We start from the raw sequence: 144179 nt of genomic DNA on the forward strand, positions 1-144179 counted from the left end.
AGTAAAACTGGAAGTCAAGTGGTAATTGAATCCCCAACTGGAGCTCGCTACCACCGGAATACCACTCACGTGAAGAAATACCAATCATATGAGAATACTGAAGGACATGACACACCGAAGACTTTTACTGAAGGGGAGGAAAATGTACTGAGCAGAAATGTGGACAGTTGCAACCAGACACCACAAGAGGAAGCTCAGGAACCTGAAATGAGGCCCCAGAGAGTCAAAAAGATACCAGCAAAGTTCAAAGACTTTGTGACAAAGTAAAAGTAAAGGGTTGTGTCTGAATATATTGTTCACTGTTTAAGAGAAAAAAATGTTTATGGGTTACATAAGAAAAGTTAGACAATACAATGTTCGGTTAGCAAAAGATGATGATGTAAATTACATGGTCAATATTAGTATGTGATGGTACAGTTTATTTCTAAGGAAAGGGGGGATGTCATGTACTGATATTGTACTGTGGGCCTACGTGATGACGTAGTGAAGGAGTGACGTTCAGGGAAATGAATATGCAGACAGAGGGGCAAGTTGATGGCCCTCTGTTTCATGAATAAAAGTGATTAAAGACATCGGTTCGGGTCCTGATTAAATTCAGAGTGCATTACCTAATAAAGATATAAGGTGAGTGTCAGGGTTTTCCAAAACTATCTTGATCATATGATTATGTTGGAATGTATGTAACCAGTAATGAATAACCGTGGTAGATTAGTTTTATGCTTATGTTGGTGTGTAACCAGTAATAAATAACCTAGCTTGTTCCATCCTACACAATGTCGTAAAACATCCCCTGCCCTGCTAATCTAGAGGTCAAGGGCCTTTTTTACTTGTCTATTCAGTCTATGGTCACCCCCACCCTTTTTCTCTTAATAAAGATGGTCTTGTGGGAAGCGAGAGTCAGACGTCATTCGATCATTGCTGTACGCACAGTGACGAATGGACTCTCCGCCTGCAGGTGCCCAAAACGACTAACTTGTCTCCGAGTGGTTCTTGCAAAATAAGTTAGAGTGAGCACCACTCTAACATTTTGGTGCCGAAACCCGGGACCCTCATACCCACCATCTGACTGACGGAGGAAGACGTGCTGCATTGTCGACAAGCCAGCGTCCATTAGGAGGACCTGGAAAAGAAAGTCCTGGGAAGAGAACTTCTTCGCTGGGCCAGCATCTTAGGTCTGCCTTCGTCTGACAGATGTGGATTGGCGGGACCCGGCTGAACAGCGAACCAAGGAGACAAGTAAGTTAAAACCCTAAAGTTGTGTGATTGTGTTGTTGTGAAACGCGTAAAAGTGCACAGGAATAAAAATAGGCAAGACAGAGGATAAGAAGTCTTGAGGAAGGAGGGGGTGTTGTAGAGTCCCCCTCCGGATGAAGTGGCTCTTCTGGAGCAGTGGTTTTCAAAATATTTTTGTCAAATCTCACGTACCTCCGTGTACCCTGATTTGACAACCACTGTTCTAAGGGGACAACTTCGCGTTGGCAGGGCTGGGTAACTGGACGGTTGTCTTTAGTTCCCAGGGAAGGAAGGGGTGTTGTAGAGTCCCCTCTCCGGATGAAGCAGCTCTTTTTATTTTTTAAAAAGAGGACTTCGCGTTGGCAGGGCTGGGTAACTGGACGGTTGTCTTTAGTTCCCAGGGAAGGAAGGGGTGTTGTAGAGTCCCCTATCCGGATGAAGCAGCTCTTTTATTTTTAAAAGAGGACTTCGCGTTGGCAGGGATAAGAAATTTGTGTGGTTGAGAAAGTGTGATTGGTAGGATAAATTGACTAAATAGCAGTTCTAGCATTGATCCACGAAAATAATACAGGCTAGTAATTGTTCAAAGGTCAATTTAAACTTGCATTGAGGATCCTCAAAGAAAAATAATAAAAATAATAATAATAATAATAATAATAATAATTGTATAAACCTAAAATACCAAATTAAGATGGCAAATAAAAACAGTAGATCCCTAGCTCTTGATGGAGATGAGAAGTACATGGCGAGTAAATTTGTTAACTGTATGCAATACATGCCGAAGTGGAAGAAAAAGTATGGAGTAGAAGGGAAGTTGAAAGTTGAAGTGTGGAAGATAGTGGTTGATGTCTTGGAAGAGAGTGTGAATAGGAAGTCAGAGGGACTGAAAAAGAAAAGAAAAGAGAAAGAATTGATTTGTGCTAAAATATGGTTGAATGCTTCACAAGAGAGAAGAGAATAAATCCAAAAGACAGAAAGTTGAAAAGTGCTGCGACTATGTTTGTCAGGCCGGAAGACAATGAGGCCACAGTGCGCAGGCGCACTGTCCCGGCCACGGCTCCAGCCGCAGCTCAAGCAGAAGAGCAAGAAAGCCATTCCGCTCGTGTGCAAAACTTGTATACAACAACTATGCAGTGGGACAGGCATGCTGAAAAAGTTATCCAAAAAGGCAAATGTTCTGATGTATTTCATCTAGATGATGATAATGATCTAAATGAAGATACAACGATCTTCTTCCAAAGTTCCCAAAGGGGAGAGAAAGAGAGAGAGACCAACAAGGCCGAAGGTCACCATATAATTCAAAACCCCCATCAGATTCTGACAACTGTTGGAACTGTGGGAAACGTGGACACTGGTCAATAGAGTGTTTTAGAAGAAAAAAAACGGTGCCAGTCAAGGGGCAGAGGAAGAGGCAGAGGAAAAATCACATTTACAGCATGACAAGCTTTCTCTCCTTTGACCCCTCATGCTAATACAGAGAAAGAAGGAATAGATGCCCATATGACAGCAAAACATGTCATTGTCTGATTATTGGAACATTTTTTGGATTATTAGAGCTCCTGTCCATGCAAGAAGTATGACAATGCTGTTTGTATGCCCAACGACAAATTACCAGGGATCAAATTGTGTGTGTGCACGGAAGTTAGAATTTGCAAATCAAGTGGTAAATGAATGCAACTTGAAGATAAATAAAAACAATTGGAGTGTACTGTCCTTGTGTGCGTGGGAGGGACTGGCTCATGGTCGACCACGGGAAATGGCCAGCCTGTGGCGAATCATTGGTGCTGGGACCTGCCCTACGCGCGCGAGAGCTGTGCATGTGTGTTAAAATGATGAAAATTGGCTAAACTTTCAGTGTGAAGAAATTTGTTAGACTGTGGTCTATCCAATTTGCACCGCAGAACAGAAACGATTTGGAAAGATAAAAATGAGAGAAGGAGAGAAAAATGTGTTTGCGAGCAGGAGTTGATCCACACTGGTGCATGTTGAGTGTTGAGCCCTCATGAGAAATTTGAAGGAGAAGCGACAGAGCATGCTTTCAGGAATTGGAAGAGGCAAAATTGTGGATTTGAGACATTGCAATGCTACATTTAATGGGAATAATTGATTGATGGTGTTATAAAATTATATGCGAGCTAAATCTGAGAAATTGAGTTTGTTAAATCTAAAAGCAAAGAAAATTTCGGATTGATTTGCCAGTGGTTTTTATGAGTTGAGTTTTTTTTGGTGGATTGTTCTATCGGGAACCTTGAGTTGGGGGTGGTATATGAGTGTTGTGTGGTGAGCTTGGATGAGTTGAGACCAATGTGATGGAGAGACTCCTTTTTGGAGACTGTGTGTGAGATGCAAATGAGCATTGATGAATGATTGCCTTGAATGATGGGAAAATACAGGTTGAATGGTTGGAGCTGTTGGCGACTGCTATGGAGAATTGGTAGAGCGACTTTGCTGAAAGAGTGGTTTTGAGTAAGTTGAATGCTGGAATGAAAAACATAGCTTTTGGATTGATGATTGACTGGAGAAAAACTGGAGAACCAGTAACACATGCAGAAGATGTGTGAACTGGGAAATTGAGAAGCGTTTTGGAAAGAAAGTCAAATTAAATGATGGAATCATATGTAGTAAAGAACACATCCTCCCAAAAAGTTTGTCAAGGTGTGAGGCATGGGCGTTGCCAAGCCTCAGAAGGAGGGAGTGAATAGGACAGATAGTGGAAGATAGTAATAATACAAACCTTTACGACATATGGATTTTCTAATACATTTAGTGTCATACTGTGGTAAAATTCTATTCTGGTATCATGCAATATATATCTCACTAGTAAGCCTAAGTGTGACCGGATCATGTTTCGGGTCAGGTTCGTGCGGGATTGTTTGGGCCTTGGTCCATGATCTCATTGGCACGAGACATCTGGTTTCCATTAACAACTGACAAGATATGCACCCGAGTGAGGAAAGGGAGGCTAACTCATAAATAATGAGGAGATATTGGGAGTAATCTGTTGGTCCTTTCTTTAAGACCCTTCCTGGTGCAGATAGGTTAGCAACAAGAGAGATTTAGAGGTTCAACAGAAAGACAGTTAAAAGAAAACAACATTATTAATTTGGACAGTTGCAGGCTAACAGGAGCATGAGAAAGAAGAGCTAAGAAGCGGGATCCAATTTGATCAGGGAGATTGGAAATTCACAACACCATATTCTAAGTCACATTTTTGAGCAAGCATGACACAGGAAATAACGTTTGAGAGGTCAAGACATAGATCAGGGCTAGATGTGGAACGCAGACCTCGTTGAGTTAATTTTAAATAATGATACTGAAGACAATGTACTGTCTCATTAAATAGGAACTATAGACAGAACGTAGCTCGAAAATAGGATGAGTTGCAGGACTTACAATATAAAGACGAGATCGCTGTTACTAGGAGAATTTGAAGTTTGGTAAACAAACGTTACTAGCGAATTGATGGCAGCAGCTACATTTGGTTACAAGTTTGATGTCCCAGTCTGTCACTCTCAGTGCCAGGATCCCTGAAAACTCAATCCCGAGACTCTGCCTGCAGCCATGGACGTCTACAAAACGGTGCCTGGCTTTGAGGCACCTTTGACCTTTGGCAAGGACAAAGAAAGACTATTGTTGTACTTGTAGGGGGACAAGTACACTCGGGAAGAAAAGACGACATCCTCGGGGACGAGAAAAGACAGTGAGAAGTGGAGGAACTCACAATGTTGAAGAAAAAATGGACATTTGAACAATGGACTCATTCGAGAGTGATGGATGGGTTGACTCAACAACAAAAGAACACCATCTTGAGAGGGTGAGGTGCGGCAAAAGATATGGACTTGAAATGTCCAACGACCAAATCGCACTCCGTGCTGTGGCGGTGCTGAAACTTCGTGGGGCTTGGGGTAAAGTGGAAAGGAGCTTCATTGTGCACTGGGTTTGACAGAACTGAGGAGATTTGATAAAAAATTGAATAATGCGTAGAGCTACAGAGAAACTCATCATAATTCAAGATTCAAGATTCAAGAGTTTTTTATTCGCCATGTTTGAGCGTGCCAAACAAGGAATTTGACTTCGGTAGAAACACACCCTCTGTTCAACATTTAGGTGATTAACAACATCGGAGACTGAACAGATTTGGATAGGACAAATAGGGTAAAACGGTAGGAAACAAGAGCGAGATCTGATGTTTTGGCTCATCAGGCATAAGTCAAAGTCAAAGTCAAAGTCAGCTTTATTGTCAATCTCTCCACATGTCACAACACACAAAGAGACCGAAATTACGTTTTTCTCTATCCCACGGTGACGAGACACATAACACGATAGACATACATGTACGCGACACAATATAAAAACAAGAAGGCAAAAATTCTACCAATCAATAGTAAGAGTGATGAATAAATAATAAATAAACAGATAACACAATAAATAACGGAGCCAGCAAGCATAGCGCAAAAGTAAAAAACATCATATACAAAAAGGCACAAACAATAAATAAGAGTAATAACAAATAATAAATAATAAGAGCCAGTGTGCATTCAGACAGTCCAGACAGTAAAAGTACAGGACGCTTCGCAGAAAGGGGGAGAGAGTTCAGGATCCTAACAGCCTGGAGCATGAAGCTGTTTGAGAGTCTGGAGGTGCGGGAGCGCAGGCTTCTGTACCTCTTCCCAGAGGGCAGAAGCTCGAACAAAGAGTGAGCGGGGTGACTCGCATCACTCACAATCGTGGTCGCCTTGCGGGTGAGATGGGAGGTGTAAATGTCCTTCAAGGAGGGGAGCGAAGCACCAGCAATCTTACCAGCAGTGTTCACTGCCAGTACCAGCCGCCACCCCCAAAACAGCAATAATTGAGCAATTGAGTTAGATACATTTTAGAATAGGACATTTGGACTAAAGTGAATTCAGTCAAGAGGAAGCTAGGTTGCTCAATGTACCTACTCAATAAAATAGTAAATTCGTTGCACCACGGTGGAGTTTGGGTGGTCAGAATGTTGGATACGTTAAATTTTTGACTTTCACACAATCATGCATAGGAGTCGCACAAGGCGACAGTTAACAAGACAATGACTGCAGTAGGGATCACTTACGACTGCACCGACATGGAAAAGTAGAAGCAAGGGAGTTGAGTAAGGGATTATATGCGGAACAGTCCGCTATACAGTTACCAATAGGAGGTTCTATCAAAAGGAGCTACATGTGAGATGTATGGAATCCCTTTGTCTGTGTTCTGTGTTCTGTGTTCGTGCGTAATCTCTGTAAAGTTGTGTCAGGCTGTTGTCGTTTGTCTGAGCCTTGGGTGCGCGCTCGGTGTGTGTGCGTTTATGTGCACACCCTGTGTGTGTGCGAAAGTGTTAGGAAGAAGACGGCATGGATAAGGGAATCTCCTTTAAGACAGGAGGCAATAAATGGGAAAGCCCCTGTCATAAACGGTCTTTGGTTAGGAGGAATCATTAGGAAGTGCTCAAACTCTTCTTTCAAACACTCCTATCTGCCTCGTTAAAAAGGGCATTACAATTGACTACAGGAGTTGCAAAAAGCAGATGAAGAACATAGGTAGCATGATCAGGGCCCTCAGGCTGGAGGATGTGTCAAATGCAAATTTACTGCCGCCTGATCTTTCCTCCTCACAGGTCGACAACCCCATCAATCCAGGAGACTGGGTCTACATCAAGGTCATCAAAAGAAAGAACTGGGCCAGCCATGGTGGGAGGGACCATTCCAAGTCTTGCTGACTACCCCCCTCCGCAGTGAAGATTGCTGAACGACCCGGCTGGATTCACCTTAGCCAATGCAAGCTACAAGGAGTGCTGGACCCCTCATTTTGGGACGGTGGCGAAGTCTGCAAACAACGATCCCAACTCCGCTAGGCGGGGGGATGTCTCGGTGTTCCTGTCATCTTAGTAGCAACGGGGCTCCACATGCCGGGTGGATCCTCTGCTGCGTTGTGGTTGGAGCATGCTATGGTCTATGGACACATCTGAACAGACCAAGTGATAATGTTGACCGTGGGAAACGATGGTCACACGATGAGAACTTTGAGGACTGGTCATGAGACCCCAGAAACCCATACGAAACCAACGCTTGGTACTGGTATGTGAAGGTCGCTGTGAGAGCGCACACACAGGAGGGATGTTATCTGTGTTTCCAAAAACTCCCCTTGCTCCACACAAGTTCACTTGGAGGCCAGAGCAATGAATGTCACTGAAGCGAAATGTATGGCATCCATGGGAGGAGATTGATATCAACACCGTACTGTCAGTCAGTGACGCTACCCCTACCGCCCTGGACTCGCAGTAATGAATCTGGGATCAAACTATTTTGGATTAATCCCAATGTGACTGTTGGAGGACGACAGATGCCACAAGTGGCCTAAACCAGGACGCTACCTGGAATGGACTACACGTGTTTCATCCAAGAAAACAAGACCCACGGATGCATTCACGACAACTGTTCTCCAGGAGGGAACTGGATGGGAGCTTTGGACATCACCGCTGTGTGCCAGGATGGGAGAGCCATTTCAAGGTGTATGGGCTCTCCTGCCAACATGGCTGTACCATTGGACGGGTCCTACTTCATTCGGAACGGATCATGGCTTTATTTATATTTTCTTATTGATAGCATTATGGTCGCCTAAGGCAGAGGGACCGTGTGAGACTTTTCCTGCGTATTAACATCGGCCAGCAGGTTTTTAGATCACACAATAAGTTTAATCTGGAGTATTGAGGAAAGTCCTCATCTTCACTGGGAGTTGTTGCTATCTGTCAAACGTGCACTTTCCAATAAAGTGCCTCCGGCTCCCCGGTAACGGGTTCGATAAGCCGGGGCGAAGGGACTCGTCCGCAGCTGACCACCCGAGTCAAATTAATCCTCTTGGAATCAACCTAACTTCTATACGACGTCAATCCCGCTTAAATCATCCGACGCGCAAGCCGAGTAACTCAATTCGAGGCAAGTCGCCGGTATGACCACGCCGTAATGATGGCTCCCTTCATTTGTTTGATGTTGGTAATTCGTTACGGATGCTTTTAGATGCCTCTGTTAAGGCCTCAGGGATTCGTTAGTCTATAGCGCCCCGTAGCGCTGCTCTCGCCGAAGTAACTTTTAATATGGCCCTGCTGTGGCCGGGTTGGGGAAGTAACGAGATTACTTCCCTTTTTTCAGTGGAAAGTCAGATTGACTACAGTATGACAATGATAGGGTTGAAAAGAGAACTTTAATACATTAATCACTAATTCCAATGTTGTCTATATAAACACTTAACCGTACAGGCGTAATTACTTCTGAAGGCAAATTAACCCCTCAAAATCATCCAAAGCGGCTCTTGATGCGGCCCGAGTGAATTAAATACTTTTGCTCAGGCCCCGTTCCGCTTTTGCTGCAGGAGCGAGCCTACTTCCCTTTTTTCCGGGAGCCAGTCCAAATAGCAGAAGTAGGACTATGACAGCGCTTAAGAATAAGTTTATCACATTATTCACTAATCCTAACGGCATATATAACCACTTAGCCGCAAAAGCGCTTCCTCGCACTCTATTGTTTCCGACAAACTGATATTTCACTTAGTACGGGTTCAAGTGATTTAATCGAATTATTATTATTATCCGGTAATAAATTCTGAAGGCAATTTAGTCCCTCAGAAGCATTCAAAGTAGTTTTGACGCGGCCGGAGTAAATCAAACACTTTGGCTCAGGTTTTGACGCGGCCGGGGTAAATCAAACACTTTGGCTCAGGTTTTGACGCGGCCGGGGTAAATCAAACACTTTGGCTCAGGCCCCGTTGCGCTCTTGATGGAGCCGCAAGCCTACTTCCCTTTTCTCCGGGAGCACGTCAAATTAGCAGAAGTAAGACTATTACAGTGTTTAAGAATAAATTTAATACTTTATTAACTAATTCTAGCGATATATATATATATATAACCACTTAACCGTAAAAGCGCTTCCTCGCACTCAATTGTCTCAGACTACACGATATTCTATTTAATATGGGTTCAAGGTGATTCAATCGAATGGTTATTATCCTGTAATTAATTCTGAAGGCAAATTAATCCCTCAAAATTGTTCAAAGTAGTTTTTGACGCGGCCCAAGTAAATTAAATACTTTTGATCGGCCCCGTTCTGCTTTTGCGAAAGCCGCAAGCCCACTTCTCTTTTTTTCGGAAGTAAATCAAATTAGCAGAAGTATGGCAAAAACAAAGTTTGGAAATAAATCTGATTCTTTAGTCTCTAATTCTTAAAATCTCCCGTTAATAAATCGACTCATCAACCCATCCACAAACAATCGACTGCATAACTTATACAAATTAGCGCACAACGAATTAAATGAGTATATACAACTCTTTTTATTGAAGAAACTTGAAATAAAATTACAAATCACAATCCTCCAAAAACTGAACAATTCCACTCACTGATGCCCTTGCAAATACAATCATTCAATCCCGGAGTAATTTTGATTGCAACAATTAAATCAGAAAAGAGGAAAATGAGGGTACCAATTGGGGGTTATTTTTTGGTGGAAATAAAGTCGAGTGATCAATTCGATCTTATCTCTAAATCTAATTTAGAAACTAGTTTTGGCCATGAGGGGATCCCACTACCCCGATAATTTGGCTCCCTTCCCGCACGGAGATACAGAAGGAGTCGGTCCTCTCACCTAGTTTCTCAAGCAAAATTGTCCAGTCCAATTCTTTTGAGTGAATCCAAGTTAATCCGTGCCAGCAATCTTGCGTCTCACACAAAAATCTCGAAGGCTTTGGAAAAAGTCTTGAAACTCCTATCGGCTTCTGTTCACTTGACCGCGATCAGGAGAGAGCCCTGTCGATGGCCAGGGTGGCCTTTTTATAGACTTTTCTGGCCCTTCCCTTTTCCGCTTGCCTCTATACCGTCCAGTTTCCCACGCCTACGGCTTCTATACTGTCCAGTTTCCCACGCCTACGGCTTCTATACTGTCCAGTTTCCCACGCCTACGGCTTCTATACTGTCCAGCTTCCCACGCTCATCCCCTGCGGTTTTTCCGGGCAGCTCGTTTCCGGCTCACTCTTTCCACTGAAATTCTGTGGAAACCCCCCTTGGCAGGCACCCTGCTTCCTCTTTTCTTTACTTCTCCTTTTTTAAAACCAATACTTTAAAGTCAGACTTTGGTCAACCATTAAATCAAAATAAATCAAAGCCTTTGAATTGATCTCTTTCTTTTCTCTTTTTAACACACCCCTATTCTCATAAGGGTGGGCAGCTTAGTCCAATTCTGTGATAATATTGCTTTAAGCCGTTACAGAATATATTTCAGCCAAGCAATTGAAATAAAACATAAAAATAAAATGAAATAATAAAACCAAGAACTCATTTGTTTTACCCTTTTTAACACACCCCTATTCTCATAAGGGTGGGCAGCTTAGTCCAATTCTGTGATAATATTGCTTTAAGCGGTTACAGAATATATTTCAGCCAAGCTAGTAAAATAAAATACAATTAAAAGAATAATAAAAACCACCTTTGTGCTCTCGTGTGTGTTCCATTGATCAGACCACGCTCAATTTTGGTTTCTGGCTACGATTTGGCACCATCTTTTGGAAAATTTTGGAATTTCAGTTTGGCCAATTCACTCCCTACTATTTAACTCTGATTTTGCCCCATCTGCTGTTTAAATTTTGGAATGTCCGCCCTGCCAATTTATTCCTGGGAGCAATCCATACTCATTCTCTTGCACCATTTGTTCCCCAATTCCCATGTTACATGACACGGCCCCCTTGGATTGAGAGACAGGTAATAAATTTCCCCGTCCACAACCCACCCCGGGGCTTAATCAACCATTTCCTCGTCGGAGATATTCACCACCTCAACAGTTGTAGATGTAGGGCTGGTGGCTGTCGCAGCCCCTTGTTTGGAGAATTCCTCAAGGGCGTCCATCAGCCGGGCCAAGCGGTCACAAGGGCCGTCAGCCTCATCCCTCTGAACCTCCAAAGCGAGGAGTCTCAGCAAGGGAGGTGTTGAAATCCCTGCGGTTGTACTCTCCGTGTCTGCTTCCTCTCCTTCATCATCAGCCTCATCTCCGCGCTCCTCGCCAATCTCGACGTCGTCCTCGGACTCAGACGGAGCTGTATCCACATCTACGGGGATTGCTCTCCGTCGAGGATCCGTAGGTGGCGACAGCGGGGGGATCCCGTTTTTGGGGCCAGGATCTTGACGATCTGCGCATTCATCGCACGGCGCTCCGTACTCCACAAAGGTCCCATCCAGGGACCAATGCCCAAAGCAGCGGTGCCGTCGCGCAGGCCGGACAAGCCCCACCGGAGCTCCGCTGGGCTGCTCCTCGTCCCGACGCGGGCCGCTCCCTGTATTCGGACTGATGTAAAAGTCACTAGGCAGCGGCAGATGAACCGGACTCACGGTCAAGCAGCGGCCACACTCCGAATGCGATGTAACACATCGAATGCCGTTCTGCTGACGCCATGTCATGCGGGTTAGGGGCCAAATGGTGCCGTGAATTTCTCCAGTCTCCTCTAGGAGAATTGTGCAGGCAGATAGGGGCCCTCTAGAGATGCCGAGCAGGGTAGCAGCAGATGTTAACTGCGCGTATCCCTCCCATTTAAGATGATCCAAGCTATATCGCGCCCCCTCTTTCACATAAACCCCGTCTGGGACTATCCACGCCACGTTATAAGCAGTGGGATAACAGCATTCTCCCAGATATTTTTTCCCGACCACCCAGGCCAATTTCATATGATCCTCTCCGCATAGGACACATTCGGGCGCATCTGCAATTTGGCGCACGACCTGTAACACACACGTGAGCACAAAGTTTACAACATCTTATCATGCATTTCTTTAAATCACCAACCCTCTGCCCGCCCCGCGGCGCGTAAGGGGGGGGCTTCTGAGGCTCCCCGACCTGGCCGTTGGGGGCGGGGGAGGGAAAAAAACTGCGTATGTACAAAACCATGTCATAATCACGACCTGATCTACTACATTATTCCATAGCAAGACCGAAAGCACGCCCCAAACAACGCACCACATCACCAGTTTGGCTGTGCGCCATTTCCATGTCACCGAGGAGCGAACATTCGGGTCCAGCTGGGACACTGTCCCGATCACATGCACGGCCAATCCCATCACTAATATTGCTTCTAAAATGACAACCGCAAAAATTAGATAGTAATAAAAAATTGATCCTATTTCTAACGCCGCCCACAGACAGAGAAAAAAAATTTCTGCGATGCCTCTGTATGTTCCCGAGTCTAGGTATATACGGCCGTGCATGTAAACCACAAACAGTTCGAGTCCCAGTGTGTAGATTTCATACAAAAATCTTAAAAGCAAAACTTTGAGAATTGACATGGCCAATATTACTGGCCTGGTCATCTGACTGGTCCCCCAGAATCCCGAACCACAAAACATGACCCATATACTAAACAGACTCCAGTATTCAAACTCGTTACTCACTCTTAAAGATCCGGGCCGTCCGGCCGGATTCAGAAAAATACTCGCATTGCTTGCCATCTCTTTTTCTAATTCCTCTTTTCAAAGTTCCTCTTTATTTTTCTCTTGGTATTTCTTTCTCCTCACTCTAATCTCTGAGCTGGTCCGGCCCGGATGAGCGGTGACCCGCCCGATGTCCTGTTTTTAAGAAGACATCTTGACCCCCCCCCCCTCCAGGGCGGGTCATAATCTGCTTTGATGTTGTCCACACAATTTGAGGAAGTTGAATCCATCTTATTTTATCACCTTTTAAGGCAATGCCGCGCACCACCACCGCGGCGAATATGACACTGGCTATCACGAATCCTCCCACCAAATATTTCAACACCATTGCTAAAGTGCCAGCAATCACGTCGCCAAAGACACCTATCGCGGCGTTTTTAGCCGCTTGAAGTGCCGATCCGACCTTTTCATACCAAGTGCAGTCATGAATGTTTCTCCCATGGCCACACTTGATCCAATTTTCGGTAGGGGAAAAACAGGTGGCATTATTATAGATCCTATTCGGGCCAATCCAATCGTACCCAAAAAACTGTCGTCCTTGACAAAGGCTTTTTCGAAACGCCCGGCCTTCTGCAATCTGCAACAGTGCAGGCAGTCGGTACGGGATATATACAGGTTTACTTAAATTAAGCAATCCCTCATTTTGTAACCAGGTTTCACACGGATGTCGGTCGCTAGAGGGCTCACGCTTCCACTTTTTTTGTTTAGAGAAATACCTCCAAGCTGCTCCCTCAACAGCTCTGTAATTCTCATCTTGATATTTGTCTGCACAATATTCTTTCCAATTCGGCAATGTAATACATTGTTCACGAGCCAAGGCTACCAGACACTTTGTTCTATCTGTATTACATGTCATTGACCAGGGCCGAGGGTTTACATAGAGGAATGGAGAGTACATACCCGTGGGCCAAATATCTGTTTCTTTTGAATATACTGTTGCCATAAATTGATATTGGACCCAATAATTTGTAGTTACATTTAAACATGGCAGAACAAATCTTTTCATTTCCCAACCGTTAAAGCCCCACCAAGTCTTGGCGGGGTTTCGAATGTTTAACTCAGACCACGTCTGTAAAATCCCCTTCACCGTTTTGTTTGCCAAGAGACTGGTACAGTTATGAACCCACCTAGTGCCCAGGACGGATCGTTTGATCTCGTCCAGGTCACATCTTGGCGACTTTCCCACCGTCCAGTCCCTACCATGCAACTCAACATAAATTTTTTCCACTACACATTGGTCAATTTTGTCAAATTCTCCTGGTATTACTGCGAACAAATCGTCCGGTGTGGGTAACCGCTGAACCCACAAATTTCTTGTGGATGCGTACAGCTGGTGACCTTCCTGGTATCTTCTTGGCACAGCCATTTCTCTTTCTACCTGCCACAGCCACGGCAATGAATCGTTCAACCAAAACTCAAAATCTACCGGACTTTTTCCAGGGTTGAATTTCCTCCCCGCTTTTGCCGAAGCTGTGACAGGTGACAATTCTTCCTGGCGTTCATAGGCCCACAATATGACGTGGTAATTGTCGTTGCAAATTTGTCCCTCGTTAAAATAACATGGGTCTAAGCCATTATACACTTTCAGGCAATTCCATAATGCCGACCTTCCTTTGTCGGGCCAGCTTCTACGTACCCGGCTAAGCCGACGCTTACTCTCTGAATAATTTGGAGACGTTTCGCAAACCAAATTCAAACAGCTCCAACACGGTTCCCACTCGGGATATGTACCGCGGCATGTGGAGTTCTTCATCGGCGCTGGGAATGAAAATTCCCCCTGTTTCTTTTTGCCTTTATCCCAATAACCACCTTGAGATTCGGGCAAGGGGACACATGAAGCATTACTGTACCACTTTGCGTGCTCGTCACCTTCCTTGAAAATCCAATTTCTTTTCACAATCTTTTCCTCCTGATTCATTTTGCAAATCAAACTAATTGTTAGATTGGCAAAATCCTCGGGTGCCTTGAAATACCTAATATCACAAGCATCAATGCTGCGTTTGGCTTGTTGTGTCCCATTCACGAGCCCTATTTGGTCGGGAAAATGAGTTGCTTCGCTTAAGAGTTCTCTCTTCGTCTTATTCCGTTTCCCCGTCCGAACACCAGGGAGCGGAAAGGCCCCTGGTTTGGACGGCAAAGCGGTCAGCCTTCCTGGCTGTCGTAGCATCGTCGTCCAGCGTTGTCTTGCAGAAATGTCAGGTGCCGTGGAATCGTTCCACTCCACGGTGATGCTGTCGAACTCCACCGCCCAACAGGTCTGGTTGAAGAGCTTCGTTCCGTCATATCTGATGTTGATCATTTCCATCGGGTCGTGCCGGTCAGCACACCTCTGAAGGGCCCAGCAGACCAGGACGCATGCCAAAATGACCAACACCATCATAGCTGCCACCTTGTCCAACGTCAGGGTCCGCTTCCATGGTAAGGGGGGCAGAGGAGAAACACTCGGCCTCCAATCAATCGTGTCCCAATCTACCGGTTAGTAGTCGGCCAAGCCAAGCGGCTCGTCATAGAAAGGCGCGGTCCGAGGAATCTCATACCCCTCGTTTGCTCTTAAAGCTGCCCCTGGCTCTCGTCTGGGGGCAGCATATATATCCTCCAGTCCTGAACTTGCTCTGCGGTCCCGGGGAGGAATCATCTCTGGCCAGGCGCTAACAATGTCTGGCCTTGGATTTTTCCTCCCTGAAGCCATGTTCGTATAAACTGGCTCCATATCTACCCAGTCTTTATTTTCATAAATGTCTTGCGCCGATTCTCCCCGCAGCAAAGTCTTTTTTCCAAAGGCCGGATTGTTCCAGCTCCTTGCTTCACGGTGTGGGGCTGCCCTGGTCCCAGGGCGCCCCCCAGCCCTCGTTTCCGCGAGGCTGCAGCCAGCACAGACAGTCACTTGGTCGGGGAGAGGAAGTGGTGACCCACCACTCTCCAAGTCCATCATTCTCCTCCTCTTCGCTCCGAGCGGGTAGTCCATGGCCGATCACTCCTCGGATCCGACTGAAGATCTGTTACTTCTCTCACAGGTTATATTAGGTCTCCTTCAGCCTCTCCTCCGTCACTGGCTCCTCCCCTGTGACATCGTCCGAGTCGTCCTTCGGCTGTGGCCCTCCTGCTGCACGCAGCCTCCGCCCTCCTTGCTTTCAACTTCTGGCACTTTGATTGTGTCGGGGCATCTACAGTCCATTTACAACACATTGTTATTCTATATACATATACACACAAAAAAGAAAACAGCAACAAACCATCATCAAAAACCTCATGACATACCAAAAAAAAAAAAAACACACAACTGAAACCAAAACAAGCGAAAAAAAAAAAAAAAAAAAATTCTCTTTTTTCCTTTTTTCTTCACTCGCTGTCCCCGCCAGGGGAGTCGGACTGACTCCACCGCTTAGCCAGCTCATCCACCGCGGCCCGTCGACATTCCTCCCACCGCTGTGGCGCTGGTTTGTCGTGCCACAATGTATAATAGGCTGTTGCTTGAGCCAATTCTACTAATGCTGTATCTGACGCGGCCGGCCCTGGACCCTCAGGACTGGCATCCAGTGTATCTTCGGACTCGTCGTCCTTTCTGCCACTGACCTGTCCCCTAGTCCCGTGGACTCTCTGATTCCTCGCCGCCAAAATTGGACACGTCTTGATGGAGCGGTGGCTCTCCGCTCCCCATCTGATGTTTCCACTCCCATCGCAGCCAGGCGTGGGACACGCCTCAAGGGTCCCTGCATAATTCGGGCACGAGCCGAGCGAGCGGTGAGTGCTTGACCCTGTTCTGATGTTACCTCTTCCGTCACAGCCAGGCATTGGGCAAGGTGCCACACGTGACCTCGTCGAGCCTTGGCGCGGGGATGAGGACTCCCCAGCCTGGTGACTTGCGCCACTTTCTTCTGTGTTCGCCAAATTCTCCCCTTGGTTTGTTGCAGTATTGGGAGGAGAGGTGGGTAAATCACCCAATTCTCCCGCCCCATTCATCTTGACGTAGCTCTCCTCAGCCAATTCTGACCCAAGCAGGTCCCCGCAAACCGGACCCTCCTGTGGCTGCTCCTGCTCCGGGCCTTCCTCCCGTTCTTCTCCCACTGGCAGACCCAGGTCCTTCATTTCCTCAGCCGTTGCTTGGGGCCCTCCTGTCGCTGCTGCGGCTTCCTGTTCCCATCTTGCTTCGCGGAGAGGAATCCGGACTCGCTCTTGTTCCTCTCGCGCCCGTCTTGGATCTCTGGGAACAGTCATGACCATCGCTCTGGTACCCATTACGGTGACGAACTGGCTGAGCCTTTTGGCCTCCAATGTCACTCCCAGCGAATATATTCCTTCGTAGGGAATGATTGCCATCTTTACCGTAACCCCTACTAGTGCTGCCTCACTCTCATTTACCAAAAGGCCTGATCCGCCTTTGTAACCCGGGGCTAGGCAAAATATCCCCTTTTTGGTCACATACTGAAATCCTTTGTTGCTCATATCCAAAATATTCCGGTAGCAATACATATTGCTCAAGGCCGGGTTGGTTTCCGTAGGGGCCGGCCCTACTGCGATTAAGGGGGCGTCCCTGTACGCCACCACCTGGGCAATTGTCCGGGCCCATGTCGTTGGCTTCCAAGGTCCGTTCAGCAAGTCTCCCACTGCTGTGTTCCCCCCTACCGGAATGATCGATGCCCGAGCATACAAGGCCCTTGCCTCGGCCTTGTCCGTGAAACAGCCTGCAGTTCTTCCTGCTGTATCCGGCCAGGGCCAACAAAAGCCTAAGGCTGCATAAAAATTCTTCATGGCTTTTTTGTGATCATACGCAGGCCAACCTGCCCCCCACAAAACAGGATAGAGGGTTCCCAGGGGAGTCATGGCTTTGGTGACTTGCCATCCTTGTGCCTCCCCCACTTTCAATAACTTTCCCGTTGCCATGCGATCCAAACATATGGGGCAATATGTTAGTCTGCTGCCGTCCCAAGCGCATGTACACGTGGCCACTGGTCGTGCCCGTGCTTCCATGATTAATCCGGTTTCCCACTGTGCAAAGACCACCATCCTTGCTAAAGTGGTGACTCGACACTGGTGACACACTATGGCATCCAGTACTTTGACCGGGAGCTGGCCCTCGTTCCTCAGGGCAAACTCCAGGTCCCTCACGTCGGTGGTCATAGTTGATGGCATCATGAAACCTACTCCTGACCACCTAGTAGGCAACATATTGGGTGTTGAACAAACGACACATGCTTCGTCGACCCTCGTCCAGCGAAAATGTTCCGGTCCCTCGGGAGTGCCCCCCCTCTTGACCAATTTCACTAGATCTAGGGCCCTTCCGGCTTGAATTCCATACGGCGTCCGTCTCACGATGACCGCTCCTTGGTACGCGGCCAAGCGCACGAAGGCCGGGAATGCACTGTAGTCGGTTGCCATATCTCTTCTAAGTTACTTTGCGGCTTGAATATGGTCAGCCGGTAACGGCTTCAGCTGTTCAACTCCTTGGATTCCTTTCTTCTCCAGGCGTACTGTGTTCTCATCCAAAACTGCGCTGACGATGTCCCAGCCGTCGTACTTGGCCTTTACTGCAGTGTTGCTGTTCAGGTCTCTTGACTTGATCCACACCTTTTGTCCAACGCTGAATCGACGCTTCTCTTTATGCTGGGACGAGCTGTCTTGGGCCCTGCCCACTTCTTGTGACACAAAGTGTCGTTGGTTGAGCTCCTCGGACGGGGAGGGCCGGCCGGCCCTAGTCCTTCCGTTTAGGTCTGCAACCAAATCAAGTAGTTTAGTGCTCCATTCCTTCCCATTTGCATTTTTTCCCAGCCAGCTCTTGACCAGTCCAATGGCTCTCTCTGCGACTCCATTTGCTTGTGGCGTGTACGGGGGCGAATAGACTCTGACTATTCCCCGCTCACGACACCATTTGTCCACCTGGGCATTTTTGAAATGAGTGCCATTGTCCGTTCTTAACTCTTTGGGAATTCCTAGCCACATACATCCGTCTTCCAGTGTCTTAATCACGCTGTTCGCGTTGGCTTTTCTTACTGCTTTTAGCCCGACATGTCCCGACATCGAGTCAACAAGCACAACAAGGTATTTCTCACCCTTTGTGCCACTTATTCCCAAGGGGCCGGCTACGTCCATACAAACCGATCCCCACGGCACAGTACTCCTGATCGTCAGTCCGTCCGTGCGCTGTCCTCGTCGCCCTGCGTTATATTTGTTGCACGGAATACAATCACGCAGGACCGCACGAATCGTTCTGTCTGGGACCCAGAGTTCCAGCTTCTCTAACTCTTTTCGCGTAGGCAATGGGCCCGCGTGGCCTAATGCTTCATGCACTGCCGACACGACCTGCCTCACGCTCTCATCTGGGACCACTTTTCCGCGAGGGGTCTTGTCCCAGTTATCCGCCCCTACAACTATTATTCTTCTTTCTTGGACGTACTTATCAACTTCATCATTTCCTCTCCAATGAGCTCCTTCTTTCACATGAGATCTTTGGTGGACGACATCTAGGCACATATTTAGCCGCAATTCAGCTATTTTCTTCCACACTTCATAGTGGGCCACTAATTTTCCTCTCGCGCCCTCGTAGCCATTTTCTTCCCAAATGGCCAGGTCGAAATTGAGAGCCTGCGCACAATAATGACTGTCAGTTATGAGTCTTACGCGTCTAGCGTGATTTTTCTCTGCTTCTAACAGTCCTTCCAGCACTGCCGTAGCTTCTCCTGCCTGCGCGCTGCCGGGTGTTCTTCCTTTGCGGCGGCAACGCTCCACTCCATTCTGCTTCAGAATGAAACCCCAGTGGGCATTCTGTTCTCCTTCTTTCTTTGACCCGTCGGTGTAAAGAGTCCATTCATAGGGCTTTTCTTTTTCTGTCTCTTTTCTCAATGTCGGCTTCTTGGCGGAGGTTGTCGTCGGACCAATTTCCAAGTCGGGATCGAGTAGGATGTCCTCCCATCTTCCCCATCTGATATTGGTTGCTTTGGTGCTTTCGATTGTGGATTTCCTAAGAAAACGGTGCACGTTACTTCCGGTTTGGACTTTGATGCCTTGGCCTTGTGCCAGGTCTTTCAAATTGCTCCAGTACTTGGCTAGCACCGCAAGTTCTTTCTCTTCATGGGGGAATTTTTTCTCGACACTGGAGAGGGTGTAGGTCCACAAGGCCACCAAGCCAGCACCTTCGTTGCTGACCGTCACCATTGCATCATTTTCCTCACAATGCACCTTCGCGACAAGTTTTGTCTTCAAACTTCGTGGCTCAAGCCGCACGGCTTCTCGGACGGCTTGTTTCAAATGATTCAAATTTTGAGTGTCATTGTCTGACCACTGCCACTTTGCCGTTTTTTGGCCCTCCGGAATTTTCTTCAAGCGTGCATACAGTGGCCTTGCATGTTTCTGATAGTGGGGAACATGATCCCGCACATAGTTGCACAGTCCAAGTATTCGCTGCAACTCCGTCTCCGAATCCGGAGGTGAAATCCGTTCGATCTTTTGTCGAAATCCTTCGGAGATTCCTAGATTCTCGGTCACTTGGAACCCCAAGTAATCTACTTGGAACCGGGCTAGTTGGCATTTCTTGAGATTCAGCTTCAGACCTGCAGCGGAGACTCGTTCCACAACCTTCTGCAGCAAATCTAGATGTTCCTCTTCTGTGTCGTTTGAAACAAACACATCATCAATATACACTGTGACATCCAAGCCATCCAAAACCTGCAAGACTGCTGATTGAAACACATTCGGGGAATTCTTGTATCCTTGCGGCAATCTTTGCCACACGTACGATTTCCCCCTGTGTGTAAATGCTGTTTTCCCTTGTGATGTTTTGGCTAGCCGTAATGAAAAAAATCCGTTTGCCAAGTCAATGCATGACTTGTATTTTTTCACTCTTAGCGTTTTGAGGGACGCCTGGGGGTTTATGAGGCTCGCTCGATTAGCCACCGTCCGGCGGTTAAGAGCTTTAAAGTTGATGACCGGCCTCCAGCCTCCTCCAGTCGCCTCTGGTTTCTTTACTGCTTGAATGGGGCTGTTGGTCACCGGATTCGGCTCTTCACGAATGATGCCAAGCTGTAAAAGTTCCTTTACAATTGTTTCCATTTCAGCCACTGCTTCCGGGTTCAGGGGATATTGTCTTACTGGGGGGTGCACTCCCCCCTCAATTGTGTGGATGTACTTTGATCCAAGGTCTCCACAGTCGTTCTTGAAATGCGCCACGGCTGCTTTCTCCAATATTTTGGTCAGTCCCTGCCTTCCGTCCGAGGACAGGTCGCTGTCCTTGACCAGCTGGCTTTTGACGGCTTCCACATCCACAGGCTTGTACCACTCATCCAGTGGCATAATTTTTGTCGGGCCCACACGCATTGCTTTTGCTTTTATCATTTCCAATCTTGCTTTTACTGACAGACGCTGGTGGTTTGGTTTCTTTAGATCCTCTGCGTCTCTCAAAGTCAATAGATTATGGGGCCCTTTGACCCAAACGATTCCTTTCCAAATTCCAATGGGCATATTAGTCACTGATCCATCTGCTACCATCACATTTAGGTGTCCTTTCCTCTTCAAGGCTTTGCGGGTCATTGACACCTCGGCTCCGGTATCCACCAAATATGGAGCTCCTTCGATTTCAGCATAGAGGTTGTCTCCATCCCTGTAGACACCCGTCAGGGTGACCCGCGCCTCTTCTTCACTCATTTCCAGGGCCCTGCAGGGGCCGCAGCCTTGCGAGCCTCCGCTAGGGCCTTCTTCTCTTCTGGTGACATCTTGTCATATACTTCTTTTGCCACGTATCCTGTTGGATTTGCCTTACTACCCATCGATTTTGGCCTGTTTTGAGTGTTTTGCCTCTGGTCATCATTAAACTTTTGCCCCTTCTCATAAGTTGGCTTTGGTGGTGGCTTCCGCCCTGCCTGCGTCTCTTCTGTGCGAGAGCGAGCACTGCCCGATGGATTCGGCTTTTGTCTCTCCATGTAGTGTTTTGTTACTCTGTCCCATTTCTTTATGGATTCTTCGATTCGTGCCAGAGTTGCCCCCGCACCTAATTTCACAAAAGTCGTGTCCTTATCCTCGGTCACTGCTCTCAAAACTCGCACATATCTGTTTGGGCTTACCACTTGCTTCAACTTATGCCACACATTCAACAAGGTTAGACCCTGTTTTAGTGCTTCCTTAGCTCTGGTTATATGCACATCTTCGTCATCTTCTTCGTCATTCACCCATCTCTGATAGGCTTCTTGTGCTGTCTCATCTTGGCCGATGGGCTCGGCTGTAATGTATTGCAACCACATCTTTTTTGACAATTCTCCACCCGGCCCGTCCTTGATAACTGGCCAAGTTGCCGACAAATATTCCTTGACACTTTCCTTCTGGTACTTAACGCGCACCATGCCTTTTAGGGTCTTAAAGGCCCTTGTTTCTCTTTCCATGTCGTTTGCGGGCACTCCTGTGTTATCCAGGTAAGTTGCTCCCATCTGCGTGGTGCTTGGCTGAGCCTGTTGGGTGGAGGTGGAGTTTGCAACTATGTTGGTTTGCGTGTACATGGCGGGATTAGCAGCCTGTACGTCTAGGTCATCGCACGCTCTCAGTTCTTCTTGAGCGGCATCATACACGCCCTGCTTCATCCTTCGCAATAGTACATCATACATTACAGTCACAAAGCCTTCTCTAAAATCTTTTGTCAAGTCGGTGTAACTTACTAGAGTATGGTAGGCTGGTGTGTTTAACACGTTCATTGCCTCCCTGTAAGTTAATTTCACCGGGACGTTTATGTTCCCTTCTATTTTTTCCCACCAGGCCGGCGGGAACGGGTATTCTTTCTGCCTGACTTCTGGGATGTAAGTCTTCCTTCCGTCTTTGGTCTCTACCCATCCCAATTGAATGTCTCTTGCCATCCTTTCCGAAGCCTGATAGATGCTCAGCGCCGGCCTTTGTTTCTTAATTCCTTTCCGGGTTGCTCTTCTCACAACTCTCGGCGGGGGGTCATTCGGATCAGGAGGGTTCACAGCCGACATCACCGAAGCTTGATTTTCCTCTTCGGAGCCCATGTCGTCGCTTGAGGTGGCGGCCTCTCTGTTTTCCTCATCATTACGCCCTTCTTCGTTGAATGTAGGAGCGTGTTCCATGACACCAACCTCGGCGTTTCCTGATCTTGTTTGTTGACGTGGTCTTTGAACCGTGGAGGGTCGGTTCTTCGGAGTAGACGTCAGGCGTACTCGATAAGAGACACCTGCAATTTCTTGGGCAGATCTTATAACCACTCTTTTCCCTTTTGTCGGTTGTTTTGGTGGAGCTGGGCTCCCCGTTGGTGTTGGATCCGGCCCCCTTGGTTCGGTCCTTCCTGTGTCGATTCCGATGGCCACTACCTCCTCCTCATTTTCTGTGGCTGGCGATGGTGTCCTTGACCTTACGGTGTTCCTTTGTGGTCCTGGAATAGCATCCGAGCCAGTTCCCCCTTCTTCTTCCGTTTGAACTGCTTTGCCCGCTGGATGTGGCCGGACTGCCACGGTGTACTGCGTTTGCTGCTCCATCTTCTGTTCTTTTTGTGCCACCTGTAATGCTTGGCCATAAGTGGCTTCCAGGGCTACCAGTTCTCTTTCTCTTCTTTGAGAGGCTGATATTGCCAGAACAAACTCCAGTCCTTCCACTGCTGTGATTGGGGTGGATATTTGCAGCTTATATGCTCCAGCAATTGCAGTCTCTGCAATTTTCCATGACATTCTTCCGGATCTAATACCATTTACTTCTGTAACTATCCTTCTGGCTCCCCTCTCGACGGCAGCATCCACCGCTTTCTCCAGGATTCTTGTCATCATCTTCAGGTAGTCCTGCTGGTTCAGGTCCGCCCGCCACTTCTGCACGACGGCATGTATTATCATGTAGTAGTTTGATCTTCCTCCATTTGTAAAAATGAAAGTAAGATCCTCCGGGTCATGTTCCATTTGTCGTCTCGCATCGTGCAGGTCTTCAATATATTTTTCCCCGGCCATTAATCTCAGCCGTGAATCAAAGGTTTGGTTCCATGCACGGAATTGATCGTTGGTGAACACAATGAGGGCATCTCCTGTCAGTGACCAAATATCTCCAACAAATTGACACATCAGCACTCCATTTCCAACAATTACTTTTTTTGTTGATTCTTCTGGCAGAGACGGCAGGGGGTCTTTCCGGAAGAGGAGATTAAACTTCGGCCCACGAGCACCTCCGTGCCGAGTGTCCCTGCCCCCCCAAACCTCCCCTGTGTCTCTGCTCGTGCCCAATCCTCCCTCCTCGTTAGGCACTTCCTCTTCTTCCTCACTGGAAAATACTGGTCGATTAGTCTTTTTCTCTAAAATGGTTCTCATTTTTGTCAAATATTGCATGCACTCGTAATAGCGAGGCACTGCCTTCACTTCCTCAGGTAATGGAGTTGCCAGCTCGCCTTTGATGCCAGCTTCGTTGGACAGCATTTTTACTATTGAGTCCAAATCTGTACTTGTGCTTATCAGTTTTACCATATTACATTCCTCCACCATCTTTGCCCCCCATTCACACCATTCAGGTGCTTCTCTTCTAGTGTAGCCCCTCTCAGGGTGGGCTGACACTATAATTGGTAATCCATCTTCTCCTGGTTGTTCGGCAAAAAAATTTCCATCTCTCTTGATGGCTTCTTTTACTTGCGTCGAGAGGCTTTCCGCCTCGATCGACGGGTTTGATCCCACTATGTAGTCGGTCCATTTCTGAGGCCACTTTTCCAAGCCTCCTCCATACAGTATCACACATACTGGTTCTTCATGTCGTCCTAGAGGGTCTGGATTAGACCCCTCGTGCCTGGTTCCCTCGGTCGGATGACCAGATTCGGGGTCCGTTCCTCTGACACTGCTAGCCATCCTTTCCTTGAGTAGCAGTGTCTTCAGTTGTAGGGTTGAGCTGCCTCTTCTCGAAGCCTTTCCGTGCGCAATCGGAATAGGGACGATACAGCTCCTAGTTACTCAGCGGCGCCTTCTGCGTCGCCTCTACTCAGAGCACCAAAGTGAGATCTCCTGCCTCACCTATTGATGCTCTCAACGGCGGGATGCACTCTTTATCTTTTCTGATTATCCTATTCAGTCACTCTACTGACAGGATACTTTGAACAGGGTATATTCAACAGTAAATTGCAATTCAAACATTATTGTCACATACAAAAAGTGATGTCTAATCATCAGCCCGAGGCCCCTCAGTCTTACAATTCTGGGGAACCTGTAAGTCACAGATGGCTGCCAACAATTTAACAACATGAACCAGACAAGCCGTAAGAGGATCGTATTGACCGGTCGTTTTTCTCCTGTACTGCTAAAATCCTCACTACCCTCGTTCTGCTTCAACTGTTGCACTCAGCAGAAAAAGTAACGAGACAATAAAAAGAAAAAGGGGAAGGAGCGAGAAAGAAAAAAAGGAAAAGAAAGAAAAGAAAGAAAGAAAAAAATTACCATAATAAAAAAAAAAAAATTTAACCGTTACGACTAAAAATTAATTCAAATATTAATAATTTGTAGTCCACCAGATGACCCCAGCAACAACGCTTGTAGTCCCCAATGCTTCGGGAGACGAAACTGTTGTAATCCACTTGTTCAGGAACAAAAAATTTGTAATCCACTTGTTCAGGAACAAAAAATTTGTAATCCACTCAGCGTCGGGAAACAAAGAGATGGTAATCCACTTGTTCAGGAACAAAAAAATTTTGTAATCCACTCAGCGTCGGGAAACAAAAAGATGGTAATCCACTTGTTCAGGAACAAAAAATTTGTAATCCACTCAGCGTCAGGAAACAAAAAGATTGTAATCCACTTGTTCAGGAACAAAAATTTTGTAATCCACTCAGCGTCAGGAAACAAAAAGATTGTAATCCACTTGTTCAGGAACAAAAAGATTGTAATCCACTCAGCGTCGGGAAACAAAAAGATGGTAATCCACTTGTTCAGGAACAAAAATTTTGTAATCCACTCAGCGTCAGGAAACAAAGAGATTGTAATCCACTTGTTCAGGAACAAAAAAAAATTTTGTAATCCACTCAGCGTCGGGAAACAAAAAGATGGTAATCCACTTGTTCAGGAACAAAAATTTTGTAATCCACTCAGCGTCAGGAAACAAAAAGATTGTAATCCACTTGTTCAGGAACAAAAATTTTGTAATCCACTCAGCGTCAGGAAACAAAAAGATTGTAATCCACTTGTTCAGGAACAAAAAAATTTGTAATCCACTCAGCGTCGTCCAATTTTCCCACTCAGTCTTTTGTGAGGAAAAAAAAAATATATATATATATATATATATATAATATATATCTAAATACAACTTAAAATAAAATAAAAATAAAAATTAAAAAAGGAAGAGGAAAATGCAGAAGAGAGAAAACTTTGACTTTTTCAAGAATAGACTCTTCGTTCGGTCTTCAAGGTGTCTGCCTCCTTCTTGGCTTCGGTTTTCGGATGAACTCTAAAACATCCACTGGTTCTTCATCGAATGGTCCGCCTTCCCTGTCTGTACCCGAGATCCGTGCCCATGTACCGACCCCTCTAGCCCTAGCAAGATGTGCCGCATACTCTGCGTACACCACTAATGTTATTTTTAGTATTCCATACAAATACAAGTTAAGAAGGAGATCATCTTTACTCATCCTTAACGTAACGTGCTAAGGGGTAGCGGTCACCGTTTACTATGACACAAAACAGTTCTAATCCTTCCGTGCTTCAAAGGTTCTTTTCTAGGAAACTCTATTCCTTAAAGAGACTGTTTTTATGTCACTCAAGGCCGTTCTGACATTTGTTTGTATCAGTGAGTGGAATTATGACAGTTATTGGGAAGAAAAAACTGAAAAAACTCCACACAGGTTCGTTTTGGAGCTGCGAGCAAACATCTATTAATAAATCTTAACTCACAACCCCCCTCAACTCGTTGGGCGCCAAAATGTCAAACGTGCACTTTCCAATAAAGTGCCTCCGGCTCCCCGGTAACGGGTTCGATAAGCCGGGGCGAAGGGACTCGTCCGCAGCTGACCACCCGAGTCAAATTAATCCTCTTGGAATCAACCTAACTTCTATACGACGTCAATCCCGCTTAAATCATCCGACGCGCAAGCCGAGTAACTCAATTCGAGGCAAGTCGCCGGTATGACCACGCCGTAATGATGGCTCCCTTCATTTGTTTGATGTTGGTAATTCGTTACGGATGCTTTTAGATGCCTCTGTTAAGGCCTCAGGGATTCGTTAGTCTATAGCGCCCCGTAGCGCTGCTCTCGCCGAAGTAACTTTTAATATGGCCCTGCTGTGGCCGGGTTGGGGAAGTAACGAGATTACTTCCCTTTTTTCAGTGGAAAGTCAGATTGACTACAGTATGACAATGATAGGGTTGAAAAGAGAACTTTAATACATTAATCACTAATTCCAATGTTGTCTATATAAACACTTAACCGTACAGGCGTAATTACTTCTGAAGGCAAATTAACCCCTCAAAATCATCCAAAGCGGCTCTTGATGCGGCCCGAGTGAATTAAATACTTTTGCTCAGGCCCCGTTCCGCTTTTGCTGCAGGAGCGAGCCTACTTCCCTTTTTTCCGGGAGCCAGTCCAAATAGCAGAAGTAGGACTATGACAGCGCTTAAGAATAAGTTTATCACATTATTCACTAATCCTAACGGCATATATAACCACTTAGCCGCAAAAGCGCTTCCTCGCACTCTATTGTTTCCGACAAACTGATATTTCACTTAGTACGGGTTCAAGTGATTTAATCGAATTATTATTATTATCCGGTAATAAATTCTGAAGGCAATTTAGTCCCTCAGAAGCATTCAAAGTAGTTTTGACGCGGCCGGAGTAAATCAAACACTTTGGCTCAGGTTTTGACGCGGCCGGGGTAAATCAAACACTTTGGCTCAGGTTTTGACGCGGCCGGGGTAAATCAAACACTTTGGCTCAGGCCCCGTTGCGCTCTTGATGGAGCCGCAAGCCTACTTCCCTTTTCTCCGGGAGCACGTCAAATTAGCAGAAGTAAGACTATTACAGTGTTTAAGAATAAATTTAATACTTTATTAACTAATTCTAGCGATATATATATATATATAACCACTTAACCGTAAAAGCGCTTCCTCGCACTCAATTGTCTCAGACTACACGATATTCTATTTAATATGGGTTCAAGGTGATTCAATCGAATGGTTATTATCCTGTAATTAATTCTGAAGGCAAATTAATCCCTCAAAATTGTTCAAAGTAGTTTTTGACGCGGCCCAAGTAAATTAAATACTTTTGATCGGCCCCGTTCTGCTTTTGCGAAAGCCGCAAGCCCACTTCTCTTTTTTTCGGAAGTAAATCAAATTAGCAGAAGTATGGCAAAAACAAAGTTTGGAAATAAATCTGATTCTTTAGTCTCTAATTCTTAAAATCTCCCGTTAATAAATCGACTCATCAACCCATCCACAAACAATCGACTGCATAACTTATACAAATTAGCGCACAACGAATTAAATGAGTATATACAACTCTTTTTATTGAAGAAACTTGAAATAAAATTACAAATCACAATCCTCCAAAAACTGAACAATTCCACTCACTGATGCCCTTGCAAATACAATCATTCAATCCCGGAGTAATTTTGATTGCAACAATTAAATCAGAAAAGAGGAAAATGAGGGTACCAATTGGGGGTTATTTTTTGGTGGAAATAAAGTCGAGTGATCAATTCGATCTTATCTCTAAATCTAATTTAGAAACTAGTTTTGGCCATGAGGGGATCCCACTACCCCGATAATTTGGCTCCCTTCCCGCACGGAGATACAGAAGGAGTCGGTCCTCTCACCTAGTTTCTCAAGCAAAATTGTCCAGTCCAATTCTTTTGAGTGAATCCAAGTTAATCCGTGCCAGCAATCTTGCGTCTCACACAAAAATCTCGAAGGCTTTGGAAAAAGTCTTGAAACTCCTATCGGCTTCTGTTCACTTGACCGCGATCAGGAGGGAGCCCTGTCGATGGCCAGGGTGGCCTTTTTATAGACTTTTCTGGCCCTTCCCTTTTCCGCTTGCCTCTATACCGTCCAGTTTCCCACGCCTACGGCTTCTATACTGTCCAGTTTCCCACGCCTACGGCTTCTATACTGTCCAGTTTCCCACGCCTACGGCTTCTATACTGTCCAGCTTCCCACGCTCATCCCCTGCGGTTTTTCCGGGCAGCTCGTTTCCGGCTCACTCTTTCCACTGAAATTCTGTGGAAACCCCCCTTGGCAGGCACCCTGCTTCCTCTTTTCTTTACTTCTCCTTTTTTAAAACCAATACTTTAAAGTCAGACTTTGGTCAACCATTAAATCAAAATAAATCAAAGCCTTTGAATTGATCTCTTTCTTTTCTCTTTTTAACACACCCCTATTCTCATAAGGGTGGGCAGCTTAGTCCAATTCTGTGATAATATTGCTTTAAGCCGTTACAGAATATATTTCAGCCAAGCAATTGAAATAAAACATAAAAATAAAATGAAATAATAAAACCAAGAACTCATTTGTTTTACCCTTTTTAACACACCCCTATTCTCATAAGGGTGGGCAGCTTAGTCCAATTCTGTGATAATATTACTTTAAGCGGTTACAGAATATATTTCAGCCAAGCTAGTAAAATAAAATACAATTAAAAGAATAATAAAAACCACCTTTGTGCTCTCGTGTGTGTTCCATTGATCAGACCACGCTCAATTTTGGTTTCTGGCTACGATTTGGCACCATCTTTTGGAAAATTTTGGAATTTCAGTTTGGCCAATTCACTCCCTACTATTTAACTCTGATTTTGCCCCATCTGCTGTTTAAATTTTGGAATGTCCGCCCTGCCAATTTATTCCTGGGAGCAATCCATACTCATTCTCTTGCACCATTTGTTCCCCAATTCCCATGTTACATGGCATCCATGGGAGGAGATTGATATCAACACCGTACTGTCAGTCAGTGACGCTACCCCTACCGCCCTGGACTCGCAGTAATGAATCTGGGATCAAACTATTTTGGATTAATCCCAATGTGACTGTTGGAGGACGACAGATGCCACAAGTGGCCTAAACCAGGACGCTACCTGGAATGGACTACACGTGTTTCATCCAAGAAAACAAGACCCACGGATGCATTCACGACAACTGTTCTCCAGGAGGGAACTGGATGGGAGCTTTGGACATCACCGCTGTGTGCCAGGATGGGAGAGCCATTTCAAGGTGTATGGGCTCTCCTGCCAACATGGCTGTACCATTGGACGGGTCCTACTTCATTCGGAACGGATCATGGCTTTATTTATATTTTCTTATTGATAGCATTATGGTCGCCTAAGGCAGAGGGACCGTGTGAGACTTTTCCTGCGTATTAACATCGGCCAGCAGGTTTTTAGATCACACAATAAGTTTAATCTGGAGTATTGAGGAAAGTCCTCATCTTCACTGGGAGTTGTTGCTATCATTGTTTGTTGTTTTTGTCATGTTTCACCCTACACGCTCCCCAGCCCATTCGCTGTCATCTCAGTTTTTTTTATTGATTTTTTTATTATTGTTTTTCTTACTTATGTTTTATTGATCTGGTTCACATAATCGTATGATAAAACAGGAGGGAGATGTCAGGGTTTTCCAAAACTATCTTGATCATATGATTATGTTGGAATGTATGTAACCAGTAATGAATAACCTTGGTAGATTAGTTTTATGCTTATGTTGGTGTGTAACCAGTAATAAATAACCTAGCTTGTTCCATCCTACACAATGTCGTAAAACATCCCCTGCCCTGCTAATCTAGAGGTCAAGGGCCTTTTTTACTTGTCTATTCAGTCTATGGTCACCCCCACCCTTTTTCTCTTAATAAAGATGGTCTTGTGGGAAGCGAGAGTCAGACGTCATTCGATCATTGCTGTACGCACAGTGACGAATGGACTCTCCGCCTGCAGGTGCCCAAAACGACTAACTTGTCTCCGAGTGGTTCTTGCAAAATAAGTTAGAGTGAGCACCACTCTAACAGTGAGCACACAACATGAACTTGAATCAAATCCGATCAAGACGTTGTTGACTTTCTGCTTCATCCTGTGAGAATGAAGCTAACGGATTGTGATGTAAACTACTTTTTATTTGCCCAGTAGAGGGGGGCGCACCGCTCCTGGAGGTACTGCAATACCAGGTCGATGCATAGAGTGGACGGAGCAAGCCCCTATACCATCTCCCTGTTGCGAAAATCCAATATATACATGGTCCCCGGATAGGGAACGTATCAGATATTAATCTGATAAGAACAGATACTACACCTGGTCTTAGCCAAAAGGCCGAGAAGCGATGTACTGAAACTGGTCTGAGGAAACCACTTAAATAAAGAGACTGTGGTGTGCAAGGACTGGAGTCGGAGGCGGAGTGATAAATGACGGTGCCAACGGCAGTTGTTTTAATGACATTTATAATTAGCTTCTCTCAACCACGGGCCGACTCTTTTCCCTTCGAGATCCTAACACACACTCCTCAAACAGGAAACTCCCACACGTGTAAAACATCCCACCGGAACTCGGCAACGTGAACTTAGGTTCCGGGTGAATTATGTCAACCCACTACAAGACTACCAATTCAAGTTACGGTTTAAATATATCGACTCATACTAATGCTTCTTTTCCTGCGCATCACGTGATTCCCGTTTCTTTTTGTGGTCAGGTGCGGAAGTCAACGCTGCTGCCATCTAGCGGTGTAACGGCATATACGCTTTAACAAATAATAATCACTCGCAGGGCACACAGAGACGAAAAACCGTCCGCACTCGCACCTACGGGCAATTTGGAGCGCTCAATGGGCCTATCATGCATGTTTGGGGGAAATGGAAGGAAACCAGAGTGGAGAACGTGCACAATGCAAACAAACAGGTCAGGGAGTTGGAACCGAACGCAGCAGAGCAAGCATGGACTCACAACGACACGTTTAGAGTGTAAACGTTTCCATAGAATTGCCAAACACCAAATACTTGTTCGAACTATACATCTTAGTTGAGTGTTAAGGCCTCCTAAATTTAGCAAATATATGAAGATCTATTTTTATTAAAAGGAAATGGTTGCTAGTGTGACACCGGCTGTTACTTTGGTGAGACCAGCAATGGGGTGGCCCGTTTGGACAAGCCGAAATCAGTTCACTCTTGTTTCTCTTCAGACCGCATAAATCTTTCGCCTTTTACTAAAGATTTCCGTGGGGAGGAACAACAAGAGTATATCTCAATTTTTTGATGCTCTGCGAAAGCGGAGCTTCCTGTACTTGTCAATGGAAAGTAATCAAAATTCCTGCTTTGTTGCCATTAATTCTGCCATAGCTTACAGGTAACATCCACCCATTCAAATATAAAACTATCTAATATGAGCAATAAATTAATATATTTTCTACTAATTATACTATATGTAAGGGACAATAAACAATTTAGCCATTAAAATATTTATTATTAAAGTTAATTCAGATTTGTGTCGAAGTTGTAAAGATTTAAGCCGTGTAAATGAATACAGCCATAAGTACTTCAGTACAAAAGTACTTCAGAAATACATAACAGGCTTTTGTTAGTTGAACTAATACGACGATACTGTTAATCGACTGAGTTGAATATCAGGAGTACGCCACTACATTAGCTTAATTTTTATTTAACCAATTTCAAAGAACTACTCTGATCATGTCCCTCCCCTCAATGCTCCACTAGGAAGCATAGAACGCTCATCAAAAGTGGAGAATCTATGATATAAACATCATTATTCTCCGCTAGCTTCACGCTCAGGAAGGAACATAATTTCTCATCATCGTAGTTGGCGAGACCGTTCATTTTAGAATCACATATCTCAAGTTAATAACTATAGAAATGATCCCTGAAAGTATAGTCTTAATTCATCAACGAGGGGCGGCGGGAAGTCATCTGCGAGTGTACCATTTTTACCCAGAGGGCAACCACGACTAGTAAAGGCAGAGGTCACCAAACTACGGCCCGCGGGCCGGATACGGCCCGCGGGACCGTTTAATCCGGCCCGCCAACCCTGAATAAATTGTATTATTAAACTTTTTTTTTTTTTTTTTTGCTCATTTTGCCTGCAATGACTGCGTTTCCCCAGTAGAAGGGGGAGCGCTCGCTTGCGCATTTACTACCGGAAGCCGTGTCAGAAAGCTCGGTGCACACTCACAAGTGCGTGTACGGACATGGCGCACTCGCGCTCTATTTGTATCAGTCCCGAATTTAGAGCGTGGGCTGTGACGACAGCATTCTTGTAATTCGCGCGCTGAGCTTTCAGATGCAGTTTTGCGCTAAAGCCACCCACAAACCTTCTCCTGGAATCCTTCCGTTAAAATGTCGCCCAAGTAAAGCAGGGTGAACACAGTGCCGAGCGTTTAAAAGAGTTGCCAATTTGGCTCGACGTACGCGACGTGACGTTCAGCCACATGAACGTCAACATCTACCCGTCACAGATCGAGGTAAACGGACCAACACCTCGGATCTCGCCTAAGAATTGCCACAACAAATTTTACTCCAGACTATGACGCACTATCAAACTTTAACAAAAAAGACAGCGGTGTCTACAAGCCTACTGGAACCTACAAAAGGATTATAAGGAAGGAACACAAGAACTTTAAGAGACTGCTCATATGTGTCAGAGAGGTTCTGCTCTGACAACTGAGCTGAACTTTTGTCTGTTAAGATTGTGCATGGCACAACAGAAAGTTAATGTTCCATGGTTTTTTTTCTATGAAGAACCCAGAGAGAGTTATTTAGTTATTATTTATTTCCTGTTTTTTCTGTGAAGAACTCAGAGAGGGTTTAGTTATTATTTATTTCATTAATAGTGTTATTATTTGTTTCCTGACCTTTTTTCTGTAAAGAACCTGGAAAGGGTTATTAAATAACCGTTATTTGGTTATGTGTGGCTTTCTGGAAAACAAGAAATTTTTTAAGCTCCCCTACGATCGTCACACTTTTTCTGTTACAAACTGCCACCGGCCCGCCATCAGAGAAGGGAAAGGTTATGTGGCCCTCACAGGAAAAAGTTTGGGGACCCCTGCTCTATGTTAATTTTAAAACCTTTACTTTACATGGTCGTTTTTAAATAAAAGCCTTCATGTTTAAAACAAAAGCCTAGTATACACAGTCAGTTTTAAAGCCTTACAATTTAGACAATTTAAACAAGTATACTTGTAACACAACAAGTGTTAAAAAAATTGCTTGTTCTAAACATTGACGCAAAGGATCGTGGGTACGTGATCGAGCGCTCAGCCAATGATGGCTGTGTTGCCAAATACCCTAATGACGTCGGCACTCTTTCTAATACAATCTAATAGGGGTGTAAATCGCGGGTTTTGTCACGATACGATATAATATCGATATAAAGAACTTCGATACGATATTTTCCGATATCTTAAAGCCTGCTGCGATTCAATCACGATATATCGCGATATAGTGCTCTACGATCGATATTTTTTTTTTTTAATAAAAAATATAGAACAATATCCTGATTTATAACAATTCATACGCAAAATCCACAAGGTACTGCAAACTCTTTATTTAGGAAATTACAAGAGTATTGTAGTATACAAATTGCTTACTTTAACACTTAACTTTGATGTCGTGTTTTTTCTTTAAATGTGCGGCGAGATTTGTGCTCCCTGAATATTTGATCACCGCATGGCAGGATTTACAAACTGCACGTGTCTTGTCCGTTGAGCCATCTTTTCTTTGGAATCCAAAGTGCTTCCAAACGAATGACTTGAAGCCTAAAGGGGAGCAAATTTCCTCGTCTTTTTGGACACTAGCCATAGCACCAGCCCAGGAGCCGCGTACTAGTTGTCGACTCCCCTTTCACGTGCCTGCTCTGCTCACAACACAACAACGCCGCGCACTGCTCCCGGAAGAGGAAGCAAGCAACAATGAACTGGATTTCAAAATAAAGTCGCGTCTAATGTCCGAGGTCAAACACGGCGATATAAATCGATGTTTACCTTTAGCATCGATGCCAATAAATCGTAGAGCATAATATCGATTAATCGATGTGTATCGATGTATCGTTACACCCCTACAATCTAAACATAGTCCTTTACTAGTCGTGGTTGCCCTCTGGGTAAAAATGGTACACTCGCAGATGACTTCCCGCCGCCCCTCGTTGATGAATTAAGACTATACTTTCAGGGATAATTTCTATAGTTATTAACTTGAGATATGTGTTTCTAAAGTGAACGGTCTCGCCAACTACGATGATGAGAATTGATGTTCCTTCCTGAGCGTGAAGCTAGCGGAGAATAATGATGTTTATATCATAGATTCTCCACTTTTGATGAGCGTTCTATGCTTCCTAGTGGAGCATTGAGGGGAGGGACATGATCAGAGTAGTTCTTTGAAATTGGTTAAATAAAAATTAAGCTACTGTAGTGGCGTACTCCTGATATTCAACTCAGTCGATTAACAGTATCGTCGTATTAGTTCAACTAACAAAAGCCTGTTATGTATTTCTGAAGTACTTTTGTACTGAAGTACTTATGGCTGTATTCATTTACACGGCTTAAATCTTTACAACTTCGACACAAATCTAAATTAACTTTAATAATAAATATATTAATGGCTAAATGGCTCCGTTTATTGTTCCTTACATATAGTATAATTAGTAGAAAATATATTAATTTATTGCTCATATTAGATAGTTTTATATTTGAATGGGTGGATGTTACCTGTAAGCTATGGCAGAATTAATGGCAACAAAGCAGGAATTTTGATAACTTTCCATTGACAAGTACAGGAAGCTCCGCTTTCGCAGAGCATCAAAAAATTGAGATATACTCTTGTTGTTCCTCGCCACGGAAATCTTTAGTAAAAGGCGAAAGATTTATACGATCTGAAGAGAAACAAGAGTGAACTGATTTTGGCTTGTCCAAACGGGCCACCCCATTGCTGGTCTCACCAAAGTAACAGGCGGTGTCACACTAGCAACCATTTCCTTTTAATAAAAATAGATCTTCATATATTTGCTAAATTTAGGAGGCCTTAACACTCAACTAAGATGTATAGTTCGAACAAGTATTTGGTGTTTGCCAATTCTATGGAAACGTTTACACTCTAAACGTGTCGTTGTGAGTCCATGCTTGCTCTGCTGCGTTCGGTTCCAACTCCCTGACCTGTTTGTTTGCATTGTGCACGTTCTCCACTCTGGTTTCCTTCCATTTCCCCCAAACATGCATGATAGGCCCATTGAGCGCTCCAAATTGCTCGTAGGTGCGAGTGCGGACGGTTTTTCGTCTCTGTGTGCCCTGCGAGTGATTATTATTTGTTAAAGCGTATATGCCGTTACACCGCTAGATGGCAGCAGCGTTGACTTCCGCACCTGACCACAAAAAGAAACGGGAATCACGTGATGCGCAGGAAAAGAAGCATTAGTATGAGTCGATATATTTAAACCGTAACTTGAATTGGTAGTCTTGTAGTGGGTTGACATAATTCACCCGGAACCTAAGTTCACGTTGCCGAGTTCCGGTGGGATGTTTTACACGTGTGGGAGTTTCCTGTTTGAGGAGTGTGTGTTAGGATCTCGAAGGGAAAAGAGTCGGCCCGTGGTTGAGAGAAGCTAATTATAAATGTCATTAAAACAACTGCCGTTGGCACCGTCATTTATCACTCCGCCTCCGACTCCAGTCCTTGCACACCACACTGGTGACCCTGACATCAGTCCCGCTGAGGATTCCGGGACTGAACAGAATACCGAGCGAGACGGCATGGCGCATTCCGCCGTCCTTAGGCTGCCTGAGTTTTGGGAGACTTCTGCAGCAACGTGGTTCGCACAGGCGGAGGCTCAGTTCGCCCTCCGGGGAATTACGGATGACGCCACATGCTACTACCACGTTGTCTCGGCACTCGGAAGCTCCACCGCAGCCAGAGCCGTAAGTTTCATCACTTCCCCTCCGGCCCAGGATAAATATGCAGGGCTCAAGGCTTATCTCCTCAGGATTTTTGAACTGTCGCGATCCGAACGAGCCCGGCGCCTGCTTGCTATTCAAGGCATGGGGGACAGCAAACCCTCTGAACACATGGAGATGATGTTAAACCTGCTGGGTGGGGAAGAGCCGAATTTTCTTTTCATTGAACTGTTTCTGCGACATATGCCGCCGCACGTCCAAACGGCCCTCGCAAATACGACCATTACGGAGCCGCGTGCTCTTTCGGAGGAAGCGGACCGTTTCTACTTGGCCACCCAGCGTTTCGCCCCTGGTGTGCTGGCCCCAACACGCAGCTACACGTCCCCGAGCGCTGGCGTTTCCCCTGGCAGAGGACGCGCTGCAACTGACAGCCGCACCAGCACAGGTTTGTGCTACTTCCATGCACGTTTTGGCGCCAAGGCTAAAAGGTGCCGCTCCCCTTGCAACTTCGACACGACGGGAAACGCCAAAGCCTGCGCTCAGTAGTGGCCGTGACCGCAGGCAAAAAGAACCGGCTGCTGTTCGTTGAGGACTCCCTCTCTGGTCGCAGATTCCTCTGTGACACCGGCGCCCAGAGAAGCGTCCTGACGGCTACAGTGGACGACGCTGCTGGAGGGTTGCACGGCCCGCCCTTAACATCCGCCAACGACACTCCCATCAGGACGTATGGCACAAGGACTGTGGACATATGTTTCGGGGGTCAGCGTTTCACATGGGACTTTGTCACTGCCGACATCTCCTTCCCCCTGCTTGGCGCAGATTTTTTGTGCGCCCACGGACTGCTCGTGGATGTTAAGAACGGCAGCCTGGTGGACGCGTTAACCTTCTCCTCCTTCGCATGTGTCCGCGATGAGGGGAATTATGTGGGTCTCTCCAGTTCGCTCTCCGAGGGCGACATGTACCAGAAACTCCTCGGAGAGTTCCCCAGCCTTACACGGCCCACTTTTGCCGCCACCACAGCTAAACATGGGGTCGAGCACCACATCGAGACCAAAGGCCCCCCCATCTACGCTAGGGCCCGACGGCTCAACCCGGAGAGACTGACAATTGCTCGGGCCGAGTTCGCCAGCATGGAACGCCTTGGCATTGTTCGCCGCTCTGACAGCCCGTGGGCCTCCCCACTCCACATGGTGCCTAAGCCGGACGGTGGTTGGCGCCCGTGTGGCGACTACCGCCGCCTCAATGATGCCACCACGCCCGACCGCTACCCGGTCCCCCATGTTCAGGACTTTTCGATACATCTAGCAGGGAAGCACCTGTTCTCCAAAGTGGACCTGGTGCGGGGTTATCACCAAGTCCCGGTGCACCTTGCTGACATCCCTAAAACGGCGGTGGTGACTCCTTTCGGGCTTTTCGAGTTTCTTAGGATGCCCTTCGGCCTGAAAAACGCGGCCCAGTCCTTCCAGCGGTTGATGGACTCTGCGCTTAGGGACATGCCTTTCATCTTCGTCTACTTGGACGATGTCCTCGTCGCCAGCTCCTCGGAGGAGGAGCATGCGGCACACCTGCGGGCCCTTTTCACAAGGCTCGACCAGCATGGCCTGATCATTAACCCGGCGAAGTGCGTCTTCGGGGTGCCGTCGATCCAGTTTCTTGGGCATCTCATCGGCAGTAATGGGGCCACCCCCTTGCCGACAAAGGTGGAAGCAGTCTCCGCTTTTCCCCGCCCACGTTCGGCCCGGGGGCTACGGGAGTTCCTTGGGATGGTTACGTTCTACCACCGATTCATACGCCGGGCGGCCCACATCATGCACCCACTGTATGGGGCCCTTAAGGGTAAGACCCCCAACCAGGACATCGACTGGACCCCCGAGAGGATCAAAGCTTTCGAGGATACTAAGGCTGCGCTGTGCCAGGCCACCTTGTTGGTCCACCCGTCGCCTGGAGCCCCGGTCGCCCTCACAACCGACGCATCTGACTACGCAGTTGGTGCTGTATTTGAGCAGTGGGTTGGTGGCGCCTGGCAACCGCTCGCCTTTTTCAGCCGCCAGCTGGTCCCTAGGGAGCGCAAATACAGCACATTCGACAGGGAGCTACTCGGCGTCTGGTTGGCGATCCGCCATTTCCGCTCCATCCTGGAAGGCCGTGAGTTTACGGTTTTCGTCGACCACAAGCCCCTCACGTTCTCTATGTCCAAGGTGGCTGAGCCGTGGTCCGCCCGCCAGCAGCGTCAGCTGTCATTTATCTCTGAGTACACCACAGATATCCGACACATCGCCGGCAAGTCCAACGTGGTCGCCGATTGCCTCTCTAGAGCGGTCGTCCACACGGTTCAGCTGGGGCTCGACTACTCAAGTATGAGTGCTGACCAAGCCTCAGATCCTGGGATCCAGTCGCTCAAAGACTTTGACACTGGGCTGCGTCTGGAGGTGGTCGCGGTTGGCGACTCAGGAGTCAGGCTGTGGTGCGACCTCTCCACCGGCCAGCCTAGACCACTTGTCCCTGCCGGCTGGCAGCGGGCTGTCTTTGAGGCGATACACGGCCTGTCCCATCCTGGCAGAAAAGCGTCCGTGAGGCTGGTGGCTCAGAAGTTCGTCTGGAAAGGGCTGAAGAGGGACGTGCGGGCCTGGGTCGACTCGTGTGTGGCTTGTCAGCGTGCGAAGGTGCACCGCCATACCAAGGCCCCGTTGGAGCCGTTCACTGTCCCCGAGAGGAGGTTCGACCACGTCAACATCGACCTTGTGGGCCCGCTCCCCCCTTCCCATGGTTTCACCTACCTCCTCACCATGGTGGACAGGACGACCTGTTGGCCTGAGGCCGTCCCCCTCTCCTCAACCTCGGCTGCTGACGTGGCCCGGGCGTTTATTGGCACATGGGTCGCGCGCTTTGGAACACCTTCAGACCTCTCCTCGGACCGGGGTGCACAGTTTTCTTCCGAGATCTGGAATGTGGTTGCTGGAGGCCTGGGTGTCAAGCTGCACCGCACCACCGCTTATCACCCCCAGGCTAACGGGCTGTGCGAGCGGTTCCACCGCTCCATGAAGGCTGCTCTACGCGCCAGTCTGGTGGATGGCAACTGGGTGGACAGACTTCCCTGGGTCATGCTGGGCCTCAGGACGGCCCCCAAGGAGGACTTGCAGTCCTCGTCCGCTGAGCTCGTCTACGGCCAGGTACTACGAGTTCCAGGGGACTTCATTCCAGACGCCACAACGCCTTGGTCGGCGGCAGGGCAGCGGTCCTCCCTGCTGGAAGTTGCCGGGACGTTCGCACCTGTCCCCACGTCACGGCACTGCACCCCTGTTTCCCGGGTGCCCACCAACCTACGCTCGGCGGGTTTTGTGTTCATCCGCCACGACGCCCACCGCGGGCCGTTGCGTCCGCCTTACGACAGGCCTTTTAAGGTCTTGCAGCACGGGAGTAAGAGCATGGTCGTGGACATCGGCGGTAGGCCTGAGACTATCTCGGTTGATAGGATTAAGCCTGCCCACGTGGATGTTTCCCGGACGTTGGAATTGGCGCAGGCCCCACGCCGCGGACGCCCCCCAGCGCCTCGCCCCTCCGACCTGACCGAGCTCCCGCCTGCCCGACCGACAACGCGACCGTCCAGCCCAGCGGTCTTTCCGGCGGCGCCCCCTACCCTTGACCCCCTGCCAGCCCCTGCCACCTACACCCGCTGTGGTCGGGCTGTCGTTCCTTTCCGGCGCGGGGATTTTGACTATGGGTGAATTCTGGGGGGGCTTGTGTAGTGGGTTGACATAATTCACCCGGAACCTAAGTTCACGTTGCCGAGTTCCGGTGGGATGTTTTACACGTGTGGGAGTTTCCTGTTTGAGGAGTGTGTGTTAGGATCTCGAAGGGAAAAGAGTCGGCCCGTGGTTGAGAGAAGCTAATTATAAATGTCATTAAAACAACTGCCGTTGGCACCGTCATTTATCACTCCGCCTCCGACTCCAGTCCTTGCACACCACAGTCTCTTTATTTAAGTGGTTTCCTCAGACCAGTTTCAGTACATCGCTTCTCGGCCTTTTGGCTAAGACCAGGTGTAGTATCTGTTCTTATCAGATTAATATCTGATACGTTCCCTATCCGGGGACCATGTATATATTGGATTTTCGCAACAGGGAGATGGTATAGGGGCTTGCTCCGTCCACTCTATGCATCGACCTGGTATTGCAGTACCTCCAGGAGCGGTGCGCCCCCCTCTACTGGGCAAATAAAAAGTAGTTTACATCACAATCCGTTAGCTTCATTCTCACAGGATGAAGCAGAAAGTCAACGACGTCTTGATCGGATTTGATTCAAGTTCATGTTGTGTGCTCACCTTATATCTTTATTAGGTAATGCACTCTGAATTTAATCAGGACCCGAACCGATGTCTTTAATCACTTTTATTCATGAAACAGAGGGCCATCAACTTGCCGCTCTGTCTGCATATTCATTTCCCTGAACGTCACTCCTTCACTACGTCATCACGTAGGCCCACAGTACAATATCAGTACATGACATCCCCCCTTTCCTTAGAAATAAACTGTACCATCACATACTAATATTGACCATGTAATTTACATCATCATCTTTTGCTAACCGAACATTGTATTGTCTAACTTTTCTTATGTAACCCATAAACATTTTTTTCTCTTAAACAGTGAACAATATATTCAGACACAACCCTTTACTTTTACTTTGTCACAAAGTCTTTGAACTTTGCTGGTATCTTTTTGACTCTCTGGGGCCTCATTTCAGGTTCCTGAGCTTCCTCTTGTGGTGTCTGGTTGCAACTGTCCACATTTCTGCTCAGTACATTTTCCTCCCCTTCAGTAAAAGTCTTCGGTGTGTCATGTCCTTCAGTATTCTCATATGATTGGTATTTCTTCACGTGAGTGGTATTCCGGTGGTAGCGAGCTCCAGTTGGGGATTCAATTACCACTTGACTTCCAGTTTTACTCACGACTCTATGTGGGGTTGGATTGAATGGTGTTGTGAATTTGTCCTGTTTGTCCTGTTGTACCAGTACTGTGTCTCCAATGTCCACATTTGAGTACTGGGCTCCTCGTCGTTCATCAGCATAAAGCTTTGCTTTCCCTTTTTGTTCAGCATCCCTGTCACGAACATCTAGAGCCGTTGTTTTGGACTCAGAGAGGTCAGGCAACTTTCCTCTCATTTTCCTGTTGAAAAGAAGTTCAGCTGGACTTTTCCCTGTCGTGGGGTGTTCAATGCTCCTGTAAATAGTTACATATTTCCTCAGTTCACGTTTCCAGTCCAGCCCTTCTGCCTGTGCAATCCTGATTCTCTTCATCAGTGATGCATTTTGACGTTCCACTTCTCCATTGGCTTGTGCCCATTTTGGTGGTGTTCTCACATGTTTGATTCCATTTGTTTCACAGTATTCCCTGAACAAGTCAGATTTGAACTGTGGTCCATTGTCCGATTTGATCGTCACTGGTAGTCCATGCCTACTGAAAATGTCCTCAATTCAGTCAATAACTCTGTCCGTGGTTGTAGACGTCATTATTTCATACTTGTTAGGGTTTGCAGAATATCTTCATCGTATGATTATGTTGGAATGTAACCTGTAATAATTTAATTAGTTTGTCCTGTCTAGACAAATTAGTTTACCACTGATTGACTAAACTCAGAGGAAGCAATCAAAGGTGCTTTGTTTACAGAAAGTCGTAAAAGGCCCCCTGCTATGCCTTGATCAGCAGGGGGGGCGTCTCCAGCCCAACCTGTGTATTCCCAAACCCCCACTTCAAAACCCCACTTTGTTTCTCTCAATAAATAAGCGCCTGACGAGGCCTGAGTCAGATTTCATTCGACTATCGCTGAGAGCACAGCGACGAGTGAACTCTCCGCCTGCAGGTGTCTAAAACGACTAACTTGTCTCCAGTGTGGTCCTTGCAAAATAAGTTAGAGTGAACACCACCCTAACAATACTCATAGTAGCGACTGTAATAATCTACTAAAACAAATATAGACTGATTGTTTGGTAGTGGTCCTAACAGATCTACAGCCACGTCTTGCCATGGTCGATCTGGTAAGATTGTGTTCCTCAAAGGCTCAGGTGGATCTGGTCTGGCCACTATTTGACATCCATGACAAGCTTTACAGTATTTTTCCGCTGCCTTATCCATGCCAGGCCACCACACTTTTGTTCTGAGATGTTGTTTTGTCCCTACAATTCCTAAGTGTCCTTCATGAGCTAATGCAAGTGCTTTTGCTCTGAGCTTTTCTGGTAAAACTATGCGGCTTCCACGTAACACAATGTATCCAATCACACAGAGTTCATTTACAATGGGTGCATATTGTTTACATTTTTCGAAGTGTCCAATTTCAATTGCATTTCGCACCTCCGTCAGCTCTGGATCTACAGCAGAGGCTTCTTCTACCTCTCGTGTGGTAAGCGCCTTTGGTGTTGCATTAACTGCAATGAATCTCACATACTCTTCAGATTCATGTTCATGTATTCCTTTTGTCCCTGTGTCTGACAACAACCTAGATAAAGAATCAGCAATATTTTGTTTTCCTGCAATGTGCACCACCCGAAAGTCATAAGGTTGAAGTCTGAGGACCCATCGCTCTATACGAGCACATGGTTTGGATCTTTTACTGTATACGACTTCTAATGGCTTGTGGTCTGTGATTAAGTCAAACCTACGTCCGTACACATATGGATGTAGCCTTTCGCATGCCCAAACTAATGCTAGGGCCTCCCTTTCTGTTTGTGAGTATCTGCGTTCACAATCTGTCAGACTACGACTAACGTAGCACACTGGTACCTCCTCAGAATCTTGTTTTTGTACAAGCACTGCGACTAACCCTACAGGACTTGCATCTGCGATTATTCTGGTAGGAGCCTCTTTGTCAAAATAAGCTAAAGTACCTGCCCCGGCTAGTTCAGTCTTTAAAGTCTGAAATGCTCGTTTTTGTTCTGGTCCAAACACAAATGTAGTCTCTTTCCTGGTCAATCTCCTCAGTGGTTCAGAGAGCGTTGCAAACTGGGGTATAAATCTACTGCTGAATCCTACCAGTCCTAGGAAACTTCTCACTTCAGCTGCCGTTTTTGGTTCTCTGGCATCCTTAACAGCTCTCACTCTCTCCTCAGTTGGTCCAATGCCTTTCTGGGTCAACAATATGCCCATGAAAACAAGTCTGTCCATGTTAAATTGGCATTTTTCCACATTCAGTGTTAATCCGCATTCTGAAAGTCTTTTCATGACTGCGTGCAGGCGCTTGTCATGTGTCACCTGGTCTGGAGCGTGGATGATCACGTCATCTGAGATGTTCTCCACACCCTCGATGCCTGCTAGTGCATTGGCTATCTCGTGCTGGTATTGCTCACTAGCGGACGAGACTCCAAATATCAGTCTTTTGTACCTGTAAACACCATTATGCACAGCAAACGTTGTTATTTCTCTGGACTCTGGGGTTAGCTCTAACTGATGGTAGCCCCATTTGAGATCAAGCTTACTGAATATTGCAGAACCATTCAGACCTTGCAGTATTTCATCCACTGTAGGGATGGGGGTATCTCTCCCTCACAATAGCCTCATTAGCTTTTCTCATGTCTAAACACATCCTAAGGTCTTTGTCATGTTTCTTTGGGAGAATCACTACCGGATTTACCCAGGGAGTAGGACCTTCAACCTTCTCCACAATGTCCATGTCCATCAGTTCCTTGATTTTCTTCTCGACTGCATCCCTCAAATGATAGGGTATCCGTCTCAGTGGTTGAGCGACTGGTTTCACGTTTGGGTCTATGTACAGTGAGATTTGTTTGGTGTTTAATTTACCTACTCCTTTGAACACATTTGAATACTGTTGTTGCAGAATACTTTTAACATCTGTGATTGCTGCAACGTTTTCCCCTATTTTTAGTACTCCAAGCTTAATAGCTGTCATTTTACCAAGGAGTGGTTCACCATTACCTCTAATCACAATGAATTCAGCTTCTTCAGTCCTGTCACCTATCTCGATTACACATTTGAAAGCACCTTTGACAGATAGTGTCTGGGTTGAGGACTATGCATACATATTTCTCTGCTCTTTGGGCACATATGATTCACATTTTATGTTTTCAGCTTTTAGCTTCTCCCAAACATTTTCTCCCATGACATTACTCGTTGCCCCAGAATCTACTAACGATTCTAACTCAACTCCCCCTACACAAAATATTAGTCTTTCAGGCATTTCACAGTCTTTCACCATAAATGCATAGTCATTGTGCACAGTCTCTACAGCATTAACGTTTTGCTTCTTTTGTCCTTTGGTACGACACATTTTTGAGAAATGGTCCTTACCGTTGCATTTATGACATGTTTGTCCACGTGCTGGGCATTTGGGATCCTTACCCATGTGGTCAGTGTAGCCACACCTGTAGCACTGCTTCTCTGCTTTATTGTCATCACAATTCTTCAATTTACCTTTTGGCCTTGTGAACTTTCCTTTTTTCGTTGTGATACGACTGATCGTTTCCCCCTCTTTCTTGATACTGCTCCCATTCATTGCTGCTAGTTGCTCTTCCACTCGCTCACATTGCGATGCCAACTCCAACGTGCGAGCCAAAGTCAAACCAGGTCCATCCTCGAGAAGCTTTCTCTTCACGTATCCAGAACAGCATCTGCTCAGGATAGCGTCTCTAATTTGATTGTCCTTGTCTCCTTGAAAGTCACAGTCCTTCGCAGCCTGACGTAAACGTGTACCAAACTGTTGCACCGTTTCTCCCTGATTTTGGAACAACTTGTGGAAGGATTGGCGCGCGTACGCTGCATTCACTTGGGGAACAAAGTAGGAGTCAAGTGTCCTTACTGCTGCCGCGCAGTCGGTCACCTCACCCGTGTTTGGTAAAGTGAAGAAAACATCCTGCACGTCCTGTCCCGCCAAATGCAAAAGTAGAGCGCGTCTTCTTTGTTTAGTAGCATTGGTCGTATCCTCGTTCATTATCAGTCCTTTACCGTCAGCATACAACTCGAAAGATCTTAGCCATCGTGTCCATCTTGGCCCGAGAGTAGCTGGATCAGTGCAGCAAGCAAACGGTTGTAGCTCCGACTTAGCCATGTTAGCTCAAACTTAAACTTGCTCACGAAAATCGTCGTCGTTATCTCCTCTTCCTTAGAAGGTGGACGTCATCCTCGTCGCCATTGTTGTGTGCTCACCTTATATCTTTATTAGGTAATGCACTCTGAATTTATTCAGGACCCGAACCGATGTCTTTAATCACTTTTATTCATGAAACAGAGGGCCATCAACTTGCCGCTCTGTCTGCATATTCATTTCCCTGAACGTCACTCCTTCACTACGTCATCACGTAGGCCCACAGTACAATATCAGTACATGACAGTTCATGACGGTTCATCTTAGGCGGCAGCAAGAATTTACGTAACTGTTCTAAAATATGGTCAAAATGTATTTTTTTGCTTGAGATTTTCCTATCATTGTTCCAGGATCTTTTAGTACAATTCTTGTTCTCCAAATGTTACGAAAATGTCATTTTCAAAACTCGTTCAGAAAAAGAAGTATATATATTTTTCTGCGGTAATGTTGGAGATTTTCAATAAATACAAATTCATACCGTTTTAGGGTTCTCAGGAGAAAAGAGGCACTGCATGATGGGCATGTTTTGACTTCATTTATCGGTTTATTATAGTTGCTGGCATCACCACTAGACGGCGACTCTAGGAAAAAGGAGGTGAACAAAGACGTGGAGGCAGTAGAAAAAGAAGCAAGCCATGATGGTCATGTTTCTGAATCTATTTTTTACTTAATTTAAAATGTTTTGGTTTTGAATGACTAAAGGTGTACTATGTTAACAGTTCTACGAATGCTGTCTCATCCACTGAATACGTGTGCTCACACTTTTGTACCAAATTAGCCTCTGACTGTAGATGGTGTGCGCGGTGAAAACGTCGGCCCCGGCGACGTATACAACTCATACTTACCTGGCAGGGGAGATACCATGATCAAGAAGGTGGTTCACCCAGGGTGAGGCTCAGCCATTGCACTCCGGTTGTGCTGACCCGTGCGAATTCCCCAAATGTGGGAATCTCGACTGCACAATTTCTGGTAGTGGGGGACTGCGTTCGCGCTCTCCCCTGATTCTCCTGTACAATACAAAATCCCTCACACGAAGCCAAATTTCATGGTCGCCACATACTGAGCGATGGTGCATCAAGCTGTGCTCTGCAACTGTGCACCTACTTGCCGAACTTCATTCAACAAATTAGTAATTGCAAAATAAAATGTAATTACTACGTTCCCGACCCGTTATTGATACGAACGTATATGATATAACTTTCATATAACCTGCTTTCTGGAATAGCCCCACGGATAATTTCCCGTTCTCCATTTACCTACACTATAAAGAAAAACTAATGGCCAAAAGGTACGTGGACCCAGACATACAACTGATTTTTGCACCCCCTACTCTACTGGTCAAATCAAGAGTAGTTTACATCACAGTCCGTTAGCTTCATTCTCACAGGATAAAGCAGAGGGTCAATGACGTCATTGATTCAAGTTCATGGCGGTTGGCAGCAAGGATATACGAAAAAATATGATCAAAATGTCTTTCTTTAAATCAGAAATTGTGCCAGAAATTTTTAGTACAATCCTTGTTCTCAAATTTTTAAGAGAATGTCATTTTCTTGCTCAGAAAAAGAAATATATATCTTTCTGCGGTACTGTTGGAGATTTTCTATAAATACAAATTCATATGGTTCTCAGGTGAAAAGAGGCAATGCATGATGGGTATGTTTTTACTTCATTTCTTATGCTGCCACCACCACTAGATGGCAACTCTAAGAAAAAGGAGGTGAACAAAGGCGTGGAGGCAGTAGAAAGAGAAGCAAAGCATCAGTTTATGGGTATTTACGAGGGTATTTTTATATTAATACTTTAATAGCTAAATGGCTCCTATTATTGTTCCTTACATATAGTATAATTTGTGGAAAATATATTAATTTATTGCTCAATGCATAATCAATAGTTTTATATTTGAATGGGTGGATGTGACCAAAAGCTGTCCCTAAAGCTTAACCAATTTGGTCTGTAAACTTTGGCAGAATTAATAACTACAAGGCAGGACTATTAACTATTTCCCATTGACAAGTATAGGTGGCTCCGCTTTCGCAGAGCATCAAAAAATTGAGATGAACTCTCATTGTTCCTCCCCACGGAAATCTTTAGTAAAAGGCGATCGGTGAAATTGCAGCAACCATTCCTTCTAATACAAAGTTTATGATGTCCAGTGGGGATGGGCGATACCAATGATTTTGGAATCGATCCGATACCAAGTATTTCCTACCCAAAATACCCGATATTCGATCCGATATCGATACCGGAAGTGTAATTTCCCGCCCAAAAAACGATTTAAATGCAGTGGCATTCTTGCTCTTGGAGAGTCATCTATTGAATTTTGTAGAAAAAAGTATTACGTCACGTGAATTATTAACCTTTTTAGACATTAGTGCATTAGTGGAATATGCATATTAATAGTATAACTTTAATAAAAAGGAGCTATTCTTTACTTTTCTCTCTCTCTCTCTCTCTCTCTCTCTCTCTGTTGTTGGGAAAAAGTTTTGTCTTTTAGTATAATCTAAAAAGGGACATGGTACCAACAGAGATGCAGGGCTTAATCGTCATGAGCAGCAAAACTATCAATTTGTAAAGCCACTGGATACTTACATTTAATATTGTAATACTTTAGTGTTGTTTATAGGAAGTGGAGTTACAAATAAAACGTATGGCGTTCGACCACAAATTGAAAAGGGGAAAACTTTATTTATAAATGACTGACTAAAGCGTAGTAATTATTGCTTCAAATAGCACATCAACCACAAATGCTTACAATTTTTGGTTAGCACCTGATACCTGGATATGTCTTGCCTTTCTGAAACGCTGCTTCTAAGGTACTTTGATACCTTAGCCTCGGTGTGGCTGCAGGGTTTTCCGTCGCTGCCTTAGTGTCTGCGGCACGTTTCAACTGCAGCTCTTCATGAACCGTGGGGTGAATTTTGCTTAAATGTTTTGTCAAGTTTGTGGTGTTGCCACAATATTTAATTGTTTTGTGACATATTTCACATTTTGCCTCGTTGATATTAAGTAAAATATAATATCCCCAAACCAGACTTCTCCTGCGTTCGGACTGGGCCGCCGCCGTGGCCATGCTTGTTTGTGTTTGTTTGGATTGGAACGGGAGGCGGAGGAGGAGGGCTTGGCTTGTGAGAAAAGGGGGCGGGAGCAAAGCAGAGCAGGACACGCCGGTGCAGCAGGCGGAAGGAAAAGTAGTGCTAGCATGAGTGCAAGTCGTCAAATTGGAGCAGAAAAAAATGAGGAAAAATATAATTAAATAATTGTAAGTATCGATATTTTAGCTAGGGAGATCGATACTCAAAAATGAGCAGCCTGGATCGATATATCGATACTTTTGTATCGATCCGCCTATCCCTATGTGATAGGCTCCAGCACGCCTACTAACCCCGTGGGGAGAATCAGTACAGAAATTGGATGGATGGGCAATATAAAATATTCTCTCTGGTGTCTGCAAGCGTTATCAGTACTCACGGCGGGTGTATTCTGAAACGTGTCTGCAATGTAAAGTTGATTGTTTGGCTACCATAGGCATTTTTAAAAGCCTCTATGTTAATTTTAAAACCTTTACTTTACATGGTCGTTTTTAAATAAAAGCCTTCATGTTTAAAACAAAAGCCTAGTATACACAGTCAGTTTTAAAGCCTTACAATTTAGACAATTTAAACAAGTATACTTGTAACACAACAAGTGTTAAAAAAATTGCTTGTTCTAAACATTGACGCAAAGGATCGTGGGTACGTGATCGAGCGCTCAGCCAATGATGGCTGTGTTGCCAAATACCCTAATGACGTCGGCACTCTTTCTAATACAATCTAATAGGGGTGTAAATCGCGGGTTTTGTCACGATACGATATAATATCGATATAAAGAACTTCGATACGATATTTGCCGATATCTTAAAGCCTGCTGCGATTCAATCACGATATATCGCGATATAGTGCTCTACGATCGATATTTTTTTTTTTAATAAAAAATATAGAACAATATCCTGATTTATAACAATTCATACGCAAAATCCACAAGGTACTGCAAACTCTTTATTTAGGAAATTACAAGAGTATTGTAGTATACAAATTGCTTACTTTAACACTTAACTTTGATGTCGTGTTTTTTCTTTAAATGTGCGGCGAGATTTGTGCTCCCTGAATATTTGATCACCGCATGGCAGGATTTACAAACTGCACGTGTCTTGTCCGTTGAGCCATCTTTTCTTTGGAATCCAAAGTGCTTCCAAACGAATGACTTGAAGCCTAAAGGGGAGCAAATTTCCTCGTCTTTTTGGACACTAGCCATAGCACCAGCCCAGGAGCCGCGTACTAGTTGTCGACTCCCCTTTCACGTGCCTGCTCTGCTCACAACACAACAACGCCGCGCACTGCTCCCTGCTCCCGGAAGAGGAAGCAAGCAACAATGAACTGGATTTCAAAATAAAGTCGCGTCTAATGTCCGAGGTCAAACACGGCGATATAAATCGATGTTTACCTTTAGCATCGATGCCAATAAATCGTAGAGCATAATATCGATTAATCGATGTGTATCGATGTATCGTTACACCCCTACAATCTAAACATAGTCCTTTACTAGTCGTGGTTGCCCTCTGGGTAAAAATGGTACACTCGCAGATGACTTCCCGCCGCCCCTCGTTGATGAATTAAGACTATACTTTCAGGGATCATTTCTATAGTTATTAACTTGAGATATGTGTTTCTAAAATGAACGGTCTCGCCAACTACGATGATGAGAATTGATGTTCCTTCCTGAGCGTGAAGCTAGCGGAGAATAATGATGTTTATATCATAGATTCTCCACTTTTGATGAGCGTTCTATGCTTCCTAGTGGAGCATTGAGGGGAGGGACATGATCAGAGTAGTTCTTTGAAATTGGTTAAATAAAAATTAAGCTAATGTAGTGGCGTACTCCTGATATTCAACTCAGTCGATTAACAGTATCGTCGTATTAGTTCAACTAACAAAAGCCTGTTATGTATTTCTGAAGTACTTTTGTACTGAAGTACTTATGGCTGTATTCATTTACACGGCTTAAATCTTTACAACTTCGACACAAATCTGAATTAACTTTAATAATAAATATTTTAATGGTTTAATTGTTTATTGTTCCTTACATATAGTATAATTAGTAGAAAATATATTAATTTATTGCTCATATTAGATAGTTTTATATTTGAATGGGTGGATGTTACCTGTAAGCTATGGCAGAATTAATGGCAACAAAGCAGGAATTTTGATTACTTTCCATTGACAAGTACAGGAAGCTCCGCTTTCGCAGAGCATCAAAAAATTGAGATATACTCTTGTTGTTCCTCCCCACGGAAATCTTTAGTAAAAGGCGAAAGATTTATGCGATCTGAAGAGAAACAAGAGTGAACTGATTTCGGCTTGTCCAAACGGGCCACCCCATTGCTGGTCTCACCAAAGTAACAGGCGGTGTCACACTAGCAACCATTTCCTTTTAATAAAAATAGATCTTCATATATTTGCTAAATTTAGGAGGCCTTAACACTCAACTAAGATGTATAGTTCGAACAAGTATTTGGTGTTTGGCAATTCTATGGAAACGTTTACACTCTAAACGTGTCGTTGTGAGTCCATGCTTGCTCTGCTGCGTTCGGTTCCAACTCCCTGACCTGTTTGTTTGCATTGTGCACGTTCTCCACTCTGGTTTCCTTCCATTTCCCCCAAACATGCATGATAGGCCCATTGAGCGCTCCAAATTGCCCGTAGGTGCGAGTGCGGACGGTTTTTCGTCTCTGTGTGCCCTGCGAGTGATTATTATTTGTTAAAGCGTATATGCCGTTACACCGCTAGATGGCAGCAGCGTTGACTTCCGCACCTGACCACAAAAAGAAACGGGAATCACGTGATGCGCAGGAAAAGAAGCATTAGTATGAGTCGATATATTTAAACCGTAACTTGAATTGGTAGTCTTGTAGTGGGTTGACATAATTCACCCGGAACCTAAGTTCACGTTGCCGAGTTCCGGTGGGATGTTTTACACGTGTGGGAGTTTCCTGTTTGAGGAGTGTGTGTTAGGATCTCGAAGGGAAAAGAGTCGGCCCGTGGTTGAGAGAAGCTAATTATAAATGTCATTAAAACAACTGCCGTTGGCACCGTCATTTATCACTCCGCCTCCGACTCCAGTCCTTGCACACCACACTGGTGACCCTGACATCAGTCCCGCTGAGGATTCCGGGACTGAACAGAATACCGAGCGAGACGGCATGGCGCATTCCGCCGTCCTTAGGCTGCCTGAGTTTTGGGAGACTTCTGCAGCAACGTGGTTCGCACAGGCGGAGGCTCAGTTCGCCCTCCGGGGAATTACGGATGACGCCACATGCTACTACCACGTTGTCTCGGCACTCGGAAGCTCCACCGCAGCCAGAGCCGTAAGTTTCATCACTTCCCCTCCGGCCCAGGATAAATATGCAGGGCTCAAGGCTTATCTCCTCAGGATTTTTGAACTGTCGCGATCCGAACGAGCCCGGCGCCTGCTTGCTATTCAAGGCATGGGGGACAGCAAACCCTCTGAACACATGGAGATGATGTTAAACCTGCTGGGTGGGGAAGAGCCGAATTTTCTTTTCATTGAACTGTTTCTGCGACATATGCCGCCGCACGTCCAAACGGCCCTCGCAAATACGACCATTACGGAGCCGCGTGCTCTTTCGGAGGAAGCGGACCGTTTCTACTTGGCCACCCAGCGTTTCGCCCCTGGTGTGCTGGCCCCAACACGCAGCTACACGTCCCCGAGCGCTGGCGTTTCCCCTGGCAGAGGACGCGCTGCAACTGACAGCCGCACCAGCACAGGTTTGTGCTACTTCCATGCACGTTTTGGCGCCAAGGCTAAAAGGTGCCGCTCCCCTTGCAACTTCGACACGACGGGAAACGCCAAAGCCTGCGCTCAGTAGTGGCCGTGACCGCAGGCAAAAAGAACCGGCTGCTGTTCGTTGAGGACTCCCTCTCTGGTCGCAGATTCCTCTGTGACACCGGCGCCCAGAGAAGCGTCCTGCCGGCTACAGTGGACGACGCTGCTGGAGGGTTGCACGGCCCGCCCTTAACATCCGCCAACGACACCCCCATCAGGACGTATGGCACAAGGACTGTGGACATATGTTTCGGGGGTCAGCGTTTCACATGGGACTTTGTCACTGCCGACATCTCCTTCCCCCTGCTTGGCGCAGATTTTTTGTGCGCCCACGGACTGCTCGTGGATGTTAAGAACGGCCGCCTGGTGGACGCGTTAACCTTCTCCTCCTTCGCATGTGTCCGCGATGAGGGGAATTATGTGGGTCTCTCCAGTTCGCTCTCCGAGGGCGACATGTACCAGAAACTCCTCGGAGAGTTCCCCAGCCTTACACGGCCCACTTTTGCCGCCACCACAGCTAAACATGGGGTCGAGCACCACATCGAGACCAAAGGCCCCCCCATCTACGCTAGGGCCCGACGGCTCAACCCGGAGAGACTGACAATTGCTCGGGCCGAGTTCGCCAGCATGGAACGCCTTGGCATTGTTCGCCGCTCTGACAGCCCGTGGGCCTCCCCACTCCACATGGTGCCTAAGCCGGACGGTGGTTGGCGCCCGTGTGGCGACTACCGCCGCCTCAATGATGCCACCACGCCCGACCGCTACCCGGTCCCCCATGTTCAGGACTTTTCGATACATCTAGCAGGGAAGCACCTGTTCTCCAAAGTGGACCTGGTGCGGGGTTATCACCAAGTCCCGGTGCACCTTGCTGACATCCCTAAAACGGTGGTGGTGACTCCTTTCGGGCTTTTCGAGTTTCTTAGGATGCCCTTCGGCCTGAAAAACGCGGCCCAGTCCTTCCAGCGGTTGATGGACTCTGCGCTTAGGGACATGCCTTTCATCTTCGTCTACTTGGACGATGTCCTCGTCGCCAGCTCCTCGGAGGAGGAGCATGCGGCACACCTGCGGGCCCTTTTCACAAGGCTCGACCAGCATGGCCTGATCATTAACCCGGCGAAGTGCGTCTTCGGGGTGCCGTCGATCCAGTTTCTTGGGCATCTCATCGGCAGTAATGGGGCCACCCCCTTGCCGACAAAGGTGGAAGCAGTCTCCGCTTTTCCCCGCCCACGTTCGGCCCGGGGGCTACGGGAGTTCCTTGGGATGGTTACGTTCTACCACCGATTCATACGCCGGGCGGCCCACATCATGCACCCACTGTATGGGGCCCTTAAGGGTAAGACCCCCAACCAGGACATCGACTGGACCCCCGAGAGGATCAAAGCTTTCGAGGATACTAAGGCTGCGCTGTGCCAGGCCACCTTGTTGGTCCACCCGTCGCCTGGAGCCCCGGTCGCCCTCACAACCGACGCATCTGACTACGCAGTTGGTGCTATATTTGAGCAGTGGGTTGGTGGCGCCTGGCAACCGCTCGCCTTTTTCAGCCGCCAGCTGGTCCCTAGGGAGCGCAAATACAGCACATTCGACAGGGAGCTACTCGGCGTCTGGTTGGCGATCCGCCATTTCCGCTCCATCCTGGAAGGCCGTGAGTTTACGGTTTTCGTCGACCACAAGCCCCTCACGTTCTCTATGTCCAAGGTGGCTGAGCCGTGGTCCGCCCGCCAGCAGCGTCAGCTGTCATTTATCTCTGAGTACACCACAGATATCCGACACATCGCCGGCAAGTCCAACGTGGTCGCCGATTGCCTCTCTAGAGCGGTCGTCCACACGGTTCAGCTGGGGCTCGACTACTCAAGTATGAGTGCTGACCAAGCCTCAGATCCTGGGATCCAGTCGCTCAAAGACTCTGACACTGGGCTGCGTCTGGAGGTGGTCGCGGTTGGCGACTCAGGAGTCAGGCTGTGGTGCGACCTCTCCACCGGCCAGCCTAGACCACTTGTCCCTGCCGGCTGGCAGCGGGCTGTCTTTGAGGCGATACACGGCCTGTCCCATCCTGGCAGAAAAGCGTCCGTGAGGCTGGTGGCTCAGAAGTTCGTCTGGAAAGGGCTGAAGAGGGACGTGCGGGCCTGGGTCGACTCGTGTGTGGCTTGTCAGCGTGCGAAGGTGCACCGCCATACCAAGGCCCCGTTGGAGCCGTTCACTGTCCCCGAGAGGAGGTTCGACCACGTCAACATCGACCTTGTGGGCCCGCTCCCCCCTTCCCATGGTTTCACCTACCTCCTCACCATGGTGGACAGGACGACCCGTTGGCCTGAGGCCGTCCCCCTCTCCTCAACCTCGGCTGCTGACGTGGCCCGGGCGTTTATTGGCACATGGGTCGCGCGCTTTGGAACACCTTCAGACCTCTCCTCGGACCGGGGTGCACAGTTTACTTCCGAGATCTGGAATGTGGTTGCTGGAGGCCTGGGCGTCAAGCTGCACCGCACCACCGCTTATCACCCCCAGGCTAACGGGCTGTGCGAGCGGTTCCACCGCTCCATGAAGGCTGCTCTACGCGCCAGTCTGGTGGATGGCAACTGGGTGGACAGACTTCCCTGGGTCATGCTGGGCCTCAGGACGGCCCCTAAGGAGGACTTGCAGTCCTCGTCCGCTGAGCTCGTCTACGGCCAGGTACTACGAGTTCCAGGGGACTTCATTCCAGACGCCACAACGCCTTGGTCGGCGGCAGGGCAGCGGTCCTCCCTGCTGGAAGTTGCCGGGACGTTCGCACCTGTCCCCACGTCACGGCACTGCACCCCTGTTTCCCGGGTGCCCACCAACCTACGCTCGGCGGGTTTTGTGTTCATCCGCCACGACGCCCACCGCGGGCTGTTGCGTCCGCCTTACGACGGGCCTTTTAAGGTCTTGCAGCACGGGAGTAAGAGCATGGTCGTGGACATCGGCGGTAGGCCTGAGACTATCTCGGTTGATAGGATTAAGCCTGCCCACGTGGATGTTTCCCGGACGTTGGAATTGGCGCAGGCCCCACGCCGCGGACGCCCCCCAGCGCCTCGCCCCTCCGACCTGACCGAGCTCCCGCCTGCCCGACCGACAACGCGACCGTCCAGCCCAGCGGTCTTTCCGGCGGCGCCCCCTACCCTTGACCCCCTGCCAGCCCCTGCCACCTACACCCGCTGTGGTCGGGCTGTCGTTCCTTTCCGGCGCGGGGATTTTGACTATGGGTGAATTCTGGGGGGGCTTGTGTAGTGGGTTGACATAATTCACCCGGAACCTAAATTCACGTTGCCGAGTTCCGGTGGGATGTTTTACACGTGTGGGAGTTTCCTGTTTGAGGAGTGTGTGTTAGGATCTCGAAGGGAAAAGAGTCGGCCCGTGGTTGAGAGAAGCTAATTATAAATGTCATTAAAACAACTGCCGTTGGCACCGTCATTTATCACTCCGCCTCCGACTCCAGTCCTTGCACACCACAGTCTCTTTATTTAAGTGGTTTCCTCAGACCAGTTTCAGTACATCGCTTCTCGGCCTTTTGGCTAAGACCAGGTGTAGTATCTGTTCTTATCAGATTAATATCTGATACGTTCCCTATCCGGGGACCATGTATATATTGGATTTTCGCAACAGGGAGATGGTATAGGGGCTTGCTCCGTCCACTCTATGCATCGACCTGGTATTGCAGTACCTCCAGGAGCGGTGCGCCCCCCTCTACTGGGCAAATAAAAAGTAGTTTACATCACAATCCGTTAGCTTCATTCTCACAGGATGAAGCAGAAAGTCAACGACGTCTTGATCGGATTTGATTCAAGTTCATGTTGTGTGCTCACTGTTAGAGTGGTGCTCACTCTAACTTATTTTGCAAGAACCACTCGGAGACAAGTTAGTCGTTTTGGGCACCTGCAGGCGGAGAGTCCATTCGTCACTGTGCGTACAGCAATGATCGAATGACGTCTGACTCTCGCTTCCCACAAGACCATCTTTATTAAGAGAAAAAGGGTGGGGGTGACCATAGACTGAATAGACAAGTAAAAAAGGCCCTTGACCTCTAGATTAGCAGGGCAGGGGATGTTTTACGACATTGTGTAGGATGGAACAAGCTAGGTTATTTATTACTGGTTACACACCAACATAAGCATAAAACTAATCTACCAAGGTTATTCATTACTGGTTACATACATTCCAACATAATCATATGATCAAGATAGTTTTGGAAAACCCTGACACTCACCTTATATCTTTATTAGGTAATGCACTCTGAATTTAATCAGGACCCGAACCGATGTCTTTAATCACTTTTATTCATGAAACAGAGGGCCATCAACTTGCCGCTCTGTCTGCATATTCATTTCCCTGAACGTCACTCCTTCACTACGTCATCACGTAGGCCCACAGTACAATATCAGTACATGACATCCCCCCTTTCCTTAGAAATAAACTGTACCATCACATACTAATATTGACCATGTAATTTACATCATCATCTTTTGCTAACCGAACATTGTATTGTCTAACTTTTCTTATGTAACCCATAAACATTTTTTTCTCTTAAACAGTGAACAATATATTCAGACACAACCCTTTACTTTTACTTTGTCACAAAGTCTTTGAACTTTGCTGGTATCTTTTTGACTCTCTGGGGCCTCATTTCAGGTTCCTGAGCTTCCTCTTGTGGTGTCTGGTTGCAACTGTCCACATTTCTGCTCAGTACATTTTCCTCCCCTTCAGTAAAAGTCTTCGGTGTGTCATGTCCTTCAGTATTCTCATATGATTGGTATTTCTTCACGTGAGTGGTATTCCGGTGGTAGCGAGCTCCAGTTGGGGATTCAATTACCACTTGACTTCCAGTTTTACTCACGACTCTATGTGGGGTTGGTTTGAATGGTGTTGTGAATTTGTCCTGTTTGTCCTGTTGTACCAGTACTGTGTCTCCAATGTCCACATTTGAGTACTGGGCTCCTCGTCGTTCATCAGCATAAAGCTTTGCTTTCCCTTTTTGTTCAGCATCCCTGTCACGAACATCTAGAGCCGTTGTTTTGGACTCAGAGAGGTCAGGCAACTTTCCTCTCATTTTCCTGTTGAAAAGAAGTTCAGCTGGACTTTTCCCTGTCGTGGGGTGTTCAATGCTCCTGTAAATAGTTACATATTTCCTCAGTTCACGTTTCCAGTCCAGCCCTTCTGCCTGTGCAATCCTGATTCTCTTCATCAGTGATGCATTTTGACGTTCCACTTCTCCATTGGCTTGTGCCCATTTTGGTGGTGTTCTCACATGTTTGATTCCATTTGTTTCACAGTATTCCCTGAACAAGTCAGATTTGAACTGTGGTCCATTGTCCGATTTGATCGTCACTGGTAGTCCATGCCTACTGAAAATGTCCTCAATTCAGTCAATAACTCTGTCCGTGGTTGTAGACGTCATTATTTCATACTCATAGTAGCGACTGTAATAATCTACTAAAACAAATATAGACTGATTGTTTGGTAGTGGTCCTAACAGATCTACAGCCACGTCTTGCCATGGTCGATCTGGTAAGATTGTGTTCCTCAAAGGCTCAGGTGGATCTGGTCTGGCCACTATTTGACATCCATGACAAGCTTTACAGTATTTTTCCGCTGCCTTATCCATGCCAGGCCACCACACTTTTGTTCTGAGATGTTGTTTTGTCCCTACAATTCCTAAGTGTCCTTCATGAGCTAATGCAAGTGCTTTTGCTCTGAGTTTTTCTGGTAAAACTATGCGGCTTCCACGTAACACAATGAATCCAATCACACAGAGTTCATTTACAATGGGTGCATATTGTTTACATTTTTCGAAGTGTCCAATTTCAATTGCATTTCGCACCTCCGTCAGCTCTGGATCTACAGCAGAGGCTTCTTCTACCTCTCGTGTGGTAAGCGCCTTTGGTGTTGCATTAACTGCAATGAATCTCACATACTCTTCAGATTCATGTTCATGTATTCCTTTTGTCCCTGTGTCTGACAACAACCTAGATAAAGAATCAGCAATATTTTGTTTTCCTGCGATGTGCACCACCCGAAAGTCATAAGGTTGAAGTCTGAGGACCCATCGCTCTATACGAGCACATGGTTTGGATCTTTTACTGTATACGACTTTTAATGGCTTGTGGTCTGTGATTAAGTCAAACCTACGTCCGTACACATATGGATGTAGCCTTTCGCATGCCCAAACTAATGCTAGGGCCTCCCTTTCTGTTTGTGAGTATCTGCGTTCACAATCTGTCAGACTACGACTAACGTAGCACACTGGTACCTCCTCAGAATCTTGTTTTTGTACAAGCACTGCGCCTAACCCTACAGGACTTGCATCTGCGATTATTCTGGTAGGAGCCTCTTTGTCAAAATAAGCTAAAGTACCTGCCCCGGCTAGTTCAGTCTTTAAAGTCTGAAATGCTCGTTTTTGTTCTGGTCCAAACACAAATGTAGTCTCTTTCCTGGTCAATCTCCTCAGTGGTTCAGAGAGCGTTGCAAACTGGGGTATAAATCTACTGCTGAATCCTACCAGTCCTAGGAAACTTCTCACTTCAGCTGCCGTTTTTGGTTCTCTGGCATCCTTAACAGCTCTCACTCTCTCCTCAGTTGGTCCAATGCCTTTCTGGGTCAACAATATGCCCATGAAAACAAGTCTGTCCATGTTAAATTGGCATTTTTCCACATTCAGTGTTAATCCGCATTCTGAAAGTCTTTTCATGACTGCGTGCAGGCGCTTGTCATGTGTCACCTGGTCTGGAGCGTGGATGATCACGTCATCTGAGATGTTCTCCACACCCTCGATGCCTGCTAGTGCATTGGCTATCTCGTGCTGGTATTGCTCACTAGCGGACGAGACTCCAAATATCAGTCTTTTGTACCTGTAAACACCATTATGCACAGCAAACGTTGTTATTTCTCTGGACTCTGGGGTTAGCTCTAACTGATGGTAGCCCCATTTGAGATCAAGCTTACTGAATATTGCAGAACCATTCAGACCTTGCAGTATTTCATCCACTGTAGGGATGGGGGTATCTCTCCCTCACAATAGCCTCATTAGCTTTTCTCATGTCTAAACACATCCTAAGGTCTTTGTCATGTTTCTTTGGGAGAATCACTACCGGATTTACCCAGGGAGTAGGACCTTCAACCTTCTCCACAATGTCCATGTCCATCAGTTCCTTGATTTTCTTCTCGACTGCATCCCTCAAATGATAGGGTATCCGTCTCAGTGGTTGAGCGACTGGTTTCACGTTTGGGTCTATGTACAGTGAGATTTGTTTGGTGTTTAATTTACCTACTCCTTTGAACACATTTGAATACTGTTGTTGCAGAATACTTTTAACATCTGTGATTGCTGCAACGTTTTCCCCTATTTTTAGTACTCCAAGCTTAATAGCTGTCATTTTACCAAGGAGTGGTTCACCATTACCTCTAATCACAATGAATTCAGCTTCTTCAGTCCTGTCACCTATCTCGATTACACATTTGAAAGCACCTTTGACAGATAGTGTCTGGGTTGAGGAATATGCATACATATTTCTCTGCTCTTTGGGCACATATGATTCACATTTTATGTTTTCAGCTTTTAGCTTCTCCCAAACATTTTCTCCCATGACATTACTCGTTGCCCCAGAATCTACTAACATTTTTAACTCAACTCCCCCTACACAAAATATTAGTCTTTTAGGCATTTCACAGTCTTTCACCATAAATGCATAGTCATTGTGCACAGTCTCTACAGCATTAACGCTTTGCTTCTTTTGTCCTTTGGTACGACACATTTTTGAGAAATGGTCCTTACCATTGCATTTATGACATGTTTGTCCACGTGCTGGGCATTTGGGATCCTTACCCATGTGGTCAGTGTAGCCACACCTGTAGCACTGCTTCTCTGCTTTATTGTCATCACAATTCTTCAATTTACCTTTTGGCCTTGTGAACTTTCCTTTTTTCGTTGTGATACGACTGATCGTTTCCCCCTCTTTCTTGATACTGCTCCCATTCATTGCTGCTAGTTGCTCTTCCACTCGCTCACATTGCGATGCCAACTCCAACGTGCGAGCCAAAGTCAAACCAGGTCCATCCTCGAGAAGCTTTCTCTTCACGTATCCAGAACAGCATCTGCTCAGGATAGCGTCTCTAATTTGATTGTCCTTGTCTCCTTGAAAGTCACAGTCCTTCGCAGCCTGACGTAAACGTGTACCAAACTGTTGCACCGTTTCTCCCTGATTTTGGAACAACTTGTGGAAGGATTGGCGCGCGTACGCTGCATTCACTTGGGGAACAAAGTAGGAGTCAAGTGTCCTTACTGCTGCCGCGCAGTCGGTCACCTCACCCGTGTTTGGTAAAGTGAAGAAAACATCCTGCACGTCCTGTCCCGCCAAATGCAAAAGTAGAGCGCGTCTTCTTTGTTTAGTAGCATTGGTCGTATCCTCGTTCATTATCAGTCCTTTACCGTCAGCATACAACTCGAAAGATGTTAGCCATCGTGTCCATCTTGGCCCGAGAGTAGCTGGATCAGTGCAGCAAGCAAACGGTTGTAGCTCCGACTTAGCCATGTTAGCTCAAACTTAAACTTGCTCACGAAAATCGTCGTCGTTATCTCCTCTTCCTTAGAAGGTGGACGTCATCCTCGTCGCCATTGTTGTGTGCTCACCTTATATCTTTATTAGGTAATGCACTCTGAATTTAATCAGGACCCGAACCGATGTCTTTAATCACTTTTATTCATGAAACAGAGGGCCATCAACTTGCCGCTCTGTCTGCATATTCATTTCCCTGAACGTCACTCCTTCACTACGTCATCACGTAGGCCCACAGTACAATATCAGTATATGACAGTTCATGACGGTTCATCTTAGGCGGCAGCAAGAATTTACGTAACTGTTCTAAAATATGGTCAAAATGTCTTTTTTTGCTTGAGATTTTCCTATCATTGTTCCAGGATCTTTTAGTACAATTCTTGTTCTCCAAATGTTAAGAAAATGTCATTTTCAAAACTCGTTCAGAAAAAGAAGTATATATATTTTTCTGCGGTAATGTTGGAGATTTTCAATAAATACAAATTCATACCGTTTTAGGGTTCTCAGGAGAAAAGAGGCACTGCATGATGGGCATGTTTTGACTTCATTTATCGGTTTATTATAGTTGCTGGCATCACCACTAGACGGCGACTCTAGGAAAAAGGAGGTGAACAAAGACGTGGAGGCAGTAGAAAAAGAAGCAAGGCATGATGGTCATGTTTCTGAATCTATTTTTTACTTAATTTAAAATGTTTTGGTTTTGAATGACTAAAGGTGTACTATGTTAACAGTTCTACGAATGCTGTCTCATCCACTGAATACGTGTGCTCACACTTTTGTACCAAATTAGCCTCTGACTGTAGATGGTGTGCGCGGTGAAAACGTCGGCCCCGGCGACTAATACAACTCATACTTACCTGGCAGGGGAGATACCATGATCAAGAAGGTGGTTCACCCAGGGTGAGGCTCAGCCATTGCACTCCGGTTGTGCTGACCCCTGCGAATTCCCCAAATGTGGGAATCTCGACTGCACAATTTCTGGTAGTGGGGGACTGCGTTCGCGCTCTCCCCTGATTCTCCTGTACAATACAAAATCCCTCACACGAAGCCAAATTTCATGGTCGCCACATACTGAGCGATGGTGCATCAAGCTGTGCTCTGCAACTGTGCACCTACTTGCCGAACTTCATTCAACAAATTAGTAAGTGCAAAATAAAATGTAATTACTACGTTCCCGACCCGTTATTGATACGAACGTATATGATATAACTTTCATATAACCTGCTTTCTGGAATAGCCCCACGGATCATTTCCCGTTCTCCATTTACCTACACTATAAAGAAAAACTAATGGCCAAAAGGTACGTGGACCCAGACATACAACTGATTTTTGCACCCCCTACTCTACTGGTCAAATCAAGAGTAGTTTACATCACAGTCCGTTAGCTTCATTCTCACAGGATAAAGCAGAGGGTCAATGACGTCATTGATTCAAGTTCATGGCGGCTGGCAGCAAGGATATACGAAAAAATATGATCAAAATGTCTTTCTTTAAATCAGAAATTGTGCCAGAAATCTTTAGTACAATCCTTGTTCTCAAATTTTTAAGAGAATGTCATTTTCTAAACTTGCTCAGAAAAAGAAATATATATCTTTCTGCGGTACTGTTGGAGATTTTCTATAAATACAAATTCATATGGTTCTCAGGTGAAAAGAGGCAATGCATGATGGGTATGTTTTTACTTCATTTCTTATGCTGCCACCACCACTAGATGGCAACTCTAAGAAAAAGGAGGTGAACAAAGGCGTGGAGGCAGTAGAAAGAGAAGCAAAGCATCAGTTTATGGGTATTTACGAGGGTATTTTTATATTAATACTTTAATAGCTAAATGGCTCCTATTATTGTTCCTTACATATAGTATAATTTGTGGAAAATATATTAATTTATTGCTCAATGCATAATCAATAGTTTTATATTTGAATGGGTGGATGTCACCAAAAGCTGTCCCTAAAGCTTAACCAATTTGGTCTGTAAACTTTAGCAGAATTAATAACTACAAGGCAGGACTATTAACTATTTCCCATTGACAAGTATAGGTGGCTCCGCTTTCGCAGAGCATCAAAAAATTGAGATGAACTCTCATTGTTCCTCCCCACGGAAATCTTTAGTAAAAGGCGATCGGTGAAATTGCAGCAACCATTCCTTCTAATACAAACAATAGACGTTCATAGATTTACTACATTTAGAAGGACTCAACCTAAATAGACAGTTTAAACGAGTATTTTGTGTTCATCAATGTGTTTTTTCCTTGAAACATTGTTGGCGCACAGGATTATGGATACCTGATATTTCAAACAGCGTCACCTATCGATTGGGCAACTATTTTGAGTGTGAGTTTTGAACGTATAAACAGTTGTATGTCTTGGTCCGTGTACTTTTGGTATGAGAGAAATGGAAATGATCCGATTTCCGTGTGTTATTTTCAAATGTGTAATTTCAGATTTTTATTCAACACAAATCGGGAAACAAAAGACGATCGTAATTTCCTCAAATGAGTGTTAAGAAATGCTGGCGTGGATTGGAATGCGATTCACCTCCACTGCGATGGTGGCGTTCGAGGGTTAATGTAAATTGCCACAGCAGGAAACAGGAAGTAGTTTGGCGAAGTGGGCCGCGTATTTTTTTGCTGCGTGTTTTTTTTCCCGTCAAAATGTTCGTCAAACAGCTATCTTGCCTTCGGTCCCGAAATGTATCCAAAGATCCGATTGTTTTTGGCGAATGACCAATTCGTTTTGTTGGTCATTAAAAGCTATTCCCATCAGGAGCTCAGTTCATCGTTATTCTTTTGGGTCAACGTGAACCACGTGACACTAAACCTCCACGAACACACGAAAATCTGCAACCGATGCACAGGTTGAAAACAGCCCGGTGACGCATTATCATTCCAAACTCTTAATAGTTGAGGTTTGTTACGGTGGTCGGTACGTGGCATTAGTATGACTCAATATATTTAAACCGTAACTTGAATTGGTAGTCTCTTTATTTAAGTAGTTTTCTCAGACCAACTTTAGGTTATCGCTTCTCGGCCTTTTGGCTAAGATCAAGTGTAGTATCTGTTCTTATCAGTTTAATATCTGATACGTCCCCTATCTGGGGACCATATATTAAATTGATTTTTGGAACTGGGAGATGGAATTAGGGGCTTGCTCCGTCCACTCCACGCATCGACCTGGTATTGCAGTACTTCCAGGAACGGTGCACCCCCCTCTGCTGGTCAAATAAAGGATAGTTAAGTCAGGAAGCCATTAGAATCGGTTTGCTTCATTCGCACAGGATAAAGCAGAAAGTCAATAACGTCTTGAAAGTGTTTGATTCAATCAAGTTCATGACCTTTATCTAAATGTGAATAGCAGAAGAATTCTATCCTTTACAACAAAATAGAAAACATATCGGCCCTACGATTGGCTGGCCACCAGTTTATGATGTCCAGTGGGGATGGGCGATACCAATGATTTTGGAATCGATCCGATACCAAGTATTTCCTACCCAAAATACCCGATATTCGATCCGATATCGATACCGGAAGTGTAATTTCCCGCCCAAAAAACGATTTAAATGCAGTGTCATTCTTGCTCTTGGAGAGTCATCTATTGAATTTTGTAGAAAAAAGTATTACGTCACGTGAATTATTAACCTTTTTAGACATTAGTGCATTAGTGGAATATGCATATTAATAGTATAACTTTAATAAAAAGGAGCTATTCTTTACTTTTCTCTCTCTCTCTCTCTCTCTCTCTCTCTCTCTCTCTCTCTCTCTCTCTCTCTCTCTCTCTCTCTCTCTCTCTCTCTCTCTCTCTCTCTCTGTTGTTGGGAAAAAGTTTTGTCTTTTAGTATAATCTAAAAAGGGACATGGTACCAACAGAGATGCAGGGCTTAATCGTCATGAGCAGCAAAACTATCAATTTGTAAAGCCACTGGATACTTACATTTAATATTGTAATACTTTAGTGTTGTTTATAGGAAGTGGAGTTACAAATAAAACGTATGGCGTTCGACCACAAATTGAAAAGGGGAAAACTTTATTTATAAATGACTGACTAAAGCGTAGTAATTATTGCTTCAAATAGCACATCAACCACAAATGCTTACAATTTTTGGTTAGCACCTGATACCTGGATATGTCTTGCCTTTCTGAAACGCTGCTTCTAAGGTACTTTGATACCTTAGCCTCGGTGTGGCTGCAGGGTTTTCCGTCGCTGCCTTAGTGTCTGCGGCACGTTTCAACTGCAGCTCTTCATGAACCGTGGGGTGAATTTTGCTTAAATGTTTTGTCAAGTTTGTGGTGTTGCCACAATATTTAATTGTTTTGTGACATATTTCACATTTTGCCTCGTTGTTATTAAGTAAAATATAATATCCCCAGAGCGGCTCGGTGGCGCACTTGGGTAGCACGTCCGCCTCACAGTTAGGAGGGTGCGGGTTCGATTCCACCTCCGGCCCTCCCTGTGTGGAGTTTGCATGTTCTCCCCGGGCCCGCGTGGGTTTTCTCCGGGCACTCCGGTTTCCTCCCACATCCCAAAAACATGCTTGGTAGGCCAATTGTACACTCCAAATTGTCCCTAGGTGTGAGTGCGAGCGCAAGTGGTTGTTTGTCTCTGTGTGCCCTGCGATTGGCTGGCAACCGGTTCAGGTTGTCCCCCGCCTACTGCCCGATGACGGCTGGGATAGGCTCCAGCACGCCCGCGACCCCAGTGGGGACTAAGCGGTACAGAAAATGGATGGGTGGATAATATCCCCAAACCAGACTTCTCTTGCGTTCGGACTGGGCCGCCGCCGTGGCCATGCTTGTTTGTGTTTGTTTGGATTGGAACGGGAGGCGGAGGAGGAGGGCTTGGCTTGTGAGAAAAGGGGGCGGGAGCAAAGCAGGGCAGGACACGCCGGTGCAGCAGGCGGAAGGAAAAGTAGTGCTAGCATGAGTGCAAGTCGTCAAATTGGAGCAGAAAAAAATGAGGAAAAATATAATTAAATAATTGTAAGTATTGATATTTTAGCTAGGGAGATCGATACTAAAAAATGAGCAGCCTGGATCGATATATCGATACTTTTGTATCGATCCGCCCATCCCTATGTTATAGGCTCCAGCACGCCTACTAACCCCGTGGGGAGAATCAGTACAGAAATTGGATGGATGGGCAATATAAAATATTCTCTCTGGTGTCTGCAAGCGTTATCAGTACTCACGGCGGGTGGATTCTGAAACGTGTCTGCAATGTAAAGTTGATTGTTTGGCTACCATAGGCATTTTTAAAAGCCTCTATGTTAATTTTAAAACCTTTACTTTACATGGTCGTTTTTAAATAAAAGCCTTCATGTTTAAAACAAAAGCCTAGTATACACAGTCAGTTTTAAAGCCTTACAATTTAGACAATTTAAACAAGTATACTTGTAACACAACAAGTGTTAAAAAAATTGCTTGTTCTAAACATTGACGCAAAGGATCGTGGGTACGTGATCGAGCGCTCAGCCAATGATGGCTAAGTTGCCAAATACCTTAATGACGTCGGCACTCTTTCTAATACAATCTAATAGGGGTGTAAATCGCGGGTTTTGTCACGATACGATATAATATCGATATAAAGAACTTCGATACGATATTTGCCGATATCTTAAAGCCTGCTGCGATTCAATCACGATATATCGCGATATAGTGCTCTACGATCGATATTTTTTTTTTTTAATAAAAAATATAGAACAATATCCTGATTTATAACAATTCATACGCAAAATCCACAAGGTACTGCAAACTCTTTATTTAGGAAATTACAAGAGTATTGTAGTATACAAATTGCTTACTTTAACACTTAACTTTGATGTCGTGTTTTTTCTTTAAATGTGCGGCGAGATTTGTGCTCCCTGAATATTTGATTACCGCATGGCAGGATTTACAAACTGCACGTGTCTTGTCCGTTGAGCCATCTTTTCTTTGGAATCCAAAGTGCTTCCAAACGAATGACTTGAAGCCTAAAGGGGAGCAAATTTCCTCGTCTTTTTGGACACTAGCCATAGCACCAGCCCAGGAGCCGCGTACTAGTTGTCGACTCCCCTTTCACGTGCCTGCTCTGCTCACAACACAACAACGCCGCGCACTGCTCCCTGCTCCCGGAAGAGGAAGCAAGCAACAATGAACTGGATTTCAAAATAAAGTCGCGTCTAATGTCCGAGGTCAAACACGGCGATATAAATCGATGTTTACCTTTAGCATCGATGCCAATAAATCGTAGAGCATAATATCGATTAATCGATGTGTATCGATGTATCGTTACACCCCTACAATCTAAACATAGTCCTTTACTAGTCGTGGTTGCCCTCTGGGTAAAAATGGTACACTCGCAGTTGACTTCCCGCCGCCCCTCGTTGATGAATTAAGACTATACTTTCAGGGATCATTTCTATAGTTATTAACTTGAGATATGTGTTTCTAAAGTGAACGGTCTCGCCAACTACGATGATGAGAATTGATGTTCCTTCCTGAGCGTGAAGCTAGCGGAGAATGATGTTTATATCATAGATTCTCCACTTTTGATGAGCGTTCTATGCTTCCTAGTGGAGCATTGAGGGGAGGGACATGATCAGAGTAGTTCTTTGAAATTGGTTAAATAAAAATTAAGCTAATGTAGTGGGGTACTCCTGATATTCAACTCAGTCGATTAACAGTATCGTCGTATTAGTTCAACTAACAAAAGCCTGTTATGTATTTCTGAAGTACTTTTGTACTGAAGTACTTATGGCTGTATTCATTTACACAGCTTAAATCTTTACAACTTCGACACAAATCTGAATTAACTTTAATAATAAATATTTTAATGGCTAAATTGTTATTGTCCCTTACATATAGTATAATTACTAGAAAATATATTAATTTATTGCTCATATTAGATAGTTTTATATTTGAATGGGTGGATGTTACCTGTAAGCTATGGCAGAATTAATGGCAACAAAGCAGGAATTTTGATTACTTTCCATTGACAAGTACAGGAAGCTCCGCTTTCGCAGAGCATCAAAAAATTGAGATATACTCTTGTTGTTCCTCCCCACGGAAATCTTTAGTAAAAGGCGAAAGATTTATACGATCTGAAGAGAAACAAGAGAACCGATTTCGGCTTGTCCAAACGGGCCACCCCATTGCTGGTCTCACCAAAGTAACAGGCGGTGTCACACTAGCAACCATTTCCTTTTAATAAAAATAGATCTTCATATATTTGCTAAATTTAGGAGGCCTTAACACTCAACTAAGATGTATAGTTCGAACAAGTATTTGGTGTTTGGCAATTCTATGGAAACGTTCACACTCTAAACGTGTCGTTGTGAGTCCATGCTTGCTCTGCTGCGTTCGGTTCCAACTCCCTGACCTGTTTGTTTGCATTGTGCACGTTCTCCACTCTGGTTTCCTTCCATTTCCCCCAAACATGCATGATAGGCCCATTGAGCGCTCCAAATTGCCCGTAGGTGCGAGTGCGGACGGTTTTTCGTCTCTGTGTGCCCTGCGAGTGATTATTATTTGTTAAAGCGTATATGCCGTTACACCGCTGGATGGCAGCAGCGTTGACTTCCGCACCTGACCACAAAAAGAAACGGGAATCACGTGATGCGCAGGAAAAGAAGCATTAGTATGAGTCGATATATTTAAACCGTAACTTGAATTGGTAGTCTTGTAGTGGGTTGACATAATTCACCCGGAACCTAAGTTCACGTTGACAAGTTCCGGTGGGATGTTTTACACGTGTGGGAGTTTCCTGTTTGAGGAGTGTGTGTTAGGATCTCGAAGGGAAAAGAGTCGGCCCGTGGTTGAGAGAAGCTAATTATAAATGTCATTAAAACAACTGCCGTTGGCACCGTCATTTATCACTCCGCCTCCGACTCCAGTCCTTGCACACCACACTGGTGACCCTGACATCAGTCCCGCTGAGGATTCCGGGACTGAACAGAATACCGAGCGAGACGGCATGGCGCATTCCGCCGTCCTTAGGCTGCCTGAGTTTTGGGAGACTTCTGCAGCAACGTGGTTCGCACAGGCGGAGGCTCAGTTCGCCCTCCGGGGAATTACGGATGACGCCACATGCTACTACCACGTTGTCTCGGCACTCGGAAGCTCCACCGCAGCCAGAGCCGTAAGTTTCATCACTTCCCCTCCGGCCCAGGATAAATATGCAGGGCTCAAGGCTTATCTCCTCAGGATTTTTGAACTGTCGCGATCCGAACGAGCCCGGCGCCTGCTTGCTATTCAAGGCATGGGGGACAGCAAACCCTCTGAACACATGGAGATGATGTTAAACCTGCTGGGTGGGGAAGAGCCGAATTTTCTTTTCATTGAACTGTTTCTGCGACATATGCCGCCGCACGTCCAAACGGCCCTCGCAAATACGACCATTACGGAGCCGCGTGCTCTTTCGGAGGAAGCGGACCGTTTCTACTTGGCCACCCAGCGTTTCGCCCCTGGTGTGCTGGCCCCAACACGCAGCTACACGTCCCCGAGCGCTGGCGTTTCCCCTGGCAGAGGACGCGCTGCAACTGACAGCCGCACCAGCACAGGTTTGTGCTACTTCCATGCACGTTTTGGCGCCAAGGCTAAAAGGTGCCGCTCCCCTTGCAACTTCGACACGACGGGAAACGCCAAAGCCTGCGCTCAGTAGTGGCCGTGACCGCAGGCAAAAAGAACCGGCTGCTGTTCGTTGAGGACTCCCTCTCTGGTCGCAGATTCCTCTGTGACACCGGCGCCCAGAGAAGCGTCCTGCCGGCTACAGTGGACGACGCTGCTGGAGGGTTGCACGGCCCGCCCTTAACATCCGCCAACGACACCCCCATCAGGACGTATGGCACAAGGACTGTGGACATATGTTTCGGGGGTCAGCGTTTCACATGGGACTTTGTCACTGCCGACATCTCCTTCCCCCTGCTTGGCGCAGATTTTTTGTGCGCCCACGGACTGCTCGTGGATGTTAAGAACGGCCGCCTGGTGGACGCGTTAACCTTCTCCTCCTTCGCATGTGTCCGCGATGAGGGGAATTATGTGGGTCTCTCCAGTTCGCTCTCCGAGGGCGACATGTACCAGAAACTCCTCGGAGAGTTCCCCAGCCTTACACGGCCCACTTTTGCCGCCACCACAGCTAAACATGGGGTCGAGCACCACATCGAGACCAAAGGCCCCCCCGTCTACGCTAGGGCCCGACGGCTCAACCAGGAGAGACTGAGAATTGCTCGGGCCGAGTTCGCCAGCATGGAACGCCTTGGCATTGTTCGCCGCTCTGACAGCCCGTGGGCCTCCCCACTCCACATGGTGCCTAAGCCGGACGGTGGTTGGCGCCCGTGTGGCGACTACCGCCGCCTCAATGATGCCACCACGCCCGACCGCTACCCGGTCCCCCATGTTCAGGACTTTTCGATACATCTAGCAGGGAAGCACCTGTTCTCCAAAGTGGACCTGGTGCGGGGTTATCACCAAGTCCCGGTGCACCTTGCTGACATCCCTAAAACGGCGGTGGTGACTCCTTTCGGGCTTTTCGAGTTTCTTAGGATGCCCTTTGGCCTGAAAAACGCGGCCCAGTCCTTCCAGCGGTTGATGGACTCTGCGCTTAGGGACATGCCTTTCATCTTCGTCTACTTGGACGAGATGTCCTCGTCGCCAGCTCCTCGGAGGAGGAGCATGCGGCACACCTGCGGGCCCTTTTCACAAGGCTCGACCAGCATGGCCTGATCATTAACCCGGCGAAGTGCGTCTTCGGGGTGCCGTCGATCCAGTTTCTTGGGCATCTCATCGGCAGTAATGGGGCCACCCCCTTGCCGACAAAGGTGGAAGCAGTCTCCGCTTTTCCCCGCCCACGTTCGGCCCGGGGGCTCCGGGAGTTCCTTGGGATGGTTACGTTCTACCACCGATTCATACGCCGGGCGGCCCACATCATGCACCCACTGTATGGGGCCCTTAAGGGTAAGACCCCCAACCAGGACATCGACTGGACCCCCGAGAGGATCAAAGCTTTCGAGGATACTAAGGCTGCGCTGTGCCAGGCCACCTTGTTGGTCCACCCGTCGCCTGGAGCCCCGGTCGCCCTCACAACCGACGCATCTGACTACGCAGTTGGTGCTGTATTTGAGCAGTGGGTTGGTGGCGCCTGGCAACCGCTCGCCTTTTTCAGCCGCCAGCTGGTCCCTAGGGAGCGCAAATACAGCACATTCGACAGGGAGCTACTCGGCGTCTGGTTGGCGATCCGCCATTTCCGCTCCATCCTGGAAGGCCGTGAGTTTACGGTTTTCGTCGACCACAAGCCCCTCACGTTCTCTATGTCCAAGGTGGCTGAGCCGTGGTCCGCCCGCCAGCAGCGTCAGCTGTCATTTATCTCTGAGTACACCACAGATATCCGACACATCGCCGGCAAGTCCAACGTGGTCGCCGATTGCCTCTCTAGAGCGGTCGTCCACACGGTTCAGCTGGGGCTCGACTACTCAAGTATGAGTGCTGACCAAGCCTCAGATCCTGGGATCCAGTCGCTCAAAGACTCTGACACTGGGCTGCGTCTGGAGGTGGTCGCGGTTGGCGACTCAGGAGTCAGGCTGTGGTGCGACCTCTCCACCGGCCAGCCTAGACCACTTGTCCCTGCCGGCTGGCAGCGGGCTGTCTTTGAGGCGATACACGGCCTGTCCCATCCTGGCAGAAAAGCGTCCGTGAGGCTGGTTGCTCAGAAGTTCGTCTGGAAAGGGCTGAAGAGGGACGTGCGGGCCTGGGTCGACTCGTGTGTGGCTTGTCAGCGTGCGAAGGTGCACCGCCATACCAAGGCCCCGTTGGAGCCGTTCACTGTCCCCGAGAGGAGGTTCGACCACGTCAACATCGACCTTGTGGGCCCGCTCCCCCCTTCCCATGGTTTCACCTACCTCCTCACCATGGTGGACAGGACGACCCGTTGGCCTGAGGCCGTCCCCCTCTCCTCAACCTCGGCTGCTGACGTGGCCCGGGCGTTTATTGGCACATGGGTCGCGCGCTTTGGAACACCTTCAGACCTCTCCTCGGACCGGGGTGCACAGTTTACTTCCGAGATCTGGAATGTGGTTGCTGGAGGCCTGGGCGTCAAGCTGCACCGCACCACCGCTTATCACCCCCAGGCTAACGGGCTGTGCGAGCGGTTCCACCGCTCCATGAAGGCTGCTCTACGCGCCAGTCTGGTGGATGGCAACTGGGTGGACAGACTTCCCTGGGTCATGCTGGGCCTCAGGACGGCCCCTAAGGAGGACTTGCAGTCCTCGTCCGCTGAGCTCGTCTACGGCCAGGTACTACGAGTTCCAGGGGACTTCATTCCAGACGCCACAACGCCTTGGTCGGCGGCAGGGCAGCGGTCCTCCCTGCTGGAAGTTGCCGGGACGTTCGCACCTGTCCCCACGTCACGGCACTGCACCCCTGTTTCCCGGGTGCCCACCAACCTACGCTCGGCGGGTTTTGTGTTCATCCGCCACGACGCCCACCGCGGGCCGTTGCGTCCGCCTTACGACGGGCCTTTTAAGGTCTTGCAGCACGGGAGTAAGAGCATGGTCGTGGACATCGGCGGTAGGCCTGAGACTATCTCGGTTGATAGGATTAAGCCTGCCCACGTGGATGTTTCCCGGACGTTGGAATTGGCGCAGGCCCCACGCCGCGGACGCCCCCCAGCGCCTCGCCCCTCCGACCTGACCGAGCTCCCGCCTGCCCGACCGACAACGCGACCGTCCAGCCCAGCGGTCTTTCCGGCGGCGCCCCCTACCCTTGACCCCCTGCCAGCCCCTGCCACCTACACCCGCTGTGGTCGGGCTGTCGTTCCTTTCCGGCGCGGGGATTTTGACTATGGGTGAATTCTGGGGGGGCTTGTGTAGTGGGTTGACATAATTCACCCGGAACCTAAGTTCACGTTGCCGAGTTCCGGTGGGATGTTTTACACGTGTGGGAGTTTCCTGTTTGAGGAGTGTGTGTTAGGATCTCGAAGGGAAAAGAGTCGGCCCGTGGTTGAGAGAAGCTAATTATAAATGTCATTAAAACAACTGCCGTTGGCACCGTCATTTATCACTCCGCCTCCGACTCCAGTCCTTGCACACCACAGTCTCTTTATTTAAGTGGTTTCCTCAGACCAGTTTCAGTACATCGCTTCTCGGCCTTTTGGCTAAGACCAGGTGTAGTATCTGTTCTTATCAGATTAATATCTGATACGTTCCCTATCCGGGGACCATGTATATATTGGATTTTCGCAACAGGGAGATGGTATAGGGGCTTGCTCCGTCCACTCTATGCATCGACCTGGTATTGCAGTACCTCCAGGAGCGGTGCGCCCCCCTCTACTGGGCAAATAAAAAGTAGTTTACATCACAATCCGTTAGCTTCATTCTCACAGGATGAAGCAGAAAGTCAACGACGTCTTGATCGGATTTGATTCAAGTTCATGTTGTGTGCTCACCTTATATCTTTATTAGGTAATGCACTCTGAATTTAATCAGGACCCGAACCGATGTCTTTAATCACTTTTATTCATGAAACAGAGGGCCATCAACTTGCCGCTCTGTCTGCATATTCATTTCCCTGAACGTCACTCCTTCACTACGTCATCACGTAGGCCCACAGTACAATATCAGTACATGACATCCCCCCTTTCCTTAGAAATAAACTGTACCATCACATACTAATATTGACCATGTAATTTACATCATCATCTTTTGCTAACCGAACATTGTATTGTCTAACTTTTCTTATGTAACCCATAAACATTTTTTTCTCTTAAACAGTGAACAATATATTCAGACACAACCCTTTACTTTTACTTTGTCACAAAGTCTTTGAACTTTGCTGGTATCTTTTTGACTCTCTGGGGCCTCATTTCAGGTTCCTGAGCTTCCTCTTGTGGTGTCTGGTTGCAACTGTCCACATTTCTGCTCAGTACATTTTCCTCCCCTTCAGTAAAAGTCTTCGGTGTGTCATGTCCTTCAGTATTCTCATATGATTGGTATTTCTTCACGTGAGTGGTATTCCGGTGGTAGCGAGCTCCAGTTGGGGATTCAATTACCACTTGACTTCCAGTTTTACTCACGACTCTATGTGGGGTTGGATTGAATGGTGTTGTGAATTTGTCCTGTTTGTCCTGTTGTACCAGTACTGTGTCTCCAATGTCCACATTTGAGTACTGGGCTCCTCGTCGTTCATCAGCATAAAGCTTTGCTTTCCCTTTTTGTTCAGCATCCCTGTCACGAACATCTAGACCCGTTGTTTTGGACTCAGAGAGGTCAGGCAACTCTCCTCTCATTTTCCTGTTGAAAAGAAGTTCAGCTGGACTTTTCCCTGTCGTGGGGTGTTCAATGCTCCTGTAAATAGTTACATATTTCCTCAGTTCACGTTTCCAGTCCAGCCCTTCTGCCTGTGCAATCCTGATTCTCTTCATCAGTGATGCATTTTGACGTTCCACTTCTCCATTGGCTTGTGCCCATTTTGGTGGTGTTCTCACATGTTTGATTCCATTTGTTTCACAGTATTCCCTGAACAAGTCAGATTTGAACTGTGGTCCATTGTCCGATTTGATCGTCACTGGTAGTCCATGCCTACTGAAAATGTCCTCAATTCAGTCAATAACTCTGTCCGTGGTTGTAGACGTCATTATTTCATACTCATAGTAGCGACTGTAATAATCTACTAAAACAAATATAGACTGATTGTTTGGTAGTGGTCCTAACAGATCTACAGCCACGTCTTGCCATGGTCGATCTGGTAAGATTGTGTTCCTCAAAGGCTCAGGTGGATCTGGTCTGGCCACTATTTGACATCCATGACAAGCTTTACAGTATTTTTCCGCTGCCTTATCCATGCCAGGCCACCACACTTTTGTTCTGAGATGTTGTTTTGTCCCTACAATTCCTAAGTGTCCTTCATGAGCTAATGCAAGTGCTTTTGCTCTGAGCTTTTCTGGTAAAACTATGCGGCTTCCACGTAACACAATGTATCCAATCACACAGAGTTCATTTACAATGGGTGCATATTGTTTACATTTTTCGAAGTGTCCAATTTCAATTGCATTTCGCACCTCCGTCAGCTCTGGATCTACAGCAGAGGCTTCTTCTACCTCTCGTGTGGTAAGCGCCTTTGGTGTTGCATTAACTGCAATGAATCTCACATACTCTTCAGATTCGTGTTCATGTATTCCTTTTGTCCCTGTGTCTGACAACAACCTAGATAAAGAATCAGCAATATTTTGTTTTCCTGCGATGTGCACCACCCGAAAGTCATAAGGTTGAAGTCTGAGGACCCATCGCTCTATACGAGCACATGGTTTGGATCTTTTACTGTATACGACTTCTAATGGCTTGTGGTCTGTGATTAAGTCAAACCTACGTCCGTACACATATGGATGTAGCCTTTCGCATGCCTAAACTAATGCTAGGGCCTCCCTTTCTGTTTGTGAGTATCTGCGTTCACAATCTGTCAGACTACGACTAACGTAGCACACTGGTACCTCCTCAGAATCTTGTTTTTGTACAAGCACTGCGCCTAACCCTACAGGACTTGCATCTGCGATTATTCTGGTAGGAGCCTCTTTGTCAAAATAAGCTAAAGTACCCGCCCCGGCTAGTTCAGTCTTTAAAGTCTGAAATGCTCGTTTTTGTTCTGGTCCAAACACAAATGTAGTCTCTTTCCTGGTCAATCTCCTCAGTGGTTCAGAGAGCGTTGCAAACTGGGGTATAAATCTACTGCTGAATCCTACCAGTCCTAGGAAACTTCTCACTTCAGCTGCCGTTTTTGGTTCTCTGGCATCCTTAACAGCTCTCACTCTCTCCTCAGTTGGTCCAATGCCTTTCTGGGTCAACAATATGCCCATGAAAACAAGTCTGTCCATGTTAAATTGGCATTTTTCCACATTCAGTGTTAATCCGCATTCTGAAAGTCTTTTCATGACTGCGTGCAGGCGCTTGTCATGTGTCACCTGGTCTGGAGCGTGGATGATCACGTCATCTGAGATGTTCTCCACACCCTCGATGCCTGCTAGTGCATTGGCTATCTCGTGCTGGTATTGCTCACTAGCGGACGAGACTCCAAATATCAGTCTTTTGTACCTGTAAACACCATTATGCACAGCAAACGTTGTTATTTCTCTGGACTCTGGGGTTAGCTCTAACTGATGGTAGCCCCATTTGAGATCAAGCTTACTGAATATTGCAGAACCATTCAGACCTTGCAGTATTTCATCCACTGTAGGGATGGGGGTATCTCTCCCTCACAATAGCCTCATTAGCTTTTCTCATGTCTAAACACATCCTAAGGTCTTTGTCATGTTTCTTTGGGAGAATCACTACCGGATTTACCCAGGGAGTAGGACCTTCAACCTTCTCCACAATGTCCATGTCCATCAGTTCCTTGATTTTCTTCTCGACTGCATCCCTCAAATGATAGGGTATCCGTCTCAGTGGTTGAGCGACTGGTTTCACATTTGGGTCTATGTACAGTGAGATTTGTTTGGTGTTTAATTTACCTACTCCTTTGAACACATTTGAATACTGTTGTTGCAGAATACTTTTAACATCTGTGATTGCTGCAACGTTTTCCCCTATTTTTAGTACTCCAAGCTTAATAGCTGTCATTTTACCAAGGAGTGGTTCACCATTACCTCTAATCACAATGAATTCAGCTTCTTCAGTCCTGTCACCTATCTCGATTACACATTTGAAAGCACCTTTGACAGATAGTGTCTGGGTTGAGGAATATGCATACATATTTCTCTGCTCTTTGGGCACATATGATTCACATTTTATGTTTTCAGCTTTTAGCTTCTCCCAAACATTTTCTCCCATGACATTACTCGTTGCCCCAGAATCTACTAACATTTTTAACTCAACTCCCCCTACACAAAATATTAGTCTTTCAGGCATTTCACAGTCTTTCACCATAAATGCATAGTCATTGTGCACAAGTCTCTACAGCATTAACGTTTTGCTTCTTTTGTCCTTTGGTACGACACATTTTTGAGAAATGGTCCTTACCGTTGCATTTATGACATGTTTGTCCACGTGCTGGGCATTTGGGATCCTTACCCATGTGGTCAGTGTAGCCACACCTGTAGCACTGCTTCTCTGCTTTATTGTCATCACAATTCTTCAATTTACCTTTTGGCCTTGTGAACTTTCCTTTTTTCGTTGTGATACGACTGATCGTTTCCCCCTCTTTCTTGATACTGCTCCCATTCATTGCTGCTAGTTGCTCTTCCACTCGCTCACATTGCGATGCCAACTCCAACGTGCGAGCCAAAGTCAAACCAGGTCCATCCTCGAGAAGCTTTCTCTTCACGTATCCAGAACAGCATCTGCTCAGGATAGCGTCTCTAATTTGATTGTCCTTGTCTCCTTGAAAGTCACAGTCCTTCGCAGCCTGACGTAAACGTGTACCAAACTGTTGCACCGTTTCTCCCTGATTTTGGAACAACTTGTGGAAGGATTGGCGCGCGTACGCTGCATTCACTTGGGGAACAAAGTAGGAGTCAAGTGTCCTTACTGCTGCCGCGCAGTCGGTCACCTCACCCGTGTTTGGTAAAGTGAAGAAAACATCCTGCACGTCCTGTCCCGCCAAATGCAAAAGTAGAGCGCGTCTTCTTTGTTTAGTAGCATTGGTCGTATCCTCGTTCATTATCAGTCCTTTACCGTCAGCATACAACTCGAAAGATGTTAGCCATCGTGTCCATCTTGGCCCGAGAGTAGCTGGATCAGTGCAGCAAGCAAACGGTTGTAGCTCCGACTTAGCCATGTTAGCTCAAACTTAAACTTGCTCACGAAAATCGTCGTCGTTATCTCCTCTTCCTTAGAAGGTGGACGTCATCCTCGTCGCCATTGTTGTGTGCTCACCTTATATCTTTATTAGGTAATGCACTCTGAATTTAATCAGGACCCGAACCGATGTCTTTAATCACTTTTATTCATGAAACAGAGGGCCATCAACTTGCCGCTCTGTCTGCATATTCATTTCCCTGAACGTCACTCCTTCACTACGTCATCACGTAGGCCCACAGTACAATATCAGTACATGACAGTTCATGACGGTTCATCTTAGGCGGCAGCAAGAATTTACGTAACTGTTCTAAAATATGGTCAAAATGTCTTTTTTTGCTTGAGATTTTCCTATCATTGTTCCAGGATCTTTTAGTACAATTCTTGTTCTCCAAATGTTAAGAAAATGTCATTTTCAAAACTCGTTCAGAAAAAGAAGTATATATATTTTTCTGCGGTAATGTTGGAGATTTTCAATAAATACAAATTCATACCGTTTTAGGGTTCTCAGGAGAAAAGAGGCACTGCATGATGGGCATGTTTTGACTTCATTTATCGGTTTATTATAGTTGCTGGCATCACACCTAGACGGCGACTCTAGGAAAAAGGAGGTGAACAAAGACGTGGAGGCAGTAGAAAAAGAAGCAAGGCATGATGGTCATGTTTCTGAATCTATTTTTTACTTAATTTAAAATGTTTTGGTTTTGAATGACTAAAGGTGTACTATGTTAACAGTTCTACGAATGCTGTCTCATCCACTGAATACGTGTGCTCACACTTTTGTACCAAATTAGCCTCTGACTGTAGATGGTGTGCGCGGTGAAAACGTCGGCCCCGGCGACGTATACGACTCATACTTACCTGGCAGGGGAGATACAATTATCAAGAAGATGGTTCACCCAGGGTGAGGCTCAGCCATTGCACTCCGGTTGTGCTGACCCCTGCGAATTCCCCAAATGTGGGAATCTCGACTGCACAATTTCTGGTAGTGGGGGACTGCGTGCGCGCTCTCCCCTGATTCTCCTGTACAATATAAAATCCCTCACACGAAGCCAAATTTCATAGTCGCCACATACTGAGCGATGGTGCATCAAGCTGTGCTCTGCAACTGTGCACCTACTTGCCGAACTTCATTCAACAAATTAGTAATTGCAAAATAAAATGTACTTACTACGTTCCCGACCCGTTATTGATACGAACGTATATGATATAACTTTCATATAACCTGCTTTCTGGAATAGCCCCACGGATCATTTCCCGTTCTCCATTTACCTACACTATAAAGAAAAACTAATGGCCAAAAGGTACGTGGACCCAGACATACAACTGATTTTTGCACCCCCTACTCTACTGGTCAAATCAAGAGTAGTTTACATCACAGTCCGTTAGCTTCATTCTCACAGGATAAAGCAGAGGGTCAATGACGTCATTGATTCAAGTTCATGGCGGCTGGCAGCAAGGATATACGAAAAAATATGATCAAAATGTCTTTCTTTAAATCAGAAATTGTGCCAGAAAAGTTTAGTACAATCCTTGTTCTCACATTTTTAAGAGAATGTCATTTTCTAAACTTGCTCAGAAAAAGAAATATATATCTTTCTGCGGTACTGTTGGAGATTTTCTATAAATACAAATTCATATGGTTCTCAGGTGAAAAGAGGCAATGCATGATGGGTATGTTTTTACTTCATTTCTTATGCTGCCACCACCACTAGATGGCAACTCTAAGAAAAAGGAGGTGAACAAAGGCGTGGAGGCAGTAGAAAGAGAAGCAAAGCATCAGTTTATGGGTATTTACGAGGGTATTTTTATATTAATACTTTAATAGCTAAATGGCTCCTATTATTGTTCCTTACATATAGTATAATTTGTGGAAAATATATTAATTTATTGCTCAATGCATAATCAATAGTTTTATATTTGAATGGGTGGATGTCACCAAAAGCTGTCCCTAAAGCTTAACCAATTTGGTCTGTAAACTTTAGCAGAATTAATAACTACAAGGCAGGACTATTAACTATTTCCCATTGACAAGTATAGGTGGCTCCGCTTTCGCAGAGCATCAAAAAATTGAGATGAACTCTCATTGTTCCTCCCCACGGAAATCTTTAGTAAAAGGCGATCGGTGAAATTGCAGCAACCATTCCTTCTAATACAAACAATAGACGTTCATAGATTTACTACATTTAGAAGGACTCAACCTAAATAGACAGTTTAAACGAGTATTTTGTGTTCATCAATGTGTTTTTTCCTTGAAACATTGTTGGCGCACAGGATTATGGATACCTGATATTTCAAACAGCGTCACCTATCGATTGGGCAACTATTTTGAGTGTGAGTTTTGAACGTATAAACAGTTGTATGTCTTGGTCCGTGTACTTTTGGTATGAGAGAAATGGAAATGATCCGATTTCCGTGTGTTATTTTCAAATGTGTAATTTCAGATTTTTATTCAACACAAATCGGGAAACAAAAGACGATCGTAATTTCCTCAAATGAGTGTTAAGAAATGCTGGCGTGGATTGGAATGCGATTCACCTCCACTGCGATGGTGGCGTTCGAGGGTTAATGTAAATTGCCACAGCAGGAAACAGGAAGTAGTTTGGCGAAGTGGGCCGCGTGTTTTTTTGCTGCGTGTTTTTTTTCCCGTCAAAATGTTCGTCAAACAGCTATCTTGCCTTCGGTCCCGAAATGTATCCAAAGATCCGATTGTTTTTGGCGAATGACCAATTCGTTTTGTTGGTCATTAAAAGCTATTCCCATCAGGAGCTCAGTTCATCGTTATTCTATTGGGTCAACGTGAACCACGTGACACTAAACCTCCACGAACACACGAAAATCTGCAACCGATGCACAGGTTGAAAACAGCCCGGTGACGCATTATCATTCCAAACTCTTAATAGTTGAGGTTTGTTACGGTGGTCGGTACGTGGCATTAGTATGACTCAATATATTTAAACCGTAACTTGAATTGGTAGTCTCTTTATTTAAGTAGTTTTCTCAGACCAACTTTAGGTTATCGCTTCTCGGCCTTTTGGCTAAGATCAAGTGTAGTATCTGTTCTTATCAGTTTAATATCTGATACGTCCCCTATCCGGGGACCATATATTAAATTGATTTTAGGAACTGGGAGATGGAATTAGGGGCTTGCTCCGTCCACTCCACGCATCGACCTGGTATTGCAGTACTTCCAGGAACGGTGCACCCCCCTCTGCTGGTCAAATAAAGGATAGTTAAGTCAGGAAGCCATTAGAATCGGTTCGCTTCATTCTCACAGGATAAAGCAGAAAGTCAATAACGTCTTGAAAGGGTTTGATTCAATCAAGTTCATGACCTTTATCTAAATGTGAATAGCAGAAGAATTCTATCCTTTACAACAAAATAGAAAACATATCGGCCCTACGATTGGCTGGCCACCAGTTTATGATGTCCAGTGGGGATGGGCGATACCAATGATTTTGGAATCGATCCGATACCAAGTATTTCCTACCCAAAATACCCGATATTCGATCCGATATCGATACCGGAAGTGTAATTTCCCGCCCAAAAAACGATTTAAATGCAGTGGCATTCTTGCTCTTGGAGAGTCATCTATTGAATTTTGTAGAAAAAAGTATTACGTCACGTGAATTATTAACCTTTTTAGACATTAGTGCATTAGTGGAATATGCATATTAATAGTATAACTTTAATAAAAAGGAGCTATTCTTTACTTTTCTCTCTCTCTCTCTCTCTCTCTCTCTCTCTCTCTCTCTGTTGTTGGGAAAAAGTTTTGTCTTTTAGTATAATCTAAAAAGAGACATGGTACCAACAGAGATGCAGGGCTTAATCGTCATGAGCAGCAAAACTATCAATTTGTAAAGCCACTGGATACTTACATTTAATATTGTAATACTTTAGTGTTGTTTATAGGAAGTGGAGTTACAAATAAAACGTATGGCGTTCGACCACAAATTGAAAAGGGGAAAACTTTATTTATAAATGACTGACTAAAGCGTAGTAATTATTGCTTCAAATAGCACATCAACCACAAATGCTTACAATTTTTGGTTAGCACCTGATACCTGGATATGTCTTGCCTTTCTGAAACGCTGCTACTAAGGTACTTTGATACCTTAGCCTCGGTGTGGCTGCAGGGTTTTCCGTCGCTGCCTTAGTGTCTGCGGCACGTTTCAACTGCAGCTCTTCATGAACCGTGGGGTGAATTTTGCTTAAATGTTTTGTCAAGTTTGTGGTGTTGCCACAATATTTAATTGTTTTGTGACATATTTCACATTTTGCCTCGTTGTTATTAAGTAAAATATAATATCCCCAAACCAGACTTCTCTTGCGTTCGGACTGGGCCGCCGCCGTGGCCATGCTTGTTTGTGTTTGTTTGGATTGGAACGGGAGGCGGAGGAGGAGGGCTTGGCTTGTGAGAAAAGGGGGCGGGAGCAAAGCAGAGCAGGACACGCCGGTGCAGCAGGCGGAAGGAAAAGTAGTGCTAGCATGAGTGCAAGTCGTCAAATTGGAGCAGAAAAAAATGAGGAAAAATATAATTAAATAATTGTAAGTATCGATATTTTAGCTAGGGAGATCGATACTCAAAAATGAGCAGCCTGGATCGATATATCGATACTTTTGTATCGATCCGCCCATCCCTATGTGATAGGCTCCAGCACGCCTACTAACTAGGGGTGTAACGATACATCGATACACATCGATTAATCGATATAATGCTCTGCGATTTATTGGCATCGATGCTAAAGGTAAACATCGATTTATATCGCCGTGTTTGACCTCGGACATTAGACGCGACTTTATTTTGAAATCCAGTTCATTGTTGCTTGCTTCCTCTTTTCGGGAGCAGTGCGCCCGGCGTTGTTGTGTTGTGAGCAGATCACGCACGTGAAAGGGGAGGGGACAACTAGTACGCGGCTCCTGGGCTGCTGCTATGGCTAGTGTCCAAAAAGACGAGGAAATTTGCTCCCCTTTAGGTTTCAAGTCATTCGTTTGGAAGCACTTTGGATTCCAAAGAAAAGATGGCTCAACGGCCAAGACACGTGCAGTTTGTAAATCCTGCCATGCGGTGATCAAATATTCAGGGAGCACAAATCTCGCCGCACATTTAAAAAAAAAACACGACAACAAAGTTCAGTGTTAAAGTAAGGAATTTGTATACTACAATACTCTTGTAATTTCCTAAATAAAGAGTTTGCAGTACCTTGTTGATTTTGCGTATGAATTGTTATAAATCAGGATATTGTTCTATATTTTTTATTTAAAAAAAAAATCGATCGTAGAGCACTATATCGCGATATATCGTGAATGAATCGCAGCAGGCTTTAAGATATCGACAAATATCGTATCGTAGTTCTTTATATCGATATTATATCGTATCGTGACAAAACCCGCATTGAGGGGAGGGACATGATCAGAGTAGTACTTTGAAATTGGTTAAACAAAAATTAAGCTAATGTAGTGACGTACTCCTGATATTCAACTCAGTCGATTAACAGTATCGTCGTATTAGTTCAACTAACAAAAGCCTGTTATGTATTTCTGAAGTACTTTTGTACTGAAGTACTTATGGCTGTATTCATTTACACGGCTTAAATCTTTACAACTTCGACACAAATCTAAATTAACTTTAATAATAAATATATTAATGGCTAAATGGCTCCGTTTATTGTTCCTTACATATAGTATAATTAGTAGAAAATATATTAATTTATTGCTCATATTAGATAGTTTTATATTTGAATGGGTGGATGTTACCTGTAAGCTATGGCAGAATTAATGGCAACAAAGCAGGAATTTTGATAACTTTCCATTGACAAGTACAGGAAGCTCCGCTTTCGCAGAGCATCAAAAAATTGAGATATACTCTTGTTGTTCCTCGCCACGGAAATCTTTAGTAAAAGGCGAAAGATTTATACGATCTGAAGAGAAACAAGAGTGAACTGATTTCGGCTTGTCCAAACGGGCCACCCCATTGCTGGTCTCACCAAAGTAACAGGCGGTGTCACACTAGCAACCATTTCCTTTTAATAAAAATAGATCTTCATATATTTGCTAAATTTAGGAGGCCTTAACACTCAACTAAGATGTATAGTTCGAACAAGTATTTGGTGTTTGGCAATTCTATGGAAACGTTTACACTCTAAACGTGTCGTTGTGAGTCCATGCTTGCTCTGCTGCGTTCGGTTCCAACTCCCTGACCTGTTTGTTTGCATTGTGCACGTTCTCCACTCTGGTTTCCTTCCATTTCCCCCAAACATGCATGATAGGCCCATTGAGCGCTCCAAATTGCCCGTAGGTGCGAGTGCGGACGGTTTTTCGTCTCTGTGTGCCCTGCGAGTGATTATTATTTGTTAAAGCGTATATGCCGTTACACCGCTAGATGGCAGCAGCGTTGACTTCCGCACCTGACCACAAAAAGAAACGGGAATCACGTGATGCGCAGGAAAAGAAGCATTAGTATGAGTCGATATATTTAAACCGTAACTTGAATTGGTAGTCTTGTAGTGGGTTGACATAATTCACCCGGAACCTAAGTTCACGTTGCCGAGTTCCGGTGGGATGTTTTACACGTGTGGGAGTTTCCTGTTTGAGGAGTGTGTGTTAGGATCTCGAAGGGAAAAGAGTCGGCCCGTGGTTGAGAGAAGCTAATTATAAATGTCATTAAAACAACTGCCGTTGGCACCGTCATTTATCACTCCGCCTCCGACTCCAGTCCTTGCACACCACACTGGTGACCCTGACATCAGTCCCGCTGAGGATTCCGGGACTGAACAGAATACCGAGCGAGACGGCATGGCGCATTCCGCCGTCCTTAGGCTGCCTGAGTTTTGGGAGACTTCTGCAGCAACGTGCATGGTTCGCACAGGCGGAGGCTCAGTTCGCCCTCCGGGGAATTACGGATGACGCCACATGCTACTACCACGTTGTCTCGGCACTCGGAAGCTCCACCGCAGCCAGAGCCGTAAGTTTCATCACTTCCCCTCCGGCCCAGGATAAATATGCAGGGCTCAAGGCTTATCTCCTCAGGATTTTTGAACTGTCGCGATCCGAACGAGCCCGGCGCCTGCTTGCTATTCAAGGCATGGGGGACAGCAAACCCTCTGAACACATGGAGATGATGTTAAACCTGCTGGGTGGGGAAGAGCCGAATTTTCTTTTCATTGAACTGTTTCTGCGACATATGCCGCCGCACGTCCAAACGGCCCTCGCAAATACGACCATTACGGAGCCGCGTGCTCTTTCGGAGGAAGCGGACCGTTTCTACTTGGCCACCCAGCGTTTCGCCCCTGGTGTGCTGGCCCCAACACGCAGCTACACGTCCCCGAGCGCTGGCGTTTCCCCTGGCAGAGGACGCGCTGCAACTGACAGCCGCACCAGCACAGGTTTGTGCTACTTCCATGCACGTTTTGGCGCCAAGGCTAAAAGGTGCCGCTCCCCTTGCAACTTCGACACGACGGGAAACGCCAAAGCCTGCGCTCAGTAGTGGCCGTGACCGCAGGCAAAAAGAACCGGCTGCTGTTCGTTGAGGACTCCCTCTCTGGTCGCAGATTCCTCTGTGACACCGGCGCCCAGAGAAGCGTCCTGACGGCTACAGTGGACGACGCTGCTGGAGGGTTGCACGGCCCGCCCTTAACATCCGCCAACGACACCCCCATCAGGACGTATGGCACAAGGACTGTGGACATATGTTTCGGGGGTCAGCGTTTCACATGGGACTTTGTCACTGCCGACATCTCCTTCCCCCTGCTTGGCGCAGATTTTTTGTGCGCCCACGGACTGCTCGTGGATGTTAAGAACGGCCGCCTGGTGGACGCGTTAACCTTCTCCTCCTTCGCATGTGTCCGCGATGAGGGGAATTATGTGGGTCTCTCCAGTTCGCTCTTCGAGGGCGACATGTACCAGAAACTCCTCGGAGAGTTCCCCAGCCTTACACGGCCCACTTTTGCCGCCACCACAGCTAAACATGGGGTCGAGCACCACATCGAGACCAAAGGCCCCCCCATCTACGCTAGGGCCCGACGGCTCAACCCGGAGAGACTGACAATTGCTCGGGCCGAGTTCGCCAGCATGGAACGCCTTGGCATTGTTCGCCGCTCTGACAGCCCGTGGGCCTCCCCACTCCACATGGTGCCTAAGCCGGACGGTGGTTGGCGCCCGTGTGGCGACTACCGCCGCCTCAATGATGCCACCACGCCCGACCGCTACCCGGTCCCCCATGTTCAGGACTTTTCGATACATCTAGCAGGGAAGCACCTGTTCTCCAAAGTGGACCTGGTGCGGGGTTATCACCAAGTCCCGGTGCACCTTGCTGACATCCCTAAAACGGCGGTGGTGACTCCTTTCGGGCTTTTCGAGTTTCTTAGGATGCCCTTCGGCCTGAAAAACGCGGCCCAGTTCTTCCAGCGGTTGATGGACTCTGCGCTTAGGGACATGCCTTTCATCTTCGTCTACTTGGACGATGTCCTCGTCGCCAGCTCCTCGGAGGAGGAGCATGCGGCACACCTGCGGGCCCTTTTCACAAGGCTCGACCAGCATGGCCTGATCATTAACCCGGCGAAGTGCGTCTTCGGGGTGCCGTCGATCCAGTTTCTTGGGCATCTCATCGGCAGTAATGGGGCCACCCCCTTGCCGACAAAGGTGGAAGCAGTCTCCGCTTTTCCCCGCCCACGTTCGGCCCGGGGGCTCCGGGAGTTCCTTGGGATGGTTACGTTCTACCACCGATTCATACGCCGGGCGGCCCACATCATGCACCCACTGTATGGGGCCCTTAAGGGTAAGACCCCCAACCAGGACATCGACTGGACCCCCGAGAGGATCAAAGCTTTTGAGGATACTAAGGCTGCGCTGTGCCAGGCCACCTTGTTGGTCCACCCGTCGCCTGGAGCCCCGGTCGCCCTCACAACCGACGCATCTGACTACGCAGTTGGTGCTGTATTTGAGCAGTGGGTTGGTGGCGCCTGGCAACCGCTCGCCTTTTTCAGCCGCCAGCTGGTCCCTAGGGAGCGCAAATACAGCACATTCGACAGGGAGCTACTCGGCGTCTGGTTGGCGATCCGCCATTTCCGCTCCATCCTGGAAGGCCGTGAGTTTACGGTTTTCGTCGACCACAAGCCCCTCACGTTCTCTATGTCCAAGGTGGCTGAGCCGTGGTCCGCCCGCCAGCAGCGTCAGCTGTCATTTATCTCTGAGTACACCACAGATATCCGACACATCGCCGGCAAGTCCAACGTGGTCGCCGATTGCCTCTCTAGAGCGGTCGTCCACACGGTTCAGCTGGGGCTCGACTACTCAAGTATGAGTGCTGACCAAGCCTCAGATCCTGGGATCCAGTCGCTCAAAGACTCTGACACTGGGCTGCGTCTGGAGGTGGTCGCGGTTGGCGACTCAGGAGTCAGGCTGTGGTGCGACCTCTCCACCGGCCAGCCTAGACCACTTGTCCCTGCCGGCTGGCAGCGGGCTGTCTTTGAGGCGATACACGGCCTGTCCCATCCTGGCAGAAAAGCGTCCGTGAGGCTGGTGGCTCAGAAGTTCGTCTGGAAAGGGCTGAAGAGGGACGTGCGGGCCTGGGTCGACTCGTGTGTGGCTTGTCAGCGTGCGAAGGTATACCGCCATACCAAGGCCCCGTTGGAGCCGTTCACTGTCCCCGAGAGGAGGTTCGACCACGTCAACATCGACCTTGTGGGCCCGCTCCCCCCTTCCCATGGTTTCACCTACCTCCTCACCATGGTGGACAGGACGACCCGTTGGCCTGAGGCCGTCCCCCTCTCCTCAACCTCGGCTGCTGACGTGGCCCGGGCGTTTATTGGCACATGGGTCGCGCGCTTTGGAACACCTTCAGACCTCTCCTCGGACCGGGGTGCACAGTTTACTTCCGAGATCTGGAATGTGGTTGCTGGAGGCCTGGGCGTCAAGCTGCACCGCACCACCGCTTATCACCCCCAGGCTAACGGGCTGTGCGAGCGGTTCCACCGCTCCATGAAGGCTGCTCTACGCGCCAGTCTGGTGGATGGCAACTGGGTGGACAGACTTCCCTGGGTCATGCTGGGCCTCAGGACGGCCCCTAAGGAGGACTTGCAGTCCTCGTCCGCTGAGCTCGTCTACGGCCAGGTACTACGAGTTCCAGGGGACTTCATTCCAGACGCCACAACGCCTTGGTCGGCGGCAGGGCAGCGGTCCTCCCTGCTGGAAGTTGCCGGGACGTTCGCACCTGTCCCCACGTCACGGCACTGCACCCCTGTTTCCCGGGTGCCCACCAACCTACGCTCGGCGGGTTTTGTGTTCATCCGCCACGACGCCCACCGCGGGCCGTTGCGTCCGCCTTACGACGGGCCTTTTAAGGTCTTGCAGCACGGGAGTAAGAGCATGGTCGTGGACATCGGCGGTAGGCCTGAGACTATCTCGGTTGATAGGATTAAGCCTGCCCACGTGGATGTTTCCCGGACGTTGGAATTGGCGCAGGCCCCACGCCGCGGACGCCCCCCAGCGCCTCGCCCCTCCGACCTGACCGAGCTCCCGCCTGCCCGACCGACAACGCGACCGTCCAGCCCAGCGGTCTTTCCGGCGGCGCCCCCTACCCTTGACCCCCTGCCAGCCCCTGCCACCTACACCCGCTGTGGTCGGGCTGTCGTTCCTTTCCGGCGCGGGGATTTTGACTATGGGTGAATTCTGGGGGGGCTTGTGTAGTGGGTTGACATAATTCACCCGGAACCTAAGTTCACGTTGCCGAGTTCCGGTGGGATGTTTTACACGTGTGGGAGTTTCCTGTTTGAGGAGTGTGTGTTAGGATCTCGAAGGGAAAAGAGTCGGCCCGTGGTTGAGAGAAGCTAATTATAAATGTCATTAAAACAACTGCCGTTGGCACCGTCATTTATCACTCCGCCTCCGACTCCGGTCCTTGCACACCACAGTCTCTTTATTTAAGTGGTTTCCTCAGACCAGTTTCAGTACATCGCTTCTCGGCCTTTTGGCTAAGACCAGGTGTAGTATCTGTTCTTATCAGATTAATATCTGATACGTTCCCTATCCGGGGACCATGTATATATTGGATTTTCGCAACAGGGAGATGGTATAGGGGCTTGCTCCGTCCACTCTATGCATCGACCTGGTATTGCAGTACCTCCAGGAGCGGTGCGCCCCCCTCTACTGGGCAAATAAAAAGTAGTTTACATCACAATCCGTTAGCTTCATTCTCACAGGATGAAGCAGAAAGTCAACGACGTCTTGATCGGATTTGATTCAAGTTCATGTTGTGTGCTCACTGTTAGAGTGGTGCTCACTCTAACTTATTTTGCAAGAACCACTCGGAGACAAGTTAGTCGTTTTGGGCACCTGCAGGCGGAGAGTCCATTCGTCACTGTGCGTACAGCAATGATCGAATGACGTCTGACTCTCGCTTCCCACAAGACCATCTTTATTAAGAGAAAAAGGGTGGGGGTGACCATAGACTGAATAGACAAGTAAAAAAGGCCCTTGACCTCTAGATTAGCAGGGCAGGGGATGTTTTACGACATTGTGTAGGATGGAACAAGCTAGGTTATTTATTACTGGTTACACACCAACATAAGCATAAAACTAATCTACCAAGGTTATTCATTACTGGTTACATACATTCCAACATAATCATATGATCAAGATAGTTTTGGAAAACCCTGACATCTCCCTCCTGTTTTATCATACGATTATGTGAACCAGATCAATAAAACATAAGTAAGAAAATATAAAGAAGAATAGTAAAAACAATAATAAAAAAATCAATAAAAAAAACTGAGATGACAGCGAATGGGCTGGGGAGCGTGTAGGGTGAAACATGACAAAAACAACAAACAATGATAGCAACAACTCCCAGTGAAGATGAGGACTTTCCTCAATACTCCAGATTAAACTTATTGTGTGATCTAAAAACCTGCTGGCCGATGTTAATACGCAGGAAAAGTCTCACACGGTCCCTCTGCCTTAGGCGACCATAATGCTATCAATAAGAAAATAAAAATAAAGCCATGATCCGTTCCGAATGAAGTAGGACCCGTCCAATGGTACAGCCATGTTGGCAGGAGAGCCCATACACCTTGAAATGGCTCTCCCATCCTGGCACACAGCGGTGATGTCCAAAGCTCCCATCCAGTTCCCTCCTGGAGAACAGTTGTCGTGAATGCATCCGTGGGTCTTGTTTTCTTGGATGAAACACGTGTAGTCCATTCCAGGTAGCGTCCTGGTTTAGGCCACTTGTGGCATCTGGCGTCCTCCAACAGTCACATTGGGATTAATCCAAAATAGTTTGATCCCAGATTCATTCCTGCGAGTCCAGGGCGGTAGGGGTAGCGTCACTGACTGACAGTACGGTGTTGATATCAATCTCCTCCCATGGATGCCATACATTTCGCTTCAGTGACATTCATTGCTCTGGCCTCCAAGTGAACTTGTGTGGAGCAAGGGGAGTTTTTGGAAACACAGATAACATCCCTCCTGTGTGTGCGCTCTCACAGCGACCTTCACATACCAGTACCAAGCGTTGGTTTCGTATGGGTTTCTGGGGTCTCATGACCAGTCCTCAAAGTTCTCATCGTGTGACCATCGTTTCCCACGGTCAACATTATCACTTGGTCTGTTCAGATGTGTCCATAGACCATAGCATGCTCCAACCACAACGCAGCAGAGGATCCACCCGGCATGTGGAGCCCCGTTGCTACTAAGATGACAGGAACACCGAGACATCCCCCCGCCTAGCGGAGTTGGGATCGTTGTTTGCAGACTTCGCCACCGTCCCAAAATGAGGGGTCCAGCACTCCTTGTAGCTTGCATTGGCTAAGGTGAATCCAGCCGGGTCGTTCAGCAATCTTCACTGCGGAGGGGGGTAGTCAGCAAGACTTGGAATGGTCCCTCCCACCATGGCTGGCCCAGTTCTTTCTTTTGATGACCTTGATGTAGACCCAGTCTCCTGGATTGATGGGGTTGTCGACCTGTGAGGAGGAAAGATCAGGCGGCAGTAAATTTGCATTTGACACATCCTCCAGCCTGAGGGCCCTGATCATGCTACCTATGTTCTTCATCTGCTTTTTGCAACTCCTGTAGTCAATTGTAATGCCCTTTTTAACGAGGCAGATAGGAGTGTTTGAAAGAAGAGTTTGAGCACTTCCTAATGATTCCTCCTAACCAAAGACCGTTTATGACAGGGGCTTTCCCATTTATTGCCTCCTGTCTTAAAGGAGATTCCCTTATCCATGCCGTCTTCTTCCTAACACTTTCGCACACACACAGGGTGTGCACATAAACGCACACACACCGAGCGCGCACCCAAGGCTCAGACAAACGACAACAGCCTGACACAACTTTACAGAGATTACGCACGAACACAGAACACAGAACACAGACAAAGGGATTCCATACATCTCACATGTAGCTCCTTTTGATAGAACCTCCTATTGGTAACTGTATAGCGGACTGTTCCGCATATAATCCCTTACTCAACTCCCTTGCTTCTACTTTTCCATGTCGGTGCAGTCGTAAGTGATCCCTACTGCAGTCATTGTCTTGTTAACTGTCGCCTTGTGCGACTCCTATGCATGATTGTGTGAAAGTCAAAAATTTAACGTATCCAACATTCTGACCACCCAAACTCCACCGTGGTGCAACGAATTTACTATTTTATTGAGTAGGTACATTGAGCAACCTAGCTTCCTCTTGACTGAATTCACTTTAGTCCAAATGTCCTATTCTAAAATGTATCTAACTCAATTGCTCAATTATTGCTGTTTTGGGGGTGGCGGCTGCACTGACTACAACTTGAAGGCCCTGCAGCGCATAGTGAACACTGCTGGTAAGATTGCTGGTGCTTCGCTCCCCTCCTTGAAGGACATTTACACCTCCCATCTCACCCGCAAGGCGACCACGATTGTGAGTGATGCGAGTCACCCCGCTCACTCTTTGTTCGAGCTTCTGCCCTCTGGGAAGAGGTACAGAAGCCTGCGCTCCCGCACCTCCAGACTCTCAAACAGCTTCATGCTCCAGGCTGTTAGGATCCTGAACTCGCTCCCCCGTTCTGCGTAGCGTCCTGTACTTTTACTGTCTGGACTGTCTGAATGCACACTGGCTCTTATTATTTATTATTTGTTATTACTCTTATTTATTGTTTGTGCCTTTTTGTTTATGATGTTTTTTACTTTTGCGCTATGCTTGCTGGCTCCGTTATTTATTGTGTTATCTGTTTATTTATTATTTATTCATCACTCTTACTATTGATTGGTAGAATTTTTGCCTTCTTGTTTTTATATTGTGTCGCGTACATGTATGTCTATCGTGTTATGTGTCTCGTCACCGTGGGATAGAGAAAAACGTAATTTCGGTCTCTTTGTGTGTTGTGACATGTGGAGAGATTGACAATAAAGCTGACTTTGACTTTGACTTTGACTTATGCCTGATGAGCCAAAACATCAGATCTCGCTCTTGTTTCCTACCGTTTTAGCCTATTTGTCCTATCCAAATCTGTTCAGTCTCCGATTATGATGAGTTTCTCTGTAGCTCTACGCATTATTCAATTTTTTATCAAATCTCCTCAGTTCTGTCAAACCCAGTGCACAATGAAGCTCCTTTCCACTTTACCCCAAGCCCCACGAAGTTTCAGCACCGCCACAGCACGGAGTGCGATTTGGTCGTTGGACATTTCAAGTCCATATCTTTTGCCGCACCTCACCCTCTCAAGATGGTGTTCTTTTGTTGTTGAGTCAACCCATCCATCACTCTCGAATGAGTCCATTGTTCAAATGTCCATTTTTTCTTCAACATTGTGAGTTCCTCCACTTCTCACTGTCTTTTCTCGTCCCCGAGGATGTCGTCTTTTCTTCCCGAGTGTACTTGTCCCCCTACAAGTACAACAATAGTCTTTCTTTGTCCTTGCCAAAGGTCAAAGGTGCCTCAAAGCCAGGCACCGTTTTGTAGACGTCCATGGCTGCAGGCAGAGTCTCGGGATTGAGTTTTCAGGGATCCTGGCACTGAGAGTGACAGACTGGGACATCAAACTTGTAACCAAATGTAGCTGCTGCCATCAATTCGCTAGTAACGTTTGTTTACCAAACTTCAAATTCTCCTAGTAACAGCGATCTCGTCTTTATATTGTAAGTCCTGCAACTCATCCTATTTTCGAGCTACGTTCTGTCTATAGTTCCTATTTAATGAGACAGTACATTGTCTTCAGTATCATTATTTAAAATTAACTCAACGAGGTCTGCGTTCCACATCTAGCCCTGATCTATGTCTTGACCTCTCAAACGTTATTACCTGTGTCATGCTTGCTCAAAAATGTGACTTAGAATATGGTGTTGTGAATTTCCAATCTCCCTGATCAAATTGGATCCCGCTTCTTAGCTCTTCTTTCTCATGCTCCTGTTAGCCTGCAACTGTCCAAATTAATAATGTTGTTTTCTTTTAACTGTCTTTCTGTTGAACCTCTAAATCTCTCTTGTTGCTAACCTATCTGCACCAGGAAGGGTCTTAAAGAAAGGACCAACAGATTACTCCCAATATCTCCTCATTATTTATGAGTTAGCCTCCCTTTCCTCACTCGGGTGCATATCTTGTCAGTTGTTAATGGAAACCAGATGTCTCGTGCCAATGAGATCATGGACCAAGGCCCAAACAATCCCGCACGAACCTGACCCGAAACATGATCCGGTCACACTTAGGCTTACTAGTGAGATATACATTGCATGATACCAGAATAGAATTTTACCACAGTATGACACTAAATGTATTAGAAAATCCATATGTCGTAAAGGTTTGTATTATTACTATTGTCAGGTTTATTTCAATGACTGAATAACTATTAAGAGAAGAGCAACAGCAAACAAACCACAAGTGAGACAGAAATATTAAGTCTTTTCTCGCGAGGAGTGCAGTACAGATAGCTTAATACAATCTCTACACACACTAAATATCTGTAGGCACTCCCGCTCTTTTTATTTGGATTTGCCCTACCCACAGTGTGAGACAAGCCCCTAAAGAAAGGAGGGGGAAAGCATGTGGGCTTTGCCTCGTAAGGAAAAATCACTAGGTGTTTACATACTAATAAAGACATCTGGGAAGAGGAGTTTGAGTGGACTGGATACAGAAGAGAAAACCTTTGACCTCAAGTAAAAACATAGCAAGGGAAGTTTTACGACATTGTGTAGGATGCAACAAACTAAGTTATTTATTACTGGTTATATACATTCCAACCTAATCCTACGATCAAGATAGTTAGGAAACCCTGACTTTAATGGTCACTTGGAGGTTCATCTGGGGTGCAAGACAGCAATGAGGCATGTTGTCTAACAAAGTGGTCTTTGTTAGAAAGGAACTGTCCTTCCGTGGTACATCATAAAAACAGCAAGGCCAAACAGCAAGCATATAATGCAGTAATATTGCGGTAAGGCATTGATTAGAGAACGCATGATAACATATATATACATTTTTCTAACAATTCCCTCCTGTTTATCATAAGTTCTCAGAGACCATCTTATCACCTAAAAGCGGCCATTTCAAAAAAGATTTTCAGCCGTAAGAACACAATTCATAAGAACAAATTTACACCCGGGAGGAGATTGATCAATGTCAGAGTCGGGAAACAAACCGGACAGGTTTACCAGAGGAGCCTCAAATATGGAGCCATCGCTAGAGCGACAACCCTCGTCAGTCGCAAAGTCGTTCCCTTGGAGCAACGAAAAAGTCTCAGCTGCTGGAGAGATAGCAGTTGTAATTAACCTGTTAATTAGAGACCGGAGACACGGAATACAACATCATCCACACAAGGTCAAAACAGCAGAAAAAAACGGCACGGGAGACTAGGACCGAGGAAACCAGGGTACGGTACTGTCTGAACACGTTTAGCCAGTCGTTCCAAACCTCCGTGTTCACTCCACTGCGTTCCTTCATTTTCCCATTCAAGGTCCTCAGGCCCTCAAGGGCCTGGGACAGGCTTCCATCAGCGGCAGTATTATTTGGAATGAATGTGCAGCATTGCTCACCAAACATGGCGCAGACACCACCCTCTTTTGAGAGCAGCATATCAAGGGCCATTCGGTTCTGGAAAGCCATGAGGGAAGTCGCGGCCAGTTGGGAGTAGACCGCCCTGAAACCCGCCTCGGTCCAATTTCCAAGCCTCTGCACGTTGTAATGGATGTAGTTGATCCTGTCGACATTTTTGTTAAGAGTACACCACCAACACAGGGTGGATTCAAAACCAGCTGCTATCTGATTCACCAGCTTACACTTATCCGGTACTCCTCTGGGAACACCAATTGCATCAATTTCGGTCAGATCATCGTCGGCTGTCAAATTCAAAGATATTTTGGTTTTTACCAGCTTTTTCTTTTTTCAGATCTTGGGATGTTGATACATATACAATTTAGCTTGACTACATTCTCTGAAAGCAATGGCTTCTTTTTTCTTTCTTCAATGGATATTACTATAAAGAATGCTCTGTCACACATTTCATAATCCAATATACGTGATAGATTTCACACAATCTTTGATCAATGGTGACGGTACAACATAAGGCAATGGTCACAAACCCATACATATGACATATTAAATTTTGTTTGTCTTTACAGCTTGTTTTGCCATTAGCAATCAATTGCTCCGTTTAGCAGTTTACTCTAATACTAGTTACCTGAAACAAATTATCCACATTCACTTTAGATATATTCATCCCATTCTTTAACATCTACAGCGGTTGTTGACAAAGTACACATATAAACATCATACTTTCATGGCAGTCCAGATCTGACACAGCAGATCATCCTGCAAAGGTCAAATTGATCTTTTAAATCGCTACAATGCAGCATAATTTTTTTTGGAGTGATCAATATAAGTTGTTCACTCATCTCTCCCCTACTCATTATGACTTAGTTCCCACAAATACCATATTGCTGAAGTTAACAAAGTGGCAACAAAGATAGCCACCTTACATGCAATAACGTCATTGTTCCATTTTCTTGTTCCCGGCATTTCTCTAAGAGGTAAGGCTCCCTTTGGGTCACTTTTTCCCGATTGAACGTTACCTCAAAAGAAATTACCCTTTTGTAATTTCCAAGGACTACCTCAACTGACCTTTCTGCTATTTTAATGGCAGTTGATGTAATTATCAATATTCAATGTGGCCCTTCCCCCTTGGAAGAACACCAGCGTTTTGTTTTCAATGCTCTTAATGAGAACGTGCTTTGTTCTTTTTGACTTTAATATATTAATTATAAATATAAAATGTAAATGCCAAATTTAAATCATCCTTAGTTTTCCACTTGGTTTTAAAACATGGTAATCTATATTGTCGCCCAAACAATTTTTCACACGGCGTTAAACCCACAGTACTTGTAAAATGTATGTACAGCTTGACCAGGTCTAAACATTTTGTCCATGATCTTCCATTTTTCCCATGCACATTTTCACACTTTATACCAGTTCTGTCACGAGAATTAATTTTCAAAATCCCATATCTCGGTATTATTATTATTATTATTATTTTTACATAACGTTTTTGCCACTGTTAAGGCATTCAGTGTTTTTGTTGAAGCCAATTCAAACCATTTTGAGAATGCATCTATTATGACCAGGCATTATAACCCTGTGGATTGTGTTTAGCACATGTTAAACAAGCTCTACGATTTTTTTTAAAATTTTTATTTTATTTTCTTTTGTTTTGAAAATGTTTTGAATATGAATCAAATCCGTATGTTGTATAAAGCTGACTGACCTGCCCCACTATCCCTCCTCTTGAGCCATGCGACACACAACCATGGCTCAATATTGCTGCCCGCTTTTTTGGAGGATAGGTCAGTCCTCTGGTCATTTATAGATGCCATTCTCTACTCTTGCCCCTCTCTTTGTCCATGATTGAATTTCAATCTATGGACTTTGTCGGTGCACATCTTTAAAAATGTTTCAGTAATTCAATCCGCTTCTTGTGTGTATAAAATTTGAAGCGTCTTTTGCACTGCAGCTATGCGGTTCCGTCCGCAAGCTTGTTACCTCTTGACACCTTATCAGTCTCGTGCGTGCCCTGCACACGTGCACATAGCTATTTGTCGTGGCAATTGGACTGCTTCCACAACTAGCTTAGTTGTAGTTTCTTGTAGTTTCTTTTCAATCAGTTTCTCATCGTTTATCACAAGAATCTTAGTAATTTGAACAAAAGTCAAAAAGTATGTTTTATTTTACTCAATTGTACGATTTAGAGAATCCATATGTAGTAAAGCGTTGTATTACTACATATGATTTCATCTTCATTTAATTTTGACACACCTTTCAAAATGCTTCTCAGTGTCCCAGTGCACACATGCTTTGCGTGTGTAACTGGTTGTCTCAACCCGTGTTCCACATCCTAATCTTTCCTTCCTCAAAGTGTCAAACCAATCCACTAATTGGAAAAGATAAAAGTCAACAAATTAACCATCAGTAAATTAATATAATAGTTAATTGTTGTTGTTTCTTAACTGTAACTAACTCAATCACTCTCTTATCCTCAAATGTAAAAACTTGTGTAGACCTTACACAACCAATCGACTATTTCTTCTAAATTTAGCTTTGAAATGTTGTTATTTAATCATTTTGCTTCATCCAATCCCAGAAAGCAAGTTCCTTCCATCTCTCAAATTTGGTTTCATCAGGGATAGGCATTAATGCAGTGTGGACCAGTTCCTGCCCACAAAAAATTGCTTGCCTTTCTTTTCTTCTTATTTTCTTTTCAAAATTGCTTTTGTTTTGCGGTGCAAATCAATTCTTTTGTGCACCTACATTAGCCAATTTCAACACATAACACTGACGGCACACAGACAACACAAAAACTTACAGCAGAGACACAGCTCACAAACGATACAAACAAACAACGCTGCGCAAACGTCATCCTCTATTTTGACGTTTCGGTTATACTTTTGTTTTCTCATCAGTGCCTTTTATCCTTCATGCAAATATTGTCACATCTTCCTCAAGCATCACCCTGCTTCAAATATTCAAACATTCTCTGAGAAACTCACACTTTCCTTGCTTCGCCCGCAGCCACAGCACCGCTCGTGCGAGGGGTGGGGGCGCAGCATCAATGTTGATTGGTCACAGGCTGGCCATTTCCTGCAACAACCATGATGCCGGCCCACCGCCCACACGAGCATAGCAAAGGCCCACGCGGACAGCCCCGCCCCGCGACAACGCGCGAGCGCAGGCACGCTTATCAGTTTCACCTTCTCAAAGGGCAGGCCAACTTTGCCGTTGCCCTCCCCTATCATGTTCACCTTCAACATCTTTCAGTCTTCTACACAACATTTGCTGTCTCATTCTCGTCCTATCAAGCCACCATTCTAGTCACTTTCTGCCACACACGTCTTATTTTCTCTACTGCCACACACTGCTCATCTTAGTTTCTCCAACAAACTTAAACACATCATCGTCCACTTCTCAATTTCCCTATTATTGCTCAACAGCCTCCAGAACATTCTCCATTACTGATTTCTTCCACAGAACACATCTCACTCGCACTCATACACACACCCATTCATGAGGATCCTCCGCGCGCACACGCACACACACACCAGCACAAAAGGATGACGCACAACATATAAGAACACATAGAAGCACTAAGAACATCTTTTTGCTCGTATTACTTGTCTGATTTATTCTCTATTTCACTTTTAGAAACTACGTGTAATTCTTTTCTATTTATTTAGCAAATTTTAACTTCAATGTTTCTTTATCTTACTTTATCCTTTTAACATAAATATCTCCTTATATTTAAGCTAATTTTCTCCTTAATTTTGGCAGCCAGGTTCCCACTTCATTACATGGAAACCTGATCTGATTTGATTTTGGCCTAGTCATAGTGTTTCTGTTAATTTGTGCAGTCACGTGCCATGTGACCGTTTTCTCCGCAATTCCAGCATTTTATTGGAGGTTGCACAACTTCTCTTCCTCGGCCTCTAAAGCCTCCTTTAGACATTGCTCGCCCTCTCTGGCCTTTCTGTCCTCTGCCTGCATTTTGGTAAAAAGTGTCACTATCCTGATCTACCAGAAAAGTGTGTTTTGAAGCTTTCATTTGTTTTCGTTTTTGTTTGTCTATTACTACTTTTTCCGCATGGAGGGCATGATTTATGTATTCCTCCCGCTATGATCTTTAGTTTTGAATTTGTAGCATGTGTTTTCTCTACGTGCTTCTCTACTTTCTCTAGACTTCTCCCTTCTTCTCTAACTCTGTAAATTTTGGTTTTCTCTTGCCTGCCTACTGTTAGGCCCAGTCTCATCATCTTCCTACCTGCAATACAGTGCTTTCTGAGCTCTCTCTCTTTCCCTCTCTTTCTCTCTCTCTCTTTCTCTCTCTCCCAAAACACTACATCATCAGATGCCTTCTTTAATTTCTTTAAGATTTATTTATGTTGTTTTGTTTATGGCACCTCTAAGTCCTAATAATTTGGTTGTCCCTCAAATTTATATTTTTTAACCCATTTATCGAAATCTTTTTTTTAATCGGTTGGGATCCTGCCTTTCAATTATTTTCCAATCTTTGCATTTTAGTTCATGTCGGGGTAGGGACTTTCGCTTACTATTTAAGAGGAGCGCTCAAATGAGATCACTCTCAGTCAAACCGTTCACAAGCATACCACGCGCGTTTTTTTTTAAGAACAGAGGAGTCTGCCCCTCCTGCTGCGGAATTTAACTAACATAAAACGTTAGGGGGCTCCACATCCGCCCCTGCAGAATTTAACTGTTTCTAGTTGTACTTGATAGGGTCTAGAATTCTCAAGGTTTTTTTGTTTTGTTTTTTTTTAATAACAGAGGAGTCCGCCCCTCCTGCTGCAGAATTTAACTAGCTTGAAAGCTAGGGGGCTCCACATCCGCCCCTGCGGAATTTAACTGTTTCTATTTAATAGAATTAATATTCCTACTCACGGTCTGCTGATTCTCTTCCTCGGAAGATCTCGTCAACCCTCCCGGTGTCCAGCCGGACTGATCGAGACAGTCCCGTCAAAGGGCTTTTGTTTTACCTCGGCCGAGGATTGTCACCTGCGTCGAAGAGCCCGCTGCAACCGTTCAAGGCGTGTCGAGATCCCGGACGAGCCCCCAATTTCTGTCAGGTTTATTTCAATGACTGAATAACTATTAAGAGAAGAGCAACAGCAAACAAACCACAAGTGAGACAGAAATATTAAGTCTTTTCTCGCGAGGAGTGCAGTACAGATAGCTTAATACAATCTCTACACACACTAAATATCTGTAGGCACTCCCGCTCTTTTTATTTGGATTTGCCCTACCCACAGTGTGAGACAAGCCCCTAAAGAAAGGAGGGGGAAAGCATGTGGGCTTTGCCTCGTAAGGAAAAATCACTAGGTGTTTACATACTAATAAAGACATCTGGGAAGAGGAGTTTGAGTGGACTGGATACAGAAGAGAAAACCTTTGACCTCAAGTAAAAACATAGCAAGGGAAGTTTTACGACATTGTGTAGGATGCAACAAACTAAGTTATTTATTACTGGTTATATACATTCCAACCTAATCCTACGATCAAGATAGTTAGGAAACCCTGACTTTAATGGTCACTTGGAGGTTCATCTGGGGTGCAAGACAGCAATGAGGCATGTTGTCTAACAAAGTGGTCTTTGTTAGAAAGGAACTGTCCTTCCGTGGTACATCATAAAAACAGCAAGGCCAAACAGCAAGCATATAATGCAGTAATATTGCGGTAAGGCATTGATTAGAGAACGCATGATAACATATATATACATTTTTCTAACAACTATCTTCCACTATCTGTCCTATTCACTCCCTCCTTCTGAGGCTTGGCAACGCCCATGCCTCACACCTTGACAAACTTTTTGGGAGGATGTGTTCTTTACTTCATATGATTCCATCATTTAATTTGACTTTCTTTCCAAAACGCTTCTCAATTTCCCAGTTCACACATCTTCTGCATGTGTTACTGGTTCTCCAGTTTTTCTCCAGTCAATCATCAATCCAAAAGCTATGTTTTTCATTCCAGCATTCAACTTACTCAAAACCACTCTTTCAGCAAAGTCGCTCTACCAATTCTCCATAGCAGTCGCCAACAGCTCCAACCATTCAACCTGTATTTTCCCATCATTCAAGGCAATCATTCATCAATGCTCATTTGCATCTCACACACAGTCTCCAAAAAGGAGTCTCTCCATCACATTGGTCTCAACTCATCCAAGCTCACCACACAACACTCATATACCACCCCCAACTCAAGGTTCCCGATAGAACAATCCACCAAAAAAAACTCAACTCATAAAAACCACTGGCAAATCAATCCGAAATTTTCTTTGCTTTTAGATTTAACAAACTCAATTTCTCAGATTTAGCTCGCATATAATTTTATAACACCATCAATCAATTATTCCCATTAAATGTAGCATTGCAATGTCTCAAATTCACAATTTTGCCTCTTCCAATTCCTGAAAGCATGCTCTGTCGCTTCTCCTTCAAATTTCTCATGAGGGCTCAACACTCAACATGCACCAGTGTGGATCAACTCCTGCTCGCAAACACATTTTTCTCTCCTTCTCTCATTTTTATCTTTCCAAATCGTTTCTGTTCTGCGGTGCAAATTGGATAGACCACAGTCTAACAAATTTCTTCACACTGAAAGTTTAGCCAATTTTCATCATTTTAACACACATGCACAGCTCTCGCGCGCGTAGGGCAGGTCCCAGCACCAATGATTCGCCACAGGCTGGCCATTTCCCGTGGTCGACCATGAGCCAGTCCCTCCCACGCACACAAGGACAGTACACTCCAATTTTTTTTATTTATCTTCAAGTTGCATTCATTTACCATTTGATTTGCAAATTCTAACTTCCGTGCACACACACAATTTGATCCCTGGTAATTTGTCGTTGGGCATACAAACAGCATTGTCATACTTCTTGCATGGACAGGAGCTCTAATAATCCAAAAAATGTTCCAATAATCAGACAATGACATGTTTTGCTGTCATATGGGCATCTATTCCTTCTTTCTCTGTATTAGCATGAGGGGTCAAAGGAGAGGAAGCTTGTCATGCTGTAAATGTGATTTTTCCTCTGCCTCTTCCTCTGCCCCTTGACTGGCACCGTTTTTTTTCTTCTAAAACACTCTATTGACCAGTGTCCACGTTTCCCACAGTTCCAACAGTTGTCAGAATCTGATGGGGGTTTTGAATTATATGGTGACCTTCGGCCTTGTTGGTCTCTCTCTCTTTCTCTCCCCTTTGGGAACTTTGGAAGAAGATCGTTGTATCTTCATTTAGATCATTATCATCATCTAGATGAAATACATCAGAACATTTGCCTTTTTGGATAACTTTTTCAGCATGCCTGTCCCACTGCATAGTTGTTGTATACAAGTTTTGCACACGAGCGGAATGGCTTTCTTGCTCTTCTGCTTGAGCTGCGGCTGGAGCCGTGGCCGGGACAGTGCGCCTGCGCACTGTGGCCTCATTGTCTTCCGGCCTGACAAACATAGTCGCAGCACTTTTCAACTTTCTGTCTTTTGGATTTATTCTCTTCTCTCTTGTGAAGCATTCAACCATATTTTAGCACAAATCAATTCTTTCTCTTTTCTTTTCTTTTTCAGTCCCTCTGACTTCCTATTCACACTCTCTTCCAAGACATCAACCACTATCTTCCACACTTCAACTTTCAACTTCCCTTCTACTCCATACTTTTTCTTCCACTTCGGCATGTATTGCATACAGTTAACAAATTTACTCGCCATGTACTTCTCATCTCCATCAAGAGCTAGGGATCTACTGTTTTTATTTGCCATCTTAATTTGGTATTTTAGGTTTATACAATTATTATTATTATTATTATTATTATTATTATTATTATTTTTATTATTTTTCTGTGAGGATCCTCAATGCAAGTTTAAATTGACCTTTGAACAATTACTAGCCTGTATTATTTTCGTGGATCAATGCTAGAACTGCTATTTAGTCAATTTATCCTACCAATCACACTTTCTCAACCACACAAATTTCTTATCCCTGCCAACGCGAAGTCCTCTTTTAAAAATAAAAGAGCTGCTTCATCCGGATAGGGGACTCTACAACACCCCTTCCTTCCCTGGGAACTAAAGACAACCGTCCAGTTACCCAGCCCTGCCAACGCGAAGTCCTCTTTTTAAAAAATAAAAAGAGCTGCTTCATCCGGAGAGGGGACTCTACAACACCCCTTCCTTCCCTGGGAACTAAAGACAACCGTCCAGTTACCCAGCCCTGCCAACGCGAAGTTGTCCCCTTAGAACAGTGGTTGTCAAATCAGGGTACACGGAGGTACGTGAGATTTGACAAAAATATTTTGAAAACCACTGCTCCAGAAGAGCCACTTCATCCGGAGGGGGACTCTACAACACCCCCTCCTTCCTCAAGACTTCTTATCCTCTGTCTTGCCTATTTTTATTCCTGTGCACTTTTACGCGTTTCACAACAACACAATCACACAACTTTAGGGTTTTAACTTACTTGTCTCCTTGGTTCGCTGTTCAGCCGGGTCCCGCCAATCCACATCTGTCAGACGAAGGCAGACCTAAGATGCTGGCCCAGCGAAGAAGTTCTCTTCCCAGGACTTTCTTTTCCAGGTCCTCCTAATGGACGCTGGCTTGTCGACAATGCAGCACGTCTTCCTCCGTCAGTCAGATGGTGGGTATGAGGGTCCCGGGTTTCGGCACCAAAATGTTAGAGTGGTGCTCACTCTAACTTATTTTGCAAGAACCACTCGGAGACAAGTTAGTCGTTTTGGGCACCTGCAGGCGGAGAGTCCATTTGTCACTGTGCGTACAGCAATGATCGAATGACGTCTGACTCTCGCTTCCCACAAGACCATCTTTATTAAGAGAAAAAGGGTGGGGGTGACCATAGACTGAATAGACAAGTAAAAAAGGCCCTTGGCCTCTAGATTAGCAGGGCAGGGGATGTTTTACGACATTGTGTAGGATGGAACAAGCTAGGTTATTTATTACTGGTTACACACCAACATAAGCATAAAACTAATCTACCAAGGTTATTCATTACTGGTTACATACATTCCAACATAATCATATGATCAAGATAGTTTTGGAAAACCCTGACACTCACCTTATATCTTTATTAGGTAATGCACTCTGAATTTAATCAGGACCCGAACCGATGTCTTTAATCACTTTTATTCATGAAACAGAGGGCCATCAACTTGCCGCTCTGTCTGCATATTCATTTCCCTGAACGTCACTCCTTCACTACGTCATCACGTAGGCCCACAGTACAATATCAGTACATGACATCCCCCCTTTCCTTAGAAATAAACTGTACCATCACATACTAATATTGACCATGTAATTTACATCATCATCTTTTGCTAACCGAACATTGTATTGTCTAACTTTTCTTATGTAACCCATAAACATTTTTTTCTCTTAAACAGTGAACAATATATTCAGACACAACCCTTTACTTTTACTTTGTCACAAAGTCTTTGAACTTTGCTGGTATCTTTTTGACTCTCTGGGGCCTCATTTCAGGTTCCTGAGCTTCCTCTTGTGGTGTCTGGTTGCAACTGTCCACATTTCTGCTCAGTACATTTTCCTCCCCTTCAGTAAAAGTCTTCGGTGTGTCATGTCCTTCAGTATTCTCATATGATTGGTATTTCTTCACGTGAGTGGTATTCCGGTGGTAGCGAGCTCCAGTTGGGGATTCAATTACCACTTGACTTCCAGTTTTACTCACGACTCTATGTGGGGTTGGATTGAATGGTGTTGTGAATTTGTCCTGTTTGTCCTGTTGTACCAGTACTGTGTCTCCAATGTCCACATTTGAGTACTGGGCTCCTCGTCGTTCATCAGCATAAAGCTTTGCTTTCCCTTTTTGTTCAGCATCCCTGTCACGAACATCTAGAGCCGTTGTTTTGGACTCAGAGAGGTCAGGCAACTTTCCTCTCATTTTCCTGTTGAAAAGAAGTTCAGCTGGACTTTTCCCTGTCGTGGGGTGTTCAATGCTCCTGTAAATAGTTACATATTTCCTCAGTTCACGTTTCCAGTCCAGCCCTTCTGCCTGTGCAATCCTGATTCTCTTCATCAGTGATGCATTTTGACGTTCCACTTCTCCATTGGCTTGTGCCCATTTTGGTGGTGTTCTCACATGTTTGATTCCATTTGTTTCACAGTATTCCCTGAACAAGTCAGATTTGAACTGTGGTCCATTGTCCGATTTGATCGTCACTGGTAGTCCATGCCTACTGAAAATGTCCTCAATTCAGTCAATAACTCTGTCCGTGGTTGTAGACGTCATTATTTCATACTCATAGTAGCGACTGTAATAATCTACTAAAACAAATATAGACTGATTGTTTGGTAGTGGTCCTAACAGGTCTACAGCCACGTCTTGCCATGGTCGATCTGGTAAGATTGTGTTCCTCAAAGGCTCAGGTGGATCTGGTCTGGCCACTATTTGACATCCATGACAAGCTTTACAGTATTTTTCCGCTGCCTTATCCATGCCAGGCCACCACACTTTTGTTCTGAGATGTTGTTTTGTCCCTACAATTCCTAAGTGTCCTTCATGAGCTAATGCAAGTGCTTTTGCTCTGAGTTTTTCTGGTAAAACTATGCGGCTTCCACGTAACACAATGTATCCAATCACACAGAGTTCATTTACAATGGGTGCATATTGTTTACATTTTTCGAAGTGTCCAATTTCAATTGCATTTCGCACCTCCGTCAGCTCTGGATCTACAGCAGAGGCTTCTTCTACCTCTCGTGTGGTAAGCGCCTTTGGTGTTGCATTAACTGCAATGAATCTCACATACTCTTCAGATTCATGTTCATGTATTCCTCTCGTCCCTGTGTCTGACAACAACCTAGATAAAGAATCAGCAATATTTTGTTTTCCTGCGATGTGCACCACCCGAAAGTCATAAGGTTGAAGTCTGAGGACCCATCGCTCTATACGAGCACATGGTTTGGATCTTTTACTGTATACGACTTCTAATGGCTTGTGGTCTGTGATTAAGTCAAACCTACGTCCGTACACATATGGATGTAGCCTTTCGCATGCCCAAACTAATGCTAGGGCCTCCCTTTCTGTTTGGGAGTATCTGCGTTCACAATCTGTCAGACTACGACTAACGTAGCACACTGGTACCTCCTCAGAATCTTGTTTTTGTACAAGCACTGCGCCTAACCCTACAGGACTTGCATCTGCGATTATTCTGGTAGGAGCCTCTTTGTCAAAATAAGCTAAAGTACCTGCCCCGGCTAGTTCAGTCTTTAAAGTCTGAAATGCTCGTTTTTGTTCTGGTCCAAACACAAATGTAGTCTCTTTCCTGGTCAATCTCCTCAGTGGTTCAGAGAGCGTTGCAAACTGGGGTATAAATCTACTGCTGAATCCTACCAGTCCTAGGAAACTTCTCACTTCAGCTGCCGTTTTTGGTTCTCTGGCATCCTTAACAGCTCTCACTCTCTCCTCAGTTGGTCCAATGCCTTTCTGGGTCAACAATATGCCCATGAAAACAAGTCTGTCCATGTTAAATTGGCATTTTTCCACATTCAGTGTTAATCCGCATTCTGAAAGTCTTTTCATGACTGCGTGCAGGCGCTTGTCATGTGTCACCTGGTCTGGAGCGTGGATGATCACGTCATCTGAGATGTTCTCCACACCCTCGATGCCTGCTAGTGCATTGGCTATCTCGTGCTGGTATTGCTCACTAGCGGACGAGACTCCAAATATCAGTCTTTTGTACCTGTAAACACCATTATGCACAGCAAACGTTGTTATTTCTCTGGACTCTGGGGTTAGCTCTAACTGATGGTAGCCCCATTTGAGATCAAGCTTACTGAATATTGCAGAACCATTCAGACCTTGCAGTATTTCATCCACTGTAGGGATGGGGGTATCTCTCCCTCACAATAGCCTCATTAGCTTTTCTCATGTCTAAACACATCCTAAGGTCTTTGTCATGTTTCTTTGGGAGAATCACTACCGGATTTACCCAGGGAGTAGGACCTTCAACCTTCTCCACAATGTCCATGTCCATCAGTTCCTTGATTTTCTTCTCGACTGCATCCCTCAAATGATAGGGTATCCGTCTCAGTGGTTGAGCGACTGGTTTCACATTTGGGTCTATGTACAGTGAGATTTGTTTGGTGTTTAATTTACCTACTCCTTTGAACACATTTGAATACTGTTGTTGCAGAATACTTTTAACATCTGTGATTGCTGCAACGTTTTCCCCTATTTTTAGTACTCCAAGCTTAATAGCTGTCATTTTACCAAGGAGTGGTTCACCATTACCTCTAATCACAATGAATTCAGCTTCTTCAGTCCTGTCACCTATCTCGATTACACATTTGAAAGCACCTTTGACAGATAGTGTCTGGGTTGAGGAATATGCATACATATTTCTCTGCTCTTTGGGCACATATGATTCACATTTTATGTTTTCAGCTTTTAGCTTCTCCCAAACATTTTCTCCCATGACATTACTCGTTGCCCCAGAATCTACTAACATTTTTAACTCAACTCCCCCTACACAAAATATTAGTCTTTCAGGCATTTCACAGTCTTTCACCATAAATGCATAGTCATTGTGCACAGTCTCTACAGCATTAACGTTTTGCTTCTTTTGTCCTTTGGTACGACACATTTTTGAGAAATGGTCCTTACCGTTGCATTTATGACATGTTTGTCCACGTGCTGGGCATTTGGGATCCTTACCCATGTGGTCAGTGTAGCCACACCTGTAGCACTGCTTCTCTGCTTTATTGTCATCACAATTCTTCAATTTACCTTTTGGCCTTGTGAACTGTGGTGCTCACTCTAACTTATTTTGCAAGAACCACTCGGAGACAAGTTAGTCGTTTTGGGCACCTGCAGGCGGAGAGTCCATTCGTCACTGTGCGTACAGCAATGATCGAATGACGTCTGACTCTCGCTTCCCACAAGACCATCTTTATTAAGAGAAAAAGGGTGGGGGTGACCATAGACTGAATAGACAAGTAAAAAAGGCCCTTGACCTCTAGATTAGCAGGGCAGGGGATGTTTTACGACATTGTGTAGGATGGAACAAGCTAGGTTATTTATTACTGGTTACACACCAACATAAGCATAAAACTAATCTACCAAGGTTATTCATTACTGGTTACATACATTCCAACATAATCATATGATCAAGATAGTTTTGGAAAACCCTGACATCTCCCTCCTGTTTTATCATACGATTATGTGAACCAGATCAATAAAACATAAGTAAGAAAATATAAAGAAGAATAGTAAAAACAATAATAAAAAAATCAATAAAAAAAACTGAGATGACAGCGAATGGGCTGGGGAGCGTGTAGGGTGAAACATGACAAAAACAACAAACAATGAGAGCAACAACTCCCAGTGAAGATGAGGACTTTCCTCAATACTCCAGATTAAACTTATTGTGTGATCTAAAAACCTGCTGGCCGATGTTAATACGCAGGAAAAGTCTCACACGGTCCCTCTGCCTTAGGCGACCATAATGCTATCAATAAGAAAATATAAATAAAGCCATGATCCGTTCCGAATGAAGTAGGACCCGTCCAATGGTACAGCCATGTTGGCAGGAGAGCCCATACACCTTGAAATGGCTCTCCCATCCTGGCACACAGCGGTGATGTCCAAAGCTCCCATCCAGTTCCCTCCTGGAGAACAGTTGTCGTGAATGCATCCGTGGGTCTTGTTTTCTTGGATGAAACACGTGTAGTCCATTCCAGGTAGCGTCCTGGTTTAGGCCACTTGTGGCATCTGTCGTCCTCCAACAGTCACATTGGGATTAATCCAAAATAGTTTGATCCCAGATTCATTCCTGCGAGTCCAGGGCGGTAGGGGTAGCGTCACTGACTGACAGTACGGTGTTGATATCAATCTCCTCACATGGATGCCATACATTTCGCTTCAGTGACATTCATTGCTCTGGCCTCCAAGTGAACTTGTGTGGAGCAAGGGGAGTTTTTGGAAACACAGATAACATCCCTCCTGTGTGTGCGCTCTCACAGCGACCTTCACATACCAGTACCAAGCGTTGGTTTCGTATGGGTTTCTGGGGTCTCATGACCAGTCCTCAAAGTTCTCATCGTGTGACCATCGTTTCCCACGGTCAACATTATCACTTGGTCTGTTCAGATGTGTCCATAGACCATAGCATGCTCCAACCACAACGCAGCAGAGGATCCACCCGGCATGTGGAGCCCCGTTGCTACTAAGATGACAGGAACACCGAGACATCCCCCCGCCTAGCGGAGTTGGGATCGTTGTTTGCAGACTTCGCCACCGTCCCAAAATGAGGGGTCCAGCACTCCTTGTAGCTTGCATTGGCTAAGGTGAATCCAGCCGGGTCGTTCAGCAATCTTCACTGCGGAGGGGGGTAGTCAGCAAGACTTGGAATGGTCCCTCCCACCATGGCTGGCCCAGTTCTTTCTTTTGATGACCTTGATGTAGACCCAGTCTCCTGGATTGATGGGGTTGTCGACCTGTGAGGAGGAAAGATCAGGCGGCAGTAAATTTGCATTTGACACATCCTCCAGCCTGAGGGCCCTGATCATGCTACCTATGTTCTTCATCTGCTTTTTGCAACTCCTGTAGTCAATTGTAATGCCCTTTTTAACGAGGCAGATAGGAGTGTTTGAAAGAAGAGTTTGAGCACTTCCTAATGATTCCTCCTAACCAAAGACCGTTTATGACAGGGGCTTTCCCATTTATTGCCTCCTGTCTTAAAGGAGATTCCCTTATCCATGCCGTCTTCTTCCTAACACTTTCGCACACACACAGGGTGTGCACATAAACGCACACACACCGAGCGCGCACCCAAGGCTCAGACAAACGACAACAGCCTGACACAACTTTACAGAGATTACGCACGAACACAGAACACAGAACACAGACAAAGGGATTCCATACATCTCACATGTAGCTCCTTTTGATAGAACCTCCTATTGGTAACTGTATAGCGGACTGTTCCGCATATAATCCCTTACTCAACTCCCTTGCTTCTACTTTTCCATGTCGGTGCAGTCGTAAGTGATCCCTACTGCAGTCATTGTCTTGTTAACTGTCGCCTTGTGCGACTCCTATGCATGATTGTGTGAAAGTCAAAAATTTAACGTATCCAACATTCTGACCACCCAAACTCCACCGTGGTGCAACGAATTTACTATTTTATTGAGTAGGTACATTGAGCAACCTAGCTTCCTCTTGACTGAATTCACTTTAGTCCAAATGTCCTATTCTAAAATGTATCTAACTCAATTGCTCAATTATTGCTGTTTTGGGGGTGGCGGCTGCACTGACTACAACTTGAAGGCCCTGCAGCGCATAGTGAACACTGCTGGTAAGATTGCTGGTGCTTCGCTCCCCTCCTTGAAGGACATTTACACCTCCCATCTCACCCGCAAGGCGACCACGATTGTGAGTGATGCGAGTCACCCCGCTCACTCTTTGTTCGAGCTTCTGCCCTCTGGGAAGAGGTACAGAAGCCTGCGCTCCCGCACCTCCAGACTCTCAAACAGCTTCATGCTCCAGGCTGTTAGGATCCTGAACTCGCTCCCCCGTTCTGCGTAGCGTCCTGTACTTTTACTGTCTGGACTGTCTGAATGCACACTGGCTCTTATTATTTATTATTTGTTATTACTCTTATTTATTGTTTGTGCCTTTTTGTTTATGATGTTTTTTACTTTTGCGCTATGCTTGCTGGCTCCGTTATTTATTGTGTTATCTGTTTATTTATTATTTATTCATCACTCTTACTATTGATTGGTAGAATTTTTGCCTTCTTGTTTTTATATTGTGTCGCGTACATGTATGTCTATCGTGTTATGTGTCTCGTCACCGTGGGATAGAGAAAAACGTAATTTCGGTCTCTTTGTGTGTTGTGACATGTGGAGAGATTGACAATAAAGCTGACTTTGACTTTGACTTTGACTTATGCCTGATGAGCCAAAACATCAGATCTCGCTCTTGTTTCCTACCGTTTTAGCCTATTTGTCCTATCCAAATCTGTTCAGTCTCCGATTATGATGAGTTTCTCTGTAGCTCTACGCATTATTCAATTTTTTATCAAATCTCCTCAGTTCTGTCAAACCCAGTGCACAATGAAGCTCCTTTCCACTTTACCCCAAGCCCCACGAAGTTTCAGCACCGCCACAGCACGGAGTGCGATTTGGTCGTTGGACATTTCAAGTCCATATCTTTTGCCGCACCTCACCCTCTCAAGATGGTGTTCTTTTGTTGTTGAGTCAACCCATCCATCACTCTCGAATGAGTCCATTGTTCAAATGTCCATTTTTTCTTCAACATTGTGAGTTCCTCCACTTCTCACTGTCTTTTCTCGTCCCCGAGGATGTCGTCTTTTCTTCCCGAGTGTACTTGTCCCCCTACAAGTACAACAATAGTCTTTCTTTGTCCTTGCCAAAGGTCAAAGGTGCCTCAAAGCCAGGCACCGTTTTGTAGACGTCCATGGCTGCAGGCAGAGTCTCGGGATTGAGTTTTCAGGGATCCTGGCACTGAGAGTGACAGACTGGGACATCAAACTTGTAACCAAATGTAGCTGCTGCCATCAATTCGCTAGTAACGTTTGTTTACCAAACTTCAAATTCTCCTAGTAACAGCGATCTCGTCTTTATATTGTAAGTCCTGCAACTCATCCTATTTTCGAGCTACGTTCTGTCTATAGTTCCTATTTAATGAGACAGTACATTGTCTTCAGTATCATTATTTAAAATTAACTCAACGAGGTCTGCGTTCCACATCTAGCCCTGATCTATGTCTTGACCTCTCAAACGTTATTACCTGTGTCATGCTTGCTCAAAAATGTGACTTAGAATATGGTGTTGTGAATTTCCAATCTCCCTGATCAAATTGGATCCCGCTTCTTAGCTCTTCTTTCTCATGCTCCTGTTAGCCTGCAACTGTCCAAATTAATAATGTTGTTTTCTTTTAACTGTCTTTCTGTTGAACCTCTAAATCTCTCTTGTTGCTAACCTATCTGCACCAGGAAGGGTCTTAAAGAAAGGACCAACAGATTACTCCCAATATCTCCTCATTATTTATGAGTTAGCCTCCCTTTCCTCACTCGGGTGCATATCTTGTCAGTTGTTAATGGAAACCAGATGTCTCGTGCCAATGAGATCATGGACCAAGGCCCAAACAATCCCGCACGAACCTGACCCGAAACATGATCCGGTCACACTTAGGCTTACTAGTGAGATATACATTGCATGATACCAGAATAGAATTTTACCACAGTATGACACTAAATGTATTAGAAAATCCATATGTCGTAAAGGTTTGTATTATTACTATTGTCAGGTTTATTTCAATGACTGAATAACTATTAAGAGAAGAGCAACAGCAAACAAACCACAAGTGAGACAGAAATATTAAGTCTTTTCTCGCGAGGAGTGCAGTACAGATAGCTTAATACAATCTCTACACACACTAAATATCTGTAGGCACTCCCGCTCTTTTTATTTGGATTTGCCCTACCCACAGTGTGAGACAAGCCCCTAAAGAAAGGAGGGGGAAAGCATGTGGGCTTTGCCTCGTAAGGAAAAATCACTAGGTGTTTACATACTAATAAAGACATCTGGGAAGAGGAGTTTGAGTGGACTGGATACAGAAGAGAAAACCTTTGACCTCAAGTAAAAACATAGCAAGGGAAGTTTTACGACATTGTGTAGGATGCAACAAACTAAGTTATTTATTACTGGTTATATACATTCCAACCTAATCCTACGATCAAGATAGTTAGGAAACCCTGACTTTAATGGTCACTTGGAGGTTCATCTGGGGTGCAAGACAGCAATGAGGCATGTTGTCTAACAAAGTGGTCTTTGTTAGAAAGGAACTGTCCTTCCGTGGTACATCATAAAAACAGCAAGGCCAAACAGCAAGCATATAATGCAGTAATATTGCGGTAAGGCATTGATTAGAGAACGCATGATAACATATATATACATTTTTCTAACAATTCCCTCCTGTTTATCATAAGTTCTCAGAGACCATCTTATCACCTAAAAGCGGCCATTTCAAAAAAGATTTTCAGCCGTAAGAACACAATTCATAAGAACAAATTTACACCCGGGAGGAGATTGATCAATGTCAGAGTCGGGAAACAAACCGGACAGGTTTACCAGAGGAGCCTCAAATATGGAGCCATCACTAGAGCGACAACCCTCGTCAGTCGCAAAGTCGTTCCCTTGGAGCAACGAAAAAGTCTCAGCTGCTGGAGAGATAGCAGTTGTAATTAACCTGTTAATTAGAGACCGGAGACACGGAATACAACATCATCCACACAAGGTCAAAACAGCAGAAAAAAACGGCACGGGAGACTAGGACCGAGGAAACCAGGGTACGGTACTGTCTGAACACGTTTAGCCAGTCGTTCCAAACCTCCGTGTTCACTCCACTGCGTTCCTTCATTTTCCCATTCAAGGTCCTCAGGCCCTCAAGGGCCTGGGACAGGCTTCCATCAGCGGCAGTATTATTTGGAATGAATGTGCAGCATTGCTCACCAAACATGGCGCAGACACCACCCTCTTTTGAGAGTAGCATATCAAGGGCCATTCGGTTCTGGAAAGCCATGAGGGAAGTCGCGGCCAGTTGGGAGTAGACCGCCCTGAAACCCGCCTCGGTCCAATTTCCAAGCCTCTGCACGTTGTAATGGATGTAGTTGATCCTGTCGACATTTTTGTTAAGAGTACACCACCAACACAGGGTGGATTCAAAACCAGCTGCTATCTGATTCACCAGCTTACACTTATCCGGTACTCCTCTGGGAACACCAATTGCATCAATTTCGGTCAGATCATCGTCGGCTGTCAAATTCAAAGATATTTTGGTTTTTACCAGCTTTTTCTTTTTTCAGATCTTGGGATGTTGATACATATACAATTTAGCTTGACTACATTCTCTGAAAGCAATGGCTTCTTTTTTCTTTCTTCAATGGATATTACTATAAAGAATGCTCTGTCACACATTTCATAATCCAATATACGTGATAGATTTCACACAATCTTTGATCAATGGTGACGGTACAACATAAGGCAATGGTCACAAACCCATACATATGACATATTAAATTTTGTTTGTCTTTACAGCTTGTTTTGCCATTAGCAATCAATTGCTCCGTTTAGCAGTTTACTCTAATACTAGTTACCTGAAACAAATTATCCACATTCACTTTAGATATATTCATCCCATTCTTTAACATCTACAGCGGTTGTTGACAAAGTACACATATAAACATCATACTTTCATGGCAGTCCAGATCTGACACAGCAGATCATCCTGCAAAGGTCAAATTGATCTTTTAAATCGCTACAATGCAGCATAATTTTTTTTGGAGTGATCAATATAAGTTGTTCACTCATCTCTCCCCTACTCATTATGACTTAGTTCCCACAAATACCATATTGCTGAAGTTAACAAAGTGGCAACAAAGATAGCCACCTTACATGCAATAACGTCATTGTTCCATTTTCTTGTTCCCGGCATTTCTCTAAGAGGTAAGGCTCCCTTTGGGTCACTTTTTCCCGATTGAACGTTACCTCAAAAGAAATTACCCTTTTGTAATTTCCAAGGACTACCTCAACTGACCTTTCTGCTATTTTAATGGCAGTTGATGTAATTATCAATATTCAATGTGGCCCTTCCCCCTTGGAAGAACACCAGCGTTTTGTTTTCAATGCTCTTAATGAGAACGTGCTTTGTTCTTTTTGACTTTAATATATTAATTATAAATATAAAATGTAAATGCCAAATTTAAATCATCCTTAGTTTTCCACTTGGTTTTAAAACATGGTAATCTATATTGTCGCCCAAACAATTTTTCACACGGGGTTAAACCCACAGTACTTGTAAAATGTATGTACAGCTTGACCAGGTCTAAACATTTTGTCCATGATCTTCCATTTTTCCCATGCACATTTTCACACTTTATACCAGTTCTGTCACGAGAATTAATTTTCAAAATCCCATATCTCGGTATTATTATTATTATTATTATTATTATTTTTACATAACGTTTTTGCCACTGTTAAGGCATTCAGTGTTTTTGTTGAAGCCAATTCAAACCATTTTGAGAATGCATCTATTATGACCAGGCATTATAACCCTGTGGATTGTGTTTAGCACATGTTAAACAAGCTCTACGATTTTTTTTAAAATTTTTATTTTATTTTCTTTTGTTTTGAAAATGTTTTGAATATGAATCAAATCCGTATGTTGTATAAAGCTGACTGACCTGCCCCACTATCCCTCCTCTTGAGCCATGCGACACACAACCATGGCTCAATATTGCTGCCCGCTTGTATAGGTTTTTTGGAGGATAGGTCAGTCCTCTGGTCATTTATAGATGCCATTCTCTACTCTTGCCCCTCTCTTTGTCCATGATTGAATTTCAATCTATGGACTTTGTCGGTGCACATCTTTAAAAATGTTTCAGTAATTCAATCCGCTTCTTGTGTGTATAAAATTTGAAGCGTCTTTTGCACTGCAGCTATGCGGTTCCGTCCGCAAGCTTGTTACCTCTTGACACCTTATCAGTCTCGTGCGTGCCCTGCACACGTGCACATAGCTATTTGTCGTGGCAATTGGACTGCTTCCACAACTAGCTTAGTTGTAGTTTCTTGTAGTTTCTTTTCAATCAGTTTCTCATCGTTTATCACAAGAATCTTAGTAATTTGAACAAAAGTCAAAAAGTATGTTTTATTTTACTCAATTGTACGATTTAGAGAATCCATATGTAGTAAAGCGTTGTATTACTACATATGATTTCATCTTCATTTAATTTTGACACACCTTTCAAAATGCTTCTCAGTGTCCCAGTGCACACATGCTTTGCGTGTGTAACTGGTTGTCTCAACCCGTGTTCCACATCCTAATCTTTCCTTCCTCAAAGTGTCAAACCAATCCACTAATTGGAAAAGATAAAAGTCAACAAATTAACCATCAGTAAATTAATATAATAGTTAATTGTTGTTGTTTCTTAACTGTAACTAACTCAATCACTCTCTTATCCTCAAATGTAAAAACTTGTGTAGACCTTACACAACCAATCGACTATTTCTTCTAAATTTAGCTTTGAAATGTTGTTATTTAATCATTTTGCTTCATCCAATCCCAGAAAGCAAGTTCCTTCCATCTCTCAAATTTGGTTTCATCAGGGATAGGCATTAATGCAGTGTGGACCAGTTCCTGCCCACAAAAAATTGCTTGCCTTTCTTTTCTTCTTATTTTCTTTTCAAAATTGCTTTTGTTTTGCGGTGCAAATCAATTCTTTTGTGCACCTACATTAGCCAATTTCAACACATAACACTGACGGCACACAGACAACACAAAAACTTACAGCAGAGACACAGCTCACAAACGATACAAACAAACAACGCTGCGCAAACGTCATCCTCTATTTTGACGTTTCGGTTATACTTTTGTTTTCTCATCAGTGCCTTTTATCCTTCATGCAAATATTGTCACATCTTCCTCAAGCATCACCCTGCTTCAAATATTCAAACATTCTCTGAGAAACTCACACTTTCCTTGCTTCGCCCGCAGCCACAGCACCGCTCGTGCGAGGGGTGGGGGCGCAGCATCAATGTTGATTGGTCACAGGCTGGCCATTTCCTGCAACAACCATGATGCCGGCCCACCGCCCACACGAGCATAGCAAAGGCCCACGCGGACAGCCCCGCCCCGCGACAACGCGCGAGCGCAGGCACGCTTATCAGTTTCACCTTCTCAAAGGGCAGGCCAACTTTGCCGTTGCCCTCCCCTATCATGTTCACCTTCAACATCTTTCAGTCTTCTACACAACATTTGCTGTCTCATTCTCGTCCTATCAAGCCACCATTCTAGTCACTTTCTGCCACACACGTCTTATTTTCTCTACTGCCACACACTGCTCATCTTAGTTTCTCCAACAAACTTAAACACATCATCGTCCACTTCTCAATTTCCCTATTATTGCTCAACAGCCTCCAGAACATTCTCCATTACTGATTTCTTCCACAGAACACATCTCACTCGCACTCATACACACACCCATTCATGAGGATCCTCCGCGCGCACACGCACACACACACCAGCACAAAAGGATGACGCACAACATATAAGAACACATAGAAGCACTAAGAACATCTTTTTGCTCGTATTACTTGTCTGATTTATTCTCTATTTCACTTTTAGAAACTACGTGTAATTCTTTTCTATTTATTTAGCAAATTTTAACTTCAATGTTTCTTTATCTTACTTTATCCTTTTAACATAAATATCTCCTTATATTTAAGCTAATTTTCTCCTTAATTTTGGCAGCCAGGTTCCCACTTCATTACATGGAAACCTGATCTGATTTGATTTTGGCCTAGTCATAGTGTTTCTGTTAATTTGTGCAGTCACGTGCCATGTGACCGTTTTCTCCGCAATTCCAGCATTTTATTGGAGGTTGCACAACTTCTCTTCCTCGGCCTCTAAAGCCTCCTTTAGACATTGCTCGCCCTCTCTGGCCTTTCTGTCCTCTGCCTGCATTTTGGTAAAAAGTGTCACTATCCTGATCTACCAGAAAAGTGTGTTTTGAAGCTTTCATTTGTTTTCGTTTTTGTTTGTCTATTACTACTTTTTCCGCATGGAGGGCATGATTTATGTATTCCTCCCGCTATGATCTTTAGTTTTGAATTTGTAGCATGTGTTTTCTCTACGTGCTTCTCTACTTTCTCTAGACTTCTCCCTTCTTCTCTAACTCTGTAAATTTTGGTTTTCTCTTGCCTGCCTACTGTTAGGCCCAGTCTCATCATCTTCCTACCTGCAATACAGTGCTTTCTGAGCTCTCTCTCTTTCCCTCTCTTTCTCTCTCTCTCTTTCTCTCTCTCCCAAAACACTACATCATCAGATGCCTTCTTTAATTTCTTTAAGATTTATTTATGTTGTTTTGTTTATGGCACCTCTAAGTCCTAATAATTTGGTTGTCCCTCAAATTTATATTTTTTAACCCATTTATCGAAATCTTTTTTTTAATCGGTTGGGATCCTGCCTTTCAATTATTTTCCAATCTTTGCATTTTAGTTCATGTCGGGGTAGGGACTTTCGCTTACTATTTAAGAGGAGCGCTCAAATGAGATCACTCTCAGTCAAACCGTTCACAAGCATACCACGCGCGTTTTTTTTAAGAACAGAGGAGTCTGCCCCTCCTGCTGCGGAATTTAACTAACATAAAACGTTAGGGGGCTCCACATCCGCCCCTGCAGAATTTAACTGTTTCTAGTTGTACTTGATAGGGTCTAGAATTCTCAAGGTTTTTTTGTTTTGTTTTTTTTTAATAACAGAGGAGTCCGCCCCTCCTGCTGCAGAATTTAACTAGCTTGAAAGCTAGGGGGCTCCACATCCGCCCCTGCGGAATTTAACTGTTTCTATTTAATAGAATTAATATTCCTACTCACGGTCTGCTGATTCTCTTCCTCGGAAGATCTCGTCAACCCTCCCGGTGTCCAGCCGGACTGATCGAGACAGTCCCGTCAAAGGGCTTTTGTTTTACCTCGGCCGAGGATTGTCACCTGCGTCGAAGAGCCCGCTGCAACCGTTCAAGGCGTGTCGAGATCCCGGACGAGCCCCCAATTTCTGTCAGGTTTATTTCAATGACTGAATAACTATTAAGAGAAGAGCAACAGCAAACAAACCACAAGTGAGACAGAAATATTAAGTCTTTTCTCGCGAGGAGTGCAGTACAGATAGCTTAATACAATCTCTACACACACTAAATATCTGTAGGCACTCCCGCTCTTTTTATTTGGATTTGCCCTACCCACAGTGTGAGACAAGCCCCTAAAGAAAGGAGGGGGAAAGCATGTGGGCTTTGCCTCGTAAGGAAAAATCACTAGGTGTTTACATACTAATAAAGACATCTGGGAAGAGGAGTTTGAGTGGACTGGATACAGAAGAGAAAACCTTTGACCTCAAGTAAAAACATAGCAAGGGAAGTTTTACGACATTGTGTAGGATGCAACAAACTAAGTTATTTATTACTGGTTATATACATTCCAACCTAATCCTACGATCAAGATAGTTAGGAAACCCTGACTTTAATGGTCACTTGGAGGTTCATCTGGGGTGCAAGACAGCAATGAGGCATGTTGTCTAACAAAGTGGTCTTTGTTAGAAAGGAACTGTCCTTCCGTGGTACATCATAAAAACAGCAAGGCCAAACAGCAAGCATATAATGCAGTAATATTGCGGTAAGGCATTGATTAGAGAACGCATGATAACATATATATACATTTTTCTAACAACTATCTTCCACTATCTGTCCTATTCACTCCCTCCTTCTGAGGCTTGGCAACGCCCATGCCTCACACCTTGACAAACTTTTTGGGAGGATGTGTTCTTTACTTCATATGATTCCATCATTTAATTTGACTTTCTTTCCAAAACGCTTCTCAATTTCCCAGTTCACACATCTTCTGCATGTGTTACTGGTTCTCCAGTTTTTCTCCAGTCAATCATCAATCCAAAAGCTATGTTTTTCATTCCAGCATTCAACTTACTCAAAACCACTCTTTCAGCAAAGTCGCTCTACCAATTCTCCATAGCAGTCGCCAACAGCTCCAACCATTCAACCTGTATTTTCCCATCATTCAAGGCAATCATTCATCAATGCTCATTTGCATCTCACACACAGTCTCCAAAAAGGAGTCTCTCCATCACATTGGTCTCAACTCATCCAAGCTCACCACACAACACTCATATACCACCCCCAACTCAAGGTTCCCGATAGAACAATCCACCAAAAAAAACTCAACTCATAAAAACCACTGGCAAATCAATCCGAAATTTTCTTTGCTTTTAGATTTAACAAACTCAATTTCTCAGATTTAGCTCGCATATAATTTTATAACACCATCAATCAATTATTCCCATTAAATGTAGCATTGCAATGTCTCAAATTCACAATTTTGCCTCTTCCAATTCCTGAAAGCATGCTCTGTCGCTTCTCCTTCAAATTTCTCATGAGGGCTCAACACTCAACATGCACCAGTGTGGATCAACTCCTGCTCGCAAACACATTTTTCTCTCCTTCTCTCATTTTTATCTTTCCAAATCGTTTCTGTTCTGCGGTGCAAATTGGATAGACCACAGTCTAACAAATTTCTTCACACTGAAAGTTTAGCCAATTTTCATCATTTTAACACACATGCACAGCTCTCGCGCGCGTAGGGCAGGTCCCAGCACCAATGATTCGCCACAGGCTGGCCATTTCCCGTGGTCGACCATGAGCCAGTCCCTCCCACGCACACAAGGACAGTACACTCCAATTTTTTTTATTTATCTTCAAGTTGCATTCATTTACCATTTGATTTGCAAATTCTAACTTCCGTGCACACACACAATTTGATCCCTGGTAATTTGTCGTTGGGCATACAAACAGCATTGTCATACTTCTTGCATGGACAGGAGCTCTAATAATCCAAAAAATGTTCCAATAATCAGACAATGACATGTTTTGCTGTCATATGGGCATCTATTCCTTCTTTCTCTGTATTAGCATGAGGGGTCAAAGGAGAGGAAGCTTGTCATGCTGTAAATGTGATTTTTCCTCTGCCTCTTCCTCTGCCCCTTGACTGGCACCGTTTTTTTTCTTCTAAAACACTCTATTGACCAGTGTCCACGTTTCCCACAGTTCCAACAGTTGTCAGAATCTGATGGGGGTTTTGAATTATATGGTGACCTTCGGCCTTGTTGGTCTCTCTCTCTTTCTCTCCCCTTTGGGAACTTTGGAAGAAGATCGTTGTATCTTCATTTAGATCATTATCATCATCTAGATGAAATACATCAGAACATTTGCCTTTTTGGATAACTTTTTCAGCATGCCTGTCCCACTGCATAGTTGTTGTATACAAGTTTTGCACACGAGCGGAATGGCTTTCTTGCTCTTCTGCTTGAGCTGCGGCTGGAGCCGTGGCCGGGACAGTGCGCCTGCGCACTGTGGCCTCATTGTCTTCCGGCCTGACAAACATAGTCGCAGCACTTTTCAACTTTCTGTCTTTTGGATTTATTCTCTTCTCTCTTGTGAAGCATTCAACCATATTTTAGCACAAATCAATTCTTTCTCTTTTCTTTTCTTTTTCAGTCCCTCTGACTTCCTATTCACACTCTCTTCCAAGACATCAACCACTATCTTCCACACTTCAACTTTCAACTTCCCTTCTACTCCATACTTTTTCTTCCACTTCGGCATGTATTGCATACAGTTAACAAATTTACTCGCCATGTACTTCTCATCTCCATCAAGAGCTAGGGATCTACTGTTTTTATTTGCCATCTTAATTTGGTATTTTAGGTTTATACAATTATTATTATTATTATTATTATTATTATTATTATTATTTTTATTATTTTTCTGTGAGGATCCTCAATGCAAGTTTAAATTGACCTTTGAACAATTACTAGCCTGTATTATTTTCGTGGATCAATGCTAGAACTGCTATTTAGTCAATTTATCCTACCAATCACACTTTCTCAACCACACAAATTTCTTATCCCTGCCAACGCGAAGTCCTCTTTTAAAAATAAAAGAGCTGCTTCATCCGGATAGGGGACTCTACAACACCCCTTCCTTCCCTGGGAACTAAAGACAACCGTCCAGTTACCCAGCCCTGCCAACGCGAAGTCCTCTTTTTAAAAAATAAAAAGAGCTGCTTCATCCGGAGAGGGGACTCTACAACACCCCTTCCTTCCCTGGGAACTAAAGACAACCGTCCAGTTACCCAGCCCTGCCAACGCGAAGTTGTCCCCTTAGAACAGTGGTTGTCAAATCAGGGTACACGGAGGTACGTGAGATTTGACAAAAATATTTTGAAAACCACTGCTCCAGAAGAGCCACTTCATCCGGAGGGGGACTCTACAACACCCCCTCCTTCCTCAAGACTTCTTATCCTCTGTCTTGCCTATTTTTATTCCTGTGCACTTTTACGCGTTTCACAACAACACAATCACACAACTTTAGGGTTTTAACTTACTTGTCTCCTTGGTTCGCTGTTCAGCCGGGTCCCGCCAATCCACATCTGTCAGACGAAGGCAGACCTAAGATGCTGGCCCAGCGAAGAAGTTCTCTTCCCAGGACTTTCTTTTCCAGGTCCTCCTAATGGACGCTGGCTTGTCGACAATGCAGCACGTCTTCCTCCGTCAGTCAGATGGTGGGTATGAGGGTCCCGGGTTTCGGCACCAAAATGTTAGAGTGGTGCTCACTCTAACTTATTTTGCAAGAACCACTCGGAGACAAGTTAGTCGTTTTGGGCACCTGCAGGCGGAGAGTCCATTTGTCACTGTGCGTACAGCAATGATCGAATGACGTCTGACTCTCGCTTCCCACAAGACCATCTTTATTAAGAGAAAAAGGGTGGGGGTGACCATAGACTGAATAGACAAGTAAAAAAGGCCCTTGGCCTCTAGATTAGCAGGGCAGGGGATGTTTTACGACATTGTGTAGGATGGAACAAGCTAGGTTATTTATTACTGGTTACACACCAACATAAGCATAAAACTAATCTACCAAGGTTATTCATTACTGGTTACATACATTCCAACATAATCATATGATCAAGATAGTTTTGGAAAACCCTGACATCTCCCTCCTGTTTTATCATACGATTATGTGAACCAGATCAATAAAACATAAGTAAGAAAATATAAAGAAGAATAGTAAAAACAATAATAAAAAAATCAATAAAAAAAACTGAGATGACAGCGAATGGGCTGGGGAGCGTGTAGGGTGAAACATGACAAAAACAACAAACAATGATAGCAACAACTCCCAGTGAAGATGAGGACTTTCCTCAATACTCCAGATTAAACTTATTGTGTGATCTAAAAACCTGCTGGCCGATGTTAATACGCAGGAAAAGTCTCACACGGTCCCTCTGCCTTAGGCGACCATAATGCTATCAATAAGAAAATATAAATAAAGCCATGATCCGTTCCGAATGAAGTAGGACCCGTCCAATGGTACAGCCATGTTGGCAGGAGAGCCCATACACCTTGAAATGGCTCTCCCATCCTGGCACACAGCGGTGATGTCCAAAGCTCCCATCCAGTTCCCTCCTGGAGAACAGTTGTCGTGAATGCATCCGTGGGTCTTGTTTTCTTGGATGAAACACGTGTAGTCCATTCCAGGTAGCGTCCTGGTTTAGGCCACTTGTGGCATCTGTCGTCCTCCAACAGTCACATTGGGATTAATCCAAAATAGTTTGATCCCAGATTCATTCCTGCGAGTCCAGGGCGGTAGGGGTAGCGTCACTGACTGACAGTACGGTGTTGATATCAATCTCCTCCCATGGATGCCATACATTTCGCTTCAGTGACATTCATTGCTCTGGCCTCCAAGTGAACTTGTGTGGAGCAAGGGGAGTTTTTGGAAACACAGATAACATCCCTCCTGTGTGTGCGCTCTCACAGCGACCTTCACATACCAGTACCAAGCGTTGGTTTCGTATGGGTTTCTGGGGTCTCATGACCAGTCCTCAAAGTTCTCATCGTGTGACCATCGTTTCCCACGGTCAACATTATCACTTGGTCTGTTCAGATGTGTCCATAGACCATAGCATGCTCCAACCACAACGCAGCAGAGGATCCACCCGGCATGTGGAGCCCCGTTGCTACTAAGATGACAGGAACACCGAGACATCCCCCCGCCTAGCGGAGTTGGGATCGTTGTTTGCAGACTTCGCCACCGTCCCAAAATGAGGGGTCCAGCACTCCTTGTAGCTTGCATTGGCTAAGGTGAATCCAGCCGGGTCGTTCAGCAATCTTCACTGCGGAGGGGGGTAGTCAGCAAGACTTGGAATGGTCCCTCCCACCATGGCTGGCCCAGTTCTTTCTTTTGATGACCTTGATGTAGACCCAGTCTCCTGGATTGATGGGGTTGTCGACCTGTGAGGAGGAAAGATCAGGCGGCAGTAAATTTGCATTTGACACATCCTCCAGCCTGAGGGCCCTGATCATGCTACCCATGTTCTTCATCTGCTTTTTGCAACTCCTGTAGTCAATTGTAATGCCCTTTTTAACGAGGCAGATAGGAGTGTTTGAAAGAAGAGTTTGAGCACTTCCTAATGATTCCTCCTAACCAAAGACCGTTTATGACAGGGGCTTTCCCATTTATTGCCTCCTGTCTTAAAGGAGATTCCCTTATCCATGCCGTCTTCTTCCTAACACTTTCGCACACACACAGGGTGTGCACATAAACGCACACACACCGAGCGCGCACCCAAGGCTCAGACAAACGACAACAGCCTGACACAACTTTACAGAGATTACGCACGAACACAGAACACAGAACACAGACAAAGGGATTCCATACATCTCACATGTAGCTCCTTTTGATAGAACCTCCTATTGGTAACTGTATAGCGGACTGTTCCGCATATAATCCCTTACTCAACTCCCTTGCTTCTACTTTTCCATGTCGGTGCAGTCGTAAGTGATCCCTACTGCAGTCATTGTCTTGTTGACTGTCGCCTTGTGCGACTCCTATGCATGATTGTGTGAAAGTCAAAAATTTAACGTATCCAACATTCTGACCACCCAAACTCCACCGTGGTGCAACGAATTTACTATTTTATTGAGTAGGTACATTGAGCAACCTAGCTTCCTCTTGACTGAATTCACTTTAGTCCAAATGTCCTATTCTAAAATGTATCTAACTCAATTGCTCAATTATTGCTGTTTTGGGGGTGGCGGCTGCACTGACTACAACTTGAAGGCCCTGCAGCGCATAGTGAACACTGCTGGTAAGATTGCTGGTGCTTCGCTCCCCTCCTTGAAGGACATTTACACCTCCCATCTCACCCGCAAGGCGACCACGATTGTGAGTGATGCGAGTCACCCCGCTCACTCTTTGTTCGAGCTTCTGCCCTCTGGGAAGAGGTACAGAAGCCTGCGCTCCCGCACCTCCAGACTCTCAAACAGCTTCATGCTCCAGGCTGTTAGGATCCTGAACTCGCTCCCCCGTTCTGCGTAGCGTCCTGTACTTTTACTGTCTGGACTGTCTGAATGCACACTGGCTCTTATTATTTATTATTTGTTATTTCTCTTATTTATTGTTTGTGCCTTTTTGTTTATGATGTTTTTTACTTTTGCGCTATGCTTGCTGGCTCCGTTATTTATTGTGTTATCTGTTTATTTATTATTTATTCATCACTCTTACTATTGATTGGTAGAATTTTTGCCTTCTTGTTTTTATATTGTGTCGCGTACATGTATGTCTATCGTGTTATGTGTCTCGTCACCGTGGGATAGAGAAAAACGTAATTTCGGTCTCTTTGTGTGTTGTGACATGTGGAGAGATTGACAATAAAGCTGACTTTGACTTTGACTTTGACTTATGCCTGATGAGCCAAAACATCAGATCTCGCTCTTGTTTCCTACCGTTTTAGCCTATTTGTCCTATCCAAATCTGTTCAGTCTCCGATTATGATGAGTTTCTCTGTAGCTCTACGCATTATTCAATTTTTTATCAAATCTCCTCAGTTCTGTCAAACCCAGTGCACAATGAAGCTCCTTTCCACTTTACCCCAAGCCCCACGAAGTTTCAGCACCGCCACAGCACGGAGTGCGATTTGGTCGTTGGACATTTCAAGTCCATATCTTTTGCCGCACCTCACCCTCTCAAGATGGTGTTCTTTTGTTGTTGAGTCAACCCATCCATCACTCTCGAATGAGTCCATTGTTCAAATGTCCATTTTTTCTTCAACATTGTGAGTTCCTCCACTTCTCACTGTCTTTTCTCGTCCCCGAGGATGTCGTCTTTTCTTCCCGAGTGTACTTGTCCCCCTACAAGTACAACAATAGTCTTTCTTTGTCCTTGCCAAAGGTCAAAGGTGCCTCAAAGCCAGGCACCGTTTTGTAGACGTCCATGGCTGCAGGCAGAGTCTCGGGATTGAGTTTTCAGGGATCCTGGCACTGAGAGTGACAGACTGGGACATCAAACTTGTAACCAAATGTAGCTGCTGCCATCAATTCGCTAGTAACGTTTGTTTACCAAACTTCAAATTCTCCTAGTAACAGCGATCTCGTCTTTATATTGTAAGTCCTGCAACTCATCCTATTTTCGAGCTACGTTCTGTCTATAGTTCCTATTTAATGAGACAGTACATTGTCTTCAGTATCATTATTTAAAATTAACTCAACGAGGTCTGCGTTCCACATCTAGCCCTGATCTATGTCTTGACCTCTCAAACGTTATTACCTGTGTCATGCTTGCTCAAAAATGTGACTTAGAATATGGTGTTGTGAATTTCCAATCTCCCTGATCAAATTGGATCCCGCTTCTTAGCTCTTCTTTCTCATGCTCCTGTTAGCCTGCAACTGTCCAAATTAATAATGTTGTTTTCTTTTAACTGTCTTTCTGTTGAACCTCTAAATCTCTCTTGTTGCTAACCTATCTGCACCAGGAAGGGTCTTAAAGAAAGGACCAACAGATTACTCCCAATATCTCCTCATTATTTATGAGTTAGCCTCCCTTTCCTCACTCGGGTGCATATCTTGTCAGTTGTTAATGGAAACCAGATGTCTCGTGCCAATGAGATCATGGACCAAGGCCCAAACAATCCCGCACGAACCTGACCCGAAACATGATCCGGTCACACTTAGGCTTACTAGTGAGATATACATTGCATGATACCAGAATAGAATTTTACCACAGTATGACACTAAATGTATTAGAAAATCCATATGTCGTAAAGGTTTGTATTATTACTATTGTCAGGTTTATTTCAATGACTGAATAACTATTAAGAGAAGAGCAACAGCAAACAAACCACAAGTGAGACAGAAATATTAAGTCTTTTCTCGCGAGGAGTGCAGTACAGATAGCTTAATACAATCTCTACACACACTAAATATCTGTAGGCACTCCCGCTCTTTTTATTTGGATTTGCCCTACCCACAGTGTGAGACAAGCCCCTAAAGAAAGGAGGGGGAAAGCATGTGGGCTTTGCCTCGTAAGGAAAAATCACTAGGTGTTTACATACTAATAAAGACATCTGGGAAGAGGAGTTTGAGTGGACTGGATACAGAAGAGAAAACCTTTGACCTCAAGTAAAAACATAGCAAGGGAAGTTTTACGACATTGTGTAGGATGCAACAAACTAAGTTATTTATTACTGGTTATATACATTCCAACCTAATCCTACGATCAAGATAGTTAGGAAACCCTGACTTTAATGGTCACTTGGAGGTTCATCTGGGGTGCAAGACAGCAATGAGGCATGTTGTCTAACAAAGTGGTCTTTGTTAGAAAGGAACTGTCCTTCCGTGGTACATCATAAAAACAGCAAGGCCAAACAGCAAGCATATAATGCAGTAATATTGCGGTAAGGCATTGATTAGAGAACGCATGATAACATATATATACATTTTTCTAACAATTCCCTCCTGTTTATCATAAGTTCTCAGAGACCATCTTATCACCTAAAAGCGGCCATTTCAAAAAAGATTTTCAGCCGTAAGAACACAATTCATAAGAACAAATTTACACCCGGGAGGAGATTGATCAATGTCAGAGTCGGGAAACAAACCGGACAGGTTTACCAGAGGAGCCTCAAATATGGAGCCATCACTAGAGCGACAACCCTCGTCAGTCGCAAAGTCGTTCCCTTGGAGCAACGAAAAAGTCTCAGCTGCTGGAGAGATAGCAGTTGTAATTAACCTGTTAATTAGAGACCGGAGACACGGAATACAACATCATCCACACAAGGTCAAAACAGCAGAAAAAAACGGCACGGGAGACTAGGACCGAGGAAACCAGGGTACGGTACTGTCTGAACACGTTTAGCCAGTCGTTCCAAACCTCCGTGTTCACTCCACTGCGTTCCTTCATTTTCCCATTCAAGGTCCTCAGGCCCTCAAGGGCCTGGGACAGGCTTCCATCAGCGGCAGTATTATTTGGAATGAATGTGCAGCATTGCTCACCAAACATGGCGCAGACACCACCCTCTTTTGAGAGTAGCATATCAAGGGCCATTCGGTTCTGGAAAGCCATGAGGGAAGTCGCGGCCAGTTGGGAGTAGACCGCCCTGAAACCCGCCTCGGTCCAATTTCCAAGCCTCTGCACGTTGTAATGGATGTAGTTGATCCTGTCGACATTTTTGTTAAGAGTACACCACCAACACAGGGTGGATTCAAAACCAGCTGCTATCTGATTCACCAGCTTACACTTATCCGGTACTCCTCTGGGAACACCAATTGCATCAATTTCGGTCAGATCATCGTCGGCTGTCAAATTCAAAGATATTTTGGTTTTTACCAGCTTTTTCTTTTTTCAGATCTTGGGATGTTGATACATATACAATTTAGCTTGACTACATTCTCTGAAAGCAATGGCTTCTTTTTTCTTTCTTCAATGGATATTACTATAAAGAATGCTCTGTCACACATTTCATAATCCAATATACGTGATAGATTTCACACAATCTTTGATCAATGGTGACGGTACAACATAAGGCAATGGTCACAAACCCATACATATGACATATTAAATTTTGTTTGTCTTTACAGCTTGTTTTGCCATTAGCAATCAATTGCTCCGTTTAGCAGTTTACTCTAATACTAGTTACCTGAAACAAATTATCCACATTCACTTTAGATATATTCATCCCATTCTTTAACATCTACAGCGGTTGTTGACAAAGTACACATATAAACATCATACTTTCATGGCAGTCCAGATCTGACACAGCAGATCATCCTGCAAAGGTCAAATTGATCTTTTAAATCGCTACAATGCAGCATAATTTTTTTTGGAGTGATCAATATAAGTTGTTCACTCATCTCTCCCCTACTCATTATGACTTAGTTCCCACAAATACCATATTGCTGAAGTTAACAAAGTGGCAACAAAGATAGCCACCTTACATGCAATAACGTCATTGTTCCATTTTCTTGTTCCCGGCATTTCTCTAAGAGGTAAGGCTCCCTTTGGGTCACTTTTTCCCGATTGAACGTTACCTCAAAAGAAATTACCCTTTTGTAATTTCCAAGGACTACCTCAACTGACCTTTCTGCTATTTTAATGGCAGTTGATGTAATTATCAATATTCAATGTGGCCCTTCCCCCTTGGAAGAACACCAGCGTTTTGTTTTCAATGCTCTTAATGAGAACGTGCTTTGTTCTTTTTGACTTTAATATATTAATTATAAATATAAAATGTAAATGCCAAATTTAAATCATCCTTAGTTTTCCACTTGGTTTTAAAACATGGTAATCTATATTGTCGCCCAAACAATTTTTCACACGGGGTTAAACCCACAGTACTTGTAAAATGTATGTACAGCTTGACCAGGTCTAAACATTTTGTCCATGATCTTCCATTTTTCCCATGCACATTTTCACACTTTATACCAGTTCTGTCACGAGAATTAATTTTCAAAATCCCATATCTCGGTATTATTATTATTATTATTATTATTATTTTTACATAACGTTTTTGCCACTGTTAAGGCATTCAGTGTTTTTGTTGAAGCCAATTCAAACCATTTTGAGAATGCATCTATTATGACCAGGCATTATAACCCTGTGGATTGTGTTTAGCACATGTTAAACAAGCTCTACGATTTTTTTTAAAATTTTTATTTTATTTTCTTTTGTTTTGAAAATGTTTTGAATATGAATCAAATCCGTATGTTGTATAAAGCTGACTGACCTGCCCCACTATCCCTCCTCTTGAGCCATGCGACACACAACCATGGCTCAATATTGCTGCCCGCTTGTATAGGTTTTTTGGAGGATAGGTCAGTCCTCTGGTCATTTATAGATGCCATTCTCTACTCTTGCCCCTCTCTTTGTCCATGATTGAATTTCAATCTATGGACTTTGTCGGTGCACATCTTTAAAAATGTTTCAGTAATTCAATCCGCTTCTTGTGTGTATAAAATTTGAAGCGTCTTTTGCACTGCAGCTATGCGGTTCCGTCCGCAAGCTTGTTACCTCTTGACACCTTATCAGTCTCGTGCGTGCCCTGCACACGTGCACATAGCTATTTGTCGTGGCAATTGGACTGCTTCCACAACTAGCTTAGTTGTAGTTTCTTGTAGTTTCTTTTCAATCAGTTTCTCATCGTTTATCACAAGAATCTTAGTAATTTGAACAAAAGTCAAAAAGTATGTTTTATTTTACTCAATTGTACGATTTAGAGAATCCATATGTAGTAAAGCGTTGTATTACTACATATGATTTCATCTTCATTTAATTTTGACACACCTTTCAAAATGCTTCTCAGTGTCCCAGTGCACACATGCTTTGCGTGTGTAACTGGTTGTCTCAACCCGTGTTCCACATCCTAATCTTTCCTTCCTCAAAGTGTCAAACCAATCCACTAATTGGAAAAGATAAAAGTCAACAAATTAACCATCAGTAAATTAATATAATAGTTAATTGTTGTTGTTTCTTAACTGTAACTAACTCAATCACTCTCTTATCCTCAAATGTAAAAACTTGTGTAGACCTTACACAACCAATCGACTATTTCTTCTAAATTTAGCTTTGAAATGTTGTTATTTAATCATTTTGCTTCATCCAATCCCAGAAAGCAAGTTCCTTCCATCTCTCAAATTTGGTTTCATCAGGGATAGGCATTAATGCAGTGTGGACCAGTTCCTGCCCACAAAAAATTGCTTGCCTTTCTTTTCTTCTTATTTTCTTTTCAAAATTGCTTTTGTTTTGCGGTGCAAATCAATTCTTTTGTGCACCTACATTAGCCAATTTCAACACATAACACTGACGGCACACAGACAACACAAAAACTTACAGCAGAGACACAGCTCACAAACGATACAAACAAACAACGCTGCGCAAACGTCATCCTCTATTTTGACGTTTCGGTTATACTTTTGTTTTCTCATCAGTGCCTTTTATCCTTCATGCAAATATTGTCACATCTTCCTCAAGCATCACCCTGCTTCAAATATTCAAACATTCTCTGAGAAACTCACACTTTCCTTGCTTCGCCCGCAGCCACAGCACCGCTCGTGCGAGGGGTGGGGGCGCAGCATCAATGTTGATTGGTCACAGGCTGGCCATTTCCTGCAACAACCATGATGCCGGCCCACCGCCCACACGAGCATAGCAAAGGCCCACGCGGACAGCCCCGCCCCGCGACAACGCGCGAGCGCAGGCACGCTTATCAGTTTCACCTTCTCAAAGGGCAGGCCAACTTTGCCGTTGCCCTCCCCTATCATGTTCACCTTCAACATCTTTCAGTCTTCTACACAACATTTGCTGTCTCATTCTCGTCCTATCAAGCCACCATTCTAGTCACTTTCTGCCACACACGTCTTATTTTCTCTACTGCCACACACTGCTCATCTTAGTTTCTCCAACAAACTTAAACACATCATCGTCCACTTCTCAATTTCCCTATTATTGCTCAACAGCCTCCAGAACATTCTCCATTACTGATTTCTTCCACAGAACACATCTCACTCGCACTCATACACACACCCATTCATGAGGATCCTCCGCGCGCACACGCACACACACACCAGCACAAAAGGATGACGCACAACATATAAGAACACATAGAAGCACTAAGAACATCTTTTTGCTCGTATTACTTGTCTGATTTATTCTCTATTTCACTTTTAGAAACTACGTGTAATTCTTTTCTATTTATTTAGCAAATTTTAACTTCAATGTTTCTTTATCTTACTTTATCCTTTTAACATAAATATCTCCTTATATTTAAGCTAATTTTCTCCTTAATTTTGGCAGCCAGGTTCCCACTTCATTACATGGAAACCTGATCTGATTTGATTTTGGCCTAGTCATAGTGTTTCTGTTAATTTGTGCAGTCACGTGCCATGTGACCGTTTTCTCCGCAATTCCAGCATTTTATTGGAGGTTGCACAACTTCTCTTCCTCGGCCTCTAAAGCCTCCTTTAGACATTGCTCGCCCTCTCTGGCCTTTCTGTCCTCTGCCTGCATTTTGGTAAAAAGTGTCACTATCCTGATCTACCAGAAAAGTGTGTTTTGAAGCTTTCATTTGTTTTCGTTTTTGTTTGTCTATTACTACTTTTTCCGCATGGAGGGCATGATTTATGTATTCCTCCCGCTATGATCTTTAGTTTTGAATTTGTAGCATGTGTTTTCTCTACGTGCTTCTCTACTTTCTCTAGACTTCTCCCTTCTTCTCTAACTCTGTAAATTTTGGTTTTCTCTTGCCTGCCTACTGTTAGGCCCAGTCTCATCATCTTCCTACCTGCAATACAGTGCTTTCTGAGCTCTCTCTCTTTCCCTCTCTTTCTCTCTCTCTCTTTCTCTCTCTCCCAAAACACTACATCATCAGATGCCTTCTTTAATTTCTTTAAGATTTATTTATGTTGTTTTGTTTATGGCACCTCTAAGTCCTAATAATTTGGTTGTCCCTCAAATTTATATTTTTTAACCCATTTATCGAAATCTTTTTTTTAATCGGTTGGGATCCTGCCTTTCAATTATTTTCCAATCTTTGCATTTTAGTTCATGTCGGGGTAGGGACTTTCGCTTACTATTTAAGAGGAGCGCTCAAATGAGATCACTCTCAGTCAAACCGTTCACAAGCATACCACGCGCGTTTTTTTTAAGAACAGAGGAGTCTGCCCCTCCTGCTGCGGAATTTAACTAACATAAAACGTTAGGGGGCTCCACATCCGCCCCTGCAGAATTTAACTGTTTCTAGTTGTACTTGATAGGGTCTAGAATTCTCAAGGTTTTTTTGTTTTGTTTTTTTTTAATAACAGAGGAGTCCGCCCCTCCTGCTGCAGAATTTAACTAGCTTGAAAGCTAGGGGGCTCCACATCCGCCCCTGCGGAATTTAACTGTTTCTATTTAATAGAATTAATATTCCTACTCACGGTCTGCTGATTCTCTTCCTCGGAAGATCTCGTCAACCCTCCCGGTGTCCAGCCGGACTGATCGAGACAGTCCCGTCAAAGGGCTTTTGTTTTACCTCGGCCGAGGATTGTCACCTGCGTCGAAGAGCCCGCTGCAACCGTTCAAGGCGTGTCGAGATCCCGGACGAGCCCCCAATTTCTGTCAGGTTTATTTCAATGACTGAATAACTATTAAGAGAAGAGCAACAGCAAACAAACCACAAGTGAGACAGAAATATTAAGTCTTTTCTCGCGAGGAGTGCAGTACAGATAGCTTAATACAATCTCTACACACACTAAATATCTGTAGGCACTCCCGCTCTTTTTATTTGGATTTGCCCTACCCACAGTGTGAGACAAGCCCCTAAAGAAAGGAGGGGGAAAGCATGTGGGCTTTGCCTCGTAAGGAAAAATCACTAGGTGTTTACATACTAATAAAGACATCTGGGAAGAGGAGTTTGAGTGGACTGGATACAGAAGAGAAAACCTTTGACCTCAAGTAAAAACATAGCAAGGGAAGTTTTACGACATTGTGTAGGATGCAACAAACTAAGTTATTTATTACTGGTTATATACATTCCAACCTAATCCTACGATCAAGATAGTTAGGAAACCCTGACTTTAATGGTCACTTGGAGGTTCATCTGGGGTGCAAGACAGCAATGAGGCATGTTGTCTAACAAAGTGGTCTTTGTTAGAAAGGAACTGTCCTTCCGTGGTACATCATAAAAACAGCAAGGCCAAACAGCAAGCATATAATGCAGTAATATTGCGGTAAGGCATTGATTAGAGAACGCATGATAACATATATATACATTTTTCTAACAACTATCTTCCACTATCTGTCCTATTCACTCCCTCCTTCTGAGGCTTGGCAACGCCCATGCCTCACACCTTGACAAACTTTTTGGGAGGATGTGTTCTTTACTTCATATGATTCCATCATTTAATTTGACTTTCTTTCCAAAACGCTTCTCAATTTCCCAGTTCACACATCTTCTGCATGTGTTACTGGTTCTCCAGTTTTTCTCCAGTCAATCATCAATCCAAAAGCTATGTTTTTCATTCCAGCATTCAACTTACTCAAAACCACTCTTTCAGCAAAGTCGCTCTACCAATTCTCCATAGCAGTCGCCAACAGCTCCAACCATTCAACCTGTATTTTCCCATCATTCAAGGCAATCATTCATCAATGCTCATTTGCATCTCACACACAGTCTCCAAAAAGGAGTCTCTCCATCACATTGGTCTCAACTCATCCAAGCTCACCACACAACACTCATATACCACCCCCAACTCAAGGTTCCCGATAGAACAATCCACCAAAAAAAACTCAACTCATAAAAACCACTGGCAAATCAATCCGAAATTTTCTTTGCTTTTAGATTTAACAAACTCAATTTCTCAGATTTAGCTCGCATATAATTTTATAACACCATCAATCAATTATTCCCATTAAATGTAGCATTGCAATGTCTCAAATTCACAATTTTGCCTCTTCCAATTCCTGAAAGCATGCTCTGTCGCTTCTCCTTCAAATTTCTCATGAGGGCTCAACACTCAACATGCACCAGTGTGGATCAACTCCTGCTCGCAAACACATTTTTCTCTCCTTCTCTCATTTTTATCTTTCCAAATCGTTTCTGTTCTGCGGTGCAAATTGGATAGACCACAGTCTAACAAATTTCTTCACACTGAAAGTTTAGCCAATTTTCATCATTTTAACACACATGCACAGCTCTCGCGCGCGTAGGGCAGGTCCCAGCACCAATGATTCGCCACAGGCTGGCCATTTCCCGTGGTCGACCATGAGCCAGTCCCTCCCACGCACACAAGGACAGTACACTCCAATTTTTTTTATTTATCTTCAAGTTGCATTCATTTACCATTTGATTTGCAAATTCTAACTTCCGTGCACACACACAATTTGATCCCTGGTAATTTGTCGTTGGGCATACAAACAGCATTGTCATACTTCTTGCATGGACAGGAGCTCTAATAATCCAAAAAATGTTCCAATAATCAGACAATGACATGTTTTGCTGTCATATGGGCATCTATTCCTTCTTTCTCTGTATTAGCATGAGGGGTCAAAGGAGAGGAAGCTTGTCATGCTGTAAATGTGATTTTTCCTCTGCCTCTTCCTCTGCCCCTTGACTGGCACCGTTTTTTTTCTTCTAAAACACTCTATTGACCAGTGTCCACGTTTCCCACAGTTCCAACAGTTGTCAGAATCTGATGGGGGTTTTGAATTATATGGTGACCTTCGGCCTTGTTGGTCTCTCTCTCTTTCTCTCCCCTTTGGGAACTTTGGAAGAAGATCGTTGTATCTTCATTTAGATCATTATCATCATCTAGATGAAATACATCAGAACATTTGCCTTTTTGGATAACTTTTTCAGCATGCCTGTCCCACTGCATAGTTGTTGTATACAAGTTTTGCACACGAGCGGAATGGCTTTCTTGCTCTTCTGCTTGAGCTGCGGCTGGAGCCGTGGCCGGGACAGTGCGCCTGCGCACTGTGGCCTCATTGTCTTCCGGCCTGACAAACATAGTCGCAGCACTTTTCAACTTTCTGTCTTTTGGATTTATTCTCTTCTCTCTTGTGAAGCATTCAACCATATTTTAGCACAAATCAATTCTTTCTCTTTTCTTTTCTTTTTCAGTCCCTCTGACTTCCTATTCACACTCTCTTCCAAGACATCAACCACTATCTTCCACACTTCAACTTTCAACTTCCCTTCTACTCCATACTTTTTCTTCCACTTCGGCATGTATTGCATACAGTTAACAAATTTACTCGCCATGTACTTCTCATCTCCATCAAGAGCTAGGGATCTACTGTTTTTATTTGCCATCTTAATTTGGTATTTTAGGTTTATACAATTATTATTATTATTATTATTATTATTATTATTATTATTTTTATTATTTTTCTGTGAGGATCCTCAATGCAAGTTTAAATTGACCTTTGAACAATTACTAGCCTGTATTATTTTCGTGGATCAATGCTAGAACTGCTATTTAGTCAATTTATCCTACCAATCACACTTTCTCAACCACACAAATTTCTTATCCCTGCCAACGCGAAGTCCTCTTTTAAAAATAAAAGAGCTGCTTCATCCGGATAGGGGACTCTACAACACCCCTTCCTTCCCTGGGAACTAAAGACAACCGTCCAGTTACCCAGCCCTGCCAACGCGAAGTCCTCTTTTTAAAAAATAAAAAGAGCTGCTTCATCCGGAGAGGGGACTCTACAACACCCCTTCCTTCCCTGGGAACTAAAGACAACCGTCCAGTTACCCAGCCCTGCCAACGCGAAGTTGTCCCCTTAGAACAGTGGTTGTCAAATCAGGGTACACGGAGGTACGTGAGATTTGACAAAAATATTTTGAAAACCACTGCTCCAGAAGAGCCACTTCATCCGGAGGGGGACTCTACAACACCCCCTCCTTCCTCAAGACTTCTTATCCTCTGTCTTGCCTATTTTTATTCCTGTGCACTTTTACGCGTTTCACAACAACACAATCACACAACTTTAGGGTTTTAACTTACTTGTCTCCTTGGTTCGCTGTTCAGCCGGGTCCCGCCAATCCACATCTGTCAGACGAAGGCAGACCTAAGATGCTGGCCCAGCGAAGAAGTTCTCTTCCCAGGACTTTCTTTTCCAGGTCCTCCTAATGGACGCTGGCTTGTCGACAATGCAGCACGTCTTCCTCCGTCAGTCAGATGGTGGGTATGAGGGTCCCGGGTTTCGGCACCAAAATGTTAGAGTGGTGCTCACTCTAACTTATTTTGCAAGAACCACTCGGAGACAAGTTAGTCGTTTTGGGCACCTGCAGGCGGAGAGTCCATTTGTCACTGTGCGTACAGCAATGATCGAATGACGTCTGACTCTCGCTTCCCACAAGACCATCTTTATTAAGAGAAAAAGGGTGGGGGTGACCATAGACTGAATAGACAAGTAAAAAAGGCCCTTGGCCTCTAGATTAGCAGGGCAGGGGATGTTTTACGACATTGTGTAGGATGGAACAAGCTAGGTTATTTATTACTGGTTACACACCAACATAAGCATAAAACTAATCTACCAAGGTTATTCATTACTGGTTACATACATTCCAACATAATCATATGATCAAGATAGTTTTGGAAAACCCTGACACTCACCTTATATCTTTATTAGGTAATGCACTCTGAATTTAATCAGGACCCGAACCGATGTCTTTAATCACTTTTATTCATGAAACAGAGGGCCATCAACTTGCCGCTCTGTCTGCATATTCATTTCCCTGAACGTCACTCCTTCACTACGTCATCACGTAGGCCCACAGTACAATATCAGTACATGACATCCCCCCTTTCCTTAGAAATAAACTGTACCATCACATACTAATATTGACCATGTAATTTACATCATCATCTTTTGCTAACCGAACATTGTATTGTCTAACTTTTCTTATGTAACCCATAAACATTTTTTTCTCTTAAACAGTGAACAATATATTCAGACACAACCCTTTACTTTTACTTTGTCACAAAGTCTTTGAACTTTGCTGGTATCTTTTTGACTCTCTGGGGCCTCATTTCAGGTTCCTGAGCTTCCTCTTGTGGTGTCTGGTTGCAACTGTCCACATTTCTGCTCAGTACATTTTCCTCCCCTTCAGTAAAAGTCTTCGGTGTGTCATGTCCTTCAGTATTCTCATATGATTGGTATTTCTTCACGTGAGTGGTATTCCGGTGGTAGCGAGCTCCAGTTGGGGATTCAATTACCACTTGACTTCCAGTTTTACTCACGACTCTATGTGGGGTTGGATTGAATGGTGTTGTGAATTTGTCCTGTTTGTCCTGTTGTACCAGTACTGTGTCTCCAATGTCCACATTTGAGTACTGGGCTCCTCGTCGTTCATCAGCATAAAGCTTTGCTTTCCCTTTTTGTTCAGCATCCCTGTCACGAACATCTAGAGCCGTTGTTTTGGACTCAGAGAGGTCAGGCAACTTTCCTCTCATTTTCCTGTTGAAAAGAAGTTCAGCTGGACTTTTCCCTGTCGTGGGGTGTTCAATGCTCCTGTAAATAGTTACATATTTCCTCAGTTCACGTTTCCAGTCCAGCCCTTCTGCCTGTGCAATCCTGATTCTCTTCATCAGTGATGCATTTTGACGTTCCACTTCTCCATTGGCTTGTGCCCATTTTGGTGGTGTTCTCACATGTTTGATTCCATTTGTTTCACAGTATTCCCTGAACAAGTCAGATTTGAACTGTGGTCCATTGTCCGATTTGATCGTCACTGGTAGTCCATGCCTACTGAAAATGTCCTCAATTCAGTCAATAACTCTGTCCGTGGTTGTAGACGTCATTATTTCATACTCATAGTAGCGACTGTAATAATCTACTAAAACAAATATAGACTGATTGTTTGGTAGTGGTCCTAACAGGTCTACAGCCACGTCTTGCCATGGTCGATCTGGTAAGATTGTGTTCCTCAAAGGCTCAGGTGGATCTGGTCTGGCCACTATTTGACATCCATGACAAGCTTTACAGTATTTTTCCGCTGCCTTATCCATGCCAGGCCACCACACTTTTGTTCTGAGATGTTGTTTTGTCCCTACAATTCCTAAGTGTCCTTCATGAGCTAATGCAAGTGCTTTTGCTCTGAGTTTTTCTGGTAAAACTATGCGGCTTCCACGTAACACAATGTATCCAATCACACAGAGTTCATTTACAATGGGTGCATATTGTTTACATTTTTCGAAGTGTCCAATTTCAATTGCATTTCGCACCTCCGTCAGCTCTGGATCTACAGCAGAGGCTTCTTCTACCTCTCGTGTGGTAAGCGCCTTTGGTGTTGCATTAACTGCAATGAATCTCACATACTCTTCAGATTCATGTTCATGTATTCCTCTCGTCCCTGTGTCTGACAACAACCTAGATAAAGAATCAGCAATATTTTGTTTTCCTGCGATGTGCACCACCCGAAAGTCATAAGGTTGAAGTCTGAGGACCCATCGCTCTATACGAGCACATGGTTTGGATCTTTTACTGTATACGACTTCTAATGGCTTGTGGTCTGTGATTAAGTCAAACCTACGTCCGTACACATATGGATGTAGCCTTTCGCATGCCCAAACTAATGCTAGGGCCTCCCTTTCTGTTTGGGAGTATCTGCGTTCACAATCTGTCAGACTACGACTAACGTAGCACACTGGTACCTCCTCAGAATCTTGTTTTTGTACAAGCACTGCGCCTAACCCTACAGGACTTGCATCTGCGATTATTCTGGTAGGAGCCTCTTTGTCAAAATAAGCTAAAGTACCTGCCCCGGCTAGTTCAGTCTTTAAAGTCTGAAATGCTCGTTTTTGTTCTGGTCCAAACACAAATGTAGTCTCTTTCCTGGTCAATCTCCTCAGTGGTTCAGAGAGCGTTGCAAACTGGGGTATAAATCTACTGCTGAATCCTACCAGTCCTAGGAAACTTCTCACTTCAGCTGCCGTTTTTGGTTCTCTGGCATCCTTAACAGCTCTCACTCTCTCCTCAGTTGGTCCAATGCCTTTCTGGGTCAACAATATGCCCATGAAAACAAGTCTGTCCATGTTAAATTGGCATTTTTCCACATTCAGTGTTAATCCGCATTCTGAAAGTCTTTTCATGACTGCGTGCAGGCGCTTGTCATGTGTCACCTGGTCTGGAGCGTGGATGATCACGTCATCTGAGATGTTCTCCACACCCTCGATGCCTGCTAGTGCATTGGCTATCTCGTGCTGGTATTGCTCACTAGCGGACGAGACTCCAAATATCAGTCTTTTGTACCTGTAAACACCATTATGCACAGCAAACGTTGTTATTTCTCTGGACTCTGGGGTTAGCTCTAACTGATGGTAGCCCCATTTGAGATCAAGCTTACTGAATATTGCAGAACCATTCAGACCTTGCAGTATTTCATCCACTGTAGGGATGGGGGTATCTCTCCCTCACAATAGCCTCATTAGCTTTTCTCATGTCTAAACACATCCTAAGGTCTTTGTCATGTTTCTTTGGGAGAATCACTACCGGATTTACCCAGGGAGTAGGACCTTCAACCTTCTCCACAATGTCCATGTCCATCAGTTCCTTGATTTTCTTCTCGACTGCATCCCTCAAATGATAGGGTATCCGTCTCAGTGGTTGAGCGACTGGTTTCACATTTGGGTCTATGTACAGTGAGATTTGTTTGGTGTTTAATTTACCTACTCCTTTGAACACATTTGAATACTGTTGTTGCAGAATACTTTTAACATCTGTGATTGCTGCAACGTTTTCCCCTATTTTTAGTACTCCAAGCTTAATAGCTGTCATTTTACCAAGGAGTGGTTCACCATTACCTCTAATCACAATGAATTCAGCTTCTTCAGTCCTGTCACCTATCTCGATTACACATTTGAAAGCACCTTTGACAGATAGTGTCTGGGTTGAGGAATATGCATACATATTTCTCTGCTCTTTGGGCACATATGATTCACATTTTATGTTTTCAGCTTTTAGCTTCTCCCAAACATTTTCTCCCATGACATTACTCGTTGCCCCAGAATCTACTAACATTTTTAACTCAACTCCCCCTACACAAAATATTAGTCTTTCAGGCATTTCACAGTCTTTCACCATAAATGCATAGTCATTGTGCACAGTCTCTACAGCATTAACGTTTTGCTTCTTTTGTCCTTTGGTACGACACATTTTTGAGAAATGGTCCTTACCGTTGCATTTATGACATGTTTGTCCACGTGCTGGGCATTTGGGATCCTTACCCATGTGGTCAGTGTAGCCACACCTGTAGCACTGCTTCTCTGCTTTATTGTCATCACAATTCTTCAATTTACCTTTTGGCCTTGTGAACTGTGGTGCTCACTCTAACTTATTTTGCAAGAACCACTCGGAGACAAGTTAGTCGTTTTGGGCACCTGCAGGCGGAGAGTCCATTCGTCACTGTGCGTACAGCAATGATCGAATGACGTCTGACTCTCGCTTCCCACAAGACCATCTTTATTAAGAGAAAAAGGGTGGGGGTGACCATAGACTGAATAGACAAGTAAAAAAGGCCCTTGACCTCTAGATTAGCAGGGCAGGGGATGTTTTACGACATTGTGTAGGATGGAACAAGCTAGGTTATTTATTACTGGTTACACACCAACATAAGCATAAAACTAATCTACCAAGGTTATTCATTACTGGTTACATACATTCCAACATAATCATATGATCAAGATAGTTTTGGAAAACCCTGACATCTCCCTCCTGTTTTATCATACGATTATGTGAACCAGATCAATAAAACATAAGTAAGAAAATATAAAGAAGAATAGTAAAAACAATAATAAAAAAATCAATAAAAAAAACTGAGATGACAGCGAATGGGCTGGGGAGCGTGTAGGGTGAAACATGACAAAAACAACAAACAATGAGAGCAACAACTCCCAGTGAAGATGAGGACTTTCCTCAATACTCCAGATTAAACTTATTGTGTGATCTAAAAACCTGCTGGCCGATGTTAATACGCAGGAAAAGTCTCACACGGTCCCTCTGCCTTAGGCGACCATAATGCTATCAATAAGAAAATATAAATAAAGCCATGATCCGTTCCGAATGAAGTAGGACCCGTCCAATGGTACAGCCATGTTGGCAGGAGAGCCCATACACCTTGAAATGGCTCTCCCATCCTGGCACACAGCGGTGATGTCCAAAGCTCCCATCCAGTTCCCTCCTGGAGAACAGTTGTCGTGAATGCATCCGTGGGTCTTGTTTTCTTGGATGAAACACGTGTAGTCCATTCCAGGTAGCGTCCTGGTTTAGGCCACTTGTGGCATCTGTCGTCCTCCAACAGTCACATTGGGATTAATCCAAAATAGTTTGATCCCAGATTCATTCCTGCGAGTCCAGGGCGGTAGGGGTAGCGTCACTGACTGACAGTACGGTGTTGATATCAATCTCCTCACATGGATGCCATACATTTCGCTTCAGTGACATTCATTGCTCTGGCCTCCAAGTGAACTTGTGTGGAGCAAGGGGAGTTTTTGGAAACACAGATAACATCCCTCCTGTGTGTGCGCTCTCACAGCGACCTTCACATACCAGTACCAAGCGTTGGTTTCGTATGGGTTTCTGGGGTCTCATGACCAGTCCTCAAAGTTCTCATCGTGTGACCATCGTTTCCCACGGTCAACATTATCACTTGGTCTGTTCAGATGTGTCCATAGACCATAGCATGCTCCAACCACAACGCAGCAGAGGATCCACCCGGCATGTGGAGCCCCGTTGCTACTAAGATGACAGGAACACCGAGACATCCCCCCGCCTAGCGGAGTTGGGATCGTTGTTTGCAGACTTCGCCACCGTCCCAAAATGAGGGGTCCAGCACTCCTTGTAGCTTGCATTGGCTAAGGTGAATCCAGCCGGGTCGTTCAGCAATCTTCACTGCGGAGGGGGGTAGTCAGCAAGACTTGGAATGGTCCCTCCCACCATGGCTGGCCCAGTTCTTTCTTTTGATGACCTTGATGTAGACCCAGTCTCCTGGATTGATGGGGTTGTCGACCTGTGAGGAGGAAAGATCAGGCGGCAGTAAATTTGCATTTGACACATCCTCCAGCCTGAGGGCCCTGATCATGCTACCTATGTTCTTCATCTGCTTTTTGCAACTCCTGTAGTCAATTGTAATGCCCTTTTTAACGAGGCAGATAGGAGTGTTTGAAAGAAGAGTTTGAGCACTTCCTAATGATTCCTCCTAACCAAAGACCGTTTATGACAGGGGCTTTCCCATTTATTGCCTCCTGTCTTAAAGGAGATTCCCTTATCCATGCCGTCTTCTTCCTAACACTTTCGCACACACACAGGGTGTGCACATAAACGCACACACACCGAGCGCGCACCCAAGGCTCAGACAAACGACAACAGCCTGACACAACTTTACAGAGATTACGCACGAACACAGAACACAGAACACAGACAAAGGGATTCCATACATCTCACATGTAGCTCCTTTTGATAGAACCTCCTATTGGTAACTGTATAGCGGACTGTTCCGCATATAATCCCTTACTCAACTCCCTTGCTTCTACTTTTCCATGTCGGTGCAGTCGTAAGTGATCCCTACTGCAGTCATTGTCTTGTTAACTGTCGCCTTGTGCGACTCCTATGCATGATTGTGTGAAAGTCAAAAATTTAACGTATCCAACATTCTGACCACCCAAACTCCACCGTGGTGCAACGAATTTACTATTTTATTGAGTAGGTACATTGAGCAACCTAGCTTCCTCTTGACTGAATTCACTTTAGTCCAAATGTCCTATTCTAAAATGTATCTAACTCAATTGCTCAATTATTGCTGTTTTGGGGGTGGCGGCTGCACTGACTACAACTTGAAGGCCCTGCAGCGCATAGTGAACACTGCTGGTAAGATTGCTGGTGCTTCGCTCCCCTCCTTGAAGGACATTTACACCTCCCATCTCACCCGCAAGGCGACCACGATTGTGAGTGATGCGAGTCACCCCGCTCACTCTTTGTTCGAGCTTCTGCCCTCTGGGAAGAGGTACAGAAGCCTGCGCTCCCGCACCTCCAGACTCTCAAACAGCTTCATGCTCCAGGCTGTTAGGATCCTGAACTCGCTCCCCCGTTCTGCGTAGCGTCCTGTACTTTTACTGTCTGGACTGTCTGAATGCACACTGGCTCTTATTATTTATTATTTGTTATTACTCTTATTTATTGTTTGTGCCTTTTTGTTTATGATGTTTTTTACTTTTGCGCTATGCTTGCTGGCTCCGTTATTTATTGTGTTATCTGTTTATTTATTATTTATTCATCACTCTTACTATTGATTGGTAGAATTTTTGCCTTCTTGTTTTTATATTGTGTCGCGTACATGTATGTCTATCGTGTTATGTGTCTCGTCACCGTGGGATAGAGAAAAACGTAATTTCGGTCTCTTTGTGTGTTGTGACATGTGGAGAGATTGACAATAAAGCTGACTTTGACTTTGACTTTGACTTATGCCTGATGAGCCAAAACATCAGATCTCGCTCTTGTTTCCTACCGTTTTAGCCTATTTGTCCTATCCAAATCTGTTCAGTCTCCGATTATGATGAGTTTCTCTGTAGCTCTACGCATTATTCAATTTTTTATCAAATCTCCTCAGTTCTGTCAAACCCAGTGCACAATGAAGCTCCTTTCCACTTTACCCCAAGCCCCACGAAGTTTCAGCACCGCCACAGCACGGAGTGCGATTTGGTCGTTGGACATTTCAAGTCCATATCTTTTGCCGCACCTCACCCTCTCAAGATGGTGTTCTTTTGTTGTTGAGTCAACCCATCCATCACTCTCGAATGAGTCCATTGTTCAAATGTCCATTTTTTCTTCAACATTGTGAGTTCCTCCACTTCTCACTGTCTTTTCTCGTCCCCGAGGATGTCGTCTTTTCTTCCCGAGTGTACTTGTCCCCCTACAAGTACAACAATAGTCTTTCTTTGTCCTTGCCAAAGGTCAAAGGTGCCTC

General features: G+C 45.0%; 19 non-coding genes across 19 annotated transcripts; 13 read left to right on the top strand and 6 right to left on the bottom strand.

Moving 5' to 3' along the window:
- Positions 1-30748: 30748 nt before the first annotated feature.
- On the bottom strand, positions 30749-30939 carry LOC133145870 (U2 spliceosomal RNA). Its single transcript, XR_009711119.1, has one exon. It is a non-coding gene; the product is annotated as a U2 spliceosomal RNA (small nuclear RNA).
- Positions 30940-31769: 830 nt separating this feature from the next.
- LOC133145994 (U5 spliceosomal RNA) lies at positions 31770-31883 on the top strand. The gene has a single exon (XR_009711235.1). It is a non-coding gene; the product is annotated as a U5 spliceosomal RNA (small nuclear RNA).
- A 399-nt stretch (positions 31884-32282) lies between these two features.
- On the bottom strand, positions 32283-32500 carry LOC133145897 (small nucleolar RNA U3). The gene has a single exon (XR_009711143.1). It is a non-coding gene; the product is annotated as a small nucleolar RNA U3 (small nucleolar RNA).
- A 2271-nt stretch (positions 32501-34771) lies between these two features.
- Positions 34772-34989, top strand: LOC133145925 (small nucleolar RNA U3). Its single transcript, XR_009711170.1, has one exon. It is a non-coding gene; the product is annotated as a small nucleolar RNA U3 (small nucleolar RNA).
- A 404-nt stretch (positions 34990-35393) lies between these two features.
- On the bottom strand, positions 35394-35507 carry LOC133145997 (U5 spliceosomal RNA). Its single transcript, XR_009711238.1, has one exon. It is a non-coding gene; the product is annotated as a U5 spliceosomal RNA (small nuclear RNA).
- A 5005-nt stretch (positions 35508-40512) lies between these two features.
- Positions 40513-40703, top strand: LOC133145872 (U2 spliceosomal RNA). The gene has a single exon (XR_009711121.1). It is a non-coding gene; the product is annotated as a U2 spliceosomal RNA (small nuclear RNA).
- Positions 40704-46429: 5726 nt separating this feature from the next.
- On the top strand, positions 46430-46593 carry LOC133146049 (U1 spliceosomal RNA). The gene has a single exon (XR_009711280.1). It is a non-coding gene; the product is annotated as a U1 spliceosomal RNA (small nuclear RNA).
- A 3649-nt stretch (positions 46594-50242) lies between these two features.
- Positions 50243-50460, top strand: LOC133145898 (small nucleolar RNA U3). The gene has a single exon (XR_009711144.1). It is a non-coding gene; the product is annotated as a small nucleolar RNA U3 (small nucleolar RNA).
- A 399-nt stretch (positions 50461-50859) lies between these two features.
- LOC133145971 (U5 spliceosomal RNA) lies at positions 50860-50973 on the bottom strand. Its single transcript, XR_009711212.1, has one exon. It is a non-coding gene; the product is annotated as a U5 spliceosomal RNA (small nuclear RNA).
- A 5005-nt stretch (positions 50974-55978) lies between these two features.
- Positions 55979-56169, top strand: LOC133145873 (U2 spliceosomal RNA). Its single transcript, XR_009711122.1, has one exon. It is a non-coding gene; the product is annotated as a U2 spliceosomal RNA (small nuclear RNA).
- Positions 56170-61881: 5712 nt separating this feature from the next.
- LOC133145931 (U1 spliceosomal RNA) lies at positions 61882-62045 on the top strand. Its single transcript, XR_009711175.1, has one exon. It is a non-coding gene; the product is annotated as a U1 spliceosomal RNA (small nuclear RNA).
- A 2001-nt stretch (positions 62046-64046) lies between these two features.
- On the top strand, positions 64047-64238 carry LOC133145738 (U2 spliceosomal RNA). Its single transcript, XR_009710988.1, has one exon. It is a non-coding gene; the product is annotated as a U2 spliceosomal RNA (small nuclear RNA).
- A 3158-nt stretch (positions 64239-67396) lies between these two features.
- Positions 67397-67611, top strand: LOC133145915 (small nucleolar RNA U3). The gene has a single exon (XR_009711160.1). It is a non-coding gene; the product is annotated as a small nucleolar RNA U3 (small nucleolar RNA).
- A 398-nt stretch (positions 67612-68009) lies between these two features.
- LOC133145979 (U5 spliceosomal RNA) lies at positions 68010-68122 on the bottom strand. Its single transcript, XR_009711220.1, has one exon. It is a non-coding gene; the product is annotated as a U5 spliceosomal RNA (small nuclear RNA).
- Positions 68123-73128: 5006 nt separating this feature from the next.
- Positions 73129-73319, top strand: LOC133145874 (U2 spliceosomal RNA). The gene has a single exon (XR_009711123.1). It is a non-coding gene; the product is annotated as a U2 spliceosomal RNA (small nuclear RNA).
- A 5312-nt stretch (positions 73320-78631) lies between these two features.
- On the top strand, positions 78632-78795 carry LOC133145729 (U1 spliceosomal RNA). The gene has a single exon (XR_009710980.1). It is a non-coding gene; the product is annotated as a U1 spliceosomal RNA (small nuclear RNA).
- Positions 78796-80796: 2001 nt separating this feature from the next.
- On the top strand, positions 80797-80988 carry LOC133145778 (U2 spliceosomal RNA). The gene has a single exon (XR_009711027.1). It is a non-coding gene; the product is annotated as a U2 spliceosomal RNA (small nuclear RNA).
- Positions 80989-83605: 2617 nt separating this feature from the next.
- On the bottom strand, positions 83606-83719 carry LOC133145998 (U5 spliceosomal RNA). The gene has a single exon (XR_009711239.1). It is a non-coding gene; the product is annotated as a U5 spliceosomal RNA (small nuclear RNA).
- Positions 83720-88728: 5009 nt separating this feature from the next.
- LOC133145876 (U2 spliceosomal RNA) lies at positions 88729-88919 on the top strand. Its single transcript, XR_009711124.1, has one exon. It is a non-coding gene; the product is annotated as a U2 spliceosomal RNA (small nuclear RNA).
- Positions 88920-144179: the final 55260 nt, after the last annotated feature.

This window comes from Syngnathus typhle, linkage group LG21, assembly GCF_033458585.1.
Source record: "Syngnathus typhle isolate RoL2023-S1 ecotype Sweden linkage group LG21, RoL_Styp_1.0, whole genome shotgun sequence".
In the NCBI taxonomy this organism is placed as follows: domain Eukaryota; kingdom Metazoa; phylum Chordata; class Actinopteri; order Syngnathiformes; family Syngnathidae; genus Syngnathus; species Syngnathus typhle.